Here is a 144179-nt window from a genome sequence, read left to right as displayed (position 1 = left end):
GAACTAAATCAAGTAAAATTTACTATTACCCAAATGGCTCCCACAAAACAGCTTCAAAAATTTACTGCAGAAACTAATCATGTACCTTCACCATAGAAGAAGAAAGCAAGATCAGAAACAGAGAAAAACATTGTATATTACCATTAAACCAAAAGGAAAAAGCAGATGCCTTGCATCTGTGGTGTGCACCATAGTAAGAGATGTGCAACAAGGGGTAAACAAACACAAAAAGAGTAATGACAGAATACAGATACACTTTTTAAATTGTATGCTACACACAATTTGTAGCAGTGGGCTTCTTTTGATCATTTCTCTTCAGAAAAGACAAGAGAACAGCACCATACCTACTTAGCTTTCCATTTCAGATAACTTAAAAATTCACCCTTATACAAGTCACAATTCTTTTCCCTGCTAAATCATGCACAGTTTTATAAAACATAAACAGTATTTTTTTAAAGCTGATTTGAAATTCTCCATTTATTTTTTTTAATGTCCATATCTGAAGAGAGTGTCTACTCATCACCTGGAACTCCCTGTTCTTGTACATTACTATATATTGAGCCAAGACCTAGTTCTGTTCAGTCCCACACACTGCTATAAAATAGTTGTACACAAGACTACCCCCTGGTCTGTGTGACACTGCCACAAATATGAGTAAATAATTCGGTTTGCAAGTTTGGTGTGTTACACGACAAAGAATTTAAAAATGCCAAATGTCTTCAAGCTGGTGGCATCCCTTTACTTTTTCCTATTCAATGTACATTAAATAAAAATCAGATTTTTAATGTTTAACCAGAGAGACAAAAATATGTTTTTTGGTTTTATTTAAAATAATCTACCAAAACCGCCAAAAGAAATCCTATTAATTATTAATTAATTATTTGAAAATTCACATTTTAACTAAAAAAAATTCCTTGAATAAGTATTTCAGCCCTACCTGAAAAAGGCATCTAGGAGATAATTAAGACACACATATTGCTGAAAGATGCGAACATTCATAAAAAATACCATTTATAGGATAAAGCAATTAAAAAATGGTAGGAACTGTGTGTTATGTTGATTTTAAATCTGAGAGGTGACAAAAGTAATTTCCTGTATGACTACCAATGACAATGCTTCTGCTTTTATAGAACTTGACAGAACCAAATATTATTCACATTGCTTTCACTTTGCTTATCTTGACTAATTGTCTTTTTGATTCCTATTAACAACCGGTTTAGGGCTTATTATTACAAAGATTATAATACGTGCTTTGTATGGGGAAAAAAGTTACTTTCAGAAGGTGACAAAATTAAGAGCACTGAAATAAAACCTGAAGCCTTTTACCTTTCAGTCTCCTTTACAAACAAGTCAGTTGAATACTCATTATTGTAATTATTAAAAGATTGCTCAGTAAGATATGAAATTATTTGTTAGTGTCAGTCAGCTTCCCACCAGGTGGATTCATACTTTTCACTGCTATGGCACCTCAATAACCAAAGAAAAGGGTGATAGGACAAACTTTAGCAAATGGAACAATTCCAGTATTAACCTGCAGCTGAGACAGGATCAGTCTCTAGAGCTGCCAAGCTGTCACACTTCACTAACACTGACTTCATTTAAGCATTAATAAGGAGAGGGCAGCAGACAGCCCAATTTAATGGTCAGCCCCCACAATGCAGCTTCTCTACAAGGCAGAAACACTCCTGCAGGGCTCTGAGACTGCCTCTTGAACAGAGATGCTTCTGCTGCTTCCCACACAGCCCTCACACTCTGAAGGGAGAGAATAATATACTGCTCTCCCAGTCTTTAGGGAGACTAATTACTCATCTCCAGTAAAATTTATTGTATTTATGGCTCCTTTAGCTAAATGATCAAACAAATCCACAGTTAGATTTCTCAATTTAGTAACTAGGTAATGCAAAGGAATCACAAGCCTTATCTTTCATATCATTAGTTCACACTGTATCTTGATAACAAACATCATATTGTCATCTGAAACCCTCTGTTTTATGTTTAAAAAGCTAGAAAATGTCAAAGGATGTTTATAACTTTTCCAAGCATGCATGCTCAATACATGTTAAAAGAACCCATTTCTCAAAATTTTGCTCATGCAAAAGATGGAAGAGAAGAATAAAGTAGAAGTAAGGAAGTAAGCAACTCAACACAAATTAAATAACAGTGGACTTAAAGCCATTTTCTCCAGACTGACACTGGATTTCCATTTGGAAATCAAACTTGTATCTGAAGAAAGCAGTAGTCTATGCAGAAATAGGTATCACATTTTCAAGCTATTGTAACATTCTTCATCTATGAGTTTGTTGAAGAATGACTACAATGTGAGTACACATTGTCACAGATGATTAAAGAATAATATGCTAATTAATAATAAATAATTGTAAGGTAACTAAGACTAATAAAACCAAAAGTCACAGCAGTTTCCTTTTCCACCTTTTTTTAAAGAAGGAAAAGTACCCCCACAAAACTGCTGCTCCAGCCAAAGTTGTGTGAGGCTAAAAATCTCTTTAATGACTACTGAAATCATATAACATATCTTGTTGTGTTGCTTTTACATCCATTAGGTATTCCTCTAGTCTCCTTTTGACTCAAGAAAGCTATGGGACCTGTGATACAGGAGAAAAAACAGCCTTATAAAATTAAAATCCAATACCATTTCACATATCTATCAGCATCTCTCTTATGCTCAGATGTTACAAAGTTAGAATTTTTCATGCCCCATCTGGGCAAAAACCCACCACAAACAAAACATCTTTAGCAGTGCTCTTTCTCCTACTCACAGAAAATTCTGTAAGTGGCTGGCAATAATATGTGTGTGAGTTTTGTAAATTTATTTAAAGGCAAAATAAAAATATTCTACACTGTCTATCCCAAGGAAGCCACAGATTAATAATGAAGGAATCATAATGTAAATACTATATCTCACATATGCATGAATGCAAATCAAAGAATAACTTTCATGCAAATTAGATGATCCACTTTAAATTTACTAAACTAAGATACATATGTTGTCTCTGAGGAAAAACAGAGGAAATTATTCCACTAATACCACGACTGTTCAAGGCATCTTCAAAGGATAAAGAAAGAACAAAAAAACCAGAAAGGGAACAGAGCTGCACAACACCCAATACTTTCTGTACCAAAGTAAAAGACAGAATGCTTAGAAAACACAAATTGCAAAAGAAGATGGAGTGCCCAAAGCAACAGAATTATGCACACTGCTCCAAAGATACGACCATCAAGATCTGTAACATTTTCTTCCACACCCTTGAAAGGAGTTGAAGAAAATAGAAGCATGCCAAACAATGTGATAGACTCTGAAAGAAGAGACAGAAAGAACTAACAAGAAGAAAGAAGTATGAAGGAAGAAGGAGAAAGCAGAAGAAGAAGGAAGAAGAAAAGAGGTTGCTGTTCAAGCTGTAATACACAAAAATACTCCTTCCAGTGAGGGTGAAAAACAGCCACAATAACAAGAGAGAAAACTCTTCCTAAATCACAAATTCATCGAGCCATTAAGAACACAGGGAGTTATGTATCTTATCACTTCTTGTCTGCTGTGTCTGTCTTTATCAAAAGCAGAATTAATTCATTTTTTTAAACTGCACGAGTCAACTTCAGCATGGTCAATAAAACCAACTAATGGGAAATACAAATGTAAAGTGATGCTATCACTCCTAATTTTATGAAGCTAGGACTGATGAAAAAATAAGTTGAACTGAACAACTGAAGGAACAAAGTGAAGCCATTTTAGAATTCAAATAAAAATCAAACATCAACAAAATTTAGAAGACATACAGGATTAAAGTAATTTCCATCACCTCTCTGTCCCAGAGGACCAAGTGTACCACTCTAATCACTCACACTCCTGAAAGCAGAGCAGAGTTCTGTGGGGAAAGGGCACAACAATCCCCAGAAAATCAAGAGTCTAATGACCTTCTCTATTTAAATCAGGACATTTACTTGCACTGTAGTAAACAAAAACTATCAATACCCATTGTACTTAAAAAGCCCCTAACAAAGCCACAACTCTTTAACTGCATCATTTTACTGCCCTTATGTATATTATTCAATTAAATTCTACCTTACCAAAAACTTCTGTGCCAGAGCCATGTTTCACCTCACTGCTCAAAACCCTGGGAGATAAAAGCCTTCCTGCTTTGCTATTGATACATGCAATACTAGGTACTGTATCTAATTAAATGGGTATGAATCACTATTTTATTTTATTCTCTTTACTATGTAGTAGGTGCAGAGAAGAAAATTTTCTACCACAAAACTTAGCAGGTTTTGGCAAGACTGTCTTTCCTGCAGGAGTCACAACTGACTTCTCCATCTTTTCAAAACTTAGCTTAAAAGAAAGTAACATAACTGTAATGCTCACAAATTAAAAATCACTGATGTTTCCAACACCACTGACAAAATAATTTCTTAGCATGCTGGAAAGAAAAATAAAAGTAATTTTTGACTGGTGTTTTAAAATAAGATTTTTCTAAAGCTATCAAACACAATTAATCACAAATCTCTGAAACAGTCAAGCAATATACATACCTGAAATTGGGATATTCTGTGATACTGACAGCTGTACATCTCCAGTCCCAGGTGGCATGTCAATCACTAAATAGTCCAGTTGACCCCAGTCAACCTAGAAGACAACAATATAACCATATGTGGAGATTTACATGTTTTTATTTAGCGCACTTTGTCTTTCAGTGCTGATCTTGTCTCTTGCAATGTCAATAAATTAACCAATGACATCTAAAAGAGTAATGCTGAGGCGCCCTGTTAGTCACACTTCCAGTACAGGATCAAGACATTATTTTCCTGAGACACAATCTCTGATGATCCCTCAAAACTATGAGTGCAACTTTATCATTAATTTCATTGCCATAATTATTATTTAATTATTTCCCTCCCAAAAATTAGCAAAAACATAAGATGTTTACTTTGCAGCTGCTTAATCATGGGTTAGAAGCAAATGTTAAGTAAAACTCAGGCTAAAAACTAGGGGTTTGTCAACAAATGTCACTTAGGAGTCATTTCCATTAATTTAAGGCACTTTCCTTCCTTCATAACACTTGTTGAAATTACATAATTTATTAACTACATACATATTTAGCCTTTTTTTTCTGTTTTGTTGTTATGAAGTTAGAGCTATCAGTACTGGATTTTTTCCTAGGAAAAAGAGGTGGTGGGAGAAAAGGAAAATAAAGAAACAGAACACCCCAGATTTTTGTATTTTACATATTTCCTTAAGTGTCATTTTGACAGCAAAAAAAAAAAAAAAAAAAAAAAATCAATACTTTGTCAGTCCTCTAGTTATTGCCATGGAATACTAGACCCTGTCAGGGCAACACCCACTCATTTTCATTCAGTTCTTGTATGGATGATGATCTTCTAGGGAAGCACATTACACAAGAAATCCAGATCACTAACCCACTATGCCCTTCAGTGAGAAACTGAATTTTTCAAGGCAGATTAAGGAAGAAGGAAGATTTCAGAGCACTTATGAGAGGACAGAGATGGGAAAAGTTAGCTGAAAATTCTAATTTTAGGTGTCTGAACTAAGGACTCTCAGGCACACCTCCCTTTTCTCGTTTTCTATACGAAGGCTCCAGGAACACTAAACCATGCCTAAGACAATCTAGCTAAACAGGAAATACCACTTACATTAACTACAGCAAATGCTGTACTTTTCCACATTTGATATAGATCTATGTCAACTGTAATATCACTGGTTTGTCCAAAAAAATACATACATCTAGCAGACTTCTAAAATCAATTACCATTCATAATCAGATTGAGACCAACTAAGCCCAAAGGAAAACTACATATCTGTGCAAAAGTATACATACTGAAACAATCATGGGTAGAGAAGTCGTTTGATCTGGGGGAAAAAAGTCTGGATTTTACTTTGGTTTTCTTAACTAATCTTGCTTATTATTCACCAATACATGCCAGTACCAATGAATGCCTCCTGGTCCAGCAAAAACTACTTCACTCACATGAAGGCATGAATTCCAAATTTCTACTTTTCTAAATGAAAAATCAACCATTATAAAGGTGATAAATTGAAACTTTATATAGATGTAGTAGTTTACAACATGAATAAAGCCACATTCCTTGAAGATTTGCCACTAAACACACAGATCTTCTGTAAGTAACACGCATGAATCTCAATATGCAAATTCCAAAACTTTCATAATAATCACACCATTTTGAAATGCTAGGTAGGTATAGGCAGTTTTCGTTTTAAAAAAGGATTAATGGATTAATTCAAAATACCTCCCCCTTCCCTTAACTTTGTTAAGTCCATATATATATATATATATATATATACATATATACACACACACACACACAGAGTATATAATATAATTCCAGTAATCATATTCTCCTTCCTTAAATGCTTCTACAAAATAGAATGAACAAATGGTTTCTTGCTTTCTGCCTTGCAGCAAGATGCAGTCTGGACAGAACTACTATCATTCTAACACAGATTCTAATCACTTTGTCTGCCAAAAACACTTGGTTCTTGGATATATTCTTGGGAAAAAACCTTCACTATTTAGTATTTTTCACCCCTTTTATCCAGAAGCTCTAATTCAAGTCCTTTTATAGATACAGCACTGCCTTATGGAATAGTGCAAAACAATTCAAATCCCACCCTTATCAGAGTTAAGAGGAATTAAAAATATTTTCTCCTCAAGCTAAAAGCTGTCTGGTTTTGCATATACTTGCAGACCTTAACTTTAAGTTAGCTCCTCCTGTGAAACAGTGACTTTCTGGCCTTGACCTAGAGCTTTTCTTTTCAGCCTTACCAAGTGTTTTGCTCTTCCAAACTCTTCAAGTACTATTCTCCATCATGTTCCATGTGATCATGCAATGTACCAAGCAAATACCAAGCAGCTGTGCAACACTATAGAAGGTGACCATAAACACCAGCAGCTCTAAGCCTCTCCTAGTCATTCAGATTTGTGGGGATACACAAAGTTTTGCTCAAGAAGTTACTTTCAAAATTTACTCCACATTATAGTAGGGGAAAAAGGATACACAAATCAGAGGGCACCAGAGCTTTCTGCCTCAAGCTTCCTTAGTAAGCAACCTCATAACATCCATGTACTTTCTGGATTGTCCTACAAATAATGATTTCTAATAAAGTTATAAACCTTTGAAGACTGAAGTTAATAAAGGAGTCCTACGCACATGGTGAATCTCATGGTAAATCTCATTGCTAGGCAACAGCAAAAATGCTCTGTTAACACATAGTGTAATTAAATTATAATGCTTTATTTAATTTATGGCAGTGTAAACCTCTTATTTCACATATTTTCTTCAAATTCATGGATTGAAAAGAAAAAGAAATTACCTGCCTATCAAGTTAAGTGTAGTCTGTTTTAATACTTACAAATTTGAGCACAGAAAACTGAAGAAGCTACACCATTCCAGCAGCAGTGGAGAGAACATCTTGCCACTGTGTAGAGTAGAAGGAAGACAGGCTTTTGCCCCACAAGTTCAGAAAAAGTGATAGTAAAGATGCCAAGGTCCCTAAGTACCAAATAAGAGAACTACTTCCACAAACCCCTCTGGGCCATGCTACTGTAGGTGGTGATGAACTGGTGAAAGTCAGGTGGCAAACTAGATTGGAAAACCATTCCTAATTAAAACTAATCTTGTTTTTTATTTTGAATGCAGTCAAGTAATTATCCTCGAAATTTCATTTTCCTCTTTTTCATTTGTAATTCAGTGCAAGAAGGGAGAGCTGCACTAAAATGATATAGCCATAATTTCAGGAAAGAACTGAGGTAGTCAGTTTGCCTAATAGTGAGCAGTAGTGTCTAAACATACAGGTTTGCTCAGACTTGGGTTAGGGAACACTGCACATAACCCCATTTCTCACTGTTGACAGTCTTATTTGCTCCTATTCTCCAAGTATTGGATGACATTCAGTTCCTCCTCCACTACCCTCCCACAGGAATAAAGTAGTATGAAAATCTTTTATTAAACACATTATTGAATGTAATTTGGATAATTTGTTAAAGGACTGTACACTTTATTTAACGGCAGAAGAGATTTCAGGTCTGTTACTAAATGGCAACATAGTAGAAAGAAAGAGGGGAAAGAGATTTTAATTAAATTTAGAACTGGAACATAAAATCAGGAGTGGCTTTTTGACATCTACTATTGCCATTAATTCAACATTATTAAAATGGAACGCATAATCAGACTGTGATATAAAACACTAATTTGAATGCAAATCCTGTTTATAAGCAACAATTTACCAAATCAGGACCACTGTCCTCATGTTCTCAGTGAGTTCCAAGAAGTGTGTCTGTATGCAAATGAGGTTTCACACAAGAAAATGAGCTCAGATTAACAGCACATTACAGTGAATGAATTCCCTTTGCAAGCAATAGGCAGACTGGGGCTACAAAAACCTGCCTTGTAGCATCTGAAATCTGTCAGCACCTTTGCATGTACAAAGGTGTTAATGTCTTTGCCCCTCTAATGTACACAGTGTGTAAAACATTTCAAAGCATAGAAATGTAATTGCATTTTCCTTAAGCACAGCATTCATCTTTTTATAAAAAGGTTTAACTTGACATATATTGTTAAGCAAAGTAATTAAGTGCCATGTGCTTCTGTGTATTCTCCCTTGCTCAGAAACCCCAGGAATGCTTCTATGTAAATTACTTTAATCAATCATTCTGTTTATGTGACAATCCATAATCAAAACACCAGATATGCATTTTGAGTAGGGGTTCTAAATAGCAAGCTAAACCCAAGGTACAACACAGAGATACAGATGACATTTCTGCTGAGGAATGAAGCCTGAGCATCCTCTGTGCATGAGGCAGAAATGATAGCGCATTATAACAGAAGAGGGATTGCTACTTATGACTTTGAAGTAATCCTCATGCTTGGTTGTTTGGTAAATAACAGAAGATATTATTTATTTGTTCTTATTAAGAGGAATACATGCAGAGTTACAATTATTATGCAGGTGCAGACTTGGCAGCAGCCAGCCAAACTCTGAGCACCAGTATCAGAAAAACAGCAAAAGCTACACTGCAGGCAGCTTAATTCTATTCCTGCCAGATCCATCCCGCTCTCCTAAACTACTTTATGCATATGTTAATGATTTAACACAGGCAAACAGCTGAACAAAGTAAAGGTAAGAAATTGTGTTCCTAAATGAAGATTTATATACCTATTCACATGTACTTATGTGTTAAGATAAAACATGCATTTAAAATAAAAACCACGTATTTTAAGATAAAATACGTATTTAAAAATAATTCCTTGAAAAATTACTTACTAGATGCTGCTTAGACACACACACAGATATTAGGAACAAGTAAATAGTTTCACAGTGTAAGCAAACAGATAATTTAGGAACAGTATAATGAAACATGGCATTTTAATCTAATTTTTAATGTACTTTCAGAAGTATTTTATAAAGAAAGGAGACGTAAACTAGAAGATTTTTAGCCCTATGGAAACTTTCTCTTGGGTACTATTGTAACAGGATATGGCACAGTGCTTAACACAACTCGACACTTTCTGAACAAACACAACTGCCCCTTTGACTAGTCCTCTGATGCTTAACCAATCTCAAAGCCATGCAATGCAACACCATGAAAAAAGAGATGAACTGCAACAGTTCAAATTCCCTCTAAGGTTTTTATGAGCACTCTGCTCTGCCAGGTTCAGAGAGAAACTGAGGTGAAGCATAAGAATAGTTTGCTACAAAGACATCCACAAGGAGAAGGACAAAACCTAAGCACAAAAGTTAAGTACAGGTAAACAAATATGAAGAAACTGGACTAGCATCACATCTTCTATGTAAACTAATCACCAGGTTGATACAGCTATGTTAAAAACATGATCTAAACCACAAATTCTCTTTGAGTTCTCCTTACTAATACACAAGAGCAAAGTCATCGTTTAGGTATCAAACCCAAAGCCAAACAACACATTAAGCCAGTATTATCAGCACCCAACTTAAGCTCATAAAATTTATATAAGCTCTCTGAATCAGATTTTCCCTAAAATAACAACAAAGAAATATTACAAGTGTTGGCAACAAATATCAAAAGGGAGAAAGTTAATAAGCCCACTCCCTATATGTATTTCAGCCTATACTTCCGTAATGTTAAAAGACTGAATACTTGAACTACACAATGGAAAGCAATGTTCCTAAATTGCTTACTATGTTATTTAACTTCCTGAAGTTTCAGTTCATTTTCTGGTACAAGAAAAATAATGTATAAATTCCTTATTTGGGTACCAACAGACTATTTATAGGTACCATTTCATGACCATCGCTAAAACTATGATTTTAAATCAGCACTTAAACTAAAAACCATTATATCAAAAATGTTAGAAAATGCTGTTTGTCAACTACAATGAACAATGCTTTTTTTGTACAGAAAAGGGAACTTCTACAGAGGCCAGTCTTACACCTTCTGAAAAAGGATTACTGGAGAAAGTAACATGATAGGTGTTACTCAAGTAGCTTGAAATGCTGCTGAAGAAAACCCTCCAGTATTACCATAAACAGTGCAACATAAAAACTAAAATAGAATCAATTAGATGTAAACCATTGAACAGAGGTCAAAAGACAGTAAATCTCAATATAGAACTTAATGTTCTCCCTGGTGAGAAGTTACCAGGTTTTCAAATAACTAGCCTTGAGCTGAAACATAAATTTTAAATAATAAAATTCTGGGTTTTTTAAAAACAACCTGTTTTTCACAACTATGGATTAAAATTTGTCCTCCAAAATTTCTGTACTTAAATTCACAAGTATCTCTTTCGCAGTCACTCCATTCAAAAAAGTCACCCCTTGCAAATGAAGCCAGTGTTGGAGAGTCTGCTTGAATTATCTCAAAGCACAAAAATCTATACTTCCAACAAGAAGTAACAACAAGGCTGCACAAAATACAGAACCTTTCAACTCTACAGGAAGACTGAAGAAGATGAAAGAGTGTGAAAAAAGAAGGTAAGCAAGAGTATGTATGAGAGTGAACAGAGCAGATTCATAACCATGGGACTGACTGTGAAGTTGGTATATGTTCTCTGTCAAAAAAAATGCCTTTAGGTCAGAAAGCTGCAAGAAAAATTACACATACATTTCCTTGCAAATAACAGAACACAGAAAGGATGTTAAAGACACAGATGTAAAAACAAGACAGTCATTAAAGACACAGACAAGATGTAAAAATAAAAACAAATACATTTTAAAACTACACACATTTTGTACTCACACACATACTATAGCCACAATTTAAAGATGTGCTGAATGTCATATTTCTGGAGTAGTAAGAGCACTTACTATGAATTAGACAACAGATAATCTGTTAAACTGTCAAATTATACATTGCTAAAATAACTGCTATGCTCACAGAACCACACTTGCACATTCACCAGTGTCCTCAGTTAAGAATCTTCAACAATAAAAGTGTTACTTGTCTTCTAAGCCTAATTAATTTACTGAAGGCACTGATACCATGAGTTTCAGGGACATCCAGAGATTAGTGCCAAGCAAAGGAGTGTCTTCAGAAAAATAATTTTAAATGGGTGTCCACTTTAGTTGCATAGTAAGAGCTGGATTCCAAAGGCAGCATTCTGCCAGGAGAACATAATCTTTCTTTTAAAATATACTGTTGATGGAGCAAAACACAGTAGGAAGTGAAACATCTTCTACAGCTTCATAAATAGTAAAAAACAGCAGTTTTTCCTTTGTTAGGGAGGGGGAGGGTAGAAAAAAGCCCCATGACACTAATCTCTGGTACCTTAAGCACAATTACTTTACGTTTGTGTCAATCACTTGGGATGTGAGAAATAATCACTTGCTACAAAGAATACTGGTACAAAACCTGCTGCTATTCTTGGATATCTGCAGTTATTTTCTGTGAGCAAGAGATATGGGAGGATGATTTGAGTGAAGGATCAATCTGTCAGCTTCCAACAGACAGAATGCCAGCTGGATTATTAAAAAGAAAAGAAACAACTCTATGCAGTTTAACATCTATTAACTCAATATTAATTTAAAAAAATCTATTTATACAGTTACATTCATAGTTATTTAATAAGTAAAATTAATGTGTACTGCTAAAAATGTGTCAAAGTTCAATCAATATTCCAAGACAGTGAGGTTCCACTTCTGTTTTTATGACAAAGATGAAAAAGAAAGGCTGAAAAATGGAAAAAAATGAACATGCTCAAAAAGCAGCTTTGGTGAGCTCCACCTACACATTCTCCCTAACATCGTGACTGCTCAGGAAGAGAAACAGAAAATCTCCATTGAGCATAAAATTTCAACCTGAAGCCCATTTGGGATCCATTAATTATACACACATTTGTGGGAAAGAAGCAAGTCTTACAATCTAGCAGGCACTCTCTAAATGCACCTGCCACTGGCAACACTGAACCCAACACAAAGCTGAGCACATGTGGCCATTAAAAAACAGAAAAATCAAACCAAAAACAAAACTGCAAAGCCTGTGGTTCTGCTGTTATAAGAGCAACTGCTTAATATCACATTTAGACATATGAGAAAACCTACCTATGAATGGGAAGATGTCAATTTTCATTTCCCAGGCAGGTGGTATCTAGCTGGATAAAACTGTGTAAGCAAAAATGCAAAAGCCACAGAAGCCATGATCCCATATAAGGCCAGCAGCTAAGCTATTCACCTAGAAAGCTAAAGCTTCAAGTTAGCTGAATTTCCTGCACAGATCTGGCCATGCTGCCCCTACACACTGAGTCCTGGCCTCAGGAATCTTGCATCTCTAGCTGTATCCCAGAGGGTTGTGACTGCTGCATGTGAATGCAGGACACTCTCCAGGGCAGAAGGCAATACAGCCCTAAAGGCTGAACTGCTAATGTAACCAAACTTGCACTTCTCACCTCCAGGCTTCCAAGGCTGTTACTATCAACAGAGAATAAGCCTGGGAAGTTCAGCTGAAAGAAGGAGCATGGCACATAACAGAGATGCTCAGTTCTGGCTTTAAATCTACACTCCACACCGCTGCCCAATAAGGGTACAGGACAGAGACAGAACGTGAGCTGTTCCCACAGGCTTTTCCTTATAGCCCTCTCATTCAACATCTTCAGCACCACTTAATTCCACTTGGCAAACCTACTCCAACTGACTTACACCATTAATTTCCACTTATTCCAAATCAAGCTGTAAACTTCAGCACTCCAAGATAGAGCATCTATTCTGCTGAGGCACTGCCAAAGAGTCTGAAGATACCTCCAGGATGGCAAAGTAACCCTCAGTACCACTGAGAATGACAATGCATTCTCAACACTCCAGGTATGCAGTGACTCCAGGTATGCAGTGACTCCAGGCTAAGCTTTGGTTTAACTTTTCATTCCTGCAGGCAGGGCACCAGCCTCTTAGGCGCAGCACAGCCATGCCCATGTCCCTTTTTGCATCTAACCTACAGCAGCCAGAAACAAAGAACAAACCCTCTTATTAGTGGAGAAGAGCAGAACAAGTAGAAGAGTAGCATTAGGTAGCTCCTATTTTTTAAAGAAGTTTACATAAATAATGGAAGTTTTATTTAGAGAAGGAAACAAGCAGTGCCTTCTCTTTCCCTCACTCCTCTACCACCACTATTCCCATTTAGCAAACACTTCAAACCATGCTTAAATCACTACCTCTTTCCAAGAATGATGCTGGATGCCATTTAAGCACAAAGTTCTGAACTTTGCTGCAAAGACGCCTTAAACCTCAAAACACTTTCCTTTAAAACCTTGAGGAGAAAAAAGCAAAAAATCTAACCCCAGCCATTTTGAGACACTATGAGCTCTCTGTCTGTCTAGTCAACAAACCCAGCAAAACAGTTGCATGTTTTGCATTTGTTTTGTTTTATGCAACGGAGAGTCGACACATGCATACCTGTGTAGTGTGAGAGATGAGACTACTGGAAGCAGAGCAAAGAAAACACCCTCCCAGCCTGTTCCCACAGCAGCAGTAACTGCACAGTCATAACCATGACAGCTGAGGAACCAGGCCAAGAAATGTTTGCTGTAAATACATTCTCACTATGCTGTTAGGCTTTTTTTGCCCTTTTTTTTTAATCCTCAAAGACATTTAAAATACATTTACTGCAAATGCTACCAGTTCAGCGGTAAGATGTTGGCTAATGTTTTTGGGTTTTTCTGGTTTTCTTAGCACTTCTTTCTATGACTGTCAATTCCTTTCAGCAACTATAATCCCTTTTCATATCAGCTGCTAATGCAAGCCAATAAAGCAACAGGGAGCTTTATGGATCCTGCTTCATTAAGGGAAGAAAGGCAAGAGAACAGGTTCTGTAGCTTCAGCTGGAAACGAAAATAATCAAGCCCATATTCGTTCAGTCACACCCACCCCAAAACACACAGGAACACCAAGTCAAAGGGTGACAATAGAAGTACTCTAACTGGGGGACAGAGGAGTGGAAAGAAAGAGCTTTCTGTCATCTCCCACACCTCTGGCTACAGTACGTCTCTGCATCAATGTTCATCTTCTGATCTCCAGGAAGTACCATCATTTCCTTTAAATATGTACATACTGATTGGGACTGGTAAAGGCAGGTCTCTCTGGACAGACAGGAGCTTTCAAGGTGATTATTAACATATGAGCAAACTAGTGATGACTATACAAATTCCTGTAGCAGGAATTTGTAACATCTGAACCATGGCGTAGAAATTAGTGTAGAGATTTTCACTGATTTAAGTCCATTCTGAAGAACAAACTAGTTTAATTGTCTTTTAATCTCAGTAAAATAAACATAACAAAAAATGAGCTTAAGAATTTTTAATTGTTTTTTAAGGTATGAATGGTTCATCTTATCTTGCCTCTGAAACAGTTTCCTTAATTTCAGTGATAAAACAAGAGAATGAAACTTGACCTTCCTTCATTTAAATGAAAGTTCATTAAAGACTTAAGAAAAATCTCACAAGCATTTGGAGTTGTTTACTATCTTCCAGCTGTAGATACAGTCTTAGTGGTATATTCTAGTGCAGTTTTAGCACAGGCAGTTCAGCCACTATTTACTACTGAGTGCTGCTCCTCTTTTCAAAATACTTCCAATAGCAGAGGACCTTTCCAAATAGAACAAATACATAATACCAATGATCTTTTGTTTAGGGATGAAATGTCCAGATCTTTTCATTCTCATACTCCAGATCACAAAAATAAAAATAGAAAACCTTCCCAACTCCCTAAAGATGCAACTGCTCCTATTGCTTTGATTAACTTTTTCCTTTTGCCAAAACTATAAGGTGGCAGATATTAGCCTGAACTAACCATCTCTATGTCCACCTCAGGCTGAGGCATCTCAAAACTGAAGAAACACACGGAACAAGTATTTTTGTAATTATGGAAAAGCTGGCAAATCTTCCACTGTGGTAACACAGTAAGTAAGAATTTAAGACACTGTATTTTATAATTATGCACCACAAATATGCAAAAAACTACATCTTTACTGTTTGTAATATAAACATATACATATAGCAGCTTTGTTTAGTTCTAAGAAATATAAACTGTAAATATCTGCTACTGACTATCTGCCACAAATACTTGGAGATAAACTGGATAAAGACATGAATATTGTGAAACACATGTCAGTTTTGAAATTAGCAAGTGTCCTAAGATGGATGGATATTTGCCAAAACACAAAACACAGAAAGAGAAAAACAGTATTCATCTGCACTAAGCATATATATCCCTAGTACATATCTTCTGTTGATACACAAGCAAGTGTGCATAGACTCTTACATTTGTACTAGAACATAGAAAGACAACAAAAGTTTGAAAAACAAAGAGCTATTTATGTTTTTTACCCCTTTTGCTAAAATTTCTCATTGCACCATCTCACTCTTTTCCTGTTTTGAAAATTTAGTGCCATAAACACAAGATAAATGCCTTCAATGTTCATCTCTTGATAGAGTTCCCTTCCTAAACCAAAAAGTGTTAAAAATAAAATCCATAAAAAAAAAAAAAATCATCTGGATCACAGCAGTGCTCCTTCTTCACTTGCTCTTTACATTCACAATAAGAATAATTTTCAGCATTGATTCACTATTACTATTCTGGGCATCCTTTCAATTCACTGAAAATATAGCTACAAAAAAAAATCAGAGCTATCAAATTGCTATTGTCTTCCTCCTGACCCAATATGTTCCATTCTCAGTTAATTACCATTTCACTACTCCCTCCCATCCACCAATACCGTTTCAGTAATTCTGTACTTGTAAGACAGTTTGCCTGCACTAATAATAATTTCATCTTTGACATTTACCATGTAAGTGATGAAACACAGCAAAAGGGGTACTTTCTGCCAATTTGTTTCAGAAATTGATCTAAAGGATGACAAGATTTTGCTATCCTTAAAATTCAACATTTACACCTATTATCTTAAGAACATTGCCAGAGAGTGTGGAGGTAAATCCAGGAGGGGAAAATAATCTCTCAAATAGTACCACTGGGAATGACAAGTGAGGCATTCCCACCACCCCAGGTATGCAGTAGCTCAGGCTAGGCTTTGGTTTAAATTTCCATTCCTGCAGGCAGGGCACCAACTGCTGAGGCCCTCCAATATTCAATGCAGCAATACCAACATCCATTTTCGCATTTAACCTACAGCAGCTAGAAAAAAAGAACAGACCTCTTTACTAGTGGGGGGGAAAAAAATGATAAGATTGGCATTAGGTTTCTCCTGTAGTCCACATTTTGAAATTTTCCATATAAATAAAAGCCACAAGTCTTCCTGTTTAGAAAACACTTAAAAACATGGCAGCCTTCAAGTCACACCTCCAGGGTCCACTCCTGCACTCATTCCTACTTGCCTTTAGTCTAAAAAAATCTGACACAAAAGGTTTATTCTACTTGCTTTTTTAAGATGATTTTTGCTACCATCTTTGAATTTTTCTGTGTCCAATTAGGCTTTTAATTAGACAGGGCTGACATTGACAGCAGGATTAAACAAACAAAGAAACAAAATTGACAGATGTTTCTCCATACACTACAGAGAATGGCAAGAACTGCAAGTTTCATAGAGGCCTGCATCCTAGACAGTACACTACTAAAGCTAATGCAAACAAATTGCCAGAAGTCTTCAGCAAAACTTCTTTATGCCATCCATACTCAATTCTTAGTGCCCAAGAGCACATCAATGTGTGCTTTAAAGCTCTCCTAGATGAAAGTACTTCTACAAAAACAAGAGAAATGATAGGAAAACAAAAAACGTATTCTTTCTTTTCACAGTTCATATTAAGGATGCTCATTCAAGAGATAAGGCCTATTTGGGTTTGACTTTTATGTCTCTACCCTTAGCACCTCAACAGTCTGAAGAGACAAATGCTACTGAGGAAAGGATGGTCTCAGTCGCTGTGCTGAAACACGCTCATCTCACTGCAACATGTAATTGTATGACTCCCTTGCTTAGTGATTAAGGTAGTCATATTAGAGAGACACCTACATTCAGTTTAGGTTTTGACTGAGTGCTCTAACCAATGATTTCTGTGATAGGCAGAACCATTTTCTTCTCTCTGAGCTTTAATGGAATTACAGACCAACAGTGAAACAGGCAGTGGAATGCCAATTTTAGAACTAATCCCAGATTCACAGAACAACTTAGGTTTGAAGGACCTCAGGATCTGTCTGCACAAAACAGAAACAACTTAGAGCAGGGTACTCAGATTCTTGCTCAGCTGAGTTCTTAACATCCTCCAAGAAAGAGTTTAGAAAATCTCTACTGGCAACCTGTTCTGACATGCAATTGCTTCAACTTTAAAATAACAAACCACCAACACCCCCTCGCACTTCTTACTATATTGCAACATACATTCATTACATCTTGTGCCATTAAGGTGCACATCCACAAAGAATCTATTTTCATCTTCTCTGTATGTATCCATTAGGTAGTTCAAAACAGCAGTTCCTATCTCCCTTTAACAGTCTGAAAACAAAATAAATCCAGTTCCTCAGAGTCTCTTTGCACATTACATGCTTCACCCCCCAGCATCACCCTGATGGCTCTTTGCTGGAGAATATACAGGCAAGGTAGCACGTACAATCAAAAGCTAAGCAACTGTGCATGTATCTGCAAAAGAGATTTAGGTTCTGAAGGATACCAGCCATGGTGAATGCCAGTGACACATTCACACTGATCTCAGGCATTCTTAACAGATATATGCCATTCATATGTACAGACACTGAGAAACAGGAACGCAAAATGTATTGTGCTCAAAAGATAAAAGGTTTTATAAATTTATTTTATAAATATGAAAAGCATCAAAGAAAAATGCTTATATTTATTTGGAAGTTGTAAATACTAGTCTTTGTATGTCTCTGCATCTCTCACATGGTAACTCACTGCAGTGCTGAACACTGCCACAAGCACAGAACAGAATTTACATGGTCTCAAAAATGTAAGGCAAAAGACAATACATTGTCACAAACAGAAGCAAGCCAAAGGACAACTCTTAGGAAACCATACAAACCAATCTGGCAGACAGCTCAGCATGTAGTACTTAACTATTTCAGCAACTATGCTCTTGCTGTTTATTGTTTCAAATAAACACATTGTTTCTCCTAATGTGGAAAGCTTTCCCCTAGTTTTTCCATTGCTCTGTTTATAAGAAATGCATTTATACACACAGACACATAAAGCAGTACAAAGTTGAAAACTTACAGACTAAAGAATTTATGAACTATAACACAGTGTTATGCACATACCCACCAAGATTGGACCAATATCTACAGGCATCATATATAGAACATTCTGCTGTCCAGAAGGTACACAGCAAAGCAGACAATGGCAGCATGGTAGGTATTTTACATTTGCTCTCAATACCTTATCTATTTTTGTCTTCTCAAGTGCAGCATTAACATATAGCTAAATAAACCAGACTATAAGAAATTTTGGCCCAAATCTATACCTGCAACCTCTCCAATGTAAATGGTGGAAAGGAGGATACCACTATATACACACTTGGCAAACAGTAAATTCCTACATGCAGTTGCTACTAAGTAATGTAACTTAAACATAAATAGTACTGAATATCTATAATCTCCTCTACAGAGAGGAATCACTTCAAACTAATCAGAAACCCAAAACAATATAGCCTCCATAGTATATGCTTTCCAAAAATTAAATACTACTTCTGTTTCCTAGTTACCTTAATCCCAAATCTTTAAACATGAGTTTTTAGTGTTCTATTCACACAACAGTTGCTTTTATGGCAGCTTTCTCATACAGGCTCTTGAAATAACCCAGACCTCACAACCCATAGTCCCCTCAATATTTTAAAGACTATTTATCCATCTGTTTATATCTTCCCTATTCTCTATAACATATATGTGCTGATTCTGGATGCAGTAGAGTTAATTTTCTTCACAGTGACAACATGATACACTCTACAACTACCGAGCATCGGAGATAGAATTATGGTACAAAAAGGTCCAAGTACATAAACATACATTCACATACTCCACTATATAATTACTACCATCACTACCTCTGGCAGGTGCTGGTTTTGAAAAAAGTACTACACACAGTCCTCGCTGCTAGTCATATTTTCAAAATTATGTACAGATTAAATAATCATGTACACCGAGTTCAAAAGATAAGGCTGAACCTTTTGACTACAGCCCTATTCAGTTCTGGGTTAGCCAGTAAAATAACTTTGATCCTTCTTCTGCTTAATTTATGGTTTTCAACATGAATTTACAGGGCATAAAGCCTGTCCAAGCATCAAAGTGCAAGGCTCCACTTCCTTTTGCTGATGTGCAATGGCTCTGCATTAGTAGTTTTATTTAATTTGCTTTCTGCTAACTTCCCTGTATTCTTCCTTTATAATTATATTCTTCCCAGTGAAAGTTTATTTTATTTCAATTTTTTTTCAATACATACCTTGACTAAAACAGAGGCTAAAGTGGTGCTAAAATAAGCAGGAAGAAAGAGTTAAAGGGACTCATTAGAATTAAGCCATTGTACAAAAAACATCTTTCTGGGAATACGGCTTCATCCTTATCAAAAGAACCTTTAGGATTCACAAATACTTACAGCACTGAGGCTCTGCTGTATAGCCATAATATACCAAAGATGCAAAAAATATTCTGGATACTCTTGAAAACTATGCTAAGGAAGAAATACAAGAGTCTTGCCTCTTAAGATCTAACTAACCTGCAAAAACCTAGGTTAAAATCTCATGTGAGGGTAAGAAATCCTATTAAGGGTGTTCATCAACCTGAGATCCATGCCTTGAAAAAAGAGCAGATTTCTAGGCTAGTTCCAAGGAGACTGTTCACACAAAACAGAATTACTGGCACCTATGGCCCATGTTGTATAGGCAACACTTGCTTCCAGCAGTGATATAACTTTATCTATTGATAGGACAAAGATACAAGGAAAATATTACATAATAAAATATGCAGTTGCATTTTATCTGTAGTCCCATTTTTATTTTATATTTTTAAAAGAGAAGCAGACTTGTGTGCAGAATATTGACTTCCTTCCTTCTCTGCTATTAGGTCAACTAGGTGACACACACAAAATAAGATAGTGAGTCCAACATCAGAGAAACCAACACTTGCTATCTTAAATATTAAATATTAAAAGTTTTACTGGTTACTCCCTAAACAGGAAGTCCCCTCCATTTGTACTGCTTCTCTGACTATAGCAGATAGAAAATTGGCAGTCAGCAGAGTGCCACTTCCTTTCTCAGAGCCTTTTGGCAGAATAATTGCCACAACATATTCCAAGATATAAAGCAGGTTTGTATCTGCAACCTTCTAATTTCTCCTTTGCTGCTCAACTGTCCAGATGTCTTAAGAGAGAAAAGAGAATGGTGCTAGAAAACTTGCCACACTGAGTGTATGGGACAGTGGAAATGGTATTTGAAATCCTGTTGAAAAAGTAGTTCAAATCAGAGAGCAAGTTTTGCTTGCCTTATCTTTTTTTTAAAATCATCTTTGTATGTCTAAGGTTCTTACCCATCTACTTGATACTTATTTCAACAGCTTTTCAGACCCATTACTGTTCAAGTACAAGCTCTTGGCAGCTCTCAAAAAAAATCATATCTTTACTCAGCCTAAAGGTTAATCATAAGTCCTTCCCACAACAAATACAGTAAGATGGTGCTTTCTGAGGTAGGTTGTTTAATCTGAACCAAATACCATCAAGATTCAAGATACACAGAGTAAAGGAACAAAGTAAATGGAACCAGACAAAAGAGTAGGCAGCTTCTCAAGTGAAGTGAGAACTGCACAGAAAAAGCCCAGTGCCATGGACGACACTGGAAAGCTATTAAAGCTTCCTTACCTGGACTTTAATTATACCTTTAGAGAAAAGAGTGATCTTTTAAAACTTTGAATTTAAAAAAAATAATACTCTCTTCTATCTCACCTAAAGATTCAAAAGAAGTATTAACAGAGGTAAAAGACTTTTTACATAAAGATAACTGTGACAGGGAAATAAGAGTTAAAACCCAGATAAGTGACAGACCATCCCGAAGAGTAAATGGGCATACAGTATATCTTATGTTAGCAAAGAAGTCACTTCTCAGACACAAGAGAATTTTGGGCAATTTCAAGACATATAAACTAGAGATATATTTAACAGAAGGAATTATGAATACATTTATGAAGATCATATGTTCCATTACTGCTTGAAATTCACTTTCACTTCAGGTGAAAAATAATTTCCTTCTGTATTTCTTGTTCTTTCAATAGCTTAAAATCAACACTTTCATTCTTTTCTATTGACCAATTCTTTTGTTATAGAATCAATATACAATATATTTTCATTTATATACTAATTTGATACACACACATCAATATATAGGTAATGTAAGTAAAACAGAATCCTGAACTGTTTACTGTGTTTGGTATTATAAGGCACATTTCCTTCAAATTCTGCTAAAGGAAAACAATATGATGTATTGCAGAAAACCATCCTTGTTCATGAGATATGCATTACCAGAGAAACACCAAACACTCACTACTCAATACTTCACTATTACTGCCTGTTATCTAGCAGTCTTGACACTATTCAACAAACCTGTATTACACCTGATCACATGCAGTAAGTATATACAAAAAGCATTATGCATATATTTAACCAATATATTTAACAAAGTAAGAATTCTGTAAATTTTTTTAAGTTACAAGTGTAAAAGAAGCATTTAAATACTCATTACAGGCACATGTATTTATGAGTCAACAAGACCCCATTACAGAATTTGGAAACTAAGCAATTCAAATGCTTTACTGCAGTATCTGAAGCATGATAAATGCTGGAAAACAGATTTGTTCACATGGGAAAAAAAGGAAAACCCATCCAAACTTTTTCACAGAGCGAATGCACAGTCTTGATGCTATCAAACAAATAAAAAAAATCTCCATCATTTAACAGCAAATGCAAATATGAAATATCACCAGTGCTTTTAGAGCAAAAGTCTGGGAAATCTATGTTTTCTACCAGGCTGAATTAACTATTTTAAGAACTAAGTATTTTATCAGCTTGCCTGAATGCACAGCAACTTCTTATACTTACATTATACTACAAAACTAGATTAGGGAGTAATTTAAATTGTTTCTATGCAGCTAATGAGATAAGCTATTTCTTAAGAATATGGTTTTAGGAAGTTAAATACAAGCAGAAGTATTTTACTCATGGAAGCAACTTTATCCTGTTAAACAAGAGGTAATAGCTAAGACCAACCAGAACAGATAGAGAGTAAAGAAGAAAAAATTTTGGAGTCCCCAATAGATCGCAAAACTATTTCTAGTATGAAACAGAAACCTTTAAAGAATCATCATGTGCTGTGGTCCTCTCTCGTTTAGTGTCCAAGGTTATTAAACTATTGGTCCTACAGTTAACTGGTTCTTGAGACTGGCTGGCAGCTGCAGAAGAGAGATTACAGTTTTTAAAAACAAAATAGCATCTCTCAGTCTGAAAAATTAATTACTTCCTTTCTTAAAGCCACCTGGACATCAGACAGACCTGCTGATTTTCCCTGTGATCTGTGAGCTTTTCTTCGAAGGAGTAGACACAAACTTTTTCCAGCTCAGATTTAAGACTATGCTGGTCATCATGCAGAAGCAAAATGCATGTGGGCAGAAGAAATTCAGCTGTAAAGCCTTCCTCTTTCCCAGCTTAGGTTCCACTGCCAGGGAAACCAGTGATGCCCTGGGCATTAATGGACTTGTCTCTTTCCCACAGCATGGTTGGCCAGCATGTAACTGCACTGGTTGCTAGGGAGCAGCGAGCTCATTACACAGCATCACCCGCACCCTGCACAGGGATGCTGGCACACGCTTCCCATCTGGGACACTGCTGACTGAGGAACAGCACTGCAGTGCCTGCCAGCCTCCAGTCTCCAGGCAGAGCATGCCAACAGAGCAGGTGCTAACTTTAGTTCTACCTTCAAGGTTTTACATTCTAGTTAACTGAGCAAGCCAGCACAGCACAGCACACATAAGGTCAGAATGGTCTTCACAGCTATTGGCATGGATATCCCTTACTTTTAAAGGTTAATTCTAGACAAAAATGCTTTTCCTGAAATTTTGGCAGATGCGTGGTTTTTGTGACAAGAGCAGTAAGTGCCACTACTCTAAAATCCGTGTTAAAGGAGAATTCAGTAAAAATGGAAAAAGGCTGAAAAAAATTATTGTTTTCAGTCATTAAAGGAGCACAGTAATTGGAAGCATTTAAAGAAGACATACAGAAACCTTGTGATCTCCAGGCTGTATAAAGTAGATCCCTAGAATGGACACCAGCTGTGAATTGTGTGGGTCACTTCTAAGTCTAAACATGCAACCTTAATGCATTTTTTTAGCTGTTTGTCTCATTAGCAGTTCACAGATCTCTTCACAATAAAAGAAAAAAAAAATCTGCCACAGAATAAAGAAGTCACCCCACTTCTACATGCCAGAAAATTTATTAACTAACAATCTATCTGCATTACACAGAGACTGCAGCTAATGATTTTCCTGTACCTGTCATGTCAAATGCCATCCACAAATTCTTAGCACTGGTGAATTAACAAGCACATAAGGGAATACAGCTGTAGATATGCATAGATACCTATACATTCAAATCCTTAGGCAACTTCAAAACGCCTTTTTTTTTTTCTTTTAACAACTGCATAAAGAAACATAAAAAGGAATGAGAAGGAAGGCAGATTGGGGTAAGTCACTCAAAGGCACCGAACAACAGCTCTGTTTGAGAGGGATAGGTAAACACAAAACTTTCCACCTTACCTGAATTTAAGAAGACCAACACACAAAAATGCTTACCATTAACATAGAAAATAATGTTGTGGACACTCATGTATCAGTTAAATGCATTTAAAAGAACTGATTACTTTAAAGCAGAAATGCATAACTAAGCCTTACCTGTCTCAACAATTTTTCAACAGCTGACATTACCATGAGCCCTCTCCACACAACTGGGGCAGTCTCTTCTATTAAGAAACCCATAGACATGCTGGAACAACAAAGCAAAGACTTGAGCTTTACAGCACAACACCAAATACATCTGAAAAGAAGCTTGATGTAAATAAAAACATATGCTCACCATGCGATTCCATAGTTCTTAAGGGGCCTCATTAGATTTTCTAAAATAAAAGCAAAGAAGGGGGGTTTTTTTGGAGGGGAGATGGTTTAAGGGCATTTCAGGGTTTTTCTAAGAAATAAACTTACTTTTTTTTTTTTTTTTTAATCTTTTAAAAGCAATTTTCCCTCTTTATTTAAACAGTTGTTTATTTTCCCCTCATCCCTTCATTAAATGTATGCATTTACCTATTTTGCCCAAGAATCTGACTCCACTTTTTCTTAGATTGTTACATTTTACTAATACTATTCATCTTTTTCCAGAATAACAATGTATTTGCCCATAATATAATGTCACTTTGTGCTGCCAAAATCAATCTATTCTTATGAAATCCCTATGCTGGAAGGCATAGATTCCCTATCAGGAATCACTAAAGCTGTGTCATTTATATTGGAACAAAACCAAAGGCATACAACATGGTGGGATTTTAATTCTTAATCTATTCTATTCACTAATCTAATGAATCAGAAGAGTATTCCTATTAACATACCATAATTTTGGGAAATTTGTCTCCTTCTGTTAAATCTGCTATAGAAATCTCAGAGTAGAGATAACAAATAAAGCCACCCTAAACTATACATTGTCAACAGCTCCAGGTAATTAGTCCCAGATTTTTTCAGGCTGACAGAAATCTGCAGGACTTCTAAAATTTTTGTAGGAACAAAAGATGCTTATTTCAATACTGCAGATGTGTTGTCCTTGTCATGCTTCTTATTCCCATGCCTTCCAGTGCCAAGAATAAAAAGGACGGAATATTGTAATTGTTTTGCTGGCAAAGGGGCATCCAAGCAGAAAGCAAACAAAACAATAAAAAAGGAGGCATTCAAAACAAAATCTCGCAAAAGCCAAAACTCTTTTTCGTGTTTACTACAATCTATATCCACACCTAATCTCAAAAGGGCACAAACACACACCACACAAAAAAAAAGAAATGGAATTTTACTTGGTCTAGATGATGTTTTAAAAGAGCATGCACAGGCAGGGACTAGCAGAAAATAGAAATAATACTTTAAAAAATATAAAATATACTATAATTTGGACAGAAATCCTTGATGCACCCAAAGTAAAATACATAGAGTAAAATAAAAACAATGTGAATAAAATAAAAACAGTGCATTCAAAGCTGAACTTCAAATTCAGACAAAATAACAACCAAGAGCATACAAATTAAACAGCTAAACTCAACAGATGAAAGCTTTCAAGCAATCAAGTAAGTGAGCATTCAAGCCATATAATTTTGTAGAAATATGGTGGAGAATAAATTGGATGTTTTGGTTTACAAATCAAAAAGAACAAAACAGGAAAATAAACAAATCACTTGTAATGACTACTGCATTCAGGAATGAGTTGGGAGCTATTACTGAAAAAGAGATTGGCTTGGACTGATACACTGTACCAGTGTATACAGCTCTTCTTGACTTGTGCAGCTCTTCAGGGTTGAGTCAGGGTTACTTTGGTGGTATTATACTGTCTAACCACATTTCCAGCAATCACAGTCTTACTTCTCTCCCTGCAGTAAGACAGTTTAGCTATCAAGAAAGAGATTGATGACATTGAAACTTCAGCCCAGATTTCTAGGCACTGTTTTGGTGTCCTGGTAAACAAGATATACACCACCAGAAGTTAAAATACTGTTAGAAGTATTGAGAGAAATTATCACATATTTATCTAAGAGAGGGGTTAAGAAAGAAAGAAAGAAATAGGAAAAAAGTATTTGCAACAGTATATACCACTGCAGACTCAAGGTTTTCTTCACTTTTTATCACTAAATAGAGACAACTTTATGACAAAACAAAACACCTAACGGAGGCCAAGCTTTGACTGCCCATCACGAGGCTCTGGAACTGGCAAGTAAGATGAATGGAAAAGATGCATTATTCTGGGAAAGTCACCAAAATACTAAGCCACTCCTCAGTTCAGTTCACTCTTCTACACTATGACAGTCAAATATACAGAGACATCTCAACATCCACTACCTGCATGGACAATTTGTTCTGCTGAGCTCATACACCTTCCAACATCTCCCTCTCCTTCACAAAATAGGAGATATGCTGTGAGTAGATAAACACTGACCTACAGAGCAGCTAAAAGGGCCTCTGTTTTTAAAAATATATGCATGGTTTATTTCTCAACAGCAGAGCCTCCTTTTATTAAAACCGCATCTTATTTTCTTTGGTTAACAACAAGGACCATAAAATGCTCTGAGCAGCAAGATTTAATCAGATTTATACATTGCACAGGAACAATTCACAACTTGCTGTATATTCCGGCTATGATGTTCTGCATATTTTCAAAGTAATACAAAATACTGCAGAGCTCCCCACTGTTTGCCTACTGCTAAAAATCATTTTTAAGACTAATCTCAAATCTAAAGTGCTTCAGTGGGCATTGGTAATCACCCTTGTCTCATCAAAAGCAACAGGCCTTCCTTCTCTTCCACCATGGGTCTCATGAAGATTTTCTAAAACACAACATGTAAAGAAGATCAAGCTTGATGAGATCTCAGTTACAGCTCTAATTCCCATTGCTCTAAGAGTTTGCTTTTCTGTTATCAGAAGCCTACCACACAGCTCCAAAAATTCAACACACAACAAAACAGATTTCTTAAAATCACAACACATAGCAATACCATACCACCTATGTCAAGAGATAAATAAAATAGCCTCGTTTGTAATTTTCCAGTAGGCTTGATGGCTCTAAGTAAAAGACTGCTTTGTTTTCTCTGAACAAAATCAGATCAGTAAGATTCATATAGCACCAATGACACATCAGTAAATTACTTTTCTGATGGAATACAAGTAGGGCACTAGAAAAGGCAGACATGCAAATTCATGGCAGTATTGTAGCAGACTGCTGATTAACGAGTTCTGGGGCTGGTCTGAAGATTGAATTGTTACTCACATGGGGAAGAGTAACATTGTTGTAATGAAGATGGATCTTCAACGAAGATGCATTTCGTAATTATTTTTTACTAAGCTTTTTCTCCCCAAACAAATCAAGCTTTTCGGACTATCCTAACAAGGTAACTGAGTTACTCCACTGTTTCTCTAAAAAGTCTGACATAGCAGCTCAATGATGGGCAGGGTCACAGGGCAGTACAGCACAGAAGGCGTGTACCGAACTACATATATACACATAGTAATACATGTATGTATATGGTTTTGGCTGGAATACAGTTACATTTCTTCACCATGCTGTAGCTTTCATGGTGATATGTTTTGGATTTGTGACAAAAACAGTGTCAAAAACTCTTCTGCTTCTCACACCACCCCAACAAGAAACTGGGAGGGGATGCAACCTGACCACAACTGACCAAAGGGATATCCCACTCCATACGGCTTCATGCTCAGCATAGAGCTGGGGACACAAAAAAAAAAATGGGAGCATACATTCAGCATTATGGTGTTCATCTTCCCAAATAACAGCTGCATGTGATGGAGCCCAGGGTTAAGCCACAAGGAGGCATTCCAACTCTTGGCTTAGTTTTTGGAAGTGGTCTGTTGAGTGACACATTAGTGCAAGCAGAAGCTTACATTCAGTCTTACCCCATCAGGTAAGCAAAGACTGTTATTCCAGAAGACTGTGATGTGTGCTACACCTCCTTAGATGGCATTATACTGTTTAAGAAAAGCAAAGGTAGCTTATAACTATTAAATATTATTGTATTGGATCATGTAATACCCTAGAAAATGTATTTTGAACTCACTGGCTCAGCAAGCATAAATGCAGAAGAGTTGCTATGGATTTTCAGGGGGAAGGGGGAAGGTCTCCTGCCATTCTGATGCCTTAGGGAGGTGAGATTTGTTCAGGGCTAGCAGATTTGACAGAGGGTACAGGGAGAGACATACCCCCTGAAGGGGCAGCTAGAAGCTTGATATCATACTCCAGGCATGTTTAAAGAAGTACCGGTTTCCTAAGCAAAAGTGAATTGCACCCACAGAATGGCAGAGAGGAAAGAAATGCCACAGAGGAGACAGGAATGAATAGCAACAGGGCCCCAAGGAACCCTGAAATAAAAGTGACACCAATCTATGAAAGAGGATAAAGGATGCTGCCACCAAAAGGTTAGTCCAAGTCATAAAACTTAAATCCTTGCTTTAACTGTAATAATTGTTTTAACTGCTTATGCCAGAAGCCTAGAATATTCTACAGCAAGTGACAGACTAATTGAGACTTCAGGCTTGATTTCACACTGTGTTGTAAGTTTATTTGCAGGATTGCCCCAGAAATACTACAATTTGTATTTTATGCTTGAAGAGCTCCACACAAGGAAGGCTGTGATTGCCCGTTACAACCTGCACTAATAGTGTTATCTAACCACGAAGACATCCCAAATACTTAACCAAAGCAAACTAGTAATGAGACTTAAAGAGCATAATTCCATGCTCATGGTTCAATTTCAAGAAATATATGCATAATGAAATGCAACTTTTCCCAAGAGATTTGATTCTCATATTTAGAGGGTCTACCAGTCCCATTACCTGAGAAGGTTTTACACTTTTTTTCCCCTCCCAACAGACTGCTGAGAAAACAAAGCTCTGTAAAAGCTTTTTCATTAACAGAACAGTTTTGTAGATATGACTTCATCAGTCTTACCTAAAAGCAAAAAAACTAATTGCACGCTGGAAGACTGTACTTGAAAAGCAAGACTGGCACAAGTGAAGAGCACAGTGATTTAGAAACATCTTTGTTACATTTTAAAGCAGCACTGACTTGTTAGGTTTAAAATAGGTTTGAAACACAGGACTACTTTTTAAGCATCATGCCATTACCTTCCATCACAAATGCCTTCCTTATGATTACTAAAATAACCCACATTTTGAAATGCCCTCAGATCCCCAAGGAGCCAAAAAAATTTATTTATAGTGGATCAAAAGCTTTATTAGACTAATTTAGGCGGGTTCTTTTAGTTCATTATACCCACAAGGAATGAAACAGACTAATCCAGCACTCAGTTTAAGGCATTTGTCCTGACACACAAAAACCTCTGGGAAAGCTCATGTCATCTGAGGCAATAACTTGCTGCTGTGACAGGGGGACTGCCCTGGTCAGTCACATAACAGGGTGCCAGACAGCAGAGCATAACAAGAAGCAGCAGGAACCCCAGGGGCAGAAATTCACTACATAGCAGCTTTCATTTAAGACCCAACTTCAAAAAAACATTCCAGTTAACTAGGGACTTGCATTGCTTTCAAAACAAAACTACATAACCCAATGCATTTGTGTCAACTCAGCCTTTTTAGGTTCAATACTGTAATCAAGATCCTCCCACCCCGCCCCCCGCCACAAAAAAAAAAAAATAGGAAACACAGTTGAAGAGACATGGGAGAAAAAAAAGTTCAAAACATTATGTATAATTGTGCTGATTTTGTCTAAGATAGAGTTAATCTTTTTGACAGTAGCTGGTATGGGGCTGAGTTTTGGATTTCTGACAAAAACAGCATTAATAAACAGAGGGATGTTTTTGTTATAGCTAAGCAGTGCTTACACAGTCCATGTCTTTTCTGCTTGTGACCCCACCCCACCAGCAAAGCAGGCTGGGGGTGCACAAGGAACTGGGAGGGGACACAATCAGTACAGCTAATCTCCTTACAAAAGGGATATCCCACACCATATGGCATCACATAAATGATTATGACCATCAACTAAAGCAAAGGAAAGAGATGCTAACTTTTAAACTCTTATTGTCACTTTTGGCCTCTGGGATCTATAGGGAAAGAATTAAACCACTTTTTTCCTGTTTTTGATCTATCCTGCTTCATTTCTCTATTATGAAAAGCCACTCCATTGTACTGCAGAGAAGGAGAAGGAAAGAGAGAATACAGCAATAAGCCCACAGAGAAGAAAAAAAAAAAAAAAAACATGGAAGTGAAACTGCAAGAAACTGCAAGGTAAAAATATTGAGAAAATTCAAAATTAGTTGCAGTCTTTCAATTTTTCTTCTAGCAGAGAAACAGAAACATTTATTCCTCAGAAATAAGCAAAAAGGTGAATGTGTTCTGTCTACAAAAGCATGATTGATTTCTTCTGTTTATGTATGTATAATGACAAGACTATCTATCATCTTCCTGTAACAAAGCCATTTTGCAATTTAATTTCAGTTTTTATACCAGTTGAACCAAAAAAACATTTTTATCTCTAAGAGTTAACTTTATAATATAGTAAATATCTTCTAGCCACAATTCAAATCAAATCATTTGGAATTACTGCACTACAAGATTAACAATATAAAGAGTAATACAAATCTGCCTTCAAGTACTTCAAATGTATTATTTCAGGTTACAGTGTTTCAGTAATTTATATTGGAATGGCATTTGGTAAAATTTGATTTGCCATTTATCCAAAAAGACTGCTCTCAGTAAGAGACTTTAATTACTACACTACATCCCTGATCTTACACTTTTTTAATTGTATGAATTTATGTATAATGAAGAATTTTAATAAATTAATTCCCTAGAGGTTTTTTCTTTTAAACAGCGGCTAACAACTGTATGTAAATAATTCCATGCAGAATTGGATATCCTCCATCTCCTTTGCCTTCCAAGGTCTTTGATTTTTTTCCACAAGTAAACTCAACAATAACTGGACTAATCCACCTTGAGGTTTATTGTTACAGGTTTGAGAGCAATAGTCAAGGTCCAGAATGAAACATTAAGCACTCAAGTAGTCTTCTCTTTTTCAACTACCTAATTACATTTCTAAAAGCCTCCAAAATATAAACCACAATTAATTATGACATTCTCAATGATTTTGTCACATGTAAGACACATAGGACTACTGTACTTCTGCCATCCAGATAAACTGGGGTAAGATATAACCAAAAGTAAAACACAGGGTTTCAGTTCAAGCTACTTTCAAAATAGAATCAATAAAACATATCATTAGACTAGACACAATCTAAAAATCACTTGCTCACCAATCAAGAGCTAGTGTCAGTAGCAAATATTTTTTTTTAAAGAATTATATTTGGGGTTTTTAAAAAGTTAATCATGATGCAGTTCCACTGAAAAAGCATGATAAACACAACTTGGAAACTTCAAGCCTTACCTTTAAAGTTAAATCCTAAGCAAAGATCATGAAATTTCTTCATGGTTAGAAAAAAAAAACTATGCTACCTACAAAACATTTTGTCTATTTCTCTAGTCCACTCCAAATTTTGTATTTATGACCCTCTAATAAATGCACCACAATCCATTAATACTATTCCAGCAGACATCTTTAAACAGTCACAACTATCTTAAATTTTCACATTCTGTTATGAGAGTCTACTATCACAGTCTTAAGATACATAAATGTCTCGCAGTGAAAAAATTCAGGTGTCCATTTCCATAGTTCCTGCAATTTTATTAGATTCCATGGGGAAGTCAAACATTTTAACTCCCTCTAAGAAATTACATTTTATTCTAAATTGTGAAAATAGGTGTCTACTACTGATCTTTTGAATATACTATTTCATTAAGAAATGAAAGACACTGAAGCTATCCTAAAATGGCAAAAAGTTTTCAAATACTAAGAACAGAGTCACCTGTCAGAAAGATTTACCCACCAAAACCTTCATAATCAAACTAAATAAAAAAACTTTACCTATCTGGAAAAGTGGCAAATGTTTTTTGCAATATGATAGTTTCTATTCTCTGCCATCTAGTTTAAATGGCATATTTAAAAGGAAAAGAATGAAATCATGTGATTCACTAAGCCAGAAAAGTGCTTTTAAGTAAATTACTCAGGGAAATAATAGAAGTAATACTTCTGTAACTCTGTGGTGAACTTATTAACCAATATTTCCCTGACCATTTAGTTAAAGTATTTTGAATGACAACCTATTAAATGTTATCAGACTTTTCAATGTACTACAGTTTTCAAAATTAAATTAATGTAGTATCTTCCATTTATAGATTCCTCACTAAGAACTCCTAATTCATTTTGAATGCTTAAATTATAGCATAACCATAATAACTTCTATTCAGAAGTAATAACTATTGCATAGACTTATTTTGTATGGTACTGGGCATCCCTAATCCCTTTTTATGAAGAGAAAAGAAACAAATCAAAGATTGCAAAAGTGCTCAGAACCTCCCAGGATTACTCTACAGATTCATTTTCAAATCCATGCCTCACACTGAAGTAAGCTTTAGACTTTAAACAGTTTTTTTTTATTGCTATGTTATGAAAAATGTCTTTAATTGATTTATTGTTATGTAGACATAGTTTATGCACTTCTGTAACACAGAACTGCTTGGGCTCTCTCAGTTGCTATGCAATATTTCTTCAAAGCTTGTTTTACTCTTGAAAATACAGTAAGAAACCTCATATAAAAATATAGGAGTCATACATATTTTTATATCAATATATTTCTATACACCTATATTTACGCCACATATATATATGTTATATATATGATTGATCACTTCTTTGCAAGCTTACTACATCTTTCATTCATTAAAGGAATCCTTGATTAAACTTCAGTTGAAGTTTCCCATGTCATTCCTATTTTGCAATTAAACCGTAATTGACAGTACTTCTCTTGCTGTTATTCTTCAGTTTCAACTCAATAGTTAAAAATACACAGAGTAGTGAACAGAATCCCTGAAATACAAATTCTATCTTGTTATTCATACCAAATTACTATGTCTTTCTCAGCAGATTTGTGTCATCTGTCAAGCTTTTGAAATATACAAATTCATTTTTCTGTCTGTTAAAAAAAAAAGGTATGTTCCTCAAATCTTGATATTTACTTGTGCATTCCACACAGAACTAGAAGGAATATATTTCAGTGATCAAAATGTTAGTGGTTATAAGACATCAGCAGCAGTTTCAGTTCATGGAAATCTTCCAATTTTTTTCTATTACATTGAATTCTGCACTTCTAACAATGCTTGAAACATGCTAAGACAAAACTTACAGTGAATTCTATTGAGCTGTTTACCAGAAATATCTAGTCAGTGAAAGAAAACTGAGCTGCTCAATATCTGAGTGAATACCATCTTAAGTTCTTGAATTCCTAGCAAGTTGACTTGTACAACCACAAGAAATAGACTGGGCAATTTGCTTTTTAATCTGTGGCTCAAGACACAGATTTAAATTGGTTATGGATTGATAAAATACATAGCAAAATGACAGAGTTCTAAATTATCTAATCCATTTTTCAGACAGCGAGGGAAAAAATGGAGAAACAAAAGTCAACATCACATAAAAATGAAAAGAGGAGAGATACGAACACCACAACATAGTCCCTTTTGTGTTCATATTGCACAATGCACTTCAAATACAAAATTCATAGCAAGAAAATCTGTTACAGGAAAACACAGCCTGTATAACATATATCCACAATGGAGTTCAAAGTCCAAGTGAATGCAAGAATACTTCCATTTGTATCAGGAATTCAAATCCTACTGATGATACATGAAAAGACTCATTTATTTATTTATTTATCACTTAGCAGCCTTTTGACTTCAAAAGATACAACAAAAATTCAACAAATAAAACTAAGTACTCTACTTCTCTCTTAGGAATTTATCTAAATAATACCTGTATTTGTAAGCTAGGTACTTAAATGTAGAAGTACTCAATTTGACAGCTGTCTGTATAAGCACATGCAATGCATCAGTATATGGAAATATATTACTTTATCCAGAATACAGGGCATATTCAAAGAAGTTTCTTCTTCTGTTTGCATCCCTTCTGTGCCACACCAAGGAAGCACCCATGAGTGGACTATGCTCATCCCTGTACAGAAAAAGCAGCATTAAAAATCCCTTCTACTTACTTGGTGTTAATTCTGGATTTCCTTTCAGGTTCATCATCTTTGGAATTGAAGGTCCATATATGTCTGCATCAAGTAAACCAACTTCTTTTGTCTGTGTAAGAACAAAAGAAGGAATAGTCAAAATGTCTTCGTTTCTGTATTATTAGCTGAACAAAATTCAGTACTATTTAAGGAAATAAAAGATATTGATTTGACACATCAGTTGTCACTGTTTCACTTCTCTCTAAATAGCAATTTAAGAACGAAATATAACAATGTCTACAGGTTGGGTCAGTTGCCTTTGCAACTTTTATGGGTTCTCCATAAAGAGAATCCTCACTTGTACAGTTTCTTACTACAGTGTAGATCACAGACTTTATATTTAAGCAACATTCCATCTACTCTGTGTGCTTTTATATAGAACTAACACCTTAACTTTTCAAACACGATATCAAATTTTATTGTTAAAAAACACAAAAAAAACCCACAACAAAAAACACAAACACAAAAAAAACTAAAAAAGCAAACAAAACAGGAGGTTTGTAAGTATATGCAAATGAATGCAATTTAAATCATACTAGTGATTACAAAGAATGTGAAAAACAAAAAAACATATTTTTATCTTCCATTTAAGTGGCCAGAGTACACTTTTGCAGACATCTTGAAGTTACTGAAATGCAAGTCTTTGAAGCTAATTAAGCGGGCATAACATTTTAATCAAATACATTTACACAAAAGTATGCTAAAAATGTGTTTATTCAACTACATATGGTACACTAGGCAATAAACTTTAAAAAAAAAATTATTTCAACTATGTAGTCTAGACTTACAAAACTTCTTTCTATATTCATTTTTTAAGAGATACACATACATATTTTATGGAAATTAAACTATTTTTCCTACAGATGGGAAGACAGTACCAATTACCAAGTTCTGCAAATTAAGTAGTAAAGAGCAAGACCTTTAAAGTGCTGAATGTCAAGTTTCTCTAATATAGAAAGCTAACCGTATTCAACATTTTACAAAATTGCAAACAAGTATGTTTAAGAACTTGTTTGAAAGGTTAAAGCAGCAAGAGGAGTTTTTCCAACAATGCCATATCAGACTTCCACTGTCAGTGTTTCAAAGCGTGTACTTCATTGGTTGGATGATGCTTTTCTAACTTTGTATCTTATATTAAAACATTTTGTTATCACAGTTTTGATGGGAAAGATAGAAAGATAAGTAAAAAAAGAAGCATTATACTTGATCTACTATGTACTTTGAAAAATAAGTTTTTACTACAAAAATCAATCAAATTTGGATTCAGTTATTCTATATACTTTTCATTAGCAAAACAGAGCAAAGGATATATAATTATATGGATTATTTAATTTAGATTTTTTAAACACTTTTTCTTTATAATGTCTTGTGAAAACTATTAGACAAAAGTTCAGGAGTTACTGTAACAAATTCTTCTTGCCTATTGTTGAAAGCTGCAATTTCAAAAACATTGAAAAGACACATCTGTATGTTAAAGATGTGGAAAACACTATTAGAGCTTCTTTATTGTTGTACAAAATGCGTATTTTAACAGATTAGAAAGATTCATGACTCAGTCCCTTTATCTGTGTCGACAACTAATCAAACTCACCAAAACATCATCTAACAGGCTGTTCCACTTAATTCCTACCCAAATGAAAGCAAGTAGGTTTTTTTGCTGAAAAACCTACATAGTGTTTTAAACCTGATGACATACTTCCCCTGAATTTTTGACGATCTTCCCCCTCATGCAAGGACTGTGACTATTGATTGACTTCAGTCATCTCACAACTCAGAGTTTCACTTTCAGCCCAAAGTGACTAAGCATTTAAGATGACTTAAATTAATTAGAATGACTTTATGACCTCCTGGACATAATCAGGTATTCACCACTACAAGCCACTTATTCTTAGGAGTCAGCAGCACTGCATCTACTATATCTATACTATCCAACCTAAGTGTACAGAATTTCCTGAAATAAAGAATAAATACATCCACACTGGAGAAAAGCATCCTAGAGAACTTTACATGTTCAGCTACTACTTTAAATTACCAAGCTAATGCAATAAACCTAACTGTTTCTCTAAAAAACTTACACACTTCTTCAAAAGTAAGAAAAGTGCTTGTTTCTGAGATGCACCATTTTCATTCATGGATATGGCTCAATAAAATAGTTGTCTTCAAACAGAAGAATAATTAACAGGTTCTCAAGCTTCTATGTTAACAAAAGCCCAAGTGCTCCTGTAAGCACAGTGCTTTCTACAGGATTATAGGAAAAAGGCCTTTCAGAAATCTTTAAATCACTGACAGAATCTCACTTAAGATAGCCTAAGGCAGGGGGTTTTTCTTCACCAAGCAATTCAACATGTTAGGTAAGTAGAGCTCACTGCCTAGAAGCAGCAGCTTATATAGAAAGCATTGGTCCAATAAGCTATGGTTTTCTTTATCCCAACAATCCCTGCTTTCGCAGTAAGTAAACATTGCTAGAATGTCAATAACCCTTTACTCAAGGGTTAATTACCTCAGAAAAATATTATAGCAGCTACCAAGGGATTTTGTAAGACATGCACAGTACAGTCCAGATAATTTCTTCCAGCATTTACAATGCTTTAAATCCCCAAGAGAAGAAATAATATGCATACACCTGGATGCTATCATATGAAACTGTTAATCAGAATTACCAGATACATCTCATGCTGGGTGAAATACAATCCAGATGCATGAGTTACAATAATTTAAAAATTAAATTAAATTTTAATAAATTGTTTTTTCTCCCCATACTACCCACACCTCACATAAAACAGCACATCTTTCAAAGCATCGATGTATTAAAACAAATCCTAAGAAAACTTATATAACATCAGACAAGATTCAAAAAAAAAACATCTGGGCAGAAAGAGTAGATTATGGGGAATCAATAGCATGACCAAAAAACTTAAGAAAAAAGGAGAAGGGGAAAAAGCTCTAAGAGTCCTCTTATGTCCTCTGACATTATTTTGATATGCATATACTTCTCACACCAATCTTTTGCATCTTTTTTTTTCTTAAGTAATACTCATTACACAGACAGAAACGCAATACTTAAAGCACACCCAAGGAAATAGAAGTCCCCCTGCTACTAAATGTTTTTCAGAGCACAGCACATGCCACTCCTATAGCATCCCTTGGCGCCCTGGCAGGACAAGGATTCAGAAAATTCAACTCCACCATCTCCTTATGACTGTATTTTCTCCTTATAAACATAGTTCTCTCCTGTGCTATTAAACAAACAGCATTCCATCTCTCCAGATGGCATAGCAATAACCAAGCTCAAAACAGCTGTTCCCGAGTTAACATTTGTCCTTCTCCTTTCATCTGCCCAGCTGTGAAAGAAAGTTTGAATCAATCCCCAAGTTACTACACTTGGAAAGTATTTTCTAGAGACCTTATTTTTTGGTTGCCTTACTACAAGTTCTGCAGTAAGTGACAATGTAACCATTCCCATATGATTTAATCACATCACTGGAAGCAACTTTGAAAAAATATACAAACACATGCAGTGTCATTGACCTCTTCATGCAGCATAAGATCCTTATCAAAATTCCATCAGGCAGAAACCATGAAATTAGAAATAAACCTAATGTCAGGACATGAAAATACAGAAGTACTCCCATGTCAGCAAAAGCTATACTTAAAAACTCACAAATATTCACATTTACCTTCTTATCAATGCTTTTAAAGTTCCCCCACTGTAGGTAAACAGTCTCTAGAACAGGCTAACTACTGCTAGGATTTCCTATTTTTGCAGTACTGGTACTATAATGGCCTTATCTGATCACTGGTGACCTCAAGAACATGAAAATTTTACATAATAAAGAATACTACCAGTCCTCTTCATCTTCATCATTGACTAAGTAATTCTTTCTACTTCACTATCACTAATCTACTCAGCAAAATTTTACTTTGCCCATCAGACCTCTCTAAAGATTTCTGACAAACATTCTTCATGAGGTACTCTAAGTTACATAATCACTGCAGCTCTTAACCCATTAAAATACAATGAAATTTCCATTCTAATTTAGAAACTTCTCTCACCTACACAAGAATCAAAAACCAGTTTTCACAGTCACAGGTACAGATTCTATATTTACAAGAAAACTAAATGCTACATCAATAAACAAAGGAGATATTCTTGCAGATATCCCTGAGAGGTGAGAATTCTACAGCTTCTTTTTGTGCAGTGTACAAATTACAGGCACAGATAACCTCACTAAAAAGATCCTTTCCTTTACCTTCTCTGGCAAGATTCTCTACATAATTAAATTTCAGCTTAGTCCTTGAACCTGGCCACTGCCTTGTGAGTAATAAGAGATTTGGAAGACAGCATTATTCTAAATTAATGATTTTCAAGCTCTGAACTTGGTTGTAACTCTTTTAGAGGAAAAAACTAAAATGAAATTGTTGAAGGCCAAAGACCTGGCAGAGGCCATGTAAAAAAAACCAATAAACTTTGCCTCCTTTTCCTCATGCAGATTAGAAAGCATTCAATTGCCATTATGTTTGTTCTCTTAGGCAGGCAAATGTTACTGTACATAATACTTGTTCAGGTGGCATAAATTAATGCTAATGACAAAATTATCTTCCTCCTTTTAGCTCTTTGAGCAGATCTTTAAGAATGGTTTTGCCCCTCCCTACACTTTACGTAGGTTCTCTTTTCTGTTTTTCAGGGAATATTAAATATGAAATCAATTATATTTTCCAGTAAAAAATTTTCAACCAAATGCAACCAGTTTCATTCATATATCACAAAGTACCTCTCTGCATGAAACAGAGAATCTGGTGATACTAATTTTTTAGTAGCCAAATGCTTTTTTGAGGAACAGACCTGATTAAAGACTTCATATCAACAGAGAGAAAAAAAGAATAATAAAAAGAAGAGTTCACAAAAAACTGCTATAAATAGCTGTTAATCAACATAGCCTATGCTACTGCTAAACATCCAGAGACTCTTTGACAGCACTAATTTTATTTTTGCTCATTTTTTCTGGGACTTTTTCCCATACTTGGTAGAGCATATGTATCCCCACTGGATGCTACTAGATATTATTTTCCTTTGAAGTAAACCCTGCTATCCACCAGAGTTCCCTGGTGTTTAGCCTAGGAGGGATAAAGGCACAGGTTAATGAGCTGTTATTGTTCTATACAGTAGAAGTTCTCCCAATACTCAGCAGCTGTAGTCCATTCCAAAGATAGAAATTCCAGCTTTGCTAAGTGAAGGTGCCAGTTACCTTAAAGCTGGTACTCTTAATCCACCACCAGGACTCTCAATTTACCCTTTTAATGTCATTATAGACTTAGAGCTAATCCCAAAGTGCAAGCAGCAACACATAGGACAAAAGGGAACTTCAAAATCAGGATAGGCTATGGATTCCTCATTTGACATACTGACACAATGAATAGCCATCTTTTAATCCTTAATTCTCTAAGTCTTTCAGCTGCAGACCATTTAAGTCCCTAGTTGTAAATTGGATTAAATCCAAAAATGTACCACTGCAGTTTCTTCACTCTATCCTAGAAATGCAAACTTGCTTTGAACACTCTGTCTGCTGCTGGTTTAAAAGCCCTTTTCCCTTATATGAAGCATTTCCAATTTTCTGCCAGCCACAGGATTTCTCCAGCACTTCTTTTCCAGCCTGCAGTAGCTCCTACTCAATGTTCTTAACAATTGTGTACCAGTAATTCAACCTTGTTTGGCCTTTCTGCATATTATCCATCATGCTGAAAAAAAAAAAAAAATTCGATACAGAACCATTTGAAAAATAAATTACCAAAACAGAATCCCCAGCATTACCACATCTCTACAAGATGCCTCTCCACTTTCACAGCTTATCAAATTATTATAAAAAAGGGTCCACCTTTCACATCAGTCTCTTGGTATCTGCACTGGACTTTCAATGACTGTAAGACTAAAGATACAGGTATTTAACTTCAAAGCAAACAAATTGAAGAGGAAATTTTCTTCAAATTAAGCACGTATTTATCTGATTTAAGTAATACATTTTAGAAGGTCTATGCTAAAATATATTTTTGTTCTTTTTTTCTTAGAAAAACAGTTAAAATTTAAAGTTTTATTATCTCATTTTTTTTCAATTGATCTAGAAGCTAAGCTATCATTTCAAATAAAACAAGTCAATTCTAACTGGCATCTCCGGCTTCACTGAAACTTTTCAGCATTAAAAAACAAATATGAAGATCTTTGCTACAATGATTTAAGTCTTCTTATTCTTCTAACTCTATGCAACAGAGTTAAAGATACCTAGAAATCAAACCCAAACAACTAGAAAAGCTACATAGGAAGTGGCCAAAACAAGTCAAAACTTGCCTTCATGCTATGATTACTCAGAGAAGAACCCCATTATTGTCTAAATTCTTCTAGATTTATTTGGTTTCCAACATGGAATTTTTTCCTTTACCATCAAGGAATCTATATGCATTGTAAAGTCTATGAATGAGCAGTCAGATGGACAAATGGTTTAATTACACGAGCCAAATATTTAAAAAATAAAAATAAAAAAAAATTAAAAAAACTGGAATGTAAGAAGAGTAATAAAGTAAGTAGGGGTGGCTTTTGAGTAATTTCAGAATGAGTGGGTTTTGATTAAACACACGGTTTGAAGACATTAAAATGAACTGCATTAGCACAGCAGTGAGTTCACACGGAGGGCCGGCTGCTATCTGCACCACCGCTCTGCAGTAACTGAGCGCACAGGCGTGAGCCGTGCCCCGCCGCTGTTTCCATGGCTCGGCCAGGCGGGCGCGGCTCCCGGCTCCGAGCAGAGCGGGCCCTCCCTACTGCGGGACAACCCGGGCACGGAGCGGGCTCTGTGCTATGGACCATCCGGGCGCGAGCGGGCTCGGTGCTCCGGGACACTCCGGACGCGAGCGGGCTCGGTGCTATGGACCATCCGGACGCGAGCGGGCCCTCCCCGCTCCGGGACACTCCGGACGCGAGCGGGCTCTCCCCGCCCTCAGCGCCCGCGTCCCGCGCGCCCCCTGCCGGGCCCGTCTCGGGAGAACCGGGAAATCCGCTCCCCCCCATCAAAATCACCCTTCACCCATCACTTCACGTCTAGGTCCTGCACGACCCAGTCACTCCCCGGCGCAGGGCTACGCTGGAATACGGAAAACTGCTGCCCTTCAACAAGTGCCCCCAGTACTGCAGGCAGAAGCCACTTGCTTATGCAGACATGCTAACTCGGTCCATATGGTTTTACTTCTTGCTCCTCTGTCCTTTACAGCACAAAAAACCATTTCATCGTATAGTGCAAATGTAAATCTTGCCGAAGGAAAAGGCGAGCCAAAGGAAATCTGACTGGGGAGCTTGCCTCACAGTGACAGCACAAGCATGCAGACTCCCAACTGGATTTGTGCCATCCTTAGTCATGCACAGCTGGTGTTTGCTCACTAAAATACTCTGTTCATAAACAAGCAATCCCTACCCTATTATTGCTGCCATCTATTAATTCAACTTGTTTCTACTATAATAAATTGTCTCTGGCCAGGCAGCTTTCATAAATAGTCATTCTAGTCTGAATACGAATTGTCCTGGCACAAAATCCAAAAATTCTTCCCAAGTGCTCCTAGGGGAGCACAACTGACTGCTGGTACATCAAAAGAATGAAAAGAATCAGCTGTCAAACTAAGCATGCAATTAACAATAGGACACAAGGGTAAAACTTTAAGTTATTTCTTAACACAAAAAGAACACTGTATAAATTGATAGGCCTTGTTACAGACACAAGAGTTTATGTATTTCTTAACTAATCCATCTACGACAGGTACCAAAAAAAACTAATATTCCAGGAAGGAATAGGAGGCTGCCCTGCTTGTCCTCCCTGGCTCTGAATCAAAAAACAAAACCAACCAACCAACCAACAAAAAGGGAGGAAAAAAAACCCTTCTCTGTCTTGGACATGGTATCTAAGCATCTAAATGAACTTCTGTCTTGAATTATTTACTCTGTAACCATGAGGTAAAAATATGCAAAGCAGACTGAGCACCAGCATGCAAGACTTTGAACTCTAAAGTTCTAATCCCAGCTCTGCCAACAACACTGTGTGACCGTGGCAATGTCCAAGGCTCTGCTGATGCCTTAGTATTTCAGACCACCACTACAGTAACTGAAAAAGCTTCCATGTTAAAGAAAAATTTAAAATACATATATCAATTGAAACAGTGGGGTTATTTTGGTTTTTAACTACAGAATGTAGATTTTTAAAAGATAGAAGGATGCTTTCTTTTATCAAGAGTACAAAAAAGCCTTTGCACTTCGACTGTTAATCTTCTAACTTGCGATACGCCAAACAACGTCACAGCTGTTACTGCAAGCAGCAAGAATCTACTCTAATCCAATCTCTTCTGAGAGGACAGCATCTTTCACACATCTCACTCACCAGAAAACAGTTATTTTCAATAGTCTGTAACCTGCTTTATCTTAGACAAAGAACACCAGTCACAAGCATAGAACTTGTAACACAGACTAATGAAGGAAGAACAGACCTTTATAGTCATGGTGACCTATTTTCCTCCACAAGTCTTTTCTTTCCTCCTTTAAGCAGTACACCAATCTCAAGATCAGTTTCTAGAAATTTGTGTTTTGTTCATAAGAGACATAAGGACTGTTAATGAAGTAGCAGGGGCCTCCTGAAGTGCTGGTCTACTAACAATCATTACTGCTTCTTCTGAAAGAGATGAACTTACAATAGCAATAAAGGTAACAAAAACCATGGCAAGGTGAGGCATAACCAGTAGTTACTAGATGTAAAATAAAGGCAACTATTGATGCATAGCTGAGGACAAAGAAATGCACTATAAAATACAGCAGGAGGCACCAATGGACTCTGAAAAACAACCTCCTTATTTACTTCATTCGCCATTACAAAACCGAAAATTGCAATGATTTCTAGAATTGAGAGCACTGGACAGTTCCAGCCTGGAAGAAGGTCACAGAGATTATCTCACAAAATTAATGAACTGAAATCAATGTGATTACACAAATTACACAAACCAGAAACTTCAAACCCAAAGGTTAAACATAAACATGATGCATACCATCATTATCTTAAGGAAAATTAACCACAGAAGAAAAAATATATTTATGCATGAACAAACATGACAGTTGTTTATTTAATCCACCTCAATATCATACTTTCTAACTCATAACTACATCAATGCACAATTTCACCACAGTAACAGCTTGCTAACCTGTGACCACCAGTGCACACAATTCACAGCTATTACATTAGTTTCAGCTGTTCTTTATTGATCAACATCCACCAGATGCTGGCCTCCAACTTAACACAATAATTCTAACATCAAAACTCCTAATAAAGGGCATAATCCCAAAACTTTTGTATGTCAGAATTACTACGAGATATTTTATCTAAATATATTTTTTTAAATGCATAAAACTGCATGTCTGAGAAGTATCAGACACCATCTTAAAAGCTGGTACAGAAAGTCAAGTGCAATTGGTTAACATGGTTTCCATGGAGCTACTCAACAACCATCCCACAACACAGATCACATTGCAGACTGGTATTTGTTTTGCAAAAGTATTAGAGCAAATGCCATGTTTTAAAGTTGATCAGAAGGAACCATTTAAGCTGTTTTGCTTTTCACGATGACAGATTTTTATCTGAGATCCAATTATTCCAACAGCCTATTTAAAACACAGAATTAAAGACTGTGAAATAACAAGATCAGATGCCATCACAAACAGTACATATTTCATGTAACAGCTTTAAACACTTTTCTTATTAAGTGTGAGTGAGTTTATGGAAATATATTTAAATCTTTTACAAAATTTCTCCAGTGAGCTTGCAGATTGCTGTAGCCCTTGCTCATTCTACCTGCTGTTTTTTGTTTTACTTGTCTTTCACAAGAACACGAAGATGCTATATCTGCCTGATTAAAGTACGTGAGGATACTTTGTATTTAATGTTTTATGAGTACAAAGCCTGCATTATACACCCTCCCATTGAAAAGCAGGCTTGCTTCTATCTGTGTGGCAATAATGTGCACAATGCAACTATTCCCAGTCTACAGCAGTAGGTGGACATAATAAACACCTGTGGTTTTTATTCTTGAATGGTTTCTACCATCTATTTATAGTCCAGGCAACAGTTTTAGTACTATCAATCTAGGAAATCACTCAAAAAATTGTATTTCCAAGCTTTAGGGAAGATACATAGTTTTTGAGAGCTTTTTTGCCTTAGCTATTTATAAAGTATTTTTATACAGAATTTCTCCAGAAGCAGTAAATCTGTGGACATTAGTTTTAGACATTATTCAGCACTAACTCCTATTTTTTTTCAAGTCAGTGTTCTGAAGTGACAGAATTTAATTATTTATTGTCTCCAACCTGCAGAAGCATTCTCTATGATATCTACACAGCCTTCCAGAATTGCAGTTCAATTCAGTGACACTCCAGGGAAAGGACAGAGCCCAGCCCAGATGTAGGATGAGACTACTAAGTTATGGTACTGATAAAATATAAACAAACTGACAGAAACTCAAAAGCCCATCAAAAACAAGTATAAATTAACTAAATAAAAACATGAATTACATTAAATGTATGTGACTGCCCACAGCAGTAACTATTTTATTTATGACAAACATTTCACATTAAAGCTGATAAATTAAATGCTCACCTACCGAATCATTTGCTGCTAGGGCAAGGGCAATATTTACTGTAAGAAAGAAAAAGAGGAAAAACAGAAAGATTAAGTGCAGGAAAACTTAGTTTCTAAATATTGAGAATGTTATCACTGCTAACAAGAGAATATAAATACATCACACTTATTTAATAATTACATCATCATCTCAGTTCTCAGCTCCTTGCATCTTTACAACATTTGCAGTTTAGGTGGCAGCAGCACCTACATTTCAGTCTGTCTTTTCCAACCAGCAAACAAACTCAAGTTTATCTGCAAAAACCTGCAGACTTTCAGTTTCTACACTGCAAAATAACTCAGTATCTTGCCAAATAATAACATTAAGAAAAACATTTGGAAGTACCCACTTTTGAAAGTGGACACCATACTGTAAAACTAAGTTAACCCTACTATCAGTAACCACCACACTCTCTAATGTTCACTCATAAGACTACTAATTAAGTAAGCATTGACATAAACTATTAAAACAAGTGACCAAAAAGATGATTGTATCCCTTTTTTTTTATTTCTTGTGATACATTGAATAGAGCTGTTTTCTGGAAGAAGGTGCTTTTCACTTGATTTTTATGTCAGAAAAAGTAACATCTACCTGAAAGCATTTGAAACTAAAAAAAAAAAAAAAAAAAAAAAAAAAAAGAAAAAGATGAAGCAGCTAAAAAGACTGTTTGTTTAAAGCTTTTACATTTCCATCAGTACTTAACACTCATAATAAAATAGCATGTGCAAATGGTGTCTTTAATGGCTCACTAGCTTCAGTTATGTTGGGACACCTCCTAGAAGTTTTGGTATAAACAAATAGTAATTTTTATAATCCAAAAAGCTACATGTTTTAGAAGAAAAAAAAAACACAATAAAAAATCCAACACACACAACCCTTTCTTGGGTAACACCTTTTGTTTCCTTTACATGTTGCTGTATGTCACTCTTTGAAAAAAGGTAAGCTGCAATCAGTCTTGTTCTGCTGGGAGAATACAAAAGTTCTGAGAAGATGCTGGGGAGCCAGATTCATGTCTTGAAGAACTTAACACCAAGAAAGCTAAATTCCTTCAAACAAAACAGTTGGGAGTTAACAAGGACAACTGTACAGCTCTCTCAGAGAGACACAGCCTCCTTCCTCCTACACTAACAAAGAGCATAGATTTTATTCTTCAATATGATATTTAAACAAACGCTCAATTAACCATTCCCTGAATCAGAGGAAAATTCACCATCTGAAACCTGAAGAAAGGAAACAAAGACTTTCTTAAAGTCACTATACACATCTATCATCTTAAACAGCTTTCATGTGTGAAAATTAAAGTATGATCCACAATGCTTCTTCAATAAGGAATATTTTTTAACTTCCAACTTTCTAACTTCCAAATCCAAACTAGTCCCAGGAACAAAAAGCACAGCTGAACTCTCCGAACACTCAGCTAACAATACAAAGAAAACTTCTTGGTCCAAAATCAGACAAGTAAAGAGCCAGCTGTGTGTCTGTATCTGACATGGTTAATACACATCATCAGTAAAATACCTATAGATAATTTAGATAAACTTTGGAAGGAAACCTTCAATATCTACATCTCAATGTAATGGCCATTTAGAAATAGAGTTTATGAGAATATTTTAGCATATAAAGAAGGCTCAAAATCAAAGAAGTTTCAGTAACAGTACATCCTACATGCAGAATAAAAGTATGCAAGAGGGAAAAAGTTAAAATGCAGTCAATATGACTGAGATATAGTCAAGGCATGGTCAAACTATCAGCTTCCCTGAACAATAATGGAAAAAATCTCAGCCTCTTAGTCTTTGTTAAAAATGTCTAAAGGTCCATGTAGTCAGTTTTTGTATTCTCCTCAAATATCAGGATTAGCAGAATGTGAGCAAGAACACCAGCCTTGAATTTTCTTTTACTTCCACAGCTGATAATAAGACTTTCAATAAATTAAAAATTTCCCCTCTTTCAAGACTGCTTTTTGACTTATTCTCATGTCAGGATCAATTTTCTTCAGTACTCTCATCTTTAGGGTAGTGTAAAAAGGGAACAGATGAGCAAGAACTAAAAACAAAGAAACAAAAAACAAAAAAAACAAAAAACAAAAAACAAAAAACAAAAAACCCCAGACTTTGGACAGATGTGGTAAATATAGAAGAATGCCATTAAAAGACAGAAACTTGACAGGAAAGTGACAGGGAACACAGCAAAGAAACAAAGCAACACATTAGACAAATAGAAACAACAACAAAAAAATCAAAGTATTTAAACGTGGATTGAAAAATATTGTTTCAGTAACATAATTTCTTCTAACCTTTTGACTACACTGATTTCAGAAGACCAAAAGGCACTGGAAGCAAGAGAGACTACAACATGAAAGCCATATGCAATAAACAGAATGAGTTATTCAACAGGTTAGGGAATGACCCTACAAACTTGACCAGAATGCAAATACTCTTTTCTGGAAATGGAGATCCAGAGCAACTGAAACTCAACTATACTGGAGGAAAAAAAAAAAAAAAAAAAAAAAGCCTTGACAGGCCTTCTGACATGCACACACTGATGACATTTTCTGTGGTGCTTTAGGAAATAGAGGCGCTTACTAATCTCCTTACTTTTTAATTCCTGCTCTCAAAATGCATCAGCAGAGTTGTCACTAAACATGTTTCCCACAAACCTCAAGTAAGAATAGAATTTTAAGTACATAATTCAGTAATGATGCCACATAATACTTTTGTTTATACAAGTTACCTGAAATTCAGTTGTTCATCTGAACCATGAAATTTATCCTCATTGTAATAAACAAGAATATAAATTTCCTTATCAATATTAAGAATTAAAAAATTAATTTTAAAAGGCTGCCCATTACAGATACATGCAAATTTTTCATTTACATTTCAAATATTTTATTTAATGCTTGTTGAACCCTGAATTTTATTTTTAAATGCATAGGAATGAAATTACAGCTTTAAACATTATTTATACAAGTGCTATATTTTCTGTAGAAATTGCACACAGATGCCAGTTACAAGAATTTAAATTCAGATATTTGTTTGCAGACATGAAGAGAAAAATCTGCATTTACTCATCAAATTATATTCATTTTGTAAATTGTAAATTGATGAACTGGTATTTGGTATTTTTAGTAACCTGCAATAACCAGTCTATGTATTATAATGATATACCTTCTGATGACTAAGAAACAGAAGTTTTAATTGTTTTGCATGACTTTGTACAGGTAGGTGTATCCTATGTATATGATAGACAGAAGACAAATAGAAAAAATCCTTTTTTTTAAAGAACAGTTACTTTTAGTACAGATATCATGTTAGTCTGTTCTAGAAATTATTAGAGTATCAGTCCATTTCAAGCATGGCTGAAATACAAACCCCAAAATGATACATTAAAGGTGTACCCATGTGTTATTCACAACACATAGAGATGAACAGCAGATGTCCTTCAACTAAGCTTGACTCTTCTCTGGTCTAGATGCTGAGATCTTTAAACAAATTTCTAACACTTTACAAAGATCTTCTCAAATAAGTTTACTTTCAGTGTCATAGAATCATAGAATGGTTTGGGATGGAAGGGACCCCAAAGATGACCCAGCTCCAAACCCCTGCCATGGACAGGGATACCTTCCACTAGACAAGGTTGTGCAAAACCCCATCTAACCTGTCCTTTAACACTTCCAGGGATGGGACAACCATCCTTTATCTGGGCAACCTGCTCCAGTGCTTCACCACCCTCACAGTACAGAATTTCTTCCTAGTCCTAATCTACATGTCTCCACTTCTAGCTCTAGTTTAGAACTATTCACCCTTGTCCTATCTGCCCACATAAAAAGTCATGCTCCTTCCTTTTGTAAGCCCCCTTTAAGTAGTGGAAGGTTCTCTAAGAGTCTCCCCAAAGCCTTCTCTTCTGCAGGCTAAACAACCCCAGCTCTCTCAGCCTGTCTTCAGAGCAGAGGTGCTCCAGCCCTCTGATCATCTTGCTGGACACACTCTCACAGGTTCTTCTTATGCTGGGGGACCCAGACCTGGACACAATGCAGCCATCCAGCCAATCCCTAATCCACCAAGTGGTCCATCCATCAACTCCCAGTCTCTCCAGTTCAGAGACAAGGATGCCATGCAGGACAGTGCCAAACGCTTTGCATAAGTCCCGGTCCATGACACCGGTGACTCTTTCCTCATCCACCACCACTGTAAGAAGGACACCATATTTTCCAGCACAACAAATATTTTTCCATTCTGATACTTATCTAAGTTCAAGTCAATTTCTGCAGTACTGGTAACCCATGTTACTAGGTGGAAGAGAAAAAATTACAGAAAAATTGATTTAAAACTTAATGGTGGTGTTGAGAGAAGAGTTCAAGGTGCTTCACAAAGCTCTGATCAATTATGTGGTTTATAAGTACTGTTTCACTTTTTCTTTATAAAACATCTATAGAAGTAGTTGAGAAAACTGAACAGAGTCCTGATCTTGAAACTTTCTAAATATTAGTATCCTCTACAGAAAGGCACTGTAAGGCACATCTAAGTGGCCAGGGAAGGAAGAACAGTGTCACTGCACTAGCATATGCATGATCCCATTCACCTCAGCCTATATCATCAGACGTCCCACTGTCTCAGGACAGCACTGCACTATTACAAAGATACAATTTCAAAGCTCAATTCACACCTAAGTTAAAGGCAAGATTTCTGTATCCGAGTAGATTCTCAATGGCTGCAATGAGACTTGACAGAGATGCAGGGAAGCATTATGGAACCCAATTACAAGGTAATGACATAAGCATCTAAATATTCCATACAAAATACTACAAAATGTGCAAAGGGAATTATGGAAAAATTTTTAAAAATAAACAAAAATAAAGAAATCTTACCTGCTGTTGTTGATTTTCCAACTCCCCCTTTTCCAGAAGCCACAACCACCACCTGCTTAACTCCTTCTATGGGCTTCTGCTTCGGCAGCCCTCGTGACAGGATCCGAGCACGTTTGTCCCTCAGAGCCTCATCCCCAGAGCTTGAGGACTAACAAAACCAAAAAGCAAGTGAATGCATGTGCACCAACCTGCAGTTTCAACAGAGAAAGCTGACAGGAGGAAACCTACCTGCACACTGAGAGATTCTCACCACTTGTCTAGAATAACATTCTGCACAGGGGCTCTCCCAAAGGGAGTCTGCTTCACAGGCAGGCAAGGACTGGGACAACTTAACACCAGTCGCATGGTTTTTTGACAAACACTTAAATATGATTGATCTTTACAGTCAAAGAAAAAGAATTGTGCTGAAATAAACCAAAACACTGCTTAAAAGTCGGAAGCTTTATGAAACAGACTAACTTGGCAGTCCTTCTGTTTCAGGCAGAACAAACCCGGCAGCAGCGAAGGGGCAGGAACGCGAGGCGCTGAGAGCGGGGCTGTCCGAGCGCTGTCCGTGCCCTGAGCCGGTGCGGGAGCGCTGCAGCGAGCCCCACTCCGCCGCTCCTGCCGCACAACAGCCAGGCGGGCCCACGGCTGGACGGACCGAGCAGCCCAGCCGAGCATCCCGGCAGGCAGCGGCCCGCCTGCTCCCGGCTGGCACATCGGTACCGCCACGGAGCTCACGCTAGACCGGGTAAACGGTGGTAGAGCCCACCCATCTCCCTCTCCCGCCCCGCCGCTGCCCCGGCGCCTGCAGCCACCGCATCCCCTCCCGCAGGCGATGATGAACCGGCCGCCGCAGTCACGGCCGCCAGGGCTCCCGCGCACGGACAGACCGCCCCGCCTGCCGCCCCCACGGCACCCCGCCAGCACAGGGACAGCCCGGCCCGGAGCTCCCGCCGCACTCACCGCGGAGCCCGGGCCGCCCCGCCGCGCCGCCGGAGCCCTCCCGCCGCCGGCGCCGGGCAGCAGGCGAGCGGCACGCAGCGCCCAGCGCCACGCAGCGCCTCCCATGCCCGCGGCCGCCCCGGCGCGCTGAGATGGCGCCGCGCGGCCGCGCCTCGGCCCGCCCCCCGCGCCGCTCCGCCCGCCCGCTGCCCGCCGGCGCGGCTGGCGCTGGGTGGGCCCGGCCCGCCGGAGCCGAGCGTGCGGCGCCCGGAGGCTCCGGAGATGGGGGAGAGACCCGCGCCCTCCCGCCGAGCGGTGGCACTGGGAAGCCGCAGCACGGAAAGCAGATCCCTGCCGCTGTCTGTAGGGAAACCGGGCCGAGGGATCAGCAGCGAGTTTTGCACCACCACCAAGTTTGCAGCATTGCAAACTGCCCCGGGCTAATTCCTCAGTATGCTGTAATTGTCCCCGCAGAGGCTCGTGCTGGCGCTCTCCGCAGTGCTCCTTCGGCTCCTCGGTGCATTCTGAATTCGCATCTCGGCCCGCAAAATGGTTGGGCAAGGACTCGGTCCTGTCTTGGTTTCTGTCCTCTACAAATATAATAAATATATCCCATTTCTTCCTTTGGGTCACTACCTGAGAGAACAAAGGGACCTGTAACCGAGTCAGATGCCGTCAGATGCTTGGTGGGGGGTATTTTTGCTTATTTTGATTTAGGTTTTTTGGTTGATTGGGGTTTTTTAATAATACTAAAGCACAGAATCACAGAATTAGTGAAGCTGAAAGGCCACCACCGTGGATCATCTGGTCCACCTTCCTGCTCAAATAGGGTCATTCTAGAGCACATGGCACAAGATTGCATCCAGATGGTTCCAAAATATTTCCAGTGAGGGGAGACTCCACAGCCTCCCTGTGCAATCTGTTCCAGTTCTGCACAGTCAAGTTCTTCCTCACATGCAGGTGGAACTTCCTGTGCATCAGTTTCTGCCCATTGCCTCTTGTTCTATTGTTTGGTACTGACCATTGTTCTGGTGATAGTTTTGATTTTTCCATCCAGTTTACCTTAAGTAAAAGTTCATCAAAACCCATTTCTGTTCCTTATGTCATATGAGATTTGCTTAAAGCTTTAAGACACATGTCATCTGCTTCTCTCCTACCTACAAGCCTTGTAACCACCTTGTGGAAGAAAATTAGATTGGTTTGACATGATTTGCTCTTAAAATTCCATGAATAGTCCTTATTCAGCTAAGTGTTAATATAGAAATCATTCAGATTTAGCAATTTCAGGTCATTAGTTTGCAAATAAAAAATACAGTGTAGACAGTGTCTTTTGTTGGTATCTGTTGTAATATGTTATGGATCAGAGGATTTTACATCAGTTTAAAGTGATATTATGATATTTCCTCTCTTTCACAGTAAGTAGAATTTTCACCATTTTAAATATTGCTTTTTAAATTATATTATTAAAAGCTCTAATCAAGCATTTTGCTAAACTCCGCAATTTCCAAAGGCATGTTCCAGTGCTCAGCTACAATACATAAATTAGAATGCTGAAAATTTTTTCCTTCCTATCATTGAAGTGATTTTCATTCAACCTACATTTTTGATATACCCCCATGAGCATTTTTTGCATATCTACAGACACCTATATTTTGCATGTCCACAGACACCTGAAGAGGACAAATAATTTCCCAATAATTTACCTTACTGCCAAACCAAACTGAAAAAGAATACTGAAAACTAACAAGCCACTTTGTTTGAAACTGTGATATAGACGTGCCTCCAGGGATTTTTTTTTTCACCGCCTCTGGAAACCATGTTACCTTTTGCATTGCAGGATATTTACATAATTGTTTTTCCCGCCTCGAGCGGATGGAGGCAGTGTTGAAGAGCAAGATCCTGTGCATGTCACATCAATGGAATCGGTACTGCGGGATCACGGGTCACTCCAAGGTCTTTACAGAGAACAGAACATGGCAAAATGTACCATATACTTCTTCATTTTGGGAATAGCTATAACAATAATACTCCAATATTTTTGTGGGGTTTTGTAAACTGATCTAGCACAAACTAAAATTGAGCTAACAATCCTCAATATTTTTAATTTTAGTAATTTCTTCTAGCTGTTAGTAGGGTAGCTAACACAGCAGTAGGTTGTATTGAATATGAGTATGAAATGTAGTCATTTGGTCATTAGAAAGGGCCAAATATTACATTTGCTCAGCAATACAGCACAACTGAATTTAGTGGAGTACACTGCAGTGTATTGGTTAGTGTTTCTATCTCTACTAATTGTGAAAACAGCTTTATGGATTGTACACTTCTCACAATTGCTCTTGGCTTCCTATTTAAATTTTAACATTGGAAAATATTGTTCTATGTTGTTTGACTGGTGCATTATTGGACAACACACAGCACAACATATAGTAGTAAAATATGAGTCAAGAAAAATGCAACCAAAAATTAGTAAAATTTTTACTTGAGTCTTGATGGAAACTACAGGTAATCTCAGCATCTTTCAAAAAATTCCACTTTGAACTTATGAAAAGTGTAACAAAATTAGAGACACAATATTTAATTTTAATGCAAAGTGATGTTTTCTCTAAGTAAATGTAGGAAAATATTTCGTAGACTCTAAATTGCTATTCAGCCTGAACAATAACATGGTAAAAATAGAACTTATTTTTGTGTGAAATTAGATTGTCTTGTGTTCAAATGTATTCTTTCTCTACCCAAAATCAATTAAGGGTATCCAGGTATAGCTAGGAAAGATTTCTTGCCAAAATAACTCCAAAATTTCACAATGAAATAACATTTGAAAAATTACTTGGTAGCTAATTAGGTTGGTTTGTGCACAGTAGGATATAAGTGGCTTTAAAAAAAAAAAGTATCCATTCTCATTTCTGGGTGTCTGCATAGTACCATATTAATAATATAGTAACTGAAAACTCTTTCTCATATAAGCCATTTATTTCAGTCACTATTTGAAATAGAAATTATTTCAAAGAATGGCAGAAGAAGGATTCTTTAGAACCAAGTGTCATTTTAGCTTCATGACCAGGCCTTCAACCTTTGGCCACAGTTATACCGCTGCATACTAGAATGAGCATGCGTCATGCAAGTCTCTGATTCTGGGTTTTTTTCCACCCCTGGCTGGTTGGCCAGCCCTGGTACCTTTAAGATAAGTAAGGCTAAAATTATGCTTTTTATCTTTTTTTGTCATGTGGTGATAATTACTGTGTTCAGGGCTCTGCCCTGGCTAATGAGCCTTGGGCTCTGAGCGTTACCTCTTGGCTCAGCCCTTGCACTGTGTCTCAGGATAGCTGCCATCTCCTCTCTTTGGCAGCTCTGAGACCGTACTAGAGCAAGCTCTTGCCAAAACAGCATTCTCCTGTGGGGCTGACAAACTGTATCAGGCTGCAGAATAATCCAAGCCAAAATGCCTGCCGGTGTGAGTTCTTTGTTTTATCTTTGCTGTGCTTCACAAGGAAGCTAAAGCAGCTTCCATGTTGCGTTACTTAATGCTGAAACTCTGGTCTGGTCCTACACAGACCAGCATCAGCTTGACAGAGTTTGTGCACAGAGGCACGGTGGCATACATGGGGGAAACAGGCTCCAGATGCAAGGCACATCTCAAAAATGTGTAAATAGGGAATTTCAGGCATTAGAGGAGAAAACAACTGCAGGTCTATATGAGAGGAGTCCTTCTGTGTCACGATATTACCTCTCTGTCATTCACTGGAATTTTTCTTCTAAAGTCTTTTTCCTACTATGCTTAGACAGCAAGGTCAACATCACTGACATCACTGCACGGAGGCAGCTATGCCCACTTGTTGCAAAGTAAATTTGGCTCAATGGAATTTAACAAATTCTGATTTCAAGTATCCATTCAAAACAAGGCAGGTTTACATGAATTTTCATATAGAATATTACCTAGTTTAAGAAGAAATTTCTGTTTATTATGTATGGCAGTACTTGAAAATGCAACACCTTTAACAAGCACAAAAAAAGCACACAAGAAATAATTAACAATTTAATGTTTTTTCCTTATCATGTTTATTAGTATTGCCAATAAATACAGGACCACATAAGTAGCTTCATCTGGTATGAACACTTTGCCAAATCTTAAACTGAAAAATGTTTACTTTCATTCACTTTCACTAAATGAGGAAGAAGGTCTTGAAGAATTGAGACCAATTTAGTTTATATATTGCTTTCCTGGGGAATTTTAAAAAGTGCAGTCCTTCAGAGTCAAGAAGAGATGAAAACCTTATTTAAATTGTCACTAGACTCTTCTTAAGTTGGTCATCGAGTTCTCCAGGTTTATATTGCTTTCTAAAGTTACAGTCACATCACAGTGAAGATGCAGCTTATATTACAGCAATTTTTCCAAGAAGTGGTGCAGAAAATTAAAGGATTTATTTTGTTCAATATACCCTTCTGTAACAAAGCCACATAATTTTTCATAGGTACCTTACATACATAGATATGCATGAATGGAATTAACACAAATTAACAGCATTTCCATACCTGAAGGTAAAAGAAAGATTTTGAAACTATTCCTAATCTTTGCCATATATTTTACAAACATTTTCTTTCTTTTCTTCTTTCCTATTTTTTTTCAGTAATGGTGATAAATTGCAATTATAAGAGTCTCAGGGGCAGAATTTGTCCTGTTGCTTTAGACAGTGTACAAATACAGAATAAAAAAGATAGTGACTTTCCTAAAAGCTTGGGTAAACCATTTGACACTACGGATCTGAGTCACAACGGCATTCACAGTTTCAGTTTCCGAAATTATTTTAATTCTGCTTTTCATTCATTTTCTCAGTAACAAGTTTGTTTTACAGGAGGCATTTTTGTTAACATCAGAACCCTGAGCCTAAACAGGTTTTATATAGCAAATCAATCTTATTTGATCAATGATGTTGATTGAAACATTACATCAATTTTTGCTGGTTTTTGTGTAAAGTAATTATTTTTAAAATCTGGTTAATGTACTAAACCAGTTCAGTTTTGCTCCATAGCCATTCAATACTTATCTCATAAATCCCTGCAGTAGCAGTGCAAGGTATTTCAGAAGGCACCAGTAAACTTTGGGTGTGTATGGACCACTTACACAATTATGACAACCTGACACAATTATAGCAACCTGCTCTAGAGGTTGGTGTGCCAGGACTAATCTCAGCTGAAAGTAACTGTGATCCAAAAACACTTCTTGTTGTCAGTGCACCCTGTATGAAGCACTGTCATGTAGAACTGTGGGATGCTCTATCACTGTGACACCAGAGCACTGATCCTTGGAACACAATCCTCTGGGGAATCCTCAGCTGTGAATGTAACTCTTCAAAGTTTTACACTGAGCTAGAGGTTCTTAACTGCTTCTTAACTGCTGAACCAGAAACAGAATACTTTTCTTAGTGAGCAAATCCTGGCCAAAACCATGTCAGGGAGTAAAGATGAGTTGCAATGGCCAAGAGTATTTCCTGCTGTTGATTCTCAGCACAGATGTAGCCTAAAGGTTCACCTGAAACTGAGCTGAATCATTCTCCAAGCTCCAGTGCGCATTTTGCATTATTTAGATCTGTGCTTTCTGTAACAGGAGCTAAAATTTGTCATATTTGTGCTAGAATTTATTTGTGGGCACCAAATTAAAGGATTTTTTAATCTGGATGTGGTCCTCACTGGGACTGTTACTATGAAGCTATGATTATTTTTTGTCCTATGGGCAACAGAGTATACAAGGAAAGATTAAACATCTGTAATTGATATTAAAATATCCCAAGTTACAGAGTAATTGTTTTATTCTGTTAATCATAAAATTGTAAGCCTCCAGCAATTCCAAGAATTATCTGTGAAATAAAAAGCTCTGTAAGAAAAAGTTTTTTCTTTTTTTTCTATTCTTTTATAACATCTAATACTGAAGATAAAGTGTTTCACTTCCACTCTGTAGAAGCACTTTAGCATCTTTTGTAAAAGAAAGAAACTAACTATTTTGGCAGCTTAAAAAAACATAAACCAATCAAAGAATATGTGAAAATATCTAATAATACACTAGTAGTATCATCCTAAATTAATCCAGAAACATGCATTTTTAAAATTGGTGCTTTGACAAAGTGTGAAAATTAAAAATTAAAAAACAATTTGTGACACTGCTCTTTGAAACATATTAATCTACACTGAAAGTCATAGCAGGAAGCCACATCATTTCTTGACATGTTTATTATCTTACTTGAGTCCATGAATATTCATTAGAATTTACAATCTTTTATTATTTAGTTCACTGTATTAAACATTTGCTTTTTCCTCCCAAGATCGCCTTTCACATATGTGGGCTGAAATAATGAAAGGATTATATACATATATATATAACTATTGTATTACTGAAACAAACCATTACAAACCAGAGGCTGATGGTAAATGAAAATCTTACAGGTGCCATTTGTTCTAAGGGAAATGAGTTCCCAAAATATAATTTTAAGAAAAGCCCATAGATCAACATCACTGTATCAGTATATGATGCTGTACTATGACAAAGTGAGGTACCAATTTGAATAAAATTGGAATAAAATGCCAAAATCTGTCAACCTCTGCTTGGCTCACTGTGCTCTGGCAATCTTGCTGAACTATGCTGCAAAAGAAGTTGGCTCTGTTCTGGAAACAACAGCTCCAACAACTCATAAATGGCAGACCAAGCATATAATTAGTGCTTCCTCAAACTCACAAATTTTATCATGATGCATGGCAAATAGCACTTAGGCTGACTTCAGAGGTTTACCATTCAGAGAATTTCCTAATGACCTATCATTTGTGTGCATGCTTTCCTGACTAGTTAAGGAGCAGTATGCCTGAGGGGAAAAAATGATAGGAGCTGTAACTCAAGGAGAAAGCTTTTGGCTTGAGGCAGTGGTGAGTTTTACTTCAAAAGTCATCCATATAAATGCAAAAAAATGACAGGCAGCCTTATTATGCCTGCATACTCAACAGTGACTGGAGGCAAGGAGTCCTCCAGGTATAGAGAGAATAATAAATGACTCTCATACTGTTTGTGAAAGAAACAGAAAAAGCCACATCTCATTTCATGTCCATTTTTAATAACATGAGACTTTATGTCAATACTCTGATGTTAAACATGGTATCTATTGAAAACATGGAAGATCAAGTTTAAGACCCTAGAAGATATTGATGCATCTTTGTCTATAGCAACATCCTCATATTATCATCAAAATTTCTCACTGAAGGTGAAAAGAATGGGATTAAGTAACAGAATCATATTGTGTAGTACTAATTGCTATTGCAAAAGTGTTTATAGGATGAAGAGGGCAGTGATTCAGAAATACTTGGGTAGAACAGACTTTAATTTCTTTACATGGCAGGGGAAGAGGAGTATCCACCCTTGATGCAGCAGACCAACCCTGATGGTAGGAAAAGAAAGAATGTTGGACCTATGCTCTATTGTGCCTGTTCTAAATACCTTCTCCACCAGGAGGAACCCAGTTTGCAACACCCATCTACATCAGCCAGGCATGGCTTAGCTCAGGGGCTTGAAGGAAACCAGACCCCCACCTGTCAGAGCAGTGCCAGGCTCTGAACTCATGTGTGGTCAGCAGCTCCATACAGAGCACAAGAAGCTGACTTTGACTGTCAAGGATGGGCTGGGTGCCCTACCAAGCTTGCTCAGGGATGGCAAACAGCCTGTACAGCTGTTGGCTGTCACCGAGCTCTATTACTCCTGCCCTGTTTGCTCCAGGACCTCTGACTATAAGGTTGCCCTTTTCTAGCTCAGCACTGGGTGCTGCTTCCCTCACCACTGAGTCAGTGCTGTCCTACACCCAAGTTGTTTCCTGCTGTGTAGAACCCAGATCACAAACTCAGGAGATCCAGGAAGCATTTGGATACACCTGCAGGGATCAAACTGGATCTGGCAATATCATTCCTACTGGTAAAGCAGAAAACTGCCCACCTTTGAAGGACTCCTTATGGAGTCAGCTTCATGACTCCGTTCTGCCTCCCTCTGAATTCCAGAATTAAGAGTGAGGTGTTGAAACTCACAAGGAAAAGCATATGGGCATACGGGATTAGCTCAATTCTGTGAAAATAAGGAATAAACATATGGCTTCTAATCAGTCCACCATGTTAGAGTGAGACCCCATGGTACATACTGCAGGTAGGCCACCCCAATGCTCTGTTAATTCCACTGCAGCATGATACTGAAGTCCTTTTAATATTAATGCCGGTCAATCATACAGACAAAGATTTGGTTCAAGCAAGAAAAAATAGAGTAGCTAAATATCACAGGCCCAGTGAGAAAGAAACTGACTAATAATGTTCTTACTTCCTTTAGGCAATTGCAGTAAGTGAGCAGATTGTGTGTCTTTTATCTGGCTACTTTTTTTCCCCTAACAGATGCAAATTTCTGTTTCTCACAATAAAAAACAGTAATTGTATCTGACACAGCTTTCACATTGAATCTGCTATTTTTTTCAGAAGTTTAATTAACTTTTGATTTCGATAACACATTTCAGTGTCTGTTTTGTAATTGTATGAAGGACTAAACAAAACACTAATCTATTTTTAATCATGTATTAAATTTTTGTTGCTTTCTTTAAACACAACTAGCAGATAAAATCAACTGCTCAAATCACAGAACTGTACTTCCACAACAAGAATACCAGCCTTCACTGCAAACAATTCTGACATTTGTGGGGACACTAAATTGGCTCTGCTGGAAGAGCTAAAGAGAGGTGACCAACTCTGATGCTATAGAACTAGAGCTGAAGAAGCCGTGACCTTCCTCAGACGTATGGATAACCACAATACCATCTTCCTCTCAAAATTAACTTCCCCCAGAAATCTGCAATGGTTCTTTCAAATGCTAAACAGACCTAGGGGCCAGTTTGGAAGGCAAAGTGGATGATAGTCTTCACTCTAGGTCTGCCCTGGAAGAGCTGTTTCTGGTAGCTCTGCATAGGCATTGTGCAATAATTGTGGTCTTTGACTGACAGGACTGCTCATTTCTGCTGTCTGACTTGTACTAAAGAAATTCTTCATGTCCTCTTTGCTTTTCTGATTTAAATACCTCTGGGGGAAAGAGGATGATGGTTGGGAGGCAGACATACTCCTGACCTCTGGACAGTTGTTTGAATAAGTCAGTACTAAATACAGTCTTCATAACGTGTCTTAGACAGTAAAATTATTCTAACACCACCAACTATTCCTCTCTGCACTCACACCACTGTTGAGCAGTCTCTTCCAGCTAATCAACATTTCAGCTAACATTTCTGAAGCTGCAATAGGCTTAAACCGGGTCTTGAACTAGATTGAGAAATAGGCTACGAAAAATAATCACCAAATATAGGAGACAGAGAACTTATTTGTGCTATTTTTGATAAGGCAAGTAGCTCAAAAAGAAAAACAAAATAGGTAAACTGGGAGAAAAAGAGAAAAAAGAGGTCATCTTCCAACACAAAACAAAGGACTTAATTCTGTTCAAGATGCATGATCATAAATATCACTTCAGAAACAAATCATAATAACATTCTGACCTGTCCTGTGGCAGTTTAAACATCTTGGATTAAAGATATGCAATATCCTTTTGATTTCTTTGATGATTGATCTGTTGTTTCAAAATAAAATTGTGCTTTATTTAAGCATTAATCCCAGTTTACAAATTATTTTGTGGAAATATCTTTACCTTTGTAATGCAAATTTGCAATTCATTGTTGCAAATTCCACTTTCCAGGCCATCCTCTGATGATGAGTTTTTTAACAGCAATCTTTAACAGCTGGCACAAGGACATCCCTTGTTTCTGTCTCACCTTTCTCATCAGTAGTGGCCCCCACCCATGATTCTGTACTAAATGATTCTAAGTGATTGAAATATTTTGGTTCATTTTGCAAGGGAAGAGTTCATACTTGGCAAGGGAGAAAATGAAATGTTGAAATCTAATTCTTCCCTTGACACTCTGGAGCCTTTCAGCTACATTTGTCCTAAAGGAGGTAGTTCTACCAAGATATAACCCTTGCCAGCAACCTGCTTTGTATCTCGGCTAAGTGCCACTGCAGCTTTGTATAGCTTCTCTTCAAAACAGATAGGGGCAACTCTATTGATGTGATAGCTGTGTGAAAGACCACTGATCTTGTTTCACACACCACAGACAAAGGAAAAACATCCAGATACATCTTGTCCCTTCAAAGGTCCAGTCAACTCCTACCCCTGCCAAATGGTATGCAACACCAAATTTAATAGTAAAAACAAAAACGCTCAAAAAACCATCCCCAGGGAGGAATTCAACCACTTGAGATCATTTTGGTACTGAAAGACAAGGAGAAAGCCAAGACCCCACGCAGGCAGAGGTTCCTTCCAGCATCCACCCATCTCTTGACAAAAGGATTTGTTCCAAATATACATAGAATCACAGTACATGCTGAGTTGGAAGGGACCCATCAGGATCTTCAAGTCCAACTCCTGGCCCTGCACAGGACACCTCAAGAATCACACCATGTGCCTGAGTGTTGTCCAAACACTTCCTGAACTCAGGCACTCAACCATTCCTGCTGCCATTTGTGAGACTGCCCCTCTGAAAGAGAAATTATTTGGAAATAACCAGAAATATCTTCTGGGTACCATTCTCAAAATATCTACTTTCAGATCCAGTGACAACAAGCAGAGAGGATACAGGAAATATTCTGGGACAACTGTCAAATCCAAAACATGCAGGAAAATGTCCTTATATAGTACCTGATAAAAATACCAATATATTTTATTAATGGATATATTCTTTAGATGTCAGGAGGTGGATTTTTTTAATATAAAACCCACAGCCAAATCCAAATCCATGCCTACAATTTATCTAACAAATTTACTATTATTCTTTGGCATAAAAAGAGAGGTCTTTAATCTAACAATAGGCCAGTAAGATTCAAGAAATTCAAGGTGCAATAGAATTATTTGGCCTCCCAAACAGAAATACAACATAATTCCACCAAGAATCCATAAATAAACAATGATATCAAACTAACTTCTTCTATGCAATGTTTCACAGGCATTTGTATTGAAACTTGCACACAAATAAATGTTCTCCATCATACCCTGGTGTAAATAATGGCACAGCACCAAATAACAATCAATATCCTTATATATTAATATCCCTCTATAATCTGCTTATTGTAATTTGCTCAGACTGTAATAAAATCCATTTTCCTTAACAATCAATTTATATCACAAATATATGTGGAAAACCCTCTCATTTTAAATGGATTCCTATCTCATTAAACTCTTCTTAATGAGTCTGGGGATACAGCTTTCAAGTAAATGAACAGAAGGTGTTTTAAATAAAATTAGCTGAGCTTAAATAAAAACATATTGGATTTTACAATACCCTACAGCTAGCAAAAATGAGCTACTTCATACACTAACCACCTAGTGCAATCTCCCATTGTTCCAGGAAGGTTTGCTTTGGGAAAAGCAACCTCATTGAACACACATTAAGAATCTTCTTTGAAGATGACAGAAGCTGAATATATCCCCATGTGTAACACTCATTATTCAGAAGTGTATATTGGCCCTTGCTGTTCAATAGGATCTTTGGTAACCTTACTCTGTGATTGACTCCAGGTACTAAAATTCAGCTTTTTACTGACATTGCTATATATTAAATTCTTTATTTTTATAAAATACAGTATTTTTTAAACATGGTTGTAAAAATAAAATCTTCAGTCATAAAATTAATTTGGAGAGAGATACTGAATCTGCATCATTCTATCTTGACTTGGATGAAGGCAGTATTGTTCAAAACTCATCTCTGTCAGAATTCATGTGTGGGAGAAAAGACACAACTCTTCCAGTTTTGAAGCCATTCAGGGAATATCAGGGTATGTAGCCAAAAAACTGTAAGATAATAAAAGAACCACTTGCAATATTTTAACTTTTCAGATTAGGAGTGGCAGCTCATTTCAAAACTATGCACTTCTTCTTCCCAGATGATTTGGATCCCTAGCTATCCAAATCCCTTTTAACTTTGTTTTCTGTTCCCTCTGCTCTAATGCAGTATCATTGAAGAGAAATACGTGATAGACTCGACTCAACCACCTGAAACACAAGTAATGAACGAATAACAAAGAATATTCAGATTTTCTTTTAAACGCATAAACTATACATCATGCTGCCCTTATCACAAGCACGTATCACTTCCCCACCAGAAGACAAGATCTTTCTCATCAAAATAAGAACTCAAAGCCCTCTTCCTGCTGGCTGTTGGGGCATCGGGAGGTCGAGCTGTAGAAATACTGTTCCAAAGCTCGTATTCAGCGCCCTCCATGGAGGGGGCAGATGAGAGGCCCCGTTTTACCACCGGCACACGGCCCCGCCTCACGCTGCCCGCGGGCTCCGGCCGGGCCGGGGCGGAAAGGCGTGACGGGCCCCGCCCAGCGCTGCGGGCCCGCCATGGCGGCGGCGCGGCCGGCGCGGGCCCGGGCCCTGCTGCAGCAGAGCGTGTCCGCCCGCCTGCAGGTGCGGCCGCCCGAGCGCGGCTCCGAGGCACAGTGGGTGGAGGTAACGTGGGCCGCGGGCCGCCCCCAACCCTCGGCATCGCCCCCAACGCTCGGCATCGCCCCCAACGCTCGGCATCGCCCCTTCTCCCCGCGGGGGGCGGGAGAGCGCTCCGTGCCCTGCGCGCCTGCGCCGGCGGGGACTGGGTGCTCGTTTCCCGGGCTGGGCTGCGGTTCGGGCAGTTTTCCAGCCTTGTCTCACTTCCACTCCAGAGCACTCTCCTCTTTCTCTGGTTATCGGCAAAGGGATAAGCAGCCTAGGCCGAGGTCGGCGCAGCGGTTTCTCTCTGCTGCTCTTTCCTTCTGCGGCCCACAGAGTCCTCCACAGGCAGAAGTCTCTTCTCTACTCTCTGCTCCACGTCCAAACATTTCCCTTCTCACTGTGTTGTTCCTTCTTTTCTTAAACACACTTTCAAAGAAACATCACACCCTTGGCTGGTGGGCTCAGCTTTGTTTGTTGTGTGATAGTGTTTAGTTGGAGAAGAAGGGCCAGGTAGGGCAAATGGACTATGGCAGCAGTGGTTCTGATGTTGTTTGGGGTTGGCTTTTTTCCCAGAACACTAACTAAAAATGAAATTTAGCATGTAGATCACCACACAGGTTAAGGGAAACATTGCATTTTCCTTCTTTTCCTCCAACAGGGAGCTGGGGGAGCTAGGTAGGTAGATCTGCAGACTGGGGTTGATGTGCTGTGCGTGCAGCACAGGGCCTTTTACCAAAGCGTGAAGGCTGCCCTTTGGAATGCACTGCCCTGCTGTAGTCACTGCTTGTGAGTTACCTACTCTAGAATAACTCATTTCTGGCATTGTCAACTATTTAGCCCATGAGGTTTTGGTTTTAATTTTTGTCCTTTTTAAAGACTATTACAACAGAAGGGGCTTAATACAGTCACTTGCATAAATTTTGAAAAGATGGTAGTATGGTTAAAGGGTTTATACATTCATTCAACACATCTGAAGAGAGTTCACTATTTGCCTTTCACATTAGCCTTAAGACATTTCTCTCCTTTTTCAGATGGGGCAGATGGATCCAGCAGAACTAGTTTCTGCAGTATGGTCTGGGAAGCCACAATGTTTTACTGGGAGGAAATAGTGTGAGGAAATCTGTCATCTCATAGATACCTTGTAGTGTGTCTGTGTATATTGCATTATTAGCCTCTCAGTATAAGGTTAATTACAATAAAATTCTCTCAGCCTAGCATAAATTAACTATAGGAGAAATAACCGATGTCTAGCTTGCTAATCACAGAAGTAATTGTAGATCTAGTATAGAAAAGCAGAATGTAATTTTGCTGTCTTTCTTTAAAACTATCTTAAAAGGTACATGATGTGGTTGAGAGCTATGAATAACTGCTGTGGGGAGGTTATATAGTTTATCTCTAATTTGCAACATCGCTAGGAAAGTAATAGATAGCTCTAAAGGAATCTGAAAGAGATTTGGGTGGTCTCCAGACATTTTTCAGACATGAACCTTACTAATATTTGTCATGGGTACTTGGCAATCTCTCTGGGCTACCTGGGACTTTTTAAGAGAAGTCCGTTTTAACAAGAACTAGTCACCATGCAGAAAAAAAAGCCAATATAAGTTCATATTTTCTCTAATATGACTACTTTAGAGGTCATTGGAAGGAAATTTTGGTGCTGACATTTTCTGATAGGGAAATTTTACTCTTTTTGCATGTCAAGGCAAAAACACAAAAATAAAAAATACAGACTTCATCAGCTATTATTTTCATGAACAAGTGTGTTCCTGATGTTTTATGACAAATTAAAAGTAGGACCTCACCTTGAGGCGTTTCTAGCATACTATAAATGGCATATTATGTAGATGGCTTTGAATAGCTTCTGAGCTGTAAGAGACCCCTGTAGGTACTTTAGGAACTTCAGAGCAGATGTTCTTTATCTGCAGAAAGGCTAGGAGTGTACTTTATTCGTGAATCTCTGCCTTTATTGTGTTTTCATGATTGAGTTTTTTGACCTGTTGAGCGTTACTGCTTATAGGATGTCTTGTTTATGGAGAATTTTAGTTATATGCTCTCCATAAAAGGTTTAGCAACATAGGAAGGAAAAAAATTCTTGTAAAGGTAGGGGTGAAATAAAGTAAGCTTTGATGTATTTCATAACTGTGGGAGAAAAGAAACATTAAATTAATATTCAGCTAAAAAGTATAAGTGCCTACACTTTATGCAAGGAAAACTTTCCTTATCTTATTTCACTTGACTTATTTTCTGGTTACTATGGCAAAAAAAAAGGTGCAAAATGCCAGGCACAGACTTGTTCTGTGACCTGTGGCAGATGATGTAATCTCTCTTTGCTGCACTGAATGTAAGAAAGATGAGGAAATCTTCCCAGAGGGTAGATTCTGAACTTGAAATGGAAATGTCACAGAATAATTTATGTAAGTAAGTTTCACAAACTGACTTTCTAAGAATTACAAAGTATCTCTGCTTTTATTATCTGTTGCATTTTCCTGGAGGAAAAAATAATAAAAGGTAGAGATAATATTTTGCAGAATATATTTCAGCTTTGCTAATGAAATATTGAAAAATACAGATGAATGTATTTAGTAAGGAGAATGAGGGAGAATAAGAGAATAAGGAGAATGAGCTCCTGCAAAAGAGCTAAAAAACAGCATTTGAAGGCAGTGTTGCTAAGGCTGCCTGTATGGCATTGGGGCTGGATACTTCAGCCCTTCATGAAGCAGGTTGCCTGATCTGATGATTACTTTAGACAGCTGCACAGTACCTTGCTTTGCTGGTTTATTTATATAGGCATTTTGCTGCTCACAGTACATCCACATAGAACACAGCTTTCCTGTCACTGTGTAGGTTCCTTGCAGTGCCTGTTTGCACACCAGTGTGTTGAATTTATGATCTTCTTATTTGTGTTATTTTACTCGAATTTTTGTGCATTAAATATAGGTATGAGAAGCAGTCAGCTGGGCTTTGGCAGATTACAGAGGACCTGAAGCAATGGCAATGGCTTTGCTTTGGTTCAGAAAGTTTACACGTTACATTGACAATGAGCACAAGTGTTAGGACACCTGGAATATTGATCTAAGGTCAGACTGACAAATGTTATTATTAGGTTTGGTCTTGTAATTGCATTCAATTTTACATCTTCTATTCAATTAAGTAAACTAGAGAAGAAAGTAAGACTTAACAAGGGGTTGAAACATGACTGTACATGTTGAATCCCAGTTTTCAATCATAGTTGAAACCGTAAGTTTCGGCTTACAAGTAGTTGCAAAGCTTTCATCTATATCATGGTTGAAGAGTGTTCCAGAAGACCACAAACGTGCAGTGTAAATAGGAGCATCCTCTATCAGCTTTAACTTGTCTCTGAATTAATTATTTTCTCATTTAATCTCCTGTCCCTCTAATTTTCTTCAATATGTATGTCTAATCTTGTGATAAATAATTTATTCAAAAACAGACATTCAATAAGGGCAGAGGCTGGAAAAATCATTATTTATTTTACTTAATCTTTCTCTGTCTGGCCTTAGGACTTGCAGGGGTCACTTTACTTACTTTTTTGTGTCTTTAAATGAGCTGCTTGCTGAATATCATTACTGCTGAGACTACAAAAAAAAGACTCACAAGTCTCAGAATTAAAATGATTTTCTATGATGTGTGCTGTATCACAGTCACTTATTTCTAATGCTGCGGTTAGATGTATGCAATGTAAATACATTTGGCTTATTTTATCAGAAATATTTTTATTAGTAGCTATTTGTGCATTATTGTTACCTGTTAATATCCTGCAGTCTGTTTCTGGATTGAATATTTAGCTAAACACGTAAGGATGTCTAATGTTTGTCAGTCTGCATTTCTCTCCCTTATTTAAACAGATGATTTGAAATGTTGCTTGAGGTTCCAGCCATCGAATTTCTTACAGTGTTTATGAAACATGGCTGTCATTTGGGAGTCTATGTAATATTCTGCAGTGGTCAAATTGAGTTTTGGAAGGAGCCATTTAAAGCTTTTAAAAGTTCTCAGCATGTGACATTTTGGCTACAAAGAACGTTCTCCTTTTTCAGAATTTAGTCACTAGGAAAATAGTTGAGAAAGCATAGCTTTTCTCAGTTATTGCCTTAAGCATTTTGTTTAATCTCTGCAATAACATAGGGACAAAATCTCATGTGTATAGCTAAGGTTTCTTCACCAAAAACCTTTATCATTTGGGGAAAAACAAGTAGAGGAAATTTTTTTAAGTATTTTTTAGAAATTATTCACATTTTCTATTCTTTTGCTTTGACAGCATCGATATTAATGACTCCTTCATCTCTTCAGTGCTACTTCACAAGTTGACATTTATGTTTCCTCCAACAAAATTAAAAATACACTTATTCTTGACAAAGCAGCAGGGAGGTTTACTTATATACTGTCTGTCTGTGGATCCTGTCTGCCTGTGGATACTTTGGGTTTTTTCCCAGTGAAGTTAAGCCATGCAGGTATACTTGTGCGTGAGATACAGTTGCTGCTGGCTGCAGAGCCTATCAGTTTGGCTTAATAAAGCATGGGTTGTTGCACAGGCATTCCTTCTGGACTAACCAAGTGAGCAGAAAAGCTACACAAGAGTTTTCTTGTGCATTCTCCTCAGTGGAGGCCTAATTCTTCCCTCAAATGCAGAGTTCTTACAAGTAATCTCTCTGAATGCTAAAGATGTGGCATATCCTTTATACCAATCAGCTGAAAGGTTCCATTTGCTAGTTAGATTGTACCCAAGCTGATAAATAGTATTTTGAGAAACTTTATAATATTCTGAACAACTTCAGTTTTTGGTCATAATATTTAATTAACAGACTCTGTGTTTTTTGCAGATTTATGTTGTACTAGATTATTTTAAACATTAAAATAAAATTCAGTTCTTTGACGAGTCCTGTGGTGTTTTTCATGTTTCATAATTGGAAATAATAACATAATTCACTTTATGTTATTCATATGTAATTCACATTAAATTATTTTAGCTGTACCTTTGATAGGAAGAAAGCTTAAAGTATTTCTTATTTAAGTGTACTAATTCATCTTGTCACCTCATCTATGTTAATACCATACACTCTACATTCCAACTAAATTTGACTTCACATGGAGCTAATAAATTGTCTTAATTGTATGTAGAAACATTGTGCAGATACGTTCCACAGTGTGGTGTGTAAACTCAGTGTCTGAAGCTATACTAAATAACTAAATATACTAAATAACTAATAATATACTAAATAACAACCTTTGTTATGTGGTTTTTTCATTGTTGATACCAGTTTTAACGATAAGCAGGCATTGTAGGTAATGAATAACATTGACCTAGTTTTCTGTAATCTTTTGTAGATCCAGAGAGGACTTGTTATCTACATATGCTTCTTCAAAGGTGCTGATGAGGATCTTGTCCCAAAAATTGGTATGATATAATCCATATACATTATTGTATTGTTTGAAAAGGAAGAAAAGCAGTTGAGCAGAGAAAGTAGTAACCATTTGGATAAGTCATGAGGTGGCATTATCCTAAATCAATTACCTGGGTGAAAAAACAGTTTGGTGTGTCTTGTTTCTTGTGACAGTTGTCTATGCCTCTTAGTCTGTCTGTTCATGACCAACCTAGAAAACGAATTCCCCTGATAGTATTCTAGTAATCAAAGAAAATGCTGCACCTCCTGTTTAACATATTACATGTGTCGGGGAATAGGTTCAGTCCAGGACAGAACTGAATTACAAATAGTTCATGGCTTGATTTGATAAGTTTTTTAACACTGATCTTAGTGTATCTGCAGGATATTTAAAATTACAGCCGGTAGAGGGAGTTGTGTGGATAATGAAACAGTGTCTTTCCCATCTCACTTCAGTGATGCTTACACTGTTAGCAGTTTTTCTGGTTCAGAAACAGTAACAGCAACGCCTGCAATTCTTGTCTTGTTCTCCACATGCCCTTTAACATTTACACTGAAGCAGAGAAGATGCTGTGGATAAGGTCAAATAGTAGCTATTTCTGTCTTTACCCGGTGCTGTTTTGGCTTGACTTTTTTTGTTCTGTTGTGTTGTTTTTTGGTTTTTTTTTTTTTTTTTTTTTGCTCTCCTGGCTTTCTTCTCCCTCCTTTCCTCCATCAGTAGCACTGATTCCCCTGAGAAATTCTGTGATGCTGCATATTCCAGATAAAAGTGTCCCTTTTATTTTCTGTGGCTGACAGATACTAGTGATTTGGCTAAAGGTTGTATAGCAGTATTTCACTATTTCAGTCTATTTCAGGCTGCTGGCTGGGATCAGTAGTGCACAAGTACAGGTGCTATTAAAAATGCTGAGAGCAACTTCTACAGATTCTCTCCTGTCCTGGAAGGCACAGTGCTTCTGTGATGCTAAATATTTAAATAAATCTATGATATAAAAATTTATTTTGTGCTAGTGAGAGTTTCATAAGAATGTTGCTTGAGAATAATTACATTTTCAGCTGTGGGGCAGCTAAAACAGGCCAGAAAAAGAAAGTTCTGTTTCCTATGAGGAGACGCATTTAAGACTATCCTTATTGGGTACCTGTCTTAGAGAATATTGTTTCCTAAATATATTTTGAATCTGTTTTAAGTGTGTGGGTTTGGTTCCTGAATCACAACTCAGCTGTTTTTGCTTCTAACAACATTAAACATTTATGTTTAGGGTTTGGAGGCATGACTAGTATCCTCCCAGCTTTTACAGAGTTGGAGTAATGATTTGACTTGTTATAGAAACATCAGAAAATCTAAAGTTAGTAAATGCATTGATTTTATTTGCAAGTTTATGTATTCTGGCTTGTAAGCCAAATTGCATCTGACCTTCCTGCCCACCTTCTGTCTCAAGTGACAAACTGGTAGCTGCACTTCTCCAAGTGGAGCACTGAAGGACACTTGTTCTACTTGAGACCAAACTGTGGAGCTGTGCCTTCAGCTCAGATCAGTCTTGGGTCCTGCTGCAACTAGAATGGAAAGAGTCAGGGTACAATGCTCTCCAAAGTGCACTGATGATGGTATGTCCTACAAAATGGAGTGTTGTGCAAATGCTGCCTATTTGAGTATCAAACAGTTAAGGAAGGCTCAATAATTGCATCCTGGGTTCTTTTGGGGGTCCAGCTAGAATCAGCTTTAGGATTTTAGATAGCCAATCACTTCCCCAAAAAATAGAACATTAGACATATGATATTAATATCCTTCACATTTCTTACAATACTCAGACATACTAGTTGGTTAAGTATCGATTGTCCATGTTTCAGTTCCTTAATAAACAGTTTCTTTTACTCAGTGGCTTGTCACACATCAGAGTATTTGTTGGATCTTGTTTATGATGTTGTGTTTAATTCACTTCAGTTATACTAACTCGTATTTTATTTTTATTTGCAGTCGATACGCTGTTGAATGTCAAATTAAGTGAAAATGAAAACGGCGAGTTTGTCTCTGTTCTTGATTTACCAGGTGATGTACTCATCATACCACAAGCTACCCTAGGTGGTAAACCAAAGGGAAGAAAGATGCAGTACCATGCAAACATTGAAAAAGAAAAAGGGTTGGAACTTTATTCTCAGTTTGTGACTTTGTGTGAAAAAGAGCTGGCTGCCAATGCCAAATGCATAGAAGCTGGTGTTCTTGTAAAGCATGGCACATATGGAAACAGGCAGGTGTTAAAACTAGATACAAATGGACCTTACACTCATCTGATCGAATTTTGAAAAAATAAATTGTATCCCAAATACAGTACTGGTGTCTTCTGTTTGTTTTGGTTTGGGTTTTTTTTGTTTTTTTTCCTAAGCATTAAAGTGCTTGATTGCCTTGGGAGATGGTTTAAAAAAGGCTTTCACTCATCTGTACTGGTTTTGCCATTGAGTAGAAGGATTCCTGAGATTGCCTTGCTATAATGAGTATGTTTTTTTGCTCATATGCATCTGAAGTGTGCTCAAAATATTTGTTGATATTGATCCAATAATGCTATCATTTCTTACTAAAAATAATGAAAGAAGTATTACATGTATAGCTTGAAGAAATGGTTTAGAGATTTATAGATAAAAAATAATACTTTAGATGTACTTACATCAATTTTTACATATATGTTTTCTATCTATAAAATGACAATAATTTCTAACTGACTAGTATACCAAAAACAAATTCACTGAATTTTAGCCTCTTAGAGAGTAAGTACTAAATAATAAAGTCCATCCCTCTCAACCTGAGAGTGGGAGTGTAAGAGTGGGAGACTTAAGGTAGTACAAGACTGATCATGGGCTATGCAGGGTAGAATAAGTGAGGCACATCTAGAAACCAGCAGTATCACTGAACTGCTTACTTGAAGTTTGCATTCTGAAATCTCTGATGTGTTTTGATAGGCTGCCTGCAATGGCTTGGTCTATGTCCTTGTTACTGTGGTCTCGCTGTCTACTCAATTCTTTCATAACAGAGCCTCAGGAAAAGAACAGGAACATTCAAATGAAAACAAAAATAAAGATGGTACAATGTACGCTGCCATCTCATTGTTCCCTCTGCCCCTATTGCTTCCTTCCAGCTTTTTGTCCATTGAAGCTGCTAGGCAGAGACTAGCTTTCCTTTTAGAGAAAGTATTGGTTCATTTGGGGCCCCCTTCCCAGCTGATCCCCTATGCAATTCTGTTGTAAGCATTATTAACAGATGGTGTTAAGAAGATATAATGGGAAATTCTGTCTTGAAAGCCAGTAAGAACTGAACAGCTATATTAAAACGTGGCAAATTCAAAACTGATTCAAATGTATTCATCCTGTGACTGAAGTTTCTCTTTTTAATGCAGCGTTATGGTTTAGAAGGGTTCAAAGTGAAATCAGACACTTATATGGTTTTGCAGCAATTATCCAGAATTGCCATTTGAGTAAGAATTTATTCTGGAAGATATGTAAAACCTTATGATTAGTGAGGATGGCAGCTTGCACAATCCTCAGTTGTAGGCCAGTAGTTACAAATATTCTGTCCTTATCTTTCTTTTGTACAAAACATTGAATGTATAATCTGTAGGCTCAAACTATGCCATGCGAATAATATTTTTTAACAGATATGAAACTTATAATTTTGATAAAAGAGTAATGAGATTTTTTTCAGGTTAGCATAATATATGGTTAATAATTATGAAGTAAGTAAAGATATTGAATTCCTGGCAACTGACATTTTCACAGTTGAAAACAACCATTTACACAAATGGCCTGCAAATATTAGCTATTAGGACCCAAATGACATATTTATTCATTAATAATTAACAGTTATGACAGACACAATATGAGTCATGTTCAAAGTTCCTACTAGCAACATTTAAATAATATTGTCCTGAATCAAATGACTAATACAAATTCATTATGATACATGTGCTTGAAAAAATGTTGTAACTCCTTTTTCTGTTGGAGGTCAAATCCTAAAAAGTGCTGAGTAATACCACTTTTCACAGACCTTACAGGAATTGTGGGTATTTAGTATACCTCAAGAATTAACCCTTTGAGGTATAATACAAAGTCTGCAGCTTTTAATTTACTTCCTGTCTCCAGAAAGATCTTTGGCAGCCTGGCAATTCATTCTCTACATTTAAAGAACTCCTAAGATTTCTGAGAGAGATAAGCTGAAAATGTTTCACGAAAAACAGACTGCAAACCAAACTCCATCTCGTAGTGGTCTGTCATATAAAGCACATAAAAATTAATGTACATTTCAGTGGTTGTTAGGGACAGACAGAACTCTGAAATTTTTCTAAAGAGGTGGATATTTGTGTATTATCTGCCAATTTCCGATTTATTTGTGTATCCATCTTGGAATACTGATTTCTGCCATCTTCTGCTCTAGGGATTGGCAGCTTGTTGAATGATGTGCCCTTTGTATTGCTTTATTTATATCTATTATTGATTCACAATCCATTTACTGAAGGAAGCCATTTCTGAATGACATGCTGGACCATACTGATAAAAAAATTGATTAAAATTACTTCTTCAAAGCCAAATGCTTATTCCCTTCAACCATAAATATATGCTTTAAACAGATGACCTGACTCTGCTTTAAATAGTTTCTGTAATATGACTAGACAAAACCTCAGATAATTATCCTGTTCTATACTTAGAGAATATCTATTAGAAGATGCTTAATATTCTCTACTTCCTTGAAATAACCTATAAAGTGAAGAGTTGTCCTTACGCTATTATGTCTCCAATTCAACTGCCTCGTAGGAATTTGCAATATCAGGTTTTTGTGACCTTGTTTGCAGCGCACACACCCAGTGTGTTGAAGCTGAGCATGTGTGGACTCTGAACTGGGCTCATAAACACTCACTAATGAGTTCAGGGGCAATAGCCTGTTTTCTAGTCAGCAGTATTCCTGCTTCCTTCCCATGCCCTTGCTGAAAATTTTTTACCTCTGCTCCTATATAGAGTATGTAACATATGAACTTACAATATTCAAATATTAATCCAGAAGTGGAAGTTCATAAACAGCACGTAGCCCGGTCATACTTGCAACTGTATTGCTACCGCTAGTGATAGTCCACAGGCATTGTCTCAAGTGTTCCAAGAGTTTAGGATGAAGGCTTATCACAGGAACTTTCCCCAGGTTTCTCAGAGCTTTACTTTTTTTTATTTGGCTGTAACAAATTTTTTCTGAGGACAGGAGACTATGGTTAACTTGTTTTATGTGTAACTACAGTTGTTATATAGATATTAATAATTAGTATTTATTCTGTGTAGAATTATATATTTAAGACTCTAACATGGTGTTACAGGATACAGAAATACAGGCCTATTAAAACAGCAGGAACTTTGAGAAGTAAAGTAGAGGCATGGGATAGTAAGAGATGGGGCACAGGCTGGCACTGGAGACCCCAAGGCTATAAACAACTTGCCAATGGTCATATGAAGAAATACAAACCTGGAGTTGGGCAAAACTATTCTTAGGAATAAAAAAGAGAAGAAATAACGAGTATATGAGACAAACAAAAAGCAAAACACTTAAGATGAAGAAAAAGAAAAATACATAGTTGCAAGCCAGTGAAGAAAAAGCAAGGAATAAAACTTTATTATAAAATGTATAAAAAGAACCCCAAGCGAGAGACATTTCCAAAAAAAAAAAAAGGAGGGGAAAAAAGAAATCATAAACATCAACATCATACTCCTGCAGGCACAAGACTCCAGATGCTGATGATCCACTGTGCTCCCTCTAGCAGGTGGAAGCCACAGAGGGGTAAAAGGGCAAGCATGACACCAGGAAGAGGGGTAAGGATAGTTACTATATAGTACCTAGCATGCATAACAATTTTTACTGTACTATTATTATTGAGACTTTCTAGACAGTTTCTTTTTTTCAATTTCCTTTGTTTTCATGCAATAATTAGATTTGGACTGATAATAATTCTTTGATTAAATTACTAAGGTTGCAATTAAAATAAAATTGGTGTGACTCTAAACATATGGTGGATTTATTTTATGCCTGTAACAAGATTTTGCACATAACAGTTTCTGCAGACAGTTGTTTCCCCATGCTGAAATGGCAGCCACTTGATGGGCTGCTGGATATCAGCCAGCCTTTTTGGTACTTTTCACCAGGTCTTTTAATGCATGTGTGATGTCTGATCTCATTTACCACAAAAGCTCCACAAAAATTCTTCATTGTGACTCAATGCAACAAATGCTCTTTAGCTTCTCTTTGAGAACAAAATTCCACATCTACTTGGATTTAAAAGTATGATCTGCTGAACCTCAATCTCACCTCTGGTATAAAAACAGCTTCTTTGGACAAGGAGAGATGATTCTTTTAAGCTTCTGTTGTGTTTTGCTTTTAGTTTCTATTACTATCTTCTATATGGACTCCTTCAAACACATTGTTTCTCTTTGGAAGCTGGAGGAGCAGTATGGCACAGAGGGTTAGAGTGGTCTCCACAAATGCACAGGCATTCATTACCTGATGTCTGCCACCAACCTCTGTTGTGACTGACTTCATTTCTTAAATTCTTTGCATTTCAATTCTCATCTAATAAATGGCTATCTATTTTTGTTTTCAGTGTCTTGATTCTTAAGACCATACATTGAACAAAACAATGACCATCACTGTTTATGTATTAATGTTTATGTTTAATGTATTGCACAGCAGGACAGGACTGGATTGTCCAGCTGCTTTATTCTAGATATCAGAGTCACAATTGCTGGACAAGACCTGAAAGCAGAGCTTAATCAATGTTTTTCTTGGGGAAACAGCACCCAAAATTTGAGAAACTCTCAAGAATTTGATGAATTTGGTGTTTCCTGTTTGTTCCTTCTTTGTTTCTTGAAGCTTCTTGGAAGCAACTCCCAATTTGGGAATCCCTCTGAGATTCCCAAAAGATTCTGTTACCAGAAGTGCCATGCAATTACAGCTGAAAAGTAAATGGTGTATTTGGACAAAAGAAAGAAACAGCAGTTAGAGTAGGCCAAATGCTGTGAATGTATTGCGCATTTTCTATTTGAACCAATGCTGTCTTCTAGTTCAATTACTGCCAGTGTGTGGCTTTGGGCAAAGCAATTTTCTGCTCCACTTTTTCCATCTGTGATCTGAAAGACAGAGTGAAAATAGGGGAAAAAAGAGGTTTAAAACCACTGGGTTTTTCCCCTTTCTCTAAAAGCAAAGAATCACCTCTGATCCTCTTTTTCCATTAGAAGGCAGTACCCTTTCACATCTCTTCACCTCTGTTGGAGCTACAGGAAGTTGCCTTTCACTACCTCCTACTTTAGCCTCTGCCTCACAAATGTGGCTTAAGCTAATGTTCACAGAGCACTTTGAGTACCTCAATGCACAGTATGGTATCAATACAAATAACACCTCATAGTATTTCTAAAATAGGAGTGATCCAGACAGCATGGGAAAACAAATAAATGGCATTCCTGTCTTACTGTTCTGGTTCGTATGTATCTCATTACTCTGAATTTAAAATTGCTTTCCATTCACTTAAATTATATTTACTGGTGTAAGAGCCAAAATACATGCCCTATTACATCAGTATGTGTTAAAAACATGCAAGAAAGGAGCTTAATGCTATTTAGATGTACTCCATTAGAAAAGAGACTGCAATGAAAATTTTGGATTAACATTGAATGTATAAGGTTGTTGGAAGGCCTTAGTTTTTAGCTAGCAATCCATTCCTAGATCTAACTTTCTTATTTCCCCCTTCCATATTGATAACTGTATCTAAAATTATCTAGGCCTGCATAATACTTTTATTTGCATTTTAGGATTTAAAATAACAGTAGGACTGTGTAATTGCATGGCAGGAATTCAGGCCTTGCATTTTGAGATAGTACAAAAAGGGACTGTGTTGGGAATAAAAAGAATCCTAGCAGTATTGTAGCATTTTTATATTCAATGTGCAAAAAAGCCAGATTGGTACCTAAAGCATTGCAAAAGCTAGGACAGGGCAATATGCATTGGGTTTCTACATGCCTCCAGAAAGTAAAACTAAATGGTTAATCTTACCATGAATTTAAAGACATCCCTTCTTAATTATTTTAAAATATAATGGAATTTTGTTTTGTTTGCTATGTAATTATTTGGTGATGTAACATTTGATTCAAATCAGGCCCCTAGTCCTGTGATTCTTAGTCATGCATGGACAGTCCCACTGAATTCAAAGGCATACATTCTTTTTTCTTCCTCTAGAGTCACTGAGGATTATAAAGCTGAAAGAATGAAAATATTTAGCTCAGAGGCATATGTGGCTGTATAGATATTCTACTATGTCTGGAATTTGTATGGCAGAACTGACTCATGCTCTAAATCAGTCAACCCACTTTGCCAAAATAGACTAATGAGAAGACTGATCAGTAGGTTTGAGCATTTCAATTATTTGTCAGTTGCTTATTTTATTAAGTAATTTGTTATTGAAGCACAGTCAGGACTAATGGAGAAAGGGAAAATTGAATTAATACATGGTGAATGCATTTAATTGTCCTATTTTTTCTGTTTTAGAACAAATTGCTATAAATTTGCACAATATGCTTTTTTAAATTTCAGATTGAAAAGGGGGAAAATAAAAACAGCATGCATAACTGCTAAAGTAGATGCTAATTTGAATCAGTGCATAGTTAACAGCCTGTTGACCAATTTAGGGAAAAATAATAGCAAAAATTCAAGTTAGCTATAAATCCAATGAAGACAGACTCTTACCATTATGTAAGCACTGCTGGCACAAAGCAACCCTAAAGCTGATGTACCCAGAGATGGAAGAAGCATCCTGCATCAATATGCCTTTTATTCCAATTGATTCATAACAGTTTAGCATTAACAAAGCATTACTTAAATCTGATATCATGTGTCCTGGGGGGCTGGGCAAGATAATTCTTGGGAAAAACTGAGCCTTTACTTCTTAATGAATGATGTTTTGTCTTGCCCTGTGTTCATGTAACACTCAGCAGTATGAGAGACTAATTTTGAGTGGGTCTCTGCCTGCTACCATAAAAGAGTTAATAAGATAGTAATGACAATAGCAGCAATGATCTTCCAAAAAATTTTCTAGATTTGAGGTTGTTTATTTCTTTCTGAGTTAAACATGATCAATCCTTCACAAATATTGACAGGAGATTCTGGTACCTCAGGACTGTCAGAGAGCCCTTGTTTTTTCTGGAGTTCCTTATGGAAAAAATCATAACATAATAGCCTTTGAATATAAAGTGTTCAGCTAACCTTTCTCACAAATGAATTGCAAATCACTGTATTCGTAGCAGCAGTTCAGCTCCTGATCAAAATGAGGTCAACATAGCAAATCATTCTTTCCTGGGAACATTTGTGATTTTTGAAAACAGGTTAACACCTTTACATCCACGAGTTTACAGAGTCAATTTCTGTGAAACGTAATATGTAAATAATTTCCTGCTTCAGGTGGGAGGCATATTCTTCATTACCACATCCATTGCCAGAATTTTTCTAAAAGGTCATTGCATCAGTGCTCATGTTTTTTATCACAGTTCAGTAAAAATGAAACCGGTGCCCATATATGGTAACACAGCCTGATGCTCATGGCATCTACTGCACAATGTAATCAGGCAGCCCTGCATGTGCTCTTTGAAATATTTCTCAGCAGTATCATCTGCATAACTGAGTACAGATGTTCACAGAGGATCTCTTGCATGTAAACTTTACATACTGAACCTATGTGGAGCTGAATGTACAAGCTTATGCAAAGTTTAGACACAATTTCTGCTCCTATGCTTTTGTGTTCCAGGCATTATTCCCTCTTTACAGGAGGGAGGTTGGAGACAGGTGAGGATTGGCCTGCTCTCCCAGACAATTTGTGATAGTACAAGAGGACACCAGGAAGAATTTCTTTATGGAAAGGGTCATTAAACATTGGAATGGACTGCTCAGGAGAGAGGATAGGTCACCATCACTGGAGGTGTTCAAGAAATGTCTGGACATGGTACTTACTGCTATGGTTTAGTTGACATTGTGGTGATCAGGCAAAGGTCTTTTCCAATCTTAATGATTCTGAGATTCTGTTTGTACAAGTTAAAAGATAGTCCCAGAAAACACAGGCTTTTGGTGATAATTGGGTGCTGGATTCCAAACAGTGCTGGGCATCAGCTGGAAAAACTACAATAAGATTATTGCTTGTTTATTTTAAAACTAAAATATGATTGAGAGATATACTTTCCTCATATTATAGAACTTAAACTGATCACAGAATACATTAAAGAAATTGCTCCAATGGATATTTTCTCATGACCAGTGAGTTTGCTAATGAAAATTTGGAGGGGTAGAAGTAATTCCCGGTGACAAAGCAACGTCCTCCAGCTGGACCACCTACTCAGTAGGAGAAACGAGGTGAAATTCCTGGAGGAGTTTCAGCTGACTTTGTCTGTAAGACACACAATTATTCCTTGGCTTGGGATTCCATATCGATTTGGGATCACAGTTTACACTGACGAAACCCAGGAGTAACAACTTTTGCAATTAACATAAAGGGCGTGTTCCTGTTACTGTCCTGTGCAGCGCCCAGGGGCCCTCCCGGGGAAGCACGGACGTGGATGCCTGAGGGGTGGAGTGGAAATCTGGAGCCATGGCAGACGCTGATCGCAGCCAGGTACAAATGCCAGCTGAGCTACCTTCACAAAGCATCACCAAGAGGGGAGTTTTCGGTGGGGCAGCGCTGAGCGCGGGCTGTCCCCGCTAGGGCAGAGCCGCTCATCGCCCGGCGGCTGCGGTGCCTCGGATCTCCCCGGGCCGCCGCTCCGTCCCCTCCGGCTCCGCCGCACCCGCCGCGGGCTGCGCGCTCCCCGGGCCGCTCCCGGCCGCCGCGGGCGCTCGATGGCTCCGGGCCCGATTGCACAGCCCTGAGCACCGGAGTGGCCCCCGCACTCCTCCTCCTCCCTTCCTCCCCTCCCCGCCGGCGGGCGGCGGCAGCTCGGGCGCAGGGCCCGCCGCCCCCCCGCGCTGAGGAGGGCGGGCGGACGGACGGGGCCGGGCCCGCAGAGCGGCGCGGGAGCGCTGCGGCCGGCAGGTACCGCGGGCTGAGGGGCCGGCGGCAGGGGCTGTGCCAAGGGCCAGCAGGGCCCAGCGGAGCTGCCAGTCCTGCGGGGCTGTGCTTGCCCGTGGCCTTCGCCCGGAAAGTGCTGGATCACCCCGGAGCCGCCAGCTGGGTCGGTGGGTGACACTCACACAGGCAGCTCTGGAGCCGGCGGCCGGGTGGCTCCCGCAGCCCAGCCCTGCCCTTCCATCGCGTCCCGTTCCCCGGGGCTGCGGGGCAGCCCTCAGCCCGAAGGGAAGGGAAGGGAAGGGAAGGGAAGGGAAGGGAAGGGAAGGGGGCGGCAATCCGGGCGCCGCCCGGGTGTCGCGGAGCGGCGGCGGGGCGGCCGGGGGTGTTTCGGTGCCGGCCATACGGATCCCGAGGCTGCGGGCAGCGCTTTGGCGTTTACTCCTACCGAGGTTCCGTGATTTTGGGGTCTGGTTTTATATTTCCGGATAAACCTTGATAATTAGGAATATTTGGGGGGGGATAGCAATATTGGTCATTCTGATATCTGGAAATGTTATCGTAAGCTTTTGCAGTTTGAATTCCTGGTTGTCTGGATAGGACACTGACTAATTTTACACCATATAACTGGTAAAAACCTTGCACAGGGAAGTAGAGCCTGTAAAGTTGCATTAGCGTTGACATTTTTGAATGTGGGAGAGAGTAATAGGTGTTGTAAGTTTAGTTAACAGTAAAGTTTATTGTGATATGGGTGGAAGGATGATAGGAGATAAGGAAGGCAGATAAGAGTTGAGTCCAGCTCTGTGTTTCTCTAAGTGAAATTTGATATCTTTTGAATTTTGGATGCATAATTGTGGTGATTCTTTGAGTTTGGGGTTTGATTTAGTAGGATTAGGTGTTTGCAGTTGTGACCATGAACTTACATTTATTTAAATCTCACGTGCCAGAAATGTTTTCCCTGTCTTCAGAAATAGTCAAGCTATATTGTATGCTTTAGTGTTTTCCTACAGGTTATGTAATAGTCTCAATTAATGTATGAAATAACAGTTGAGACATAGAAAACATATTACTTCTGGTTGTGTGATGAATGGAGCTTGGGTTTCTTTTCCTGATGGTTTGGCACAATGAAAAGGAGGTGGGGTAGGAAGCCAGTTTACTGTTACACTGAAAACTTGAAACATTGTTACATTGCAACTTGTTACATTGAAAACTTGTGCTGGATTATCAAACATAGGATTGCAAAATATCATAGTTAGTAAAATATCTGACTTCCTGACTAGTTCATGATGTTGTATGTCAACACATAAAAAACTTTATTAATCAATGCAGGATGATCTTCTGCTTTAAGATTCAGAACACCCTAATGAGGCAGGAGATTAGAAACACCTTCTCACAAAAATGTTTTCAGATTACGGGTTGTTTGTTCTATTCAGCTTTTAATTGTCTGGTTTTTACTGGGTTCAGGTAGCAGAACCTTTAAAAGGACACACAGTATCTATATCTATCTACATTGCAGACCAAAAAGGCTTGAAACCTCTAGGCAGTTACATTTTTGGAGCTGTTTTGGAGTTTTCTTTGGGGAACAGCCACATAAAATACCTAGAGAATGAACCATTGCAGTGAGGTATGTCAGTGATTTTTTGCTTGGATAGTGATCTCTGCTCTGCCAAACAAGTCTCCTGCAGAGTTTGCATCTGTGAGGGCTTCTGCTGCTGCTGCTAAATTTCTGTGTCGGTATTCCAGTGCAGTTGAAGTCTAATCATAGTAAAAGCTATAGTGAATTTCAGGAAAAATATGTGTCCTTTTCTGGGATTTCAATATATATGCAACAGAAATTCCCTATGGCTTAATTTAATGCTAAGCTAGACTAAATTCAGCATTTACCTTAACAGAAAATTGGTAGCTAAAATCAATCTGCTTTTTGGATAATCCGTATACATATATATTGCCTACTCCTCACATCTATATCACTGTAAGTCAATTTAACATTTTAACATATAATTTCATTTCCTGAAACTTCTGTCATTGTGACCATAAAAACCCAAACAAACAACAAACCCCACCCTGTCAGCATACTTAGCTGGTGTATTTTGTTTATATTAGATAAACAATATTGTCTACAACATTCTCAGAACTAAAGCTATGTTCAGACATACATTGAAATTGTTATACGTTATTGTTAGTAGGGGGATGTTTATACTTCTGTGGTTTTCATGCACTTGCCTTGCTATCACATCAGGTTTCAAATCTGCAAATAAATAAACCCAAAGTATTCTATGCATTTTTATTCAGACTGAAGCTAATTATTGCTTTTTGAAGTTTACTTAGACCAGTTTTGGGGAAAAAGAAAATGTTTCAAACTCACATTGTCAGTATCAGATAAGATGATATTTTTCTGACTGTTAGAAGCATTGTTTAATTATTTATTTGCAATTTGCCCAGTTAACTGTAAACTAAGATCTGAGATCCCTATAATGGAACCCAGTTTTATCTTTTGACTGAAACTTTCAGAAATGAACCTAAACAAATATTCAAGAGTTGTGAGGGCCTGAGGGGTCAGAGTATTCCAGTAGTGCCCACTGTGGAGCTGAGGAAATTGTTGTTTGTACTTCTCAATAACTGAATGTTGCTGTTTCTTGTTTTCCTGGGATAATTCTTCTCATGTGGAGATAAAAATTAAAATGATAATAAGAAACATGAAAGCAAAGTGTATGTACTTTTAACACAAAGAATTAATGTCTTCCAATTTAAAAAAAGTTCTTTAATATTTTGCATTACTAAAACAGCTACTGCATTTTCAGGCACTTTTTGCAGGATATTTTTCTTTAATTTTGTCAAGCTTTGTCCTCCAAACTTCACAGAAATCATTCCGCATTCCTAGAAGTCATTGTCTTGCTGTTTCTTTCACACTTCTGCAAATGGATATTGTGTTGTAGTTCTTGTCAATGTCATTGTTATATATGAGGATTGTGGGTGGTCACATTCTTTGAATGAGTATTTTTAAAACAGGAAGCCCAGAGCAAGAATTCTGATAGATTTCACACAGGTCTTTGTTGCTTTTAAGCTTTATTGCACTTTCAGATGCAGAGTAATTCCTCCAAAACTTGGAAATCAATAGCATTTGATAAGGATTTTGGTAGGAAAGCCAGTCATTTGGAACTGTTCCTGTGGGAGTAAACAAGTACTTTGTGTGAGCATCATTGTTCGCAAAACATCAAAATACAACCCTTTTGTTTTGCAACACAAATGGAAGTAGCTGAGAAGTTAACAAGAATTCTCTTTGGGCTGCATGATATTTGTTATTTAGTACAGCCTGAAACACTGTGGGAACACTGCAAGACCTCTATATGTGGAGCATGAATGGAGATAAATTTGAATTGCATCTTTTACAAGTATAAATGCTACCCTGCATAAATGCTACCAAATTTTCAGTGAGAGAATAGGCACATAGCATTCCAGTGGCAAATTTCTTCATCCAGAGCATTATTAAGAGGAAAGACTGAAAGAAAAGTGTCTTGTTTCAACATCTATGATTTCAGAGTCATATTTCCAAGCAGAATAATTTCATACAAAAATATGATGTAAGTGGAAGTTGTCCTAGCCTGAAATCTTCAGCAGTAACTAGAGGAAGTGGTTCTGCAATCATCTGTTATTTTTTCTTGCTTGTAGTCAGACAGAGTCTTCATTGCTTTTTGCTGTTTGAGATAAACATGTGATGCAAATGTGTATGTACTTTTATTTAAAAAGGAAGATTTGTGAGGGAAACTGAATCCCACTGTAGCATAAAATACACAATGAAACATGTGAGTACTCAATCATGAGATTTATTTCCTGTGTTTTTCACATGCCAATGCACTCAAAATTTGATATTAAGAGTTGTAGTTCTGCTTGATTTAAAGGCCTTAAGATTTTGGACCTTCTCTGTGTCCTGGTATTATTTTCCATGTGCTCTGAGTTGTGGTCCTGTGATGACTTTCTCTTGTGGCTTGTTCTTGCAAACTGCTGTAGAATGTCACTGTTGGTCCCATCTTCTCTGTGCTTGGTTTCAAATTTCTCTACTGCTGACCAATGTAACATAACACTCCAAATACCTGACTTTTTATGGCTCTATATTAATTTTGGGGGAAAAGCACTTGTCAGTTTAATGGCAAGGGTAATTTGGCTCGAATTTATTAGACCAATCAGTGACAAATTCAGATGTGTGTGTGTATACATTTGAAAACTGAGCTCTGGTTTTGTAAGTTGTTCTTCAACTTCTTCATGAAGTTTTTAGTCAGTCAAACATACCAGTGTTTCTGCTAAAGTCTTCAGGGGAGTTAACTTTGTCTCTTCCTCCCCTCTCTTCGTGTCTCGATGCTGAAATTTCCTACATTTGTATGTTTCTTTGAAAGTACATACAAGAAAACAGTAAAAGAGGAGCACATGAAATTCCCAGGTTTCTTTGTTTGTTTGTTTGAGTGAAAGGCCAAGAGTGATAAGTGCTACTGAACATAAAATATATACAGAGGGGTCACTATTATGTTGGGACCTGCAGTTACCTGCTCTTGCTTCGTGTAGCTCCCTAGAGCAAAACTTTAAAGCTTGTGTATATAGAAAAAAGGTACAAGTTGGCTGAATGATGGGCATCCTGCCACACAAAGGATGTGGAACTACTGATTCACTTACACTGATGTGTTTATTTAGCTTTGCCTTCTCTAACTGAAGATTTTGAGGCAGACTTTGCTTCTGTGAGTCAGTTGGTAATAGTTTGTAGAAGTCACTAAGTAAACAAAGGCTGCTCTGTCTTTCCAGTAATTATAAACTTATTTGTCTGTTGAATATTTCTACTCCAATATATTTCCAATGTCTAAACTCCAAACTCATTTCATTCAAGCTGAAATTTCAGTTCGTTTTTATTCCTCATGAAATTACTGAGATTCTTTAATTGTTGTTTATTTAAATTAGATTATTCTGTCTGTGCTTTAAATTTGATGAGCAGTCATACCTCCCATTGGAGTTTGAACCTGCACTTTTTGCCTTCTCCAGACATGGGGGGGGCTCTTTATTTTTACCTACTAGCATAAACAGTACACTGTAACTATTGGATTTTGGCCTATGTTTCATTCGTTAGTAGCTGCCTTTGGCTGGTGCTTTAAGGTTTTTCTGCCCAGCTGGCAAAGACCATCATACTCAGTTTCTCTTGTCAGAAGTAAGTCTAAGGGAGCTGGGCAGCTTTGTTTATGTTTGGAAGACACTACACAGGTATGTGCAAGGATGTAACAAAGGTTTGAGCATCGATGTCTCTCTGTGCAGTCAGCTCAGATGCAGTGCTAACGATCATCCCATTAAACTTTTAAACAGTGCTGCAGGAGCAACATTGATCTCAGCTGTTAATGGCTGGAATTAAACGTGTCAGGCTGGAAGGCTTTCTCTTAAACGTATTGGTTCCCTTGTTAGGCAGATGATAATAAACCTTGCTTTCTAAAGCAAAGAACGTGGATTTGAAGTCAGTTGAAATATCACTGTGGTGCGGTGAGGGTCATCTTGAAGCTAGCAAATGTACTTCAGCTCTGTTTTTCAGCAGTGGGAGGGTTATGTCATTGATTGTGTAGTCAGCCCAATGGCAGCTGTTATGAAAACACTGGTTATTATTACTGGTCATTTTTCATCTTAATCATTGCTATTATTCATTGTTCATCTCTTACTGTTACTCATTACTGTCAATGAGTAACAGCAGTAGTTTCTTAGAGGAATAATATGTACTTGTGTCTCTGCTAGATTAGTCATTGGTACAAAATTGAATCCACAGGTTTATTATCTTATATCAGATATAGTGCAGAATTGTGTTAATACTTATGAAATTAGAAAAATATAAATAATTTTATTATGGTAAGTTAAATGGCTCTTTATTTTCTTCACTACACAGTAGGTGTAAAGAACTTAGACCCTCACCTAATTGTTAGCAGCTCATCCCCAGTTTCTGTGCTTGTGTTCAGCTTTGTACTGTGAGCACTGTGCTTTTTGATCTGTTCTCTGCAAAACCAGAATACTGCAGGAGAACTTAATGCCCTACATTCTCGCCCTGCTTCTCCCAAGTTTGTATGCATGTGCCCTGCTTTTATCATTACTTTGGAAACTTCCTAAGTATCTGTAAGAGGATACAGGCTTACAGCTTATTGAAGGGAACCTCAATAAGTGTTTGGAATAAGTTTTTTGCATAAGGTAGGGAGTATGCTGCTTTATATACAGGTTTGTGGTATCAAGGTTTGTTTGTTGATCAGCAGTGGAGAGATCAGGTCTGGGAAATCAGGGGTTGTTTTTTTTGTTTTTTTTGGTTTTTTTTTCTGCATGGACAGTTCTGTTTCTACAAAACTAATTCTTGCATAATATGCAGTCAGCCTTTTAAATTCAGTCCCAATAGTCTTTTCTTTGAGAAATGCTAGAGTCTCTGGCCATGTTAGCAGGCATTCATTATAAAGATCCACATCTTCACCAGAATATTTTTCTCTCTTTAATTTAAGCTAAAATTAAATAAATAAGTTTATATTGGCTTTGCAAATGTGTGCTTATATAATTAAAGTGTTTCATTTAGAATCAAGTTACAATAATAACTTGAGATAGTGCTTCTTAAGGCTTTGTCCAGTCAAGTATTAGAAACCTCTGAGGGTTTGGATTCTGCAATTTCTTAACACCAATCCCAGTGGCTGATAATCCTTGCAGTGAAAATCTTTTTTTACTATCAAGAGGGAAGCTTTCTTGTTCAGTAAAGAATCTGTCTTCATCCTCTTGGTGACCTTCCCTTTTGAAGGCTGTGAGGTCATCTTAAACCTTTTCTTCAGCAGGCTGAAGACTGGTTCACTAGGCAAAAAGATGTTTGGATTACTCTGATATCTGCATGTACTTTTTATTTGTTTTCAGCACCAGTCTTTTGAAGAGTGGTTGAAAAGTCTGTGCTTTTAAAATAACATGCAACCTGCATTTCATGTCCTACCAGAATAAGTTCAAGTTGAATAAGTTTTGAAATGAAATGTTTTTGCCTATGAATTCTAATATTAAAACTGTATCTGGAAGCTAGGAGAATGGATTGATAATCCTCATGTCTTGTATCGCTAGTATTGTACAGGAATTTTTCAGAACAGTTGAATCACCTTTGCCAGTTCTGCTGGTTGTTGGGTAAATTTTCTAGAAAATTATTATGGTTATGATACTCCTTGAACTTACTTTTTATTGGTTTAGAGTTAACAAAACAGAAATGAGAAAGGTGATTTCAGTAGTTAAATGAACCCATTTGTATGGTGTATATGGTGGGTCTACCAAATTGAAATGGTAGCATATAAAGAGCTAATAATATTAATGGAGGTCCAGTCTTTTTTGGTGAGCTGTTACTTAATAAACATTGTTTGTATTGCATGACTTTGGAATTCTTGTTTTCTGTAGAAACACTTGTATCTTATGTGCTTTCATTCCTAACAATGATCTTTGTATTAATTATTTTCCTAGAAAACATCCTTTATCCAAAAGCCTGGAGCAGCAGAGAAACAGTTTTTACAATGAAGAGAAATTATCTGCTCGGTAAGTGAAGTGCCAAAGTCTGGCACTGCAATGTTTTCAGTTAGGGAAAACAACTGTGAGTTGTAATCCTGAGATGGACATGTAAATTGGATGAGTTGCTGTGATAGTAGGTGGTTTAGAGCTGGTAGATATTAGAACAGACCTTGAGTGGGAGAGAAAAAGGAGGATTTGTGATCTATACAAATAATTTTCATGCAGAGCAGTGATGAAACTCTACACTTAATCCTACTTTTTTTTTTTTTGTTGTTTCAAAAAATGTGAAGATAGAACTATATTCTGTGAGTGTTCTAGGAGTGAGATAACTGATGAACCGTGAAGTTCTACATACCTAGGCAGACAAAATATGTAATGGTATAATGTGCTATGTATATTTAGATCTGCTTGCCATTTAATAGTCTGTTGCCTTGTCAAGCTGCTTGGTATTTCAGGTAGATTTGAAGTGACAGTTCATTATAAAAAATTAAATGTGACTATTTTTTTTTGTGAGTAAGTTTTACATAAAAACGTATAGAAACTGGTAAAGGTAACCTTCTGCTCTGTGTTTGTTGACAACCTGAGTACTGAATTATTTATCAGTGCTTTATATTTCCCATCCAGTATTTGAGGGATCATTTTACAGTATAATATTGTTACTGCCTAGGAAAAGATGTGTTCAGCAGTCTTAGTCACCTCTGAAAAGGATAAGTTGCTTGGGAGTTTAAAATATGGTTGACATTTTACCAGAATCTTCCTGTCTGTTTTTATTTGTGAAGCCTACAGACTATTGTATTTTGTATTTTGATGCTATATGGCATTTAGATATTTGGGGGTTAAGATATCATTAGAAGTATTTTCCATCTTCGTTTGCTTATCAACAATGAAGAAATTCCCAAAATAGTCTGAGAGACATAAGTAAAACATAACTTCTTTTGAACTTTGAGTTTTGAAACAATGTTTTCAGGTTTGGGTCTGGGTTTTTTTTCCCCAAAAGAGATTATTAGAGGTTTGCTCAGCAATGAAATTCTGAGGGCTTTTTATACCCTGCTTGGCACTGAGAATACCTTAAGTGTTTGAAAAATATGTCAGCATTTATATTTATGATTATAATTAACAGGAGTTTGTTAATTGTTGGTTGCAGCTTTTGCTGCACTTTGTTCTTGATAACAAAATCATTATGTTTGAGGTTAGTTGGTCATTACTTTCAGGTATATGATTATGGACTAGAAAACCTCACTTCATGCCAAACAAGGTGAAGGAAAATCAGTCCTGATATATTCAGCTGGCATATTACATCAATACCATTATCTAATTTTCAAAAACATTTGGTATTATTAAGGACAACTAAATAAAACTGCTTTAGTTTGCTTTTTATATTAGGATATCCTTTCAAATTTTCATTTTCATAAGTTAAGCATGAATATTATCCATGATATGATTGTTGACTTTTTCTTTTTTATTTCTTTTTTTTTTGTTTAGGTGTTCAAACTTTTGATTTGCCAGATATTAATGAGGAAGAAAACTGATTAATGCAGTTTTGATAGTTCATTGGATTTTTTTTCATTCTGCACTGTTGGGAGATTTGAGGAAGATTTCAAGGAATGGAGTTAGCTCACAGCTTACTACTTAATGAAGAAGCATATAACCAGCTTGGTGAATTTCAAAAAGCAGAGTTCGTTTTTGAATGGTTACAGTTTTTGGAAAAACTTTTACCAGTGACTAGCAGAGTAAGTGTAATGAGACTTGAGAAGAAAAGCCTGTCTTTTTATTATTTTGTTTAAAATCGAGGAGCAGTATGCAATGTTATTTGCCTCATGTCTTGTGTGAACAAGCAGTAAAAGCATATTCAGTTTAGCAGCAGCTTTCTAAATGTTATAAGTTCTTGGTCACAGCCCTTGTAGTGGCAGAGCCACTTGTCCAATTAAAGGAATTTTAATAATTTTTAAACTCCTATTAATACTGCAAGAATTTGCAGTCCCATTATGACGAATGTCAGTAAGGCTCCTACCTAGTGTTGCATGATTATTTGATGCTTCTCTACCAAACAGGAATGTAACATCTTTCTCTTTGTTGTTTTTTTTTAAATTTTCCTAGTTAAATGATAAAAGATCTATTTCCAGCCAACTCTGTAGTTGTTTGATTCACTGTTTAGTGTATATTAAGTAGGTTATGTAGACATGTAAGAGTAAACTAACCAAAATAATGCTATTTAAGGGTTATTATCTGTGATGAAAATATGTAAATGAAAAACAGTGCCAGGTTCTCCTTCTAAAAAAGTATTAAAAATTATATAATACTGGATAATTGTTTTAAGGGAAGTTCCTTCTTTTCTAATGCTCAAGTTCTCAGCTTCTTCTTTGAAGTTCTTCTTTGCTACTAAACTTACTATATATATATGAATTCTTCTATTTTTATGCAGGCATTAAAAAAAAAAAAAAAAAAGCAAGCAGCTTTATTTGAGAAAGATTTATGTATAGACATGCCACAGGGAAAATACACTTGAAAGACTACTGGCAATAATTGTGCTCTGAAAAAAGTGTTGGGTTTTCTAAAAATAATGAAATAGTCACAAACTTGAAATGTCTTTAAGTATAAAAAATGCAATAAAATGTTCATTTGTTTTTCAGAATGTCATTATCAGAATGGTAATAATGAAAAGTAAAGATAATTTGCATTAATTATCTGTAACTGGCTTTTAAATTTAACTGAACTTTAACTGGTTACTGATTTTATTTCCAGGCTGATATAAGGGAAAACCAGAAGAAATTGGTTGAACAATTGACTTCATTATTAAACAATTCACCAGGACCTCCTACCAGACGGCTTCTAGCTAAGAATTTAGCTGTACTTTATAGCACTGGAGACACTTTTTCTGTTTACCAAACAATTGACAAATGCAATGAACTCATTCGGAGTAAAGATGACTCACCAAGTTATCTGCCTACAAAACTGTAAGTGTGTTTTTACCCTCAAGCTTCAAGTCCAGGTTTAAGTGGTGAGATGCATCTGAGTTCACTGCCACAAAATACATAATAAAACAAGGATTGTGCTGGTAGTCCATGTTGAATATGTGTATCAGAAACCAAAAGACACCTGGTGGTCTCCAGCCAGACAATTGACAATCAGGCCAGGGAGAATACCAACACTGGATAGCAGAGTTATGAGAGAGCAGGTGCTTCAAAAACAAGGAAAAGGTAATAATAGTGCTGAGAAGAGCAGTAAAACAGACAAGTACTATACCAGGTATAAAAGACGGTTGCTGAGTGCATTTCTTAATTGAGCTCGGAAACTGGATATAGTTAAAAACATCAGAAATGTTTGTAACTGAATACTGAAAGCCTAACTGACAGAGCAGAGAAACATGAACTGTTAGTTCAGAGAGTGAAGACAAATCTTTGTGTGCAGAAATGTTATGAATAACCTTCATTCCTGAAATTATGCACATCTCTCTCTGTAGTGAAACAAATTAAAGATGAAGGTCGTAAGGATGAGATAGTAAAACATCCTTAATTTATCTTTATTTATCTTAATTTGTCTTCATTTATTTTCAATTATCCTGTGCATTAATATGATATGGTATTGAAAGCAGAGCAGGATCTCTCTTCCTCCTCTACTTTGCATGCTAAATCTGTTTCTGAAAACACAAGATTCCTGAAAATAGATTTTGCAAGGAGTCAGTTGTATTTTGTAATATCATTTTTTTGTTTCCTTTTTGTTCCAGTTGACCTCTTGTGCAGTCTTTTGAGTTAAGAATAAGTCTGCTATAAAGGGTCTTAATCTTACCAAGTAAATTACTGCTCTATTACATTCCTAACAATGATATGCCTTAACATTGGAGTTGAGCTGTAGTGTGGGACAGAGCTCTGCAGGTCTTCCTGCTTCAGCTATGGTATGGCACATTGGAGAAAGTGGATTATGTCAGCACAGCAAGGAGAGATGTGGGAGGCTGTTAGCAGTAAAGCAGAAATGGGAGATAGGCAAAGCAGAGTAGTAGCTGGGGAGAGACAGAGAGAGAGAGAGGTGGCAGTGTACAGAATATATGTAAGCAGTGGTAAGGAGAGGAAGAAAGAGATGGAGAAAAAGGTAGTTGTAAAATATTATTTTCTTCAATAAAGTTTTGGTTTAAGGGATTTCTGGTAGAACTGACATGGAGACAATAGGCTACAAAAAATAATGCAAACTACAGAACTGTGTGTTGAGTAAATTCTTTCCTCCCAGGCTGGAAATATGTGAGATATTTGCTGTTCAGTGTAGTAAAACTGCTTTTTTTTTGTTTTGTTTGACCTTGATTAAAGTGTTGTCTTTGCCATCTGTTCATATTTAGCATGCATGCCCATGTTGTCTCATAGCAACACTTCACCGTCAGTGTTCACAATATGTTGATACACCTGGGAACTCCTTTAAATACAGATTCCAGTGAATTAGTCTCTTATCCCATAGATTATCACTTTTCTTCTTTCATATAGGTGAAAGATGAAAATATTTTAGGCAAGCATTTTAAACACAACCTTAGTTAGGTGCTCATCTGCTAATAAAACTTGGCATGATGCAAATGCTCTACCAAATCAGATAAACAGGTAATGCAGCATGAAGACAGCTTATTACTTTATTAAGGAGAATACCTGTGACCATCAGATCTTAAATTTAGAAGGGAAGTTGGAAAATTGTAATTTTATGCCCAGGCACACCATAAACAAAATTTAAATCCAAACTGTTCATGTGTACTGAGTTGGTTAAAAGCAATAACAAAAACCAGGTTTTTAATAAAGTAATATTATGGTATGACAAGAGATAAAGGATACTAGGTTTGTTTTTCTTACTGTGCCTTTAGAGAATTACTGTAAATATTAAATGTATTTTTAAATTAAGAATATATTTAGTATGACAATTTAAAATTATATATACATGGAACTTGAATTCAGTTGCAGAATAAGCAAAATGTTTTGTTGAAGGGGGTGCTGAGCTATGTCTGCATATTTAAGTAGGTCTGGAAAAGAGCTGAAAGCTGATTAAATATAGAATTCTTTTTCTCCCTGTATTCAAAAAATTTATTGGTTATAGATCTGCCAATACAAAACCAAAGTGTTTTTATTAACTAAGTACTCAAAAGAAAATGCTCTTCCATTAGGCACCTCTTTCTAAATTCCATTGAGCACGTAGAGTCCAATTCTCAGGTATTTCACCTGAAAGTTAAATTCAGAATCTGTCTACAGTGAAAAGGATATGGGTTTATAGTTTTATTTCCTTATTATGTACTGTCATACATAAATGACAGAATGGTAATTACTAGACCATTTGCAGTCTACTACTGTCAACCATCAAGTTGTAAATAAACCTGTCCCAGACTACTTCTGGCATCATCTGCTGCAACGTGACTCAGAGCATGCAAGAATTTAACGTTCATGTTTAAAGGTGGATATGAAAATTGCATTCTTCTTGTAAAATGTACTGGAAGATTGTATAACCCGAATTCCTGTATTATCCAAGTTACTTTAGCAACCTTTGTATCTGCATTTCTTGTAGAGGGTATGTGCCACATACAGACCATTTTTTTTCCCTTTTGATGATCCACTTGCATTTTTGGTTATTAGTTATTTTGCTGTTTGCACATTGATTACTTCAGTCGTCTTAATCCCTTTCATCTCTTAGTGCATCCATTTTCACGCGTCTTTGGATTTGCTTTTGTTTTAGTGCTGCGGTGGTATGCTTGGGCTATTTATACAAAAAATTGGGAAGAATTTTGGGAAACAGTTTTACTGACACCGTTGGGAATGTGCTTAAAGCAATGAAGAATGCAGAGGTATTGGAACAGCATGTTTAAAAACAATTGGAAAAATAAAAGGATTTTTACTGTTGGTAGCTGGACCAATTAATAAGAGAAAATGCATGATACCAAATTACAAAAAAAAGTGTTGTGAAAAGTCAGATAAAAATCAGTGTCTAAATTCTAAAGAAGTACTAGAGTTAATGGATTATGCCTATAAAAGGATGGATCACGGCTTTTCTTTATCTGGTTTCATGAAAGTACTTGATAAATTAGAAAATTTAATTGCGTTATTAATGTGAATATTTTTTCTATAGCTCATACTTTATGTTTTGGGTTTTATACTTATAATTATTGCTTTTCAATGAACCTAGAATTAATATTTTCATTTGCTTACAGAGTTTTGGGGCGAGTTAGCTGCTTTAACTTAATTCAGAATAAATAGATCTCTAAAAGACCCAGCCATTTTTTTTTTTACCTGTTTCAGTAGTTGGCGTTTTGTATTTCCAAAGAACTTAGGATTACAAACCTTTAACATTTCTCTTTTTCGTTTTTCAGTCTCAAGGTCGTTATGAAATCATGCTTAGTTTGCAAAATATATTAAATGGTTTAGGAGCTGCTGCTATCCCCTGTCATAGAGATATTTACAAAGCTGCCCGATCATGTTTGACAGATCGATCCATGGCTGTGCGCTGTGCTGCTGCAAAGGTAAACTGCTCCAATAGCTGTTATAAGCAGCTCCCTAAAACATAAAATTATGTTTTAATGATTAATTAACATGGAAGGAAAAACATTGTTTGCTTATCTCTGTTGCTTTGATATTAACTTGCCAGAAAAAATTCAATTAATTTGAGTATGAAGCAAGGTTCTTCTTTTGTTATGGATAACTCAGTGTATTATGTAGCAAACTAAAACTTTTGCTGAGTGCTTTTCCATGTCGAAGCTTTTATTTCTCTTATTTTTGTCTAGTGTCTTCTTGAACTTCAGAATGAAGCAGTATTTATGTGGAGTACAGACCTGGATAGTGTTGTTACCTTATGTTTTAAATCCTTTGAAGGTTCCAATTATGATGTACGATTAGCAGTTTCAAAACTTTTAGGCACAATATTGGCTAGAGCTCTAACATCTAAGCAGATAACAGGTAAAGTATGTGCTTTCTTTGCTGATTCTTCATCTGTAAAAATCTGTCAGATGATAAGAAACTCTCAAGTTGAAGCCTGAAGTGAAATCATATTGTGTGATTCTTCTGACTGTTCATATCTCTGGTTTGGTCTTTTTTCTAACTTTTTTCTTGTGAATTACTGTGGTTTTGGTTGTGTATATCTATCTATCTATCTATCTATCTTTATAAAATAATGAACAATGGAAAGTAGTGAGTAAAATGTTTTCTCTGCTATGGGATTGCTGTCTGGAGAGAAATTAGTAACTTCAGGAATTTAAAAGCCAGATAAGTTTAAGCAGTTTAAAAATAACTAAGATTTGAGGCAGTCTCTCTGTCAGACTAAAAAGTTAAGGATACCTTCAAGCTGGTTTTCTGCAGTAATCAATGCAACATCTGGATTGTCAGCAGATAGCTGTATAAATATGATCAGAAGCAGAAAATAGCAGGCAGTTTTGTTCACACAACAGCTATGTAACAGTTTTTTCTGACAGACAGTACTTGAATTAACTGAAGCATCCTGGCACAACCAAATACTTTGTGTGATTCAGACTGAGTGGTTTTAGTCTTAGAAGCCCCAAGCTAAATATCTAACTGTAATCTAAGTAAAATATAACAGGATGAAGGATAACTGTGATTCAGACTGATTGTTCTGCTTTTAATGGCAACAGAGAAGACCTTTAGTGCAACAACCAGCAAATTACAAAATGACATGCCTTTAAGCCCAACTTACTGTCTTTCAAAATACTTGAGGCTGTGTATTTGTGTTGTACACTCTGAAGTCTTGGTTCACAAAGTATTTCCCCCAGAAATTTTTGAGGAGAATTACTGTTACAGAAAAAAAACCCAGCACTTATCTTTTCTCAATAAAATGAAAAAATAATATTTTGATCTCTTTATAGACTCATTAGTTTCCTTTAATCTATGTAAGCAATGTACTTGTTATTTCTAAGGCTCTAAGATAAGGTTATATAAGAAGCTTATAAATTATTTGGTTGGCTATTTCAAGGAGTTTTGTCCTTATTTTAGTTATTTTTAGTTAAAAAGAAGTTAGAGCTAAGTGGGGCAGAAGCTAGATAGGGACTAGAAGGGGCTAGGGAAGAGGTGGAGGGAGTGGTACATGAAGAAATTTGTAGTCCTGAAACCTGTGCATTGTGTCTGATAACCTCCAGATATCGAAGAGGTTTTGTTTAATTTTTTTTTCTGGACATCTTTATCTCAAATCCTCTCACTCCTTTTCTCATTTGAATCCTTGAAAGAGAATGAAAAATGCAGTGAAAATTTTAGGTCACTTCGCACAGTGTGCTGCATTTGTGCTAAGTTTACATGTACATGTCCCAACATGTATTTTCAATGAACTTTCTATCAGGAAATAAAACATTGGAATAGGAATTGGGGATGGATAATTTTCCTAAACAATTGCAGGCATATTTTATTTTTCTCACTCTTTTAGAGAACTCTCTTAATGTTAAGGTGACTTGATATTTTTTCTAACAGTACCTGTAGCTTTGCCATTACCTGGCTAAGTGTAGCAGAGAGGGATCTGCCCTGTCTGAGGTTTGGAATAGAGGCTGTCTTTGCTGGTAAGCTGGAATATGTAGGAACCAGGGCTTTCATGGAGCTGTGGGTGGTAGATCTTAGAGACGTTTTTGCAGAGGGAGCATAGATGGTAAATAGTGAGAGTGGGTAAATGTAAGTATGAATATTAAGTAATGGCTTAAACTACTTAAAGGTAGTTAAAGCAGAAAAACATGAGAAATATTGTGCTTTGCTGGAGCACTGAGAGCTAAAATGTCCTAGTTTCTTTTGTCAAGTTGCGCTTAAACTATTTGAATTTGATTGTGCTGCTGAGTTTGTCCAAATTATTTTTACTAAATTAAGAGAGTTGAAACTCTGCTTCTAAAATGTAGCAAGGTTTTTGAACTATTTCTCTAAAGATGTACATCTGTTCTTAGCATCCACCAAGCATAACTTCCGCAGAGTCTCTTTGGAAGATGTGATGGAGCTATTGGGAACTGGATTTCTCCGTGGAAGTAGTGGATTTTTACGAGCCAGTGGTGATATGTTGAAAGGGACCAGTTCAGTCAGCAGAGATGTTAGAGTTGGAGTCACCCAGGTTTGGATTACATCAGTTATGATTTTCTGAGATTGCTAAACATTTCTATAATTGCTTTACTCTGTAGATGTCTCTTCTTTCATCTTTTTTTTTTTTTTTTTGCATTTGTAATGAAATGTATATATTTGAAAGTAAGGATTTACGTCTTGAGTCACTGTAGAAAGAAAAAAAAAAATTCTTATGTTGCTTATTGTTTATCTGAGAGTTTGACATTTTAAAAATTAAATATGTGCTACTTGTGAAAGCTTCACATTTTATGAATTACTAATGGGTGATATAAATAAATTCCTCAATTTTTAATTTAAAACGTCTTTCTTTAAGTTTGAAAATTAAAGGGAGATGTTACAAAAATGTTTGAACTTGAAATAGTTTCCTTCGGTGTAGGGGATTCCAAGTCTAGTTCTGAAAGGATGGTTCTGCTTTGAGTAAGTGCATGAAAAGTAAGGAAAACAGAATTTAGTGGAAACAGCTCAGCATCTGTTTTGCTGTTTTCCAGGATGCTCAAAGCATAGAATCTTGTAAACTGAACAGGACTGAAGCCAGGCCATGTAGTGCCTGCTAGCAAGAACAGTATTCTATTTTTCAGAAAATGTCAGGTTGGCTGCATCCTGTAAATATTCTCTTAAATGTAAACATACTGAATTGTAGATATTCAAATGGGAAACCTTTGAATTAAGACTAAAGGTCATGATGTACATTTATGTATCAAATAGCTGTGATTATTTTAGTATGTTACAGTTCCACAGCTGTATGATAATAACCACCTTTGCCAGTAAGGCAATTTGTCAGTACATTTCAACTTCTGTGCAAAAGATCTTTAAATTAGCTTGAATTTCTGATACAAGCTGCCAGTACTGCAGTGAAACAGCTACAAGGTGCTACAAACTGTCTTCTGTGCTCAGGTCATGCTGAGTGGAAGCATTAACTTTTGGCAGAGAGAACAGAAAAGCTGGGGAGCAATAATACCTTGACAGCTATTTGCCTAGAAAATACATACCTCTATACATGGTAATTTTATTAGTTTTCCAGGAATATATCAGATATCTCAGTTCAATGTTTTGACTATTTGTACAGGTTTTTGGAAATTGGCTCCTTTTTCATGCATATCTATGTTAGCACAGTAGTACCTGTCCTAGATGGTACACTCAAACTGTACTAGAACAGTATAAATAGTGCTATGTTTCTACAAAAAAAGCTTGAAAAATTGTGAATTTATCATTGCTCGTGAATAGAAAACACAGTTATAATTAGTGAGTTGCAGCTTACTGTGAATTTAAAAATAATAAAGGCTCTGAAGATGACTTCTTACATATGGAAGATTTTATATTTGTTCAAGCCAGGTTCAAGACAGACTTTAAAATGAAGGCCATGGCAGTTAAATTCCTCAGGTTTCAAAACTGTAAAACCAGGGTAAGGTACTGATGCATTATGAAGCCTAAATAGTATTCGTCAAGAACAATAAGCTTCTAAAAGGATCTAATAGTATAATTATTTTGCCTACAGTAGTTCCCTTTCTTTTATGTAATTTTATTGTTAATGTTAGACACAAGACAAAGTATGAGGCAAATACAGAAATTGATTGATATAAGCAGTAGTTGTGAACTTTCTTATGAGGAATTTTGTATGTTCATTTGCATATTCTCATTTTTGTATTACATTTTCTTGATCTATTCATTAAAAAATCCAACATATGCATAAAAAAAGCAATTGTAGGGGAGCTTATTATGTGGCAAAATAAATGGTCTTGTGGTGATTAGATTTGTAAAGTGATTCTGCATTCTTTCTCTTTGTGATGACTAACATAGTCTTTTTATGGTACCTCCATTGCAAGGCAAACTATTAAAATTCATTGGGTTGAAGAACAGTGCTTGGGGGCTGCAAATATTCCCTGATTCGGACCCTTTAATAACCAGATTTTCTCTGGGTTATGGGTTATAGTTTTGTAACATAGTAGTTCTTAAAATGCATTCATACATTAAATTTGAGTTTCGTGTGCAGAATGTTAAAGAGTTGGAAGCTGTTGTTCAGTGAGACCAAACACAATGTTTTACATAACAAGTGCCTGTGCAGGGTAAACTGCCATTTCTCACACTCTGGAATGAGATTACATGGGCAAGCAGCTTGAAATAACTTACAGTCAAAGCAGGCTGCAATATTACTAGTGCAGAATCACAGAATATGCTGAATTGGAAGGGACTCATAATAGTTTTGATAGTGATTTAATTTATTTTTAAGAATTAAAATAATATTTAGATATAAAAAAATTGCATATACCTAAAAGTGAGAATTTACATGATTTATGGATGCATAAATGTATAAATCATTTCAATTTAGTGTTTTAGTTGTGGCTATGTGAAGATTTAAAAGAATAAATATGTAGGATAGCTAGCAGTGAATTTTCAGATATTTTGCTCCAAAATACGTTTCTTTTCAAATCTCTTCCAGGCATATGTGGTATTTGTCTCTACATTAGGAGCACAATGGCTTGAAAGGAACTTCTCTGCCTTCCTATCCCATGTTCTAGATCTCGTGTCTCAGTCTCACCCTAAGGCTGTTCAGAGTCCGATGGAGGCTCTCGGCTGTCGCCGCTGTGTTTCATTCATCCTGCGAGCTACAGTAGGAGGCCTGCTTGGGGAAAAGGCTCAGATTGCAGCTGCCAAGGAGATTTGTCAGGCCATCTGGAAACTGAAGAAAGTTGTAGGTATGGGTCTAACAAGATTATCGACTTGGGCCTTTGTTTCTCCTTTTTTAAGTGATTGTCCAACTACCTAATCCAGAGTCTGCAGAAATGGAATATATAGTGCTGATTTATTACCATGATAATGTAGAGAGCTTTTCATGGACTGCTTTGTTTTTAGCTTGAGCTGGTTATTTGCTTGTGTGTGTCAGAGCTTTTGTATGTGTGTACCCACGCAAGTATATACAGATTTTTTAACACTCCATTCCTGGCAAATATAATTTTAACCATTAACAAATGAAATAATTGCAGTAATAGTATACAGACAGTATTGTAAAGTAAGTTAGGTTGGCCGATAATGCATGTCTGGTCAGATCCTGCCTTTCTGTTCAGAGCAGTTGGCACTACTGAAAGTTCAAAAATGAAGCATTTGTTCCAGATGACAAATGAGCATTTCTCCTGGAGAAAACAGATCTCTTGCATGATAAGGTCTGGTACTCTGCTTCCAGAAAAAGCCTCTGATCTTCTACCATTGTGCCTCTGGAATATAAGAAAGAGTATGCTGGATATAACCCATTGTCTTCTGGTTACAGCTGCATGTTGTATCTGATTTAAATATCTAAATGTTTTCTGTTTAAATGGACATAATGATTTGTGTCTCAAAAGATAAACTTTCACAAAACATCATATTTTTCCCTCCCTCTTCATTCCATGTCTCTGCTTTCTTGCTTGCTCTTGCAAGATTTCATTCTTTTCTTCCCTTTCTTTTTTCCTACGATGCAGTAAAATCTGGCAAGTTATATCGAAGTGTGTCTTCAAGTTACTTTTGGTGGGGAAGATGATAGCACTCTTCTTGCTAGCTGCTGTTCCCTATCATGTAAAGATAAGCAATTTGGTATTTTCCGTTTATCCATACTCTTGCCCTCACAGGTGTTACTACACCATCCTTTCAGTAAAAGAAATATACTTGTCTCAGTGAAGGTAACCCTTTATAAAAACAGTAATAAAAATGGTAATGGCAAAAGCTCATTTACTAATATAAACAACTTATCTTGGCAAAAACCTTTCTCCCATCTGTTTGTTTGATTATGGGAATGATTTCATGGTGCTTTTCTTGTATTGTATTATCAGATGCTGCAATGAGTGATGGTAACTTGGAAACAAGGATTAATACAGCAGATGCAACAGCGAGTCAGCATGTGCTTGTGTGTGCACTTCAGGAGCTTGGAAGTCTCATTCATGGCTTAGGAACTACAGCAGCACCATTACTGCAAGACTCCAGTACAGGTAGAAGCTCTGAATTATTTTGTGAACTAGAGTACAAATGAAATTTATAATCATTTGTTCACTGTGATCTTTGATTTCTTGTGGCTATTCTTCTGGTGCTCAGTCTCCTAACCAGGATCCTCCATATTTCTTGTATTATTTTCTGTTTTCTTCCAATAAACTTAAAAATAAACAGGGGGGAGGAGGGAAAGTTGACTGCCTTACATGCTGCAGGAAAATTTCAGACATTTCCCGAGGAGTTCTGTATCTTTCCTAACCTGTACAAATACGTTAATTTAAACAAAAACAAAACATCTTTATCAAATTTTACTCCTTTAAGGGTTATATTTAAGGGCCATCACTTCATAATGTTTATAATAAAGCAGTTCTATTGAGCTGGGTACCTTTATTGTTCTCATTTAGCTGCATCCATGGCGTGGATTTCTCTTCCTTATGGAAGCTTGCAGATAGTCTCTGTGAATATTGGGGGATAACGTGCATATGTTAAGTTTTGTCCATAATGTTACTTTTCATCCAGGACAATTTTTTCTAAAAAGAACTTAATTATTTAAAATTGTTACAATTACTTAAAAATAAAAAACAATAGTACTTTTTCAAGCGAAGTATAGAAATTGGATTGTGTTATGTTCGCCAGTCCTGTGTATACATTTTTGCTTGTTTGACAGTCTCCTTGCCTCTTTCTTAAGTTGTTTATGCATTTTATTTTTCAGGTGTTCTGGAAGCAGTAATTTCTGTCATTCTTCATCCCAGCATTTCGGTTAGACTGACAGCAGCTTGGTGTTTGCGCTGTATTGCACTAGCACTGCCCTCTTACGTGTCCCTGCTGTTGGATCGTTGCGTTGAGCGTCTCAGTGCATTGAAATCCTGCCCAGAAGCAGTAACTGGCTATAGTTTTGCTGTTGCTGCATTGTTGGGTGCAGTAAAACATTGTCCTTTAGGAATTCCACATGGAAAAGGAAAGGTATGGTCTGAATACTTTACAAACAGGCTGTTCTTATATTTTTTGCAGAAATATCTGCATGTTTTCTTTGTGACATGATCACAATACCCAGTGAATCTGATGAGATATTTTAGGTTTCTCAATAAAAGGACTTTGAAGCATACCATGACCCAAATAAGCATGTGTTTTTCTCACATGTATCAGGAACAGAAATTCCTGTTTCTTGGGTATGACTCTCAAGTGTACAAGTTAGTGCTTATATAACTGCAATTAAGTATTATCTTGAAAATCTGTGGTCAAGTCGAACAGATACACACTTTTATTTTATAGAATATTACACAAATCAGCTTCTTGCATTAACTCAGTCTAAGATGCCGATCTACTCAGTAGGGCAGATGGAACATGCTGTGCTTTGAAGGTTTAAGGATAGGCAGCTGCAGAAATAAAGACTGGGGGAAGGAGCTGTTTCCATCAGAGGGAACTTTATCCACTGAGTTGCTCATATTTGGAAAACTATGGTGGATCACAAATGTCAGCAGTACATGCTATTTTTTTGCTAGATGTAGAAGCTTACATTCTTTCTTCCGAAAATAACTGTTTCAGCATCAGTGGACGTTGAGAATATTATGGACATTCAGAGTTCTGACTGATGAATTTTTCCTTGTGATTGCTGAAAGATCATGCAGAGAGAACAAGATGAATGTAGTCTGCCCACTTCTATAGATAAGAAGTGCCATTCAAATACAATGCACCTAAGCAGAACTGAAGTTTCTGTTTAAACAGAGAAACCTAATTCTTAACAAAGATTTCTTTTAGAGGAATATAATAGCATGAAATAGGGCTAGGGGGGAGGTATGGGAGGGCAGAAAAATAAATATGGGAGGAACAATGTATTCTGTACTAAGTTGGCTGGGGGAAGAACAGAACAGCTGACAAAAGCGCTTTTCTGCTCTCTCCTAGGAACACTGCCAGATTCCAGACTAGCTCCTTTTCTGAGGAGTGGAAACAGACCAGTGTTAGAGAAGTTTTGAGAAGGAAATATCAAGCATAGACGATAGTGATCTGTAGAGAAGCTGTTTTATATTAACGGATTATCCTTTCAGAGGGCAGTTAGAGTTGCTGGTGGAACCTAAAGAAAATAAAATAATTAGTGAGTTTATATATATTTAACATTCAGTCCTATTGCTTATAATTTAGTTTTCAAAAATCCTTCAAATATAAGGCATTCCTCCTAGTACACAGAGAAGAATTGTCAGAAATCATTAAATTACATTCTTTCTAGCATGTATGCTTTACAGGTAGTTTAAGTGTACTAAGTTTTTTAGTGATTTTTAGTAGTATAATTTTTAAAAGGTAGTTTTATTTTAGAAACAAATGTATTAACTCTACCAGGAATCTATACAAATACGTTTCTTCTTTTACAAACGCCTGGTAGCATTATGGAATTGGGGAAACTAAAACTTTCAGATTGGAAAAAACACTTCAAATGAAGTTTATAAGGTGTAAAAATTTCAAACATTCATGAAGCAAACTTTCATGTGCAACCTTTCATGACATTTTAAGTGTGAAAAAAATTTATATAAGGATGTTTTCTATACTGAAGCTTTTTAATGATACTTTTGATAATGACACTTCTTACTTGGAATACTGACTTATGAGCAGTTGGTCTTGGAGACTGGACATAATGCAAGCTGTAAGATATTTTTTGGTACATATGAAACATAATTGAAGCAAACTATATGCAGAATACTTATAGCATTTGTAGCCATACTGTGGTAATGGTGCATGGACACAAGGGTGTTCCTCCATGTAAGTTGTAGATTCCTTTTGTTAACAAGTGGAGTCACCTTGCATTTAGCACATAGTGGGCATGTGCAATTATTCTGGAGCAGCTAAAATAGGATTAATTCTAACTATACTATTTTAATTGGTTTGTCAGTCATACCATTTGTTGATTCGAAAAATGGTCAGAGAGGATGACAGACTTTATTCTGAAACAAGGATAAAGAGATAATTAGCACTCTCACCCCTTCTTCCCAGCTGCAATCTATAGATGTCATGCATACATTGTGGCATAAATAGAACACTTCTATCCTTCCAATTCACATTCCTGTGGAAATGATCAGTTTTCATTTTACTGCTGATAAAAGAGAGGGTACAAAGCAATGAAATAACTTACCTAGTACTCCAGAGAACTGCTGAAGCCTTCCCAGAATAGTACTGAAATCAGGAATTGCAACTTCATGAGCCTGAGTTTATTGCCATAGCGTAAGAGGAAGATGGCATTCTTCCTCTGAGAGCAAGAGAATAGGATAAAGTATTATACCAAATAGTATTGGAAAAAAAATGGTAGTAACCAAAATTTGATGCTCTGTTTTTCTCTTTTACTTTCAAGGTAATCATGACAGTAGCAGAGGATTTGTTGTGTTCTGCTTCTCAGAACAGTCGCATTTCACTGCAGCGAATGCAGGCTGGATGGCTCTTGATAGCTGCTTTCATGACATTAGGTAGTATCTTTCTACATGTTTTTTTCATCTACATTAAGGTATTTGGTGTTCTGTCTCTGATTTTTAGTTTGAGATTTTGTCTAATTTACTGCTGCAAAATAATTTTAAAAATCCCAAATGTTGGAGTGTTTAGAAAAACTTTCTGGGACAAAAATGTTATTTCTTTCAAATTTGCTATTTGTTCATTGGGAGCAATGTCTGAAAAATAGTGATTGGAGAGGGCATTTAATTAAATGTAGATAATGAATCTAACCAAATTCCTAGTGGTCATGAAGAATTTTAAAATATTTGTAGCAGCTAAAAATGAGCTAATCATTTGTATTTCCCTCTTGTCAAGCATTTGAAATCTTAAAGAACTTTCTAAGATGTATTAATGGTCAGATTATTGGCTGATCAGTAAATTACTAATGAAGAATATATTTTATTGGCTTTGGTCATATTTTTAATATTTTCAGATATTACTTCTGCTCAACAACTATCATTTTTTCTTACATTGTTATACTTAGTCTAAAATGAATGTTTGTTTTTCTGAACATCACTATTTATCCTTACATCTCTTTTATGCTGGTGATCCACAGGGTCTGTACTTGGTAAAACAGAGATTGTAGTTTGGTAACATACTAATAAATATATTGATGGGTATGTAGTTATATATGAAAATGAAGTAACAAAACAGTAAATATTTGAGAAATTACATATGAGAAGGCTGGGGAAATAGCATATGGTTTTGTTCACTCCTGTAAAGATTTTGTGAACACAATAAAAAAAAAGAAGGAAAGAAAATTAAGTTTTATTAATTGCTGCATTGGCCTGACATCTGCCAACATTTACAGGTCCTGCAGCTGTCCAACATCATCTGCCACGAGTGCTGTTACTGTGGAAGTGCATCTTTCCATCATCTCCTAAAGACCTAGAAACAGAGAAGACACGAGGAGATGTGTTTACCTGGCAAGTAACACTGGAAGGTCGTGCTGGTGCCCTCTGCGGTAAGCAGGATTTGCTGTCTTTCTCTGCATATTTATAATTGGGCTCTTAGTTAATTTTCCATCTGAAAGAGCAAAGACACTTCATTTTGATTTTTTTCACTAGATGGTAAAGGCTATATTCACTCCCCAACATACATGCTTATATATCAGTATTTGCTTATATGTTTCATTTTTGTGGAGAAACCCAACAAAACGAACAAACAAAACCCCCAAAAAGCCAATCCCAAGAGAGTTTTTCCTCTCCTTCTTCTAATCAATTGATTTTCAAGCAATAAATGATAAGTAGGAAGGTTGCTTCTCTTGTTTAGCAAGAAAATCACAATAACGACTGAAGTTCCGAAGCAGGGTATGTTCTTTTATTTATACAGTCTATTGTATTTGGAAAATAGTGGTTCTGTTTCCTACCAGGTAACTTACCATAAGCAAAATAGAATTGGTGGGTCATTCAAACATGTTTGTGAAAGTGGAAGGACTTGGGTGATTGCAACTCTCAGCCAGGAAAGGGCACTTTGAATGTGGCTGGTCTTTGGTAGGTTGCAATTTTTTATCAAGAAATACTGTGAATTTGGGTTTCCAAGAGATTGTCACAGTGACGTTCAAATACTTAATGTGTTTCAATCTTGTATTCTAGAGTACTGAAGGGTACTTTGCTTTCCAGAAATGTGTATCCTGGTATAGTAAGCACCCCTCTCTCTCACTATTAAGATGCATCACAAAGTGCAAAATTTAATAGTAATTTCATTTCAGAAGTACCTAAACAATTAGATTTTAAATATTTTTTCTTTAGAAAGTAAGTGTTTAATATGGTATATTCTCTAGGTGCTTTTGGAAATTAAACTCAATTTTAGTTTTCTGTAAATTATATACATATTAATTGGTTCCTAGAGTGCAGTAATTGAACTAAATTTTAATGGAAAACTAATAAAGTAAGCAGTAGGTCACTTGATCATCCTCCTATTTTCTTCTTCTTATTATTATGGAATTATCATGAAGTTAAATTACATACCATCACTTAGTTCATAACAAAATGCAAAAATAAATTGTGTTTATGTATGCAATTAAAAGTCAGGATATGAATGTCCAAGCTAAGACACTGAGTGCATTTGACTCTTCATTTCTACTTTTATACATTATTAATGATGTAGTAATGTAATTACTTTGTTAATGTGATTTTTTGTTTTTTTTCTTCAACATATCTCACACTAAGTAAATTGGAATCCCATTCCTTTTGTAGCTATTAAAAGCTTTGTTTCCCACTGTGCTGGTCTTCTTACGGATGAAGTTGTTCAGAGACTTCTACCTCCTCTCCCAAGCGCTGTTGATTTATTGACACAGTAAGTGTGTGTATAAAACTGTTATTGGAAAAGTGAGAGTAATCTGAATTTGATTAGTGCACTTTCTAAATAACTTTCTTTTCAAGGGACAAAAATTAGAGTTTATGTATTTGCAGATTCCATTGTCGTGAAAAATCTGAGGAAGATTTTCTTGCAAGGGTTTTTTTAAGTTAGTTTTTATATTCTCATTTGGATTTATATACCATTATTTTTTATTAAATAAGAACCAAAGTTCAAGAATATGCTGGGAAAACATCTTTTAGGCATGGATTTTTTCTATTTAATTTCAGATCTAAGCTGGAAAGGGTTTTATTAAACTTTTGCCTTTTGAATATAGAGCAATTTTATGCATTTGGGTTCTAAGCTCTAACTTAGAGAAAGAAAGATATCCCCCAAGTTTGTTGTTATAAATACAGGTACAATCAATGGAAATAGAAGCTTGTTTATTTCTCACATTAAATGAAATTAACACTTGGAAATGGACAACAGATATTCTGTCAGAAGATGTCAAATAAATTGGTTCCTTACTATTAGTTATGAAAATCAAAATGTACTTCTAGTATGTGTAGATTTTAAAAGCATTCAGTAGTGTGGTACAAATGAAATTGGGATATTACATAAAACTTCAAGTCCCTACTGTCTCTGATATGCATTTTGTATTTTAAGGCTTTCTTCAATATACAAATCATATGGAAATTCCTTAAAAACACCATCAACGGTTTACAGACAGAAACTTTATGAATTACTAGCAGTATTGCCCCCAAAGGCCTACGAAGGTATGTATTTCCATACAAGAAGAAATACATTAAAAAGTACATGGGCTCATTTTAAATTTTTGTCCAACCTGTATTCAGCCAGCAAAAATTAGTTTTGCCTTTTATAAAAACAAATTTTCTTCCCTCTATTTAAGTTTTATGAATTATAGCAAAGTCACTGTGGTTTTCAAAAGCTAGTGTTCATGATATTTTTTCTCTTCTAATACCTATACAGACCTCTGTTACAAATAGACACTTTTGCTCTATTTTTGGTTGAAACTTGAAGTTAGACAATGTTTCAATTTCAAACTAGTTGAAAAATTTCTTTTCTTTGATACCTGTTTTCCTTTTATATTAAAGCCTAATTCCCAAGGTGTAACTTTAGCTTAAATTAATTGTGTATAGGCCATTGAAAGAATTGAAATTAATTGATTTGACTAAGCATATATTATAGGTATATTAAACTTATCTTGTGCAGATTGTGGATAAAAAGTTTATATTTAAAGAACAATTTCAAAAATCTGGGGATTGACTTACTTTTTGCAGGAGAATATAATAAAAGCAGTCTAGGCCTCTGATCCATTAACTATGCACTGTAGTTGGATAGGTCTAACTTTCAGCTAAAATATTTAATATCTTCATTGTCTTTGAACTTTTTGCTGTACAGTAGTTTATGGAGTGCACTAAGGAACCTTTTGTCAGCGGTAAAGAGAAATGCAGGGTATTCTTCAGGACAGAGACAATATGAAGCAATCATGCTCTAAATTAGCTGTGTCCTTTGTATCTTGGAGGGAATCCTTACTCAAAAATCTGCCCCATCTGGTGGTAACTGCTAAAAGAATTGGGACAAATCCCTGACCTGTGCCTTAAAGCTGTTGTCACGTTAGAAGTATGTATATAATGAAGCAGAGTGTATAATACTCATTTGTGACTGAAAATTACACCTCCACCCCTGAGAACATTCCTTTTGTTCTTGTATTACAGAAGCAACATGTTACAAAATACAAATATTTGGGTATGGCTGGGTTTGGCAGTTTCTCGGTGTGTTTGGGATTTTTGCCAAAAATCTAACTTTTGCCAAAGTTCTAACTTCATTGAAAATACACAGTGTTTTACAGTGTGACCTGCAAAATGTACCTCTTATGAGAGAGCAGATTAGCAGAGGATGCTGCATTCTAGTACAGTAAATAAATAAAAAGCTTGAAAAGTTTGTTATATATAGGTGGGCACCCTGCTGAAGTCTTTGAAGATAGCCTTAGAATTAAAATAATAATTTGAAAGGTGTAGTCGCAGAGATGTCCAGTCATGTGTAATACAGCAGTATGAGAGTTGGGAAGGAATGGAAATGCATACATTGCCAGAACTTGCTTTTGTATACATTAGCATATAGGTATGCATAATTTAAAAATGCAGTGAAATGTTTCCAAGATAAAACTTGAAACAAATCCCGTTCTTACCATGTTATTTCCAGTACGATAGCTTCATGCAGAAACTGTATGTCTTTTCAAATACTGGGAATTTTAAAAATAAAGTGCTTGAGGAAACAATATCACTGTGGAGCTCAGGATATTTTTTTCAATGTCTAAATTCAGTCATTATAAATAGGAATGATATTAGGAGTACTCTTGTGTTGCTCAGCAGGGCTCATTTTACATGGCTTAGAGTGACACACTGATGGAGAAGCTTTCTCCAGTTCATGGTTTTATTTTTTTTGTATTTGTTTTCTTCAGTCCAGGTGGTAAGCCAGATGATAGAAATCTGCAAGTTGTTTGTTTTTCAGAAAATTGATGATGGAGAGGTTTACCAGGAGTTGTAACTCAAGCTTTTAGTATTTGCAAATAATGTGCAGAACTTGCTTTCTTTAGTACAAAAGGAACAAAACAAAATAGCCAGGAAAATAAACAGTTCAAAACAGACCATTCATATACCCAAGATTCTTTGTCAATGCATGCCTTTAGATTTCTGAGGCCTGAGATACTATGACTTGTTTAGGCTCTGCTTGGTCCTTTGCTGCTCACCTTCTGTCTCTTTGATGTTTCTTTTACTGCTTTCTGTCATCATTAAAAATCAAATCTGGTCAAACAGCAGAATTTTACAAAGTTTTACCATGAGTGTGTATGAATCGTAATTGATTTTTTTCATTATTTCAGCAGTGACAGATATGAGAAGAGCATATTAGGTAAACTTGAACATTGATGAAATACATTTAACATGTTTTAGTTCTGTCTTCCATTGGGTATGAATGGATAAGACTTGTAATTTATCTAATCCAAAGTATGAAGCTTTTAAGATGAGGAAAGCTGTTTATAAGATGACAAATCATATTCATGTGTCATCAGTTTTGGATTATAATGTGCTCGTGTTTTCAAGGCTAACATTTATTTCTTGTGAGTTAATGCAAAAAGTTTTGTACTGTCCAAATTGAAAATTTCACAAAAATAATTCCAGTATCTTGAATTCTATTAAATATCTCGATGTTTTCTGTTGTCTGAAATTAATACGTTTTGTCAGACAACTCATTAGGATTCTTTTCATTCCTCATCTTTTGTGCTTGTTATGTTCCACTGTTTAAACCACAAAATTGAATACAGGCATTCACTTATCTTTCTTAATAGGATGGGATGAATAGCTAGAATGCTGAAACAGCATTCTGGCTTAAAATTCTGAACTGCTTTACATTGGGATAATATTGTTTGAAGTGTTGAGGATTGCCAGCTGTCTGGGACCAAAATAAACCTTTATTGATTAAAAAAGTCTGGGCATCTCCATGAAATTTGATTTCAAAAGCTGGTATTTTTTCATAGGAAGGGGATTTTGAAAACAAATTTTTGTCATGATGAGTAATAATGAAAGTTTCTAGTTGTTAACTATTGTAGGTTTTTTAAAGGCTCAATTTCTATTCCTTTCACACATTATCTGTGCACCTTGCAATATATTTGATAGTGCAAACATTTTGTAATTAGATTGAAGTAAAGAATTTTGGAAAAATTACATGCTTGCTTAATTGATCAGGGAGGCAGGCAAAGCAAGAGATGCCTACAGACTGGTAGGGCCAGGAGTTTGATGAGTATGGGAGAGAAAGTGAGCTTCTCAGAATAAATTCTGCTTCCAGGAAGGGTTAAGTAGCTGGTTGCAGCTACCAGCTCTAACTATGCTAACAACACTGCTTGTGCTCATGAGGTGCTGGAAACTGTGTTGTCCCACTTTTTGAAACTTCCATGTGTTGAAAAATTACAAGCAGCTTTAGTGCAAACATGTAATTGTGTGATCATCTAACAACAAAACTGAATGTAAGGAATTGGATGTGTGATGTTAAGTGCCTGTCTCTGCCCCCTCCCCACTTCTTAGTGCTGTTAATTCCCAGTTCATTTTCAATCTTAATGCTCTGGAGGTAAATTCTTACATAATACTTGTATGAAGACTGAGTACATTCTTTAAGATCAGTTCTGCAGTATTTTTCAACACAATTACAAAACAGTCCTTTCTTAACACATGTGATTCAACACTAGAAATGTTGTCTCACTACACTGACTATTTTAATGACCTAAAATGTCTGACTCAAAATGTCCAGTGTTGGGCTTTTTTATATTACGTACAACATTGTCAGAAATCTTATATGCAAAAATATGTGGAAGTTTCAACTACCAGTGAAATTTATCATAATGAAGCCTACAATAAACCCTTCCTGCTTTGGTTTTTGCATGCACAGTCCTAAAATGAGGGCTGTATTCATCAGCTTTTGCTTATTTATCAAACCTATGGATATTTTAAGTTACTTCTGCTTGCCAAGTTCAAGTATTCCTTTGTGATTACATAATACATTCCACAGCATTAATTTTCAGGAAACAGAAGAAAATATGGCTGTATTCGTAAGTGCCATTTCCCCTCTACTTTATTTGTAAATGTAACTAATTTAGTGGCTTAGCAGTTGTATGGCATTATGCCTTCTGTAAAGAAAAAAGTCTCTGTTTTTCAGCTTCTAGATTGCTGTGGGCGCTTAGCTTGCTTATGTCAGGTACTGCTCTGTGGTTTTCCCTCTAACAGAGTCTTCTCCAATTAACTAGTTGAAGGCTAAAGAGAAATGTTACATGGATGTTACTTTTCCAGTATAAATATACTGCTCCCAAAGTTGCTTGTGGCAAGTAACTTACAATAGTTTTGAATATTTTTTCTTTAATTTAAAGGAAACATCAGTGCTGTTCTAAAGGAGTTAGTGACTGACTTGACTGTCACAGATAGCCAGATTGATGCCTCAGCATTCTTGCTTCCATCCCTTTGTCATGAGGATGATCTCATTTTACTTGGTCCCTTACTGCAGGAGACTGACCACCGATTTATTGAAGAGCAGGTACTTTTTGTTCTATTATAAAGGTATTACTGTATTTTCATACAGTTGTAGTTATTTAGGCCAGTGCTCATTTAGACTTGGTGAAAAAGATGCATATCACTCTTTTCCTTCTTGCAGCTCCTTTTAGGTAACAGCATAGTTGGTGGCAGCTTGGAATATGACCCTTACTCAATTTATGAGAAATTTGCAAAAGGGGATTCAGTACCTAAACCACTACCTCCTGCATTATCTGTTATCAATGCAGCAACTCGACTTTTTGGAGTTATGTTTTGCCACATAACAGAATCTCACAGGTAAAGTAGGAACTGTAACTGCTGGGGAGTTAGGAGAGCTTGTAAGATGATCACTGAATGCAGAAGAACAGTTCTGAAAAACTAATGAATTGCATAAGTGGAGTCTGTAAACCATCTGAATAGCGTCATTCAGGCCACCAAATTATTTGACTTCTCTTTAAATTTACTGACAATAACAAGGCATATCCATCAAGAGGTTACTATCATATCAAATCTGTAGACCTAGAAAAAATAATATTTTATTTTGATAACCAGATCAAAAGGGAAGCTATTTTGAGAGATATTACATAATTTCTGTGGTGCTTAATACATAATGCATTCTTTATAAAAAGTGAATGGGGATAAGCAAGAGTGCGTGTCTCAACACAGTTCTGTCAAGGTACAAGAATGCTTGAAAGAGATCAAGAACTTCTCTTGGGGTTTTTTTTTCTATGTATTTTGCATACCTGGCATTTTGATTTGTTTCACATTTATAAGTACACTGATTGCTAAGGCATAAAATTACTGAAGATTTTTGCATGTGGTTGTAATATTTTTGAGTGTAGCTTTAGAGCAGATGAATGATTTTAAAATTAAATAGCTTTATATTTTCAAAGCCTGCTGTAGTTAATCCTCGATCATTAGATCACAATAAGTATAGCTGGTGATGGTTTTATAGTTTCCTGTGTGGGATGAGTGTTTAGTCTTTATGAGTCCTGAGTGTTGATGTCTTCACAATGTTGAATGCTTGGGGTTTAGTCTAAGTTCCAGGCAGCTGTTTGTATATGAGAATACCTGTCAATAGCATTGCCACATGATTTATTTGTTCTTCTGACCTGCCTATACTTCTTTATTCTGTCTTCACTGACTGCTTTTATTGTGGATTTTTTTTTGCCTTTGTTTTTTTTTTACCCCATCTGTCACCAGCTTGCTGGCTGGTTTTCTTCACTTCTTTCTCAAGACTTGAATTAATTGCTGCAGACAAATGCATTTTTATTTCTTTTTCCTTTGCCTCCTCCTTTCTCAATTGGAAGTCAAAATGCATTATTCCTATACATAGTTCATTTTAATAATGTCTGTTCAATGTTACTTAGCTGTAAACGATTACCTGTGAATACATATAAGGAAACAAATGTTAACAAGTTCCTGTTCATATATGGAAGTTCATATTCTAATATGGAATACACCTTTTTTTTTGGTAGTAGACAGGGATGCCTGTTGAAGGAAAATACTCAAGAGTTGAGTTGTTCCACTTCTGGTTTTATGTATAGATTTTGTTATGGATTTTAAAATAAATAAAAAAGTTTGATTAATTTCCTTAATTTTCAATTATGTGGTTTCTTTTCTGTTTTTATTTAAGGTTCCAGGTATTAGAACAGTTGTTGAATTCCATAAAACAAACAAAAGGATCTCGACAACAAATAGTGCAACTACATGTTGTGTCAGCCTTTTCTACTTCCTTAAAGGTAAATCTGCTCGCTCTCTCTCCTTTGTTTCCTCTCCTTTGTTTCTCCTTCTCTCTCTCTTACTAAACCATGGCATCTCTTGGTTGAAATACAATCAATTGCTGTGGTTTAAACCCAGCCATGCAACCACTCGCTCACTCCCCCCACAGTGGGGTGGGGGAAAGAATTGCAAGAGTGAAAGTGAAAAAACTCCTGGGTTGAGATAGAGACAATTTAATAGGGAAAGCAAAAGCCATGCACACAAGGAATTCATTTCCTACTTCACATCAGCAGGCAGGTGTTCAGCTGTTTCCGGGAAGCAGGGCTCCATCATGCCTTACAGTCACTTGGGAAGACAAAAAAACATCACTCCAAACATTCCTTTGCCTCCTCCCAGCTTTATGTGCTGAGCATGATTCCATTTTAAAAGAGGAGATGCTGCTGGAGCATTCTCACTCTGTTTGAGGAGTCGAACACAAACCACCCAAGACTTTGTGAGCATTCAGGTGTCCCCTTTGTCTCTTCATTGTCACATACACTCACTCTCTGGTATGCTTTCTCCTTCTTAGAGCTTGACTCTGGATTTCCTGTAGCAGTGTCAGGCATCAAATTTATAAAACTAAGTTATTTAATAGAGTTATACAGCAGCAGGTCAGCTCAACCTGGGTGCCTCTGGAGAGGTACTCAGAACAAAAATACCTAGGCAATTATACTCTTATGATTTATGCATCTACCCTTCATATGGTCTCTGTATGCCTTGCACATGTCTCTGGGTCCAGTGCTGATTTTCAGTAAGGGTCTTCTGAAACGTTATTGGGTTCTCTCTCTCCGTCTGTGCAGGTAGGTGGTTCTTGAGGAATTGCCTACAGCTTCTGCTGTCCTGATCTTCTGGTTTCCATTTCTGATGCCCTGGTTCTCTGGCAGAGCACAGGAAATTAAAAAAGCCCTACACTTAGGATAACCATTACTTAGAAACAATTAAAACATCAGTGTTATCAATGTTCTTATACCAAAGACAAAACAAAGCGTTGTACTGGCTATTAGGAAAACTACTCAGAAAATTAACTCCATTCCAGACAAAAACATCTCTAGACCTAAGTTCAGAGCTATCAGCCTAAAGCTTCATCTAAACCAGCTACTCAGCTGAGTATTTTACCTCTATGTAACTCATTCTACTTTTAAAACTTATTTATGATAAACAGCCATCTCTTGACAGCCATATGGTATAGAATCTTCCTCTGGTCCACTGGGGTCACCTATCTCAGCTGTATTTCCTCCCAGTTCCTTGTGCACCCCCACTATGCTCCCTGATGAGGTGGCACAAGAAGCAGAAAAGCCTTGGCTCTGTGTAAGCACTGCTCAGCAATAAAGAAATGTCCCAGTGTTGTCAACCCTATCTTCAGCACAAATCCAAAACATGGCACCATGCTAGCTACTGGGAAGAAAATGAACTGTCCCCCAGTCCAAACCAACACAGTACACATAAGTTTTTGTATTTATTAACAATTAAGTGATCAGTCCTATTTTCTATGGTAATATATTGTTTTGAAGTATATGTTTATCTGGTTCTACTGCAATTTATCCAGTATTTCCTAAAATCATAATGTTGATACTATAATGTTGTGTCTGATGTACAATTATATAGAGTTAGATGTCTAACTCTCATAACAACAAATTGAAACAGAGGAATTCCTCAGACAAAAGTGAAGAAAATCAAATCCTTCTGCAAGTCTTGTATTTTTTGCATGACTGACAGAAAAACACACTCTGATTACTGCATAACTGTTAAATGTATTTAATGTCTGTTTTTAGCACTTGGCTAACTGCAAGGGAAGTTTAGGTTCAGAAGAAGTTAGAAGATCTGCCCTGATGTTGGTAATGGGTGCCTTGGAAAGCAATAATCCACTTCTAAGATGTGCTGCTGCAGAGTGTTTGGCCAGGTTGGCCCGGGTGGTTTCCGACACTGCCTTCACTGCTGGATTAGCGCAAGTCAGTTTTGACAAGTAAGTTCACAATAAGCATGAAAAGATGCTGCTTGAGTTTATAAAAATGTTTGAGAAATCTACCTGACACCTATTATGATAATTTTTAAAAATAAATTTCCTTAATGAATTAGATGTCACTTCAGAAATTAACAGGAAAAAGCACTGCCTGAGTTCTGCATGTATTTCTTAGTGTAAGACTAACTAAATAACCATGTAGACTTTCAAATTAATTAAATTGGCTTCTGTTTTAGCAACATAATTTAAGTGTATCTAAAATATTTTTGGTACTTTCTTCAGGGAAAGGACAACGTATGAACTTAGATTTTTGAGAATATAATAGTGTCTAATGCAATTTTTGCTGATTATGTACCAAAAGTTTCATTTGTAGATGTGCTTATTACATAGTAAGAGTCTTGGTGATTAAACTAACAGCTTTCTTTCAATTAATAGGCTAAAATCTGCTAGGGATGTGGTATCAAGAACAGGTCATTCTTTGGCTCTGGGATGTCTGTATAGGTACCTAGGAGGAATAGGTTCTACTCAGCACCTGAATGCATGTGTTGGAATCCTTTATACTTTGTCTCAGGACAGTACTTCTCCTGATGTACAGGTACTTGTCACTTATATAAAAATGTTATGTTACAAATTAACTGAATTTTATTCTGGAGTTTAAGGTTCTTTTTCTTGTAAGAATAGCACTTCACAACCTAGTAGGCATACCTCACAGGTAATGGCTGGAGGGAGCAGCAAAGGCAATGTAGAAGACTGCCCCTGCTCGAAATCCACCTTCAACAACTTCTGTAGCAAGAACTGTGATGAGATGTGGGAGGTTCTTATTCAATGGTCTGTGAGACTGATAAGGCTCACTTCAAAAACAGTATCTGATGTTTTAGGGATTGATTTGTTTCACATTCGCCTATATCTTGACTTCGACTAGATAGTATCTAGAGTTTCTTGTTTATGAGGGGTTTTTTTGGGTTTTTTTTGTTTGTGTCAGTTTTTGTCTCTTTTACAGTGTTTGCCTCACAGCATATTTTGTTGGAGGGTCATATGGAAAATAAAAGGGATTTGTAGCCTGAATGCTGTAGAACTTAGTGGATATACATCCTTGAGTAAGACAAGAAATTTTGAAGACTAATTAATGTTATTTCTCTATGGCTAAAACTGTTATCAATCAGAATAGCTTTGAGAGACATTGAGTGTACTTAGTGTATTAGTTTAAATATCAGTTAAAGAATTTTGAAAGGTTTTTCAACAGTATCTTTGCACAAGGAGAAACTGTTTATTGACATGAAACAGATGTGGCTATTGATGCAAAGAAACTGTGACTACAAGCAATAGGTTATTTCAGAAACTAGTAATTTTTCACAATTCTATTCTTGCACAAGGAACTCTAAGAAATTTTTGAAATAATAGAATATAATAAAGGAATAATAATAATCACTGTTAAACTAATTTACTATTACATTGAATTTTTCATTTATTAACAATGACAAATTTAATATGGTTGTTTCATTGCACAACATACAGTTCCTTGTAAAATATTCAAAATGGCTTATCAACATCAGATTCATCCAGTTTCTTTGTATAACCTCTCTGTTCCATTGGAACCTAAAAGTGCAACTTCTAATTACACTGAATTTCACTTTTAACTATAAAATTTTTAAAAGATCTTATGTATATCATTCAGAGACTAAATTACTGCTTCTCTTATTTTACAGGCATGGGCACTACACTCTCTGTCACTAGTAGTAGATCTGGCTGGGCCCTTGTATCACGTGCATGTGGAACCTACCTTATCTCTTGTTCTCATGTTGTTGTTGAGTGTGCCTCCGGCTTATGCTGAAGTTCATCAAAGCCTTGGTCGCTGTTTAAATACACTTATTACCTCTCTGGGCCCTGAGCTGCAAGGTATATAACACATACAAATGTGTCAACTTTGTTTGCTTGCACTTGAAACAAGTAAGCAGATCTAAGTTTCTTAGCGTAGCTGCAAGACAATATTTCTTAGGCCATGACTTTATGCAGTCAAGATGATATGACTGCTAGTTTTCCAAAAATAGTGCCTCTTGACATCATTTCCTTTGTTTGAACTGGTTCTCTGAGGCTTGACTTGGGCTGAAATTTCTTACATGAATTTTACATTTTACATTTCTCATACTCTTATACCTTATAATTCTAGCATGAGAACGGAAGATATTAATATTTCAAGTGTTAGGAGCCCATCTATGTCTTAGTTATGATGCAGACATTTAAAATTTGCATCTAAATCACCAGAGACCAATAAGATCACTACTCATTGATATCAAAATATAGCACAAATACAAGGATCTGCCTTTAGGAGGGTGAACATTCTGGCAGGCTTGGGAAAAAGACAGGTTACCATGTTTATTAAATATACATTTTAAAAACAACAAAAAACCCACCTTCTTTATTCTCAATATAGGCAGCAGTACAGCAGTGTCAGCCTTAAGAACTTCCTGCCTTTTGGGCTGTGCAGTGATGCAGGATAATCCTGACTGCCTTGTTCAAGCTCAAGCCATCTCTTGCCTTCAGCAGCTTCACATGTTTGCTCCTCGACACGTCAACTTGTCCAACCTTGTGAGCTGCCTCTGTGTGAGTATATATTTACTGGTTTATATCCTAGTATTTTAAAATCTGTTCATATTTTTCATAAACACTCAAAAAATGCATATGTTTCTTTAAGCAGAGAAACTGATCATTGTGTAGGCATGAGGTGTTTCATGTTCTGCTACAGGCGAGTATTCTATATATCTTCTTTTTTTTCCCCAGTTTCTGCTTCCCCTTTGCAAGATGAGCACATTCTTGAGAAATCTTGGCCTTCTGCAAATGCATTCTGCTGTTCTTATTCAGGCCACTTGTCTGGCAGGATATACCATTCATTACAACTTTTTGCTGGATTTTTATCAGCTGGTTTATGTTGGCCAGTTCTTTCCCCTCTGTTGCTTTTTATGCTTTGATTGAAGGACTGATTTTTAAAAATTGTGTGTACTAATTACTGGGAATTGTTTTGTTTCATTTTGTTTTTTCATTATGCTGAAAAATTATAGGTTTCTCTGTTTTGTAATTTCTGTAGCATTAATGGTTCGGTGTACTGACATCTAGGCAGTCAGTATAAAAATTTCTAATGCATAAGTTACAGTCAAATCAGGTTTTTGGAAGAAACAAACAAAACTTTTTCAGCCCTATTTGATAAGAAGTGGGGGAGTTTATTTGTTGGGTGGGGTTTGTTTTGTTTTCACCCAGTCTCTCTCTGTCTTTGAATAGCTGTGGTTCTGAAGTACTTAGTTCTATTAAAAAAAAAAATCTGGTAGCTATTAGCCTAGGTGGATTTGGGGGGCTAGCGGGGGCAGGGGGGAAAGGTTGGTTGGAGGTATTTGAGGGGTTTGCTTGTTTGTTTTAATCCTGTCTTGTCTCACTGTCAATCAGAGAGAAACAAAAATCCACAGACAGTAAAATGTGGTTGGATTTTGTTTTAATTTCATCTATTTCAACACAGTTCTTACTCATGTACTCCACTGGGTAGCACTGGTGTATCAATACTAACATAATTTTGTTTGTTTTGTTTAAGGTTTAGATTCATTATATTTGCTTTATTTAGTTTGACTAGAAATATGATTGTGGGAGCTAGGAAAAACTGAAGAAGGTATTTCTGCCCCGCACTGTGATACAGATGGATATGCTAGTTGCAGAAGAGATGGAACTAATCTGAAGTGTTGTTCTGACATCCACTAACAATTATTTTCTGTTTGTTGGGTCAAACATAGTTTGTCTTATATTGTAAAATCACAACAAACTATCTCAGCCAGTCTCTCCCTTGGAGGGTGTGGCAGCATTTGGGACCATTTATAATTCCATGTACAGTCTACTTCTATCTCTCTACTAATATCAATAAAGAGGATGTCATGACAAAGTTGTCTTATCTATATAATATTACTGATTTTTATTGTTTTTACAAGTTGTCTCAAAGTACTTCATACTTCTCAATACTAGATTAGTCAATTAAGAAGCAGGGATCATGGCTTGAGTGTGTGTGTTCATGCATCTGAGTGTGTTCCCCTCTATCCCAGAAATGACTGTAGGCTTCCTGGGAAAGAAGTTCACCAAAGTCAGTGGCCTCACATGGGTGACCTTTTCTCATTCTTATGAACTTGTACAACTAGGGCCAATGTTGCTGGCATTGACAATTCAGTAATGTCAGTGTGTCTCTGAAGAGTGTCATAAACAAGGGTTTTCGAGTGTGTGCTTTACAGGTTTGTGAGAAGATAATTGCACAAGCAGAATTATGTATTTGTAAAACTCACCATCCATCCCTTTAGTTCCCACCCACTAAATCACCATTTCATTAGGGAAGCAGAATAAGTTACTGGATCTGAAATCTGCACTTCACTGTGCTGTTTACTTGCAAGGTGACTCTCAGCTAGTTATTCTTCATGAGTTTAAATGTCCGCAATTTGGAGAACAAGGTGTGACAGTCCTCCTTGGTATTGCATTTTGCAGTCTTAAGGGGAAGTAGCATCCAAAATTTGGCCCTAGATCATGTGGACATTCACCATTGCATTCTATATTTAGGGAAAAAAACCAGGAGAGTCAAAGAATCTGCAGTCAGATGAGTGACCTTTTCCCCCTCCATCCAAAGAAACATGAATTTTCACTCAAAAACAAATTTGCAAACTTGAAATTTTCACTTGAAAACAAATGTGCAAACAATTTTTTTTATTTTTTTTAAGTAGCATTTGAACCAATGACCTTCTCCACCCCTTTTGCCCAAGGAGTCTGTTAAATGTCTATCACTTCAAACTTGCCTTTCTAAAATTCTCATTCTCCTGCCATTCTCACCCACTTCCTCTTTGCCTCCTCTTTTACCTCCCTCCACTCTCTCATAACCCTCTCTCTCCTGCCTCTTAATTTCTTTTTTCCATCATTAGGCATGCTAACAATATTTTGTGCAGGAGCTGCAAACTGCCTCCTCCACCCATCTTCCCAGCATGAGATGGTTCAAGTCTCCAGTGTATTTAAACAGTTCAGGTTGTAACTGTGCTAGCATTAGTAAGACATGACTTAGGCAATGGACATGCTGCTTCACTGGCTCAGGTTTTGTGGGTTTGTTTTTTGTTTGTTTGTTTATATTGTGTACATATGCTTATCATTATCTAGCTTCCCTTCTTCAGCTTCTGAGAGTGTTCCCTGTTTGTCAATGGGATCTTTCACAGGGCTTCTAACTAATGCATACTTGTCCTGCTATTTGAATACTTGGCTCCAGCAGAATACAACTCCTATGCTTTTAATCTTGTCTAAAATTAGCTCTAAAACTAACTTAGGTGAGCACAGACTTCTAAAGAGCTTATCTGTGTAAGCTTATGGTGTAGGTATTCGTGAACACAGTGAATGCCAGTTTTCAGCTCCAAGATATTCTCAATAAGATCAGTATTGAAACACTATATGTATACAGTGCTAATAACCATGCCGTGCTGTTGTCTTGGTGCTGTTTGCGTATTAATTTTAGGGGCAGTTGGATTGGAATTTAAGTGTGTTCAACATGAAAAATAAAAGAAATTGACTAAGCAAATTACGCTTTTGGTATGTTTGAGATAAAATTCTGAGTTTTATTATATGCTGAACATACATGTTACAGTCTCCATGTGTGGTTGATATCACTGTGATATCTATTTTGGTTTTGTCATGACTGGTTGTCGTTTGTTTTTGTGCAGGAGATCTTGTTGGATAATTCTGTGTTGGTAGGTCCCTGTGCCTTGTTAATCCTGAACTTTTGCAGTTTGCAGTGGTTTTTTTTTATTTCTTTTATCTTTCTTTTTAACCATTTTAATGTAATTTCTTTTAGCATGTCAAGTGATATTTTATTGTCATCCTAACCAGAGCCTTCCTAACTTTCTGCAGATGGCAGGAATACATTTCATTTATGTGCTTAGTGAGGGATAATTTTGTTTTTAATGTGTTAAGTACAGAAAGAGAACTGTATGCATTTAAGTTTTAATGTGATGCTTGCATTTTGTGTCTGTCATTTAGTCCTGTCCCCTGCTTAGAATGTGAGAGAATGAGAGAGATGAAAAATGTGCATCTTGCATTATTTTGGTAGCCTCAATTGGGCCCTCTGCTTTTTCCCTATTAAAAATGAGCACGGAATTTATGCATGTCCAACTTGAAGTAGAATGTGTAGCCTGCTTGCATAAATGTTTCATTAAGTCTCACTTGTTTCTGAAGTTGCAATTAAAGTACCTTGCAGACATACCTATTGAGTATTGAGGTTCCTTTTCTTGTAGAAGAATTATGCAGAGTATATATTTTTGTGTATAATATTGTAATTCTGAATATTGTAAATTCATGTGCATGCATAGAAATTCCCAAAACAAAGCTCAGTTTTGTTGCTCTAACAAAGCTAAAATTCTGAATTGCTTATTCTCCTTGTCCTTAAGTTGCTTTCTTTAAGCATATGTTAACTAATATATATTAGTCATTTTGACTAACATATATTGGCCTGTTGCTGACAAATGAGGAGCACAGCCTAACACAAGGTTTTCCTGCAGCAGATACACAACTCTATCTATTTTAAAGATAGTAACAATTAAGGGTACACAGCTGCTTAGTTGTAGAGAATATTTTTTTTATTATAACCTAAGCTTAATTTAGAAGAAGAATATTGGTGTAGTCGTCTTGCCTGACCACACTGCCAGTTTATAATATCTTTAGGATTCCCTTCAGGATTGTCTTAAAATTCAAAGAAATAAATATAAATCAGAAAGCTCTACTCTTAACAAAAAACCCTTATGTCTTGGGGTTTTAAAAATGTTTTTCTTTGTTCCAGTAATAGTGAATCTATGATCATGTATTTTCCAGTAAAATAACCCACACACTGGCCTGTCAATCTTAAAATATGATGGTGCTATGAACTTTTTTGCTGGAGACTGCTCAGGGGAGCTGACCTGTCTCAGTGTTCCACATTCACCAGTAACTCTCACCCTTTCTCTCAACTTCTCTGAAATACAATTTTATGTAAATTGAGTATGTATTTTTTTATCCAATGAAACTGCAGCAGTGTTCTCTTTACCCTTTTTTATAAACTTCCTTTAATGCATGGAATTCTATTTTACTAAATCTTGATTGACTCTCATCCTTGGTTCCACTGACATTTCTCTAGTTACATCTGATGATGACTTGTACTGAGTTTTCAAGCCTATTGTATGTATATACCTAGTAGTCAAAAAGTTAGTTGTTCATTGAGACCATGATTCACCTGGCATTGAAGTTAATGGCAGTTTTTGTACAATATTGGTTGAGAGGTGGATTCAGCCCCAAACTGATATTGTAAGTTGCCTTTGGAGAGAAAATGCTAGAAGTACTGATATGTTTTGTAAAATTGATTACAGGACTTGGAAAACATTTCATTTGGGGGTTTAAAAAAAAAGCTGAGCAAAAAGAGCATCAATTGCAGGTTTACTGACTTAACAGATTTGCCATAGCTGCACGTGTTCAGAAAATACCAGCCTTACTGAGGTATTGCCACAGAGGTTTGTTAGTCATCTTACTGTATCTTCTTGCATGTTTCAGATGAATCTCTGTAGCTCATACTTATTACTGAGGCGTGCAGTGGTAGCTTGCTTACGTCAGCTTGTGCAAAGAGAAGCTGCTGAAGTATCAGAATATGCTGTTACACTAGTGAAAGAAAGCAAAGAAGATTTTACTCCAGGTAATGTTTTGAAATTTTGGGATCAAAGGTCTTGACATTGACTGTGAATTTTAAACAGACTTTGCTATGAGTGTGAAAACTTTGCCACATTCTTGAAATCTTAAACTCAAAACATTTTCTACCTCAGTTGTCTTTATAGTACCAAATTATGATAAAATGAGGAAATGCAAAGAGAGTTCCAAGGAAATCTAAGCCTATCTAGTCAGTAACTGTTGTATTAACTTTTTGCTAAAAGTTCTGAGAGTGATCACTAGTTCATCCTCATGTGTCTGCGTTAAAAAGTTTATTTCACTTCAGCTTTCATTTCAAGCTCATATGGAAATTTTCAGAAAAGATAGACTATAGCCATTTTTTAAAACTGCTGGTATTTGAAATTTGTAATATTGGTCAGATAAAAATTAGTCATATTAATTTAACAAATTATTTCCATGTGTTTGGTTTTATGCTTTTTTTGGAAAATAGTTTTAACTTCCATTTCAAGTTAAAACACTGCTTTAGAATTAGCTTATGAGGTAAGGTACATGAAATAAATTTTTTCAGGAGCTAGATGCTGTGGTGGTGGTAATGCTGTGAAATTCAGGGTAGGATTCTTATTTTTTTGCTGGAGTAACTTCCTTCCTGTTATTACTATGTTTCTGTAAAAGCTCAGCATTTGTTTTGCATTCATAAGTTAACTGATGTGTTAAAGTGAAAAATGTAATTCTTAAAAAGTATTTCAGGGCTAATAAGTACTTTTTCACAAGGTATCCTGTGTGCAACCTTCAGTGGGGTTTCTGTTGTCGTTAATGCAGTTTTGTGATGTACAGTACTCAGTTCACAGACTTTGTTCTTAGCAGATGTGAACATCAGAGAAATAGGCCTGGAGGGGGCATTGCTGGGCTTGCTGGATAAAGAATTGGATCCAAGATTGTGCCAAGATATCAAAGAGACTCTCACTCACATGCTTACTTCAATGGCAGTTGAGAAGCTCTCCTTTTGGCTGAAGCTTTGTAAAGATGTTCTTGCTGCCTCTGCTGGTGAGTCTTAATACACTGTAGTTGAGAACACAATTAAAATAAGGCCTGCAGGAGTGCTCTGTGTCACTGAGGGAAAGTGTTCAGTGAATGCTTGCCACTTATGGAGTATATAAACGTCATTCATATTGAAAGATTGGATCCTTTAACTTAGTTCCTTCAGAGGAATATGCCTTTCTCTCTTCTGATTGCCCTGTCCCCACTGAGCAAGTTCTTGTAAACATCTTAGAATGTGTTGCCTGTTCATATTCTTGTTGATTTATACTCCTGATGTTATTTAATTTCCATATCAGAAATGGAAATACAGAATAGGTTTGAGCTTGTGAGTCCTGTGAAATTACTTACAAGGAAAGTATTCTGACCAGCTCTTCCATTTGTAGTAGAACTGCAGGCCTATTATATCATAATGGAACTCTTGAGTATGCAAAATCAATTACTGTGCTGAATATTGGCAGGGGCGAAAGAAATTCTTTTACTTTCAGAACAGGAGGAAAATTTTTTGCATTTAGATTTTTTTTATTTGAAATAGTACTAGCTTCTAATGCATCACACTTATTTTAAAAAGGTTTTTTTCTTTTGCTTCTTTCACTGCAGTTCTTAATTTACTTTCATGGTATTGATCTTGTCTTACCAGAAAGTAGTATCAACCAAATGTTGACTTTATATATGAATTCAATTATATTAGGATTCTAGCATTTACTGTAAGATACCAAGATTGAAGAGAGTCACCATGAATTTGAGGCTAGTGATAGACTTCAAAGAGATTTCTTTCTGTAGGTTTCAGTTATAGTAAGAAAGAATATTATGTTTGGCTTTTTCCCCTCTGTGTCCTAAATACAGATTTCAATACAGTAGCATCAATAGATACCACTCAAGAAGAGGAAACTACCAAAGAGGATGATGTATCTGTATTAACATCTGACAGTGATGACAGGTTCCATCCTTTCCGAAATCCACGATGGTCCACCAGAGTTTTTGCTGCAGAGTGTGTTTGTAAAATTATAAGCCAGTGTGAAAATGCAGGCAGTGCACATTTTGACATAACTTTGGCTCAGGAAAGAAAACAACGTGATTCAAGAGGTACGTGTTAAGCACTGTAAGAATTTCATAGAATGCAAACTATGCTTAAAGTAAGTATTAGCTCTTTGCATCTTAATGAGATTCATCAGAAATTTGTTGTTTGTAATCAGTGAAGCCTCTAATTACTCTTATTGGAAGCCTATATTCTTTAAGGTGTAGAGAAATTTTTATTTGCTCTAAGAATGGCATCTTATTGCAGCATTTACACTCAATTTCCTGGTTATAGTACCATGGTATATGTGTAGGAAGGGTTTGTTTCTGTATAAGCACTGGCAGTCACAAGTGATAGCTGGCACCAGCCTACAACATCACAGTTTAGTGTCTGGGAGTATGACTTTAAAAAATGCCACTTCTTTTCTTTCCATAATTTGCATAATCACCAGTACAGTGCCATTTTTCACTACCTCTCTGTTTTTATCTGGAGGTGTTTTCCTCAACACTCTTTTTTAGAAAATCTGTCTCATGAAGATATTTATACTTTCTTCTAAGTACTTTTTTCTGCATTTAAATGAAAAGCAGACTAGATGAGCTAACATAAGGTAGCCAAGTAAACTTGATCTATGGGTCAGCTGCCTGAAGTGAATCCTTGACACGTGTTAAGGTGAAATGTAAAATGCATTTTGAAAACGTTTGGAACAGTCTTATAAAACACATTATGTCTGAATTTAAATTTATTAGAACTATTTTATTTTTTAAATTTCTGTTTTCAGATGACTTTTTGGTGTTGCATTTAGCTGACTTGGTCCGAATGGCTTTCATGGCTGCCACAGATCACAGTGATCAACTTCGTCTTTCTGGGCTTCAAATGTTGCAAATTATTGTGCGGAAGTTTGCAGCTGTTCCAGAACCAGAGTTTCCAGGTCATGTAATCCTGGAGCAATATCAAGCCAATGTAAGCACCATTGATAATAACTTAGAAAAGTTTAGAGTTACAGTCAGTTACTAAAAGAAATTTGCATTTTCAGTGTGTAGGTACAGAGCTGGGTTTCAGTTACTTTGTTACTGAAGTACTGTTAATTTATTCAGACTCAACTTCCTTAGAAATTGTCTTTTCAGTTGGCATATAAGGTTTAAGCTAAAAAATTTTTCCAGTTTCAGCATTTTTCCCATTTGAATACAACAAAACCAAAATAGATCAATGGTGGGTTTTTTTTTGGAAAGTATTGGTTTCAGAGTGTGAAAGTATTGCAAGAAGTATTAAAAATAATTATGATTTTAAACTCTACTTAGAAATAAGTAGCCTTTGCCCAGTAGCCACAACATTTGGAGATCTTGGCCAATATACAAGCTAGAGGAGTGTGGACTGTACTCACAAGGTCCATTTCAGTTAAGTCTTGGTTTAGATTCAGAGAAAAGATGTCCTAGTCATTTAGCACTGCAGACCACACTGGTGTCAAATATGACAGACATGTGTGTTAAGCCTCAGATAGTTTCAATTTCTAGCAGACATTGAATAGGTCAGATCACTTTCTCTCATAGAATTGGAAAGACACTGAAGACATCCTGACCTACTTTGATCTTGATTTTGCCATTATAATTCTATATTTTTGGCACACCTTTATGGGAAGGAAGTGCCTTGTCTGATGCTATCAAGGGAATAAAGCAAATCGTCTGTTCTTGCTGTCCAAAACCATCAAGTAAAGCTAATAATTTTTCTTTTAAGCTTCAGTACCTTTAATTCTGTTAATACTGTGCACAGATCTCATCAGCTGTTTCATGTAAGTTTAAGAGATGTGAAACTGTTAAAAATCAAGTCTACATTGTCTGATTCTTTTCCTTTAAAATATCATAATAATCCAGAAAAAGATGGACATAAATTTTCTGGACTTAGGTAATGACTTCCTAAAATCTTGTTCAGAAGTTCCATAAATGAAGTCTCAGCTTTAGAGGGTCTTAAGAAATTGTCATTAATTGCCATTAAAAACAAATCCTTTTCACTTGTTTCACAAACATTTATTGTAGTACTTGCTCTTTGGGTTGAAAATATAATATATCAAACTTAAATATGAGTTTTCAAATACAGGCTGAAGCAACTAGGTAATCATTTATTACCATTTAGTGAAATGGTTTTCAACTGTGAGAGTAGGTTAAACCTCTACAGCCCAATAACTTTGTGTTTGTGTATTCTTTATTAGGTAAATGGGGCTTGTGCTCTCCCCTTTTTTCACTGTCCAAAGTTGACCAGCTTCAGTTGGTTGTTTTCTTAAATCTGTATTCTTTCTGAGTAAGGAAATGTCACTCACTAGGTGTCTTGTAAGTCTCGTGGTTCAGAACACTGCTTTTTCTTTTGTGGGCTCCTCATCAAGTCAAACATTGAGGAAGGAAGACATTACTATTTCTGTTTTAGACTGTGCAAAAAATAGAAGACCCCTCTCAAAGAGAACAATATCTTCAGTGTAAGCGAAACAATAAAAGTATGACTGAAACTGTTTTTCTGCTCTTTAATCTCACTGAATCAGTCTGTGAAAAAATGACAAAGGAACTATGCTTTATAAAGGAATACTGTAACAAAGTCTGATTATGAAAAGTAAATCTTTAGTAGATTGTTCATTATGTATTAAATGTTGAATCATTTCTCTTTAGGTTGGAGCAGCACTTAGGCCTGCCTTTGCTCCTGAAACTCCTCCTGATGTCACAGCAAAAGCATGTCAGGCAAGTGTTGAAAGTCAGAAGTCCCTTAGGTAATAGACCCTCTGAAACTTCTTTTTTGCTTGATATGCAAAACAAGATAAAGGAAAATAAATCCTCTAACTTTAAATCCATTCACAAAAAATAATGTCACCTATGTTACATTTATATTGTGACAACTCAAATATTTTTGTCACTTCAAAGTCTTTTGAGAAACTTTGTTAAAGTTGATATTTCAGCCATTATTCGTGATGCTCCACTAATGTTTTCGTTTTCACTACTTAAGTATACTAAACTGAGATGTCATTTAACATTTGGTATTGTCTGACAGTAACTGTACCTTGGTAGAAATTAAATCTGGCTTTCATGATTTTACAGATAGAAAAAAGAGTATCCAGTGGTGTTTTTTTCTTGTTCCTCATTGTTTCTGTTTCACAACACTAGGTATGCAGTGCCTGGATAGCAAGCGGTGTAGTAAGTGATCTTAATGACCTTCGAAGAGTTCACCAGTTGCTTGTGTCCTCTTTGCTCAAAGTGCAGGCTGGAAAAGAAGCACAAAATCAACAATATAATGAAAGCACCTCAACTATGGAAGTTCTTGCTGTCCTTAAGGCTTGGGCAGAGGTTAGTATAACAGCTCTGCAATGTTAGTTTTGGTATCAGGTGAGTTAGAACCTTTCAGACAGGATTTTCAGGAGTTTCTAATATGCTTCTTTAAATAGAAGGTGCTGACCCTTTGCTTTGCTTTGCTACCTCTAAAAGAACCTGAACTTTCTAAACTTGACAAAAGCACTGCTAATTAAACTGGTTTTATTATACTATTTATTAAGAATAATGTGTCATAGTTAAAAATATGAATTCCTTAATATATTCAAATTCAATATTGTTTCAAAATTATATGTTATAAATGGTTATGGTGATGGTTCACCCAATGTGCTATTTTAAATAGGTTTCATTTCTCTCACTGCCTATTGGCATTTCATATCTTGGAAGTAGGTATTTTGAATTAATACTGTCAGTTCAGTACTGCTTTAGTTAAAGTCAGCTCATGTGAATACTTGTTTTAATATGTGTAAATGCAAGGTTAAATATTTAAAAGTCAAAAATGTGAACCATGTACACCACCTCCAAAAGATCTGTATTAGAATGTAATGATAATGGCCTTGGATGCTGATGGTTGATAACAAGCTCAAGTTGATCATGTTATGAAGGTGGATAGTATTTCAGTGTATAACCAGGAAAGTACTTTGGAGGAGAAAGTAGGCAATAGATAGTTTTATGAAAATATTTGTAGAAAAATATACCAATGTTTCATGTGCATATTTGAGAACAGATGTTGACAAAATAGAAAAGCTCTTGGATACAAGCTAGCAGGTAGGAATAAAAATCTTGAAAACATGCTTACATTGAATTATTTAAATAGATTGGTCTATTTAATCTATACAGGGAAAGATAAAGTTCTGTCATCAATTTAAAATTATTACACGAAGAAAAGGTTTTTAATGGCATATAAAAACTGTTCACTGGTCAGAAGCCAGGACAAAATTCAGACTAATGTGAGGCTCAACTGTCAGAAGTGAAGATCTGTAGATTGTTCCAGCCTATAATTAAGATCACAAGAATTTTTCAGAGGAAACTCTGTAGAGCCTCCTATAAGATTTTGTGATCTGTAATTAGCAAATATTTCACTTAAGTCCCAGGCAGTTCCTTCTCCATTACAATCTTACCTATTTCTTATTTACAGAAACTGAAAGAATTCCCCCATCCTGTTGCTGCAGGGCAGTCGAGACAAGGGTTTGGTGTGTGTTTAGTTGCTGGTCTGGGACAACCCAGTACAAGTAGCAAATATGAAAACGGTGCAGAAATCATAATTGCAGGAGACTAGTATTCAACAAAACTGACTTGAGATTCATTGAATCTAAATATGTCCTTTATTGTTGAGAAGAGCTTCCCTCTAGGGGCATTTTGGAGAGACTACAGAAAGCTGTTTGTCTGAAACATTCTCATATATCTCACATATCTTTTTGATAACCAGAGAGGTATCTAGGGAAATTAATACTGAAATAAACCTATAGATAGTAACACCCAAAGTTTGCAAAGTATGCAAAATTGCACTCTTCATTCTTTACTGCTAACATGAGATAACATGTAATTTTGAAAAGTCAGTTTCAAGTGCCCCATAGCATTTCATAAAAAAAGATTTTGGAATGGGTGAAGTGTTGTTTCCAAATCAATGTTATAGGTATATAATTTAATAGCTCTTCAGTCTTCAAACCTAACAGGATTTGATGGTTGGAAGCAGAAACTGGACAAATAATAAGTTAATTTTTAACAGCACGGTACTTAATTGCATCTAGAAATTTTAGTAGTTTTGCCATTTTTGGGGATTCTTGCATCATGATTAGCTGAGGAAAGGATTCAAAATATTTAGAGAATAAATGCTTGTTCACCCATGCTTACTGGACTTGAAGCAGAAATAGATTCTTGGAAATCAGAGTAGATTTCCAAGTATTAATATTTGTAACTCACTATCCTAATATATCAACAGGTTTACATAGTTGCAGTTGAAAAGCAGAAAAATCAAGGTGATACACACAAGCCCTGTTTAAAAATTGCTAACTCCTCCGAAGAAAGCTACAGAGATGTAACATTTTCAGCCAGTGGTCTTCTGGACTTGGTACAGGCAGATCTTGGAACACTGAGCAAGCTCTGGCTTGCTGCACTTCAGGATTTTGCTCTCTTAACTTTGCCTCCAGAGTATGCATCACAACTACCTGCTGAAGGTAAAAAGGCAAATGAGTTGTGTTTTCCTAAGTCACTTGTAAGCAAACTGATTTGTGTTAAGATCATAGTAAGATTAAATTGTATAGAGAATAAGCCTTCTTACGGACCTATTTAAAGATCAGAACTGCTTTTGAGAACAGAGATTTCATAGATGCGAAGAGTGATTTGGTATTCTTATTTGTTGGCTATTTTTATGGTTCAAAGAAGAAACAGGTAATTATTGTGTTCTGTCCAAATAAATCTAAATTAAGTGCCCTCATTGGCCTGAATTTTAATACTGAACATTTAAAAAAAGTCATACGTAGAACACAATCCTGTTTTTAGAATGAGAATCTATAGTAGTTGAAAATAAATCACATCCTTAAAATTGATTTCTTTTCTTGTAGGTGGTACATTTTACACAGCAGAGACAATTGAAAATGCCAGACCTCATTACTACAACTCCTGGGCACTGATACTTTATGCTACAGCTTTATGGCTCACTAGCACAGGTTTCATTGTTGTTGATCCAGATGAAGGAGTTACAAATCTCTCCAGACCTGTTACCCCAACTACCATGTGTCAAGATTCTTCTACGAGGCCCTTGGTGAAATCTCCTGAGGATGTGAATACTGACAGATTTCATCTTATCTTGGGTTAGTGAGTGAGTGCATAGTCTACCTCGATGATGTAACTCAGAATGTAGATAAAACTGTTAGCAAATAAATTTTTAATTATTCAAATTTAACTGCATCATTCAATAGCATCTTTTGGAAAAACATGGGGAGATGAGAATATGGATTGCAGTTTATATAAAGGTTATCTCCAACATTGTGCAGAGAAAGCTGGAAAAAAGATAGGTCTTATCTGCTTTAGGATTTACAAGCCTAGGCTTCATGTAATTTACTTACTGCTGGTTATCTAGTTGTGATAATTGGCATTTTATTTTAATGGGAAGATAAACCTCAGCCTTAGAGTTTGTGAACTACCGTTACTTTCAGAATTTCCTTCTATTACATGAATCCGAGTGATTAGGCAAATATTGTGCTATATACTCATTATGAATTGTCCTGTCTGTTCATTGGACCTCATGTTTTATTCAGAAATTGCAGGGGTTTTATTTATGTTAGTAGCCAGTTATAATTGGTTCTTTTACTGTCAAGAAGGTGAAGTTTCATTGTTTTGATGGAGATAGAGGTCTTGCCCCAAGATATTAGAAATAGGAGACAAATTCACTTGAGGTTACTAAGTAGTGGAAAAAACTACTTCTTAGAATTTCAAGTACACTTTTTTTTTTTTTCCTGATGCTTACAGGAATCAGTGTGGAGTTCCTGTGCTCTCCTCGATCAGATGCAGCAATGGAGAACATTATTGCCTGCTTGCATGCCCTACAGGCACTCTTCGATGTTCCATGGCCAAGATCTAAAATAGGTGGTGATCAGGTAATGAATAATGACCAAATGCCTCCCAGAATTAAGGCATAGTTTTAATCTGAGCAGTGCCTCTTCAATTTCTTGTATTGCCAGGAATCTTCAACATAAAAGTAGTAGGTAAATTGTATGCTTTACCCAAATCCAAAGCTCTAAAGGGAGGTAAAAAAGAACACAATGTGGAACCTGTAAGGTGAGGTGCAGAGAATTTGAGGACATTTCATCAGGAAGAAGTAATTAGATGAGTAAGATGAGAGCCAGGTATGGACAAAATTGTGGAGAAGAGAGTTCTCTTACTCTCTCTCTGTCAAGGCATAGTTGAATTAATTCTGTTGAAAAATGGAAGTTGGTAAAAGAAGACTGGACAAAAGCAGTGATGCTAAAAAAAGAAAAAAAGGCAAAACCAAAAACAGACCCACACCACAACAGTAGTCCTAATAAGAAATAGTAATCTGAAATTTCTTCTTTTTTGTTTCTTTAAATTAAGGTTTATACTATCCCATGTGCCATACAATTGTCTAACCCAGTGAAAGTGATAAAGCCTGTGGACATAGCTAAGTTCTGTTGATCCTGTTATCCAAGGAAATGCTTATAGTGTAGGAAATGCTTATAGTGTAGAGTAAGAGTTCAGAAGCCAGAAGATAAAGATTACTTCAGCTTTTTTCATTGTTTTAAGTGCCCTATATCTTAAATAACTGTAACAACTGTTTTGTTGGGAGAATTGATAGTGACAGCTGTTACTGGGAGGTAGGAGCTGGATGGTGAAGAAAATGCCAGCTCCTATGATTGTATCAATTACATTGTGTTCCTTAGTGAGATCAGTCAGAGTAATATTGTTTGCTTTAACAAGTTCCTAAAACTCCTGCATTAAAACTAAAATCTATTAGATGTTTTTCTTACTGTAGGAGTTGGGTGTAGAGCTGCTGAATGTTTTGCATCGACTGATACTGACCAGAGAGTCACCTGATATTCAGCTTGCTGCCCTTGAAGTGGTTCGCTTGATCCTTTTTGCAGCTCAGGAACACGTGAAGGAAAAGCGGAGAAGTGCAGAAGGTACAGTACTCTATCAGGGTTAAAGCAGTTCTTTCTTGGAAAACTGGATTCCAAGACGTGTCTTAACTGAAGTGTTTTGCAGTTGGATTCTTATTCTAGTTTAACTTAAGACAGTCCAGGTTCCTGATATGAGAAATTCAGGTGGTGTGATAGATAGCAGGTGGTTTAGGTGTTGAACAGAGGGTAGAAAGTGAGGAGAAAAACTGCAGAAACTGCAGCTGGGTGGCATTAGGGAGGGATGAGTCCTAGTGAAAAGCTGGGGTCTGCTGCAATTGAGCAATGGACATACTCAGCACACACAGTTGTAACAAGCCAGGTAATAGTTACTCCAGTAGTTACTGTGATTGTAACTTCCTAACATTCGTTTCCTAAAAGGAAAAAACTGTATCAGGTGACATCATATTGGCTTGGTGCCTCAGGATCTTGTATGTCAAAGTCTATTGCACACCCCTTTGCCTTTTGGCAATCGCTGTATAGTTTGCTTGCTCAGAGGGATGGGTGTTTGCTAGTAGAATTTTGAATATATACCCATGCACATATATATGTGTCAAGGTTGTAATTTGATACTGTAAGAGTCTTTAGAAGTAAACTTTTTGGAAACAAGTCACAGCCTCCAGACTTCTGTCATATCTCTTGTTTCTCTTTCAGTTGATGATGGTGCTGCAGAAAAGGAAACATTACCAGAATTCGGAGAAGGCAAAGACACAGGGGGACTGGTGCCTGGGAAATCATTAGTCTTTGCAACACTGGAGCTGTGTGTTTGTATACTTGTCAGACAGCTTCCCCAGCTCAACCCTAAATTAACTTGTAGCCCTGCAGTTCCACCTGGAAAACATCTGTTACTGTCAGAAGATGGAAGTAGACTGGTAGCAGCAGCATTAGTTATTCTCTCTGATGTTCCTGCAATCTGCTCTCCTGAAGGTATGCTATTTCATCACAAGAAAAGATAAATGAAAGAATATTCGGCCCTTCTCCCCCTTTGTTATTACCTAATTTTCTTGGCTGGCTAGGTCTGGCAGCAAGTTTTGATTTGCTTGTGACAATTTCCTTTTCTAATTATTTTTTTACTGTCAAATTGCAAAACAAGTTACAAATCCAAAGCAATTAAATGAGTAGTTTCTCTTTTCCTCCCACCCTATAGCAGTGCAATTAATAGATTCATTTTGTACTGGGAAGTATAGAATAGCTACATGATTATATGCTACTTGAATTGTCTATTCTGGGATTTATAATGCAGACATAAATAAAATTTAAAAGGGAAATGTGTGATATTACCATTCCATCATTTGAACATTAATAAATGGCTGCAAGGAGTTACAGTTGAATTCTCAGATAAGATGACTTTTACCCATGATTCATTTTGGATTCACTCTAAACTTTAGGATGGTTCCCCACCACCAAGCCTCAATATCATATTCATACATATAATTGCTCGGTACTGTTACAGCCACACATACAAACCATTTCTGCCCTAATCCTTTGTTCCCACCTTAAGTATTCTTGTTACACCTTATGCAAATTTTTGGCATATATCACCCCTAAAAATTTCTTCTTTTTTAAAAAAAATTGCTCTCTGTTTCCTCTGATTCTTCTATAAGGAATATCATACTCCAAATGGAGTAGCTGGCAGTCCTTGCAGTCCTTGTAAGGTGATGATATGCTTCCTCATTTCCATCTGCAGCCCATTCTTTATCAGTTCAAAGTGAAAGGAAATAAATATAGCATCACCTAAATCTGAATACAACTATCTTGTATGAAAAATAATCTCACTTGTATGAAAAATAATCTTTTTCTCACTGTAGTTGTTTTTGTCTTTAGCTGTCCATGTTATTCCACAAATAAATAGCTTGTAGGATCAGGCCACAGGGAATGTTTACACTAGAGAAGTTAAACATTTCATTCAGGTGACTGAAAAGAGGAACTTAAGCTTGCTTATACAGTCAGTTGGATAAGAAAGCAGCTCCAAAAGTTGGCTCACGTAATCAAAGAGATGAGAATTCCTCCGTGGAATTGCATATTTTTTTTCCGCTTTAATAGATAACTGGAGTTACAGTGACTGCCATGTCTCTTACTTCAGGCACCTGTCATGATATGTTTGCATAAAAAAAGTTGCAATTAAATTGTGTTCATGACCTACATTTCCTACTGAATTTCAAAGACTTAGCTGTCCAAAAATAGATGTCCTCAGCTTCAGAAAATATTTCTGCATAAGTCAGAGACTCTCATTATTCAACAGGTCTCTCATGAACATCAGTGCATTAAAATCTTAAAAACATAAGCATTTTGGTTTTTAGGGAATGAGATAAGCATATTAAGCCATATGCTTAACTCTGTGCTTTGCTGAGTCATAATTTAGGACAGGAGCAACATGAAAGTATGCAGAATTTCTAGATTGCCTCCAATATGTGCAAAATTCTGCATTGCTATTAGATTCCAAGATACAAAAATGAGTGAAACTGCTATGCCACGTTATTTCTGTGAATTTTAAAGCATTTTTAGTAGCCTCTTATTATGACTGGTCAACTATCACATTCTCAGACATAAAAATCTCTTTAGTAGCCTATGGAACCATCTGCTTCTCTCCTTAGGTCTTCTCTTTTCCAAGATATTTTTAGAGGCTTCTATTTAAATTCTAGAAGGTCTTATACATATATTTATTCTGAAGTCCTTATTACTCTTAGTAAATTCTTGACTTCAGTGATTTCCTGGAGCAATGGCATCCTTAGCTAACCACAGATAATGTGGTAGAAGTATTTCTTCCTACCAGTTTTGAAATTACTCCCTGTTAATTTCCTTCACTGTGTTGTCTTCACCTGCAAAATATACATAGATGCTTATATTTTGTTTTCTACTCTTCTTTCTATATATTACTATTTACAAAGAATATACTATGTACCATTATATATACTAGTGTATACTGTACACACTACTATACTTTGTATACTTCCATGGGTTCTCTTCCATGAGAAACATCTCCTCAGTGGTTCTGATCTTTCTGTTCTTACTTTTCTCTTACTTCTTACACACTTTATGTAATAAAATCATCAAGGAAAAGACATACAATGCTTATTTTAAAGGGGAAGAAGTTTAAGTTCACTTAAGCAGTCTGACTCCCTGTTTGCACTAGCAGGCCACATGATATTTCAAATCTTTTCTTCAAATTACCAGTGCCTCTATTCATGGATATCCTTAAAAATGATAAATTATAAATAGAAAAAAGAATCTAAGAAAACAGCCTCTTTTTTTTCCACATTTTAATTTTAATTTCTGTTAAATTAATTTGCATTGTTTTATAGGAAGTGTTTCAGTTCTTCCTACTATTTTGTACTTAATTATTGGAGTACTTAAAGAAACTGCTGTGAAATTGCAAGATGGCCAGTTACCTCTGACAGTTGCTGCATCTCTACAAGCTCTGAAAGGACTCTTGTCTTCTCCAATGGCTCGAGCAGAGAAGAGTCAGAATGCTTGGACTGATCTTCTACGTAGTGCTTTGGTCACAGTGCTTGACTGGTGGGATCAAGGTAAGCACAAATATTGGGTGTATGAGTTAAAAATGAGAAATGTTTGTGTGAAACAGTGTTTGGTTTTATTTAAATTGAGTTCATACACATCTAAAAAAAGACTTCCCTCTTAGTCACAAGAGATTTAGCTGGTTACCAAGTACTGTTGAAACCCTAGTGTGATCTTGTCTCTAGAGTCCATATGAGAAGTCAACATCTATAAACGCATAAACGTGGGTGTCATGATTTAAGCCCACTGGAAATCAAGCACTCACTCAACCATGCAGCCACTCAATCAACCTCCACTCCCTCTTCCCCCCCATCCTAGTGGAGTGGGGAGAAGAATCAAAGTAAAACTTGTTTGTTGAGATAAGAACAATCTAATAATTGAAACTAAAATAAAATAAAGTAATAATGGTAATTGATAATAATAATGATAGCAAAAGGAGAGAAACAGGTGATGCACTCTGACCCATGCCAGACCCCCCTTCTAGATCATCTGCCCTTCCAAGTAACTCCCTCCAGTTTATTTACTGGGCACAATGTTCTATGGTGTGGAATATCCCTTTGATCTGTTCAGGTTACCCATCCCAGCCATGCTCCCTCCCAGTTTGATTTATCTTCTCACTGGCACAGTGTGAGACTAGGGGAAAAGTCCTTAAGGATAAACACAGCTTAGCAAAAACGAAAACATCACTGTGTTATCAACACCATTCTAATTCTGAATCCAAAACACAGACTGCAACAGCTACTGGGAAGAAATTAGCTGTACCCCAGCTGAAACCAGGACAGTGGGTTTGCAGGCTTACTCCTGTGATGTATAGTGCCACAGTGTAGTTCCATGGTATGAAGGCATAAACAGGAGCTTCAGTGTACAGCTGGGCATAAAAGACAGCTGTACACTGAGTGCAGGATCTCCACTCAGAGAAAAGTTAGTGTCTCTAGTGAAGCAAAGGGTATTAAAACAGTAGTGCAAGGAAAGAATTTTTGTCTTAATCAGTTTACTGTGTGCTGCTGCTTCTTCCTGAGTTTGTAGTGTTTTCATTGTTCCTTACATTTAATCGCTTATGTTGTAATTTGTTGTTGGAACTTTTCTTTACAAAATTGTTCAGGACTTATACCAATAAAATATATATTCTAAATGCAAATTTTTTATCATGCTCAAATAGATTGTACTCTAATATGTCATACCAGATCTTCAAAGATGTTTATTGTACTTTATACAAAGAGACAATGGAATAGGAGTATGCTATAATTTCTAAATATGCATAGATCACCCCTGAATTCCCATTTTGGCCTTAGTTTTTATTGCAGTAAAACTCCATCTCACTATATCAGAGGATGTTGTGTATTTGAAAACAGTGGTTCCTGAAGAAATGTAGACATTGATATTTCTATTCCATCTCTTTGTACTGCTTAAACTCATAGAATTTTTAATGCAAACCTAACAATTTCCTTACTTTGTTGACAGTAGATGGCCTTTTGCAAGAACTTGATGAAGTCAGCCTTCTCACTGCTATTACAGTATTTGTTATGTCTACCAGCCCAGAAGTTACTACTGTAGAGTGCCTTCAGAAGCGTTGTATTGAGAAGTTTAAAACAGCACTTGACTCAAAAGATCCTCTTGTAAGCACTGGTGAAGTTATTAGAATGTCACTACCATACTGAATGAATATTAGGCTTATTTTAGTTGTATTCCTAGTCCTGTGTGTGATGGAGGTTAATTCTCTCAACTATGTCTGTTGTATTTTTAAAGGCAGTTTGAACAAGTGAGCAAGACTATATCCAGCAGTGCATTTAATCATTGTTCTGTATGCAATTCTGAATTTTTATTTTTTTTTTCTTACTGCATAAGACTCAGTGCTTTATACATTGCTGAGTACACAATACAACTGTGTAGTGTTTCAGGGACCTGTTGAATTTTATTTACTCATTTATCTTCAACACACAGATACTGTCTTTGGCATAGGAAATCCCTCAGCTGTGAGTCTTTGAGAGCTGGAGCAAGTACCACTACAAAACCATTACTGTCCCATAAGCATCAACTCCTGGCCACTGCTGGATGCAGCTTACTGAACTAGATTTATGCTTTGTTCTGATCTAGCATAAATATTTTCATGTAGTGGCACTGGATTATAATGCCACAGTTCATGTGTTACTGTCCTTCACCTAAAAAATAATGTATCGGGGAAAAAAAGTATGTATACAAATGCATTTTTAGGTGTTGGGACTACCCCACTTGCAACATTCAGCTCTGAAAATAGCATACATTAGATTTCCTATTTGTTAGAATTCACTGTAAGCTGCTTTTCTTGCATCTCCTCTGTATATATTTGTGTAGTAATAAAGAATTAAATTAAGCTTCATTTACTCGAGAAATAACTGTAAGACAGTACTTTTTATGTATCAGTACATTTCTAATATTAAAAACTTTGTTTTTCACTGTTAGGAAACTGAAAATGCCAAATATGACTGCAAGGAAATATTAGCATGCATTTGCAAATTTCATCCAAGCATTTAGGCATCAGAGCCGTTCAGAAATTATATGGGACCTTGGCAGTTTCAGTCCTATTGACTTCCAAAGAGATGCAAGCTACTGCACCATTTAAGGCATTTTAAAATTGTGCCTACAGTTTGATAGGGACGTTGCTAACATTTTAAGCACCACTTTTTCAGTATCATTGCACTTTTGCTAAGAAGAGGGTATTTTCAAAATAACATTAATCTTCAAACAAAAATAGGGTTTTTATCCTTAACTAAAAAATGTCAGAAGATATAAAACTTGATGGAAAGGAACAGAAACCATGATCTGTTTTCCATTAATAATTGGTTACAAGTTTTAATGGTCCTGTAAAGTATTATACATGAACAGCCTATAACCTGAGGAATTTTCAAGTTGTGAGGCACGTTTTTCCCCCTCCCAAAAATTTTATCTGACAAGCTGATAGATTTAGAACACCCAGAGATGTATTTTGAACTGTAATGCTTTGTAACTTTGCAAATTTTGTTTTCCCTTTAGGTACAGTGTAAATGTTACCAGCTGCTGCACTCCATCTTTCAGCATCCGAACAAAACTGTGTCATACCCTTACATCCATTCTTTAGCACCATCCATTGTGGAGAAACTGCAGGAAACAGAAAAAGCAAAACCTGAAAATGCTGCTGAACTTCAAGTCATTCAGGAGGGAATAAAGGTGGTTACAGCTCTGACAGCTGCTGCTGAGGAACAGCACCGTAAGTTATTTCCATTTCTTGTACCCGAAGCATTAAAGATGCTCAAAGTTACCATAAATAACAAACTAAAACCAAAACAACCACTAGGAATTTAGTCCTGAACACTAATTGCCAACAAAATTGCTCACAGGAATGTTGGGTTTTTTACCCTGCAGTTCAGCTAACATTTGCAGCTTTACAGTTTGAATTAAATGTTAACTTGGAGAAATACTTGAATTTGACACTGTTTTTTAAAATTGTGTATTTAAGTTCTGTTTTCAATGTTTCTAGGTGCTCACTTGGTGGCCTGCTTTCTTCCCATCCTCATTTCCTTTCTTTTGGATGAAAATGCACTGGTTTCTGCTACAATCTCGGTGAAAAGTCTACATGAGTTTGCTTTGCAGACTCTGATGCAGATTGGTCCACAGTACTCATCAGTTTTTAAAAAACTAATGGCCTCCTCTCCAACTATGAAAGCCAGGCTTGAGTCAGCTGTTAAAGGCAATCAAGAAAGCATCAAAGTGAAGACTACTAAACATGCAAAAAGTCCTGGGAAAAGTTCGAGCATTCAGCTAAAGACCAATTTTCTTTAAAGCCCCATATTGTCATTTTTTGTACTTGGATATCAACAGCAAAAAAGTCCCTTCTAATTTCTAATCACAAAGGATTGTCGTGAGTTGATCTCATGTATTTCAATTTGTGCTGAAGTATTACAGAAAGTTTTTAAGAGAAAGTAAGTCTATAGATAACTTTCTCTTAGTGTAAGGCTTCTTAAATATCTCTAAAAACTAAATCAGAGGTCATCAAATCTATATTTTTTTTATTATTTTGGATTAAAATATCAGAAATGCATATGCCTATATTTCAAAAAAATATCATGAACTTTACCATAGATATATTTAGGAGCATCCCACACATAGCTTAACATTTTTTTTTTAATCAATATTTGTCAAAAATAAGTTACTGTAATTGGTTTTTGGATTTAACAGGGACATAAATTTACTTACAGGTTGTAATCTATGCTAATTACTAATTTAGCACACTGCATCATTCATTGAACAGATTAAATATCCTTGTAAGCCTTATAACAGTTTATAGTTGATCTCAGAAAATTCAACTCAATAAAGGTAATATGGATAGCTTTAATCCTAACAACATCTTGAGCTGGTCAAGATGTAACAAATGCTGTGAAATACAGCTCTACAATGCCTCTCTGGGAACTGTGGTTCTTTCCAGGGTGGGACTGGCTTGCATAATACGTGAGGATAGACAGGCTCAGTGCCTTGCTGCTTGACACAGTCTCACTTTTCAGGATGTGTACTTTAATAAGTTTGTGTTAGGGGAGCCAGGCAATAGATTACATATCCTGTCCAGGACTGGACAGCAATTTTAATGTACTGTGCCTCGATTCAGACCTCTGCTCTATCTGGATGGATGTTCCCTGATCTTTGAATGATCGCTGATATGTACATGTAATTTAATTTCTGTATCTCTGCAGTGAGAGATGGAAGTATTTGAAGTCCCCTTGTCTTGTGTCTATAAGTAGAGTGCAACAAACTCATAATAAGAAGTATGTAATTAACATTTTTAGCAAGGAACATATTTTAATATAGAAAATTAACTATCAAAACTGCAATGACTATAAAGTATTTTCTAAGTACAATGTATTGAGTTCTGTCTGAATAGCAGTATTACCTAAACCAAACACTGTCAAACTGAGGATTCTATTTTCCTTCTTGGATCTAATTGCTTTAAAAGGAAGAAGAAAAAAGTATTTACAGAACTGAGAAACACACTGTGACTCAGGAAGAGTGTGATGTACTGTATTTTATTAGAAGTTTTGTATATAAATATAATTGTAAATTGTACAGAATTAACAATTTGACCAAAGTTCTAACAATTCTTTTTTTCTAATTTACATAAATAAACCTAATTTTCTTCACGTAATGTTTTATTTTGTTATTTTGTCCAATAGCAGAGGAACTCCAAGGACTTGTGTATCAGAAAAAATTGTTGTATGCTGCCTCAAGGAAACCAATAATAAATGTTTGGGTTGGATGCATCAAGTCTGTGACTTGACATTGCAGGTCTTCCTCTGTTGTGAGTAGCACAGTGAGTAAATAAATAGGACCAGGGAGATTTTTTTTGTGTATATCCCAGTGTTTTGTGCCAAATGCTGAAATATGTGAACTGTGGGAAGATTGTTGAGATGCCTTCCATCTTTCCCTGGAGAACCAGAAGTCCTGTTTCCATCTCTTCATTGAAGTCAAATCTGCAGTTGCTGGCTGTGTTAAAAGGGACTTATATTAGATTTGGCAGTTACTCATCTTTATCTCGTTAGTATTTTTTTTATCATGTTGCTTTACCCTTCCAAGTTTACTGGTGGGGTGTCTTGCTTTGTTTTGTTTCCCAAGGCTGCTTCTGGAAAATCATAGATCCTTATGAAACTTAAAACATTTAAATGAAACTCAAGTCATGTTTGTTATCAAAATGGCCAAATATATTTGCTGAGGAAGTTAGTTGCCACAAAAGGTATTTGTGGCTACTTTTTTTTTGTTTTCTGTCACGTATATCAATGTGGCAACATTTTTTTGAAGTTGAGAAGACAATCTATTGAAAACCTACTTTGCTTAAAAACTTTTATCAAATCACAAGAGCTCCAAGGAAAGCTGTTGACATCCAAAAATTAAAGTTTAATGCAGCTTAGTCCTAGATTTCTTAGAATGTCTTGTTGCAGTAGCTCACAACTGAGCCATTGAGAAGTGTCATAGTTATGTGATTTGACATTTCTTGATCAAATCTTGTGGCCACATGTGGAAAGTACCATTTTCAACATATCTGTGTATTGCAGAAGCAAAAATTATTCCAGTAAAGAGAACTGCTGCTAATTCTTAATGTCAGTTGTCAGTTAGGACAAGTGTGCGAGCTTTGTTTATCCAGATAATGGATTTGTTCACTAGTAAAAATACTTGTGATACTACTTTAAAATTTTATAAAAAGAACCTTACAGATATTACCTTGTTTCAGTTATAAAAAGATTTTGGCCTTTAGATATCAGGTGTCTTACAAGGAACTCGCATAATTCTCTTTTTTCCTGAAGAAATAAGCAAGACCACAGAGTTTTGGTTTTAATTCCACTCATCCTTTTTAGGCATTGCCTGACAAGTAAGCTCTCATGTTTAGCCAAGCAAAAAGAGCCAAACATATGTTTAGCCATAAACCAGAGCCCCACTTTCAGCACTCCTGGTTCCTGTGTCCCTTGCCTTCTTTCTGATTGTTTTTTGTGCCATTTCTCTACTAGAACCAATACTTTTTTTTTCCAGTAAATTGTCTTGCAATGAAGCATGTGGTCTGCATGCATGTTTACTTTGTATGTTTCCACTGTTTATACAAGAAGTTTAATGGGTTTGTGTGACAAAAGATCCTGTCTATGTCTGACCTCAAGTGCATATATACACATATGAGTACATTATGGAGTGTGCTATTTAAGTGCTATGCAAAAATTATTTACAGACAGCTTTCTGTTGCCTGCAACAAACCAGAATTGGTCAAAACTATGCAAAAGCATCACACAGCTGGGATGTGGTAGGTTCTGACTGGATACCAATCTGTAGCACTGCAGCTGAAACAGCAGCTTTTCTGTTAGTATTGCTTAGTCTGGAATAAGTCTGAGACTGACCTGGTATGTTCCAAGGTGCATGAGTCACCTTCAGGCTGACAGAGGTATCAGTCAAGTGATGCACCATGAAATAGGATTATCAAATGCGTAGGAAGCATAGCACATTTTTCTATTAATGAATGTCAGTTACTAATTGGAATTTCCAAAGAGAATTTTTCCCTTCAAGATTGCCACAGCAGTATCAGAGTGAGTTGTTGCAATTGCAGCAGTGGTGGAGGGATCTAGAATCATTTGCTGGTTTATCAGAAGTAGCAGTAATACTGCTTAATAGGGAATCAGGTGGAAAATTCAGCAGCATTTCAATAGAGCTTTAATTTGAATTTAAGTTGGATGCGTCTGTGACAATAACAACTGTGAGAGTCTCCTCTAAAGCTTCATCCCTAATCTTGACACTAGGTATGCATGTTTTGTTTTCAGGTGCCTGAAGTGTAACTCTCTTATCAGTAGGCATTAAGTCAGAAACAGTTTCCAAGAAAAACATGACGTTTCTTGACCAATACTGGTGTATTAATAAACCACTTGTGCTTCCTGCCAATGAAAAACCTAGCCAATCATAGTTCAAACTAAGCAAGAAAGCAAAGGAGAAAAACATTAGACAATTAGCACTTTGTTTAGGAAGAGCATACATCAGGTGGATTATTTGTCTACTTCTCTGCACTGTGATATCAAAAACCACTGGAAGAGTCACTCCACTCTCTCTTGGAAGTAGCATTGCTTGGCCAGTCCTGATGCTGGGAGTGTTCCTAGATACTGCTTTTTGCACATGAGAACCTCTAATCCTAAAAACTGGCTAATAAACTGACTCTCATGCAGCCAAGTGTTAAAAGAAGTGCTCAGATTTGTCCATAACACTTGAGCAGGAGCAACACTGGAGCTGTTACTGTAGATGACATTTTACAGAGAACTCCCATTCAATTAGCTGAAGTATGTAGCAAGCAGTTCAAGCTGTTTAATGACAGTAGGCTGTAGATTCAAAGACATAAAAATTAAAAAGCATATTTGGCCACATGACATGCTCTACCTGCCTCTAATGTATTTAAAGTAATGAACACTGAAGTTGATTATGCAAAATTAAATAAGCCAGCTGCATTTGATACATGATGTTATCTGCACAAGGGAAC

General features: G+C 36.5%; 3 protein-coding genes across 13 annotated transcripts in view; 2 read left to right on the top strand and 1 right to left on the bottom strand.

The window, feature by feature from the left end:
* NUBPL (NUBP iron-sulfur cluster assembly factor, mitochondrial) overlaps positions 1-51049 on the bottom strand; it is a 76250-nt gene extending 25201 nt beyond the window's left edge. The window contains exons 1-7 of one of the 4 annotated variants that reach the window (XM_056493928.1): positions 50906-51049; positions 49958-50105; positions 45076-45110; positions 34381-34471; positions 24579-24618; positions 24398-24488; positions 4546-4639 (exon numbers count right to left, since the gene is read on the bottom strand). In XM_056493928.1, the coding sequence (XP_056349903.1) occupies positions 4546-4639; positions 24398-24488; positions 24579-24618; positions 34381-34471; positions 45076-45110; positions 49958-50105; positions 50906-51010 (604 nt within the window). In that variant the 5' untranslated portion in view covers positions 51011-51049. Of the gene's footprint in view, positions 1-4545; positions 4640-24397; positions 24489-24578; positions 24619-34380; positions 34472-45075; positions 45111-49957; positions 50106-50905 lie in introns of those variants that run through there. The other 3 variants (XM_056493929.1, XM_056493930.1, XM_056493932.1) reach the window with 3 other exon arrangements.
* Positions 51050-63292: 12243 nt separating this feature from the next.
* Positions 63293-71144, top strand: DTD2 (D-aminoacyl-tRNA deacylase 2). 2 transcript variants are annotated; one of them, XM_056493926.1, is made up of 3 exons: positions 63293-63437; positions 68760-68829; positions 70791-71144. In XM_056493926.1, the coding sequence occupies exons 1-3, from the start codon at positions 63330-63332 to the stop codon at positions 71114-71116; spliced, it is 504 nt and encodes a 167-aa protein (XP_056349901.1). In that variant the 5' UTR covers positions 63293-63329; the 3' UTR covers positions 71117-71144. The 2 variants fall into 2 exon arrangements, with proteins under 2 accessions (XP_056349901.1, XP_056349902.1); XM_056493927.1 differs by having other exon boundaries at positions 63308-63395.
* Positions 71145-78929: 7785 nt separating this feature from the next.
* Positions 78930-141326, top strand: HEATR5A (HEAT repeat containing 5A). Of its 7 annotated transcripts, none has more exons than XM_056492773.1 (37): positions 78930-79482; positions 87352-87423; positions 88879-89126; positions 90139-90350; positions 93091-93199; positions 93722-93871; positions 94133-94304; positions 96278-96438; positions 98884-99139; positions 100247-100402; positions 101113-101363; positions 103738-103849; positions 104683-104835; positions 106043-106169; positions 106836-106945; positions 111109-111272; positions 111390-111565; positions 112905-113010; positions 114802-114992; positions 115425-115584; positions 116696-116885; positions 117421-117590; positions 122562-122700; positions 123537-123716; positions 124554-124793; positions 125504-125685; positions 127377-127445; positions 127866-128045; positions 129970-130204; positions 130592-130840; positions 131499-131626; positions 132520-132667; positions 133316-133588; positions 135964-136188; positions 137639-137793; positions 139187-139400; positions 139671-141326. In XM_056492773.1, the coding sequence occupies exons 3-37, from the start codon at positions 89001-89003 to the stop codon at positions 139970-139972; spliced, it is 6171 nt and encodes a 2056-aa protein (XP_056348748.1). In that variant the 5' UTR covers positions 78930-79482; positions 87352-87423; positions 88879-89000; the 3' UTR covers positions 139973-141326. The 7 variants fall into 7 exon arrangements, with proteins under 7 accessions (XP_056348748.1, XP_056348753.1, XP_056348750.1 ...); XM_056492778.1 differs by having other exon boundaries at positions 78931-79482; positions 106070-106169; positions 137642-137793; XM_056492775.1 differs by lacking the exon at positions 78930-79482 and adding an exon at positions 79590-79899 and having other exon boundaries at positions 137642-137793.
* The last annotated feature ends 2853 nt before the right edge of the window (positions 141327-144179 follow it).

The sequence above is a fragment of the Oenanthe melanoleuca genome, chromosome 5, assembly GCF_029582105.1.
Source record: "Oenanthe melanoleuca isolate GR-GAL-2019-014 chromosome 5, OMel1.0, whole genome shotgun sequence".
Lineage (NCBI taxonomy): Eukaryota > Metazoa > Chordata > Aves > Passeriformes > Muscicapidae > Oenanthe > Oenanthe melanoleuca.
This window is presented reverse-complemented; position numbering and strand designations above follow the sequence as displayed.

Bases quoted from the DNA above. Each gene is read 5' to 3' on its own strand.
- HEATR5A (XM_056492773.1), top strand. From the start codon at position 89,001: ATGGAGTTAGCTCACAGCTTACTACTTAATGAAGAAGCATATAACCAG. The intron at 96,439-98,883 runs GTTTGGATTACA...AATCTCTTCCAG, and splicing joins TTAGAGTTGGAGTCACCCAG to GCATATGTGGTATTTGTCTC. The intron at 114,993-115,424 runs GTAAGTTCACAA...TTCAATTAATAG, and splicing joins GCGCAAGTCAGTTTTGACAA to GCTAAAATCTGCTAGGGATG.
- DTD2 (XM_056493926.1), top strand. From the start codon at position 63,330: ATGGCGGCGGCGCGGCCGGCGCGGGCCCGGGCCCTGCTGCAGCAGAGC. The intron at 63,438-68,759 runs GTAACGTGGGCC...AATCTTTTGTAG, and splicing joins CCGAGGCACAGTGGGTGGAG to ATCCAGAGAGGACTTGTTAT. The intron at 68,830-70,790 runs GTATGATATAAT...TTTTATTTGCAG, and splicing joins GGATCTTGTCCCAAAAATTG to TCGATACGCTGTTGAATGTC.